Raw genomic sequence first — 142093 nt, forward strand, 5'->3', positions numbered from 1 at the left:
ATGTTACATTATGGGGTCATGCTAAAAGAACTTGACCTTTTTTACATCTCTCCCTACTGTTAATCCTATTACGTGCCATGCAAAGAGAAGAGAAAAGGCTAAATCATGAATGATACGTGTCTAGAGATCTAACAAATCCGGAGCATCCTGAAACCCAGATTTTAATTAACACCTTTAAAATCACAGCGAAGAGTCATACAGGGATACCTGTCAGACAACCAGCAGCTTCTTCATAATTTACACACAGGAAGAGAGAGAGAGAGAGAGAGAGAGAGATGGCTTAGAATACCATTGTCCTTTGCTCTATCTTTTATGTCATAAACAAAGATTTCACCTTCTCCAGTATAAGTGAAGAACACACGTCACACATTTCTCATCATTCAGTTTGTTTATCAAACAACAAACAAGATGGCCTTACACACCACCCATACAACCAGACCAGGAGAAAATAATGATTAAGACAATGTTCCTTCACAGTATTATATAACAGATATTGCCAGCAATTTTTTCAGCTCAGTGAAGTAAACAAATGGATTTATTGATATCTGCCCTGTTCCCTTACCAAAGGTGAAAGAAAGACAGAAAAATATTGATTTCATGTGTCGAACCACAAATCACAAACACACACACACACACACACACAAACACATAGGAAATGAGGGTGGCAATTCAGTATGTTAATGACAAATGTCCCCCGGTGTCCCTGAGACTTAGAGCCTGCATTTTTAATTTTGTGGTAATTATCTCTCATGTCTACAATTTATGGTCTCTAAAACAGCAGGCTTACTTCAGAATAATAATCACAGACTTTTTAGACAAAAAAAAAAGTCTCTCCCCAAAAAAGTCTGAGACATCAATACTGTCCCTGAAAAAAATGGTACACAGGAACATCTGAAATACAATCTTTAACTGAAGGTTATTCACCGTGCAAAGATGCAAAGATCTCTGAGGCCCAGGCAAACTGCTGTCATTTAATTTGGTTGTAAACCAACCACCACACGAATCGCAAAAAACCTTTAAGAAACTGAAATAAAAAAAAAAAAAAGAAGCCAAAAAGAGGTTTTTGGCAGAGAGGGACTTGTCATGTCTGATCAAGCAAAAAAAAAAAAAAAAAAAAAAAAAAAAAAAAGAAAGTAAGAAAAAAAGCCCCTGTGACAGAACACCTCTCACTGTGTCTAGTTTTTGAGCCAGGTGGCTAACAGACATAGCCAACTAATCAAACCTTGACTTTGTGTCTCTTCCAACAAAAAGCTACTCCAGCTGTGCATCGTCAGGACAGCACAGAGTTGTGTTCATGTTTTAAGACATGAATAATTTTTTAAATTTACTTAATTTAACCTTTTTTTTAATTATTTCAAGAGCTCAGTAGATATTGGCCGGCTATGAATGATCTATTGAATGAGTGTTCTGTCTTACATATCAAGTTATTGTAATGCCCATATGTTCATTCCATCAGCTTTTATAAATGACTTTTTAAGCACGCTATCAGAATGCAACGCTAAATAGTCCATTACAATTTAATGTGCAATAGATCCTGGTTTAATCGGAGTGATATTGATCTGGAATATGGTGTGTGTGTGTGTGTGTGTGTTTAATATGGAAGCAGAGGACACTGTAAAGAGAGTTCTGATCTATTCTGCCTCTCCTCAGTTGAGTATAATGAAAATCCTCATGTTGTGATTCAAGGTTGAATTCATTCGTCCAGAGGACATCCCTGGCTGGTCATTTGGAGATGGCATCTGACCGAACAGCTTATGAATTTAGATGACTTGGTCCCCCCTCAGTCACATCAGAAGGCAACCCCCTTTACTTTTCTCTGGCTTTAAGAGAAAATCTAATGTATACCTGTAAAATGTGTGAGACCATTTACTCTGTGAAAACCGTCAATCAGTTGCCAAAAGCTTAATTTATAGGACTGGGGGTATTGTCTAAAGTGGCAAGAGACATTAGCCATAGGACTGGGGCTATAGGGGCAATGGATATCTATCTATATCTATAGAGGATAGAGTGTTAGGTATTAAACAGATCCTTTCAAAAACCTGTGGGCATGACTTACAGCAGCAAGTGACATAATGTAGTGGCATCAAATGGCATCATATGCAGGAGCGGGTTCTCTGGGCATCATCAGGAATGTTATACTAAACATTAAACATAAAATTAAACATAGTTCGACATTAAACATAGTTTCCATTTTATTAAATAGGTTATAACATCATTACCTGTAATCAACAGCACACATACATAACAATTACATACGACTGACCAGCACAGGTCTCCACAGCCTCGATCAAATTCCTCTGGATCCCTCTGTGATTACGATGTACTGTAAACCTCTCTTGTTTGCACTTGAATACCACATTCCCAGATCACTGTCTCAGGGCACTTAACTGTCATGAAATCACTACCACACATCCTATGTGATGAGTCACTTATCTAGTTGTTTTGACGCTGTTGTCAAAGATAAAGTGAGATATCATAAACCTGTCAAACCTAACAAAGCAGGCCTATCATTTGCATCTGTCAGCAACTTACTGTGGTATTCACTGGTCTCTCAAGAAAAATGCCAAGAGAGAGTATGTGTAAGGTAACACACACACACACACACCCACACACACACTCACATTTATATATTGCGTGCCCCCATTGCATCCAGCTGCCAAAAAGAAAGCGAGGGGGAGGATACAGAAGAGAGAGAGAGAGAGAGAGAGAGAGAGGGAGAGAGAGAAGCAGAGAGAGAAGCAGAGAGAGAGAGATGGGGGGAGGGAGGGAGGGAAGGAGAGACGGATGGAGAAAGGTTAAAAGTGGGAGAACATGAGGGGGAGGAGGTAGGGAGAGAATCCAGAGAAAGACTGCAATTGAGGAGGCACGTCGAAGGAGACATCCTCTGTTAATTGCATTACAAAGTTGAGAAACTGGGTAAGCATTTATGTGCAGGGACCAGGAAAGAAACAGAGGTGCATCATTCAGTGCGATACCAACCCCTCTAAGGACTCGGTCTTCTACTTAATCTATGTCAGCTAGAATCTCAGTGACTGAAAGCCACCTGGACACAAGAATGAACAGAAACATGAATGGATAAAATTAGTGGAAACTGTAAACTGTGGAATCTCTTTAACCATAATCAGAGAGGGAACAGAACCGAGTGAAGGAACTCATCCAGGAGAATGAGAGGAAGCTGCCTACATGTGATTCTGCTCTGCTATCATAGCTCGTATGGTAAAGTACATCCACTCAGAATTTCTGTTTGGCTGCTGTTTTTAGTTCCTGTTCTGCTCAGCTATTTTGTCTTGACAAGGTCATGTGTTCACCAGAGATCTTTATTTTTGTTACTTTTCTTGTTACGGTATAAAGCTGAATTACATAAATTAGCAGACGGAAGAGATGTCTTAAAAATTTCACCAGGGATGTTGTTGTGAAATTCAACAAGTCAGTAACATGAAACTCAACAGTCCAGTTAGAATGTTTGAGCTGAGCAAGCCTTAAATGTCAAACTCATACAAATATTTATGCAATTATCGTTTAAAACAATCAGAACTGTTGAGAGGATTTGGCTGAAAGAAAGAGAGAAGATCCTGCCAAACAGAATATTTAGACAGTCAACAGAAGTTATTACGGCTGGAAAAAATTTAAAAGTATTTACAATCTGTGTCATAACTGCAGTCTTTGTAATTCAAACTTTTCTCAGTCTCTGTTCTGAAAGAAAGATATAGTGTGAGCTAAAAATTCCTTGTTTTTCAATCAAAATTGGAATTAATGTGTTCAACACCGAGCAATGAGCAACGTACCTGAAGTGGTGAACTACATTACACTGATGGACAAAACGCATCCTGGGTTGTATTAATCGTATTAATTATTCAAAAACATTTCAGTTCTTTTGGTAGTTATGTAGTTAGCTACTTAGATGGTTAGTTAGTTAGACAGTTAATTTAGCTTGTTTTCGTTATTTAGTTATTTAGTTATAGTTATTATGTCTCAAATCTTGGTGGGCTAATAATAGGTAGCATAACACAAAAACAAGTGCTAATATCCACAGAAGAAGCAAATTATTGGCTGAAGCATCGATAGAAACTGATCGTGTTGAAGCCTCTATTAAAGCATCCGCTCCTCTGCATCCTCCCCATGTAGTACTTTCCTTCACCCCAGCACGTGCTCATGCAGAGGAGAGGCTTCTGAAATCTCTATTCACCCGATACAACAAGCTATCCCGCCCCGTAGCCAACATCTCAGACGTCGTGTTGGTCCACTTTGGTCTGTCCATAGCCCAACTCATTGATGTGGTGAGTATTGATTCAAAACCAGTGAAGGTCATATATTTTTTAATCCTTTAAAGAGATAGATGTCTGTTATATGTACAGCCATAAAACAATAATATCTAACATAATAATGTGTCTGTAGACTCAAGATCATTAATGAGATATTTTGAGTGAGACCCCATACCTGTTTTAGAAAATTATGGTGCAATTTGTAAATTTTCTGTGTCACATTCCAAAAGTCAGGAGCTCTGAAAAGATGTTTCCTTTTTTATTATCTTTTTTTTTTTTTTTTTTTAGACTATATTTATCCAATGTGTTGATTTCCTGTGACTTGGTCTGGTTTTGACAGGATGAGAAAAACCAGATGATGACCACCAACGTATGGGTGAAACAAGTACGTTAAATTCATTTGATTTTTAATAAGAATTGCACTGTATTTTTTTCACTATCACTGACAATACCACACCTGCTCAAACACAAGTAACTTCTCTTAAAGGAAAAGAACAACACAAAGTTTTTTTTTCTGCAGGAATGGAATGACTACAAGCTCCGCTGGAACCCAGAGGAGTACGAAAATGTCACGTCCATACGAATCCCATCAGAGATCATCTGGAGACCTGACATTGTACTTTATAACAAGTGTGTTATGATATTAAATATTTCTCAATAATTACAGTAATTATAGTAAAACAACACACCAATACTTATACTACATCTTCTGTCAAGCGTGAATTACCAAGTGTACATTGGACACAAGTGTAAACACTTATGTTCTAGGAATTATGATCAAAGTGAATACAAACATCTAATGAAGGTCTTAATCTGTTGCATTATTTTACATTTATTTCAAGGTCCTATAACATTTTAATCATCAACTCCTAATCCATTGTCTATTTAGTTTTTCATTTGGTCCTTGTCTTTGTAGTCAGGGCTTGCATTGAATATATTTTCTGCTGGTGGCTTAGACTATCTATTGACCATTGTCAGGTTTAGTAAAGACTATAGCTGACCTTTGAATGAACAAGAGTTCATTACCAGAAGACAAACTCGAGTGAAATGGTTCTTTTTCCAGTTCAGATATGTCCTTTATTCCAATGTCATACCTTTATTCTATTAAAATATGAGATGGAGAGAAAAGGGCAGGAGGTCTGGTAGGAATTATGTGGCAGTAAAAATAACCCATCATATTTTCCATTCAGTTCATTAAAATGAAAATTATAGATGAAAAGCGTGAAAGAACTGGTATCAGTTTGGATGACATGGTGAGAGAGGAAATTTAAATGGCTGACAGAAAATGAAGGTCAGCGTGAGATTCAATACATTGTGTGTCATTTATGGCCACAGAGTTGTTCTTTTTGGTTTGGTTTCCAATATATATGGTTTCTGTAATCTGCTACCAAGCATATTTCAGTCAGCAAGTTTCCTGCAAGTCCTATAGGCAACACAAAGCATTTGTGTGGTGCTTTAGATATTTGATATAATGCAACTGCAGGTGTTGAATTTGTCTTCTAGCGCTGATGGTGACTTTGCAGTCACCCATCTAACGAAAGCTCAGCTATTCTATGATGGCAGAATCAAGTGGATGCCTCCTGCAATCTACAAGAGTTCCTGCAGCATCGATGTCACATTCTTCCCTTTCGACCAGCAGAACTGCACCATGAAATTCGGCTCCTGGACATATGATCGTGCCAAAATAGACCTAGTGAGCATGGGCAGCCAAGTGGATCAGATGGACTACTGGGAGAGTGGAGAGTGGATCATCGTAAAAGCAGTAGGAACTTACAACACCAAGAAGTACGAGTGCTGCACAGAGATCTATCCTGACATCACTTACTCCTTCATCATCCGCCGTCTTCCTCTTTTCTACACCATTAACCTCATCATTCCCTGTTTGCTTATTTCCTGTCTGACGGTGCTGGTTTTCTACCTTCCATCCGACTGTGGTGAAAAGATCACACTCTGTATATCTGTACTTCTCTCCCTCACCGTCTTTCTCTTGCTTATCACCGAAATCATCCCGTCCACCTCGCTGGTCATCCCACTCATTGGCGAGTATCTGCTCTTTACCATGATCTTCGTCACCCTCTCCATCATCATCACCGTGTTTGTGTTGAACGTCCATCACCGTTCACCCCGAACCCACAGCATGCCTCACTGGGTCCGTCAGGTGTTCCTCCACCTGGTTCCTCGCTACCTGTTCATGAAACGCCCACCCGCCACAGGAAAGAGGAACTGTAAGAAACTCATTGAGATGATTCACAGGACCACAGATGTCTCCCACTCCGTTTTGCCTGGAAACACCTTCTTGAGTTTTCATCCAGACAGTCCCCAAATCCTGGCACCATCAGCCCTTCCATTATCTTCAGGCCTTCTGCCAGAAGAACCAGTCTCTAAGGGCCAGCTGTTCAGTAAATCACCTAACAGCCAATACTCCATCCTCCAGGAGGATTCAGCCCAGCTGGGCCTTACGACAGGCACCTCCTCTGCAGCCTCTAGTCCTTCCACCTGCCCCACCACACCTCTTGGCCCTCAGCTTCATCACCTCCCTGCCTGCAGAGTTAAATCTGAGACCATCCCTCTTAAGGCAAGCCACAACAGTGTTGAAAGTGTTTTTACAGATGGGAAAGGTTCACAGCACTGTCACCTGCATGGCTGCTCGGGCTTGCAGAAACATAGTCCCGTAGAAGATGGAAATGATGGCCAAGGGTTGTGCAAGAGGCACATGCTGTCGGATCCACAAACTTCAAGCTCCAGCAGTTCTTCTTGTAAAGGGCCAACAACCCAGGACCTGGTCAGTACAGTGTCCCCATCTTTGCAACTTGCCATTGAAGGGGTTCAATACATTGCTGATCATCTTAGAGCTGAAGACACTGATTTCTCAGTAAGTTTCTGGTTTGTTTATTTGTTTTTGTATTTTTTTAACACGTGGTCAAGCTATTGCTATTCTAGCAGGAATATAGTGGGAATTTTTTTTATATTTGACTATTTTATCAGTTGCACATTTTGTTATAACTAATCCCAAATAATCAAACATCTGTTTTAAAACAACTCGACTGACATGTTTTTTGAATAACTGTGCAAATAAATATTAATATGAATTTACAATAATAAATGTCAATGTTTGCACCGCTGTGCTTGTAGTGAGGACAACCATGACGAATAGTTAGAATCAACAACAGCAGACTTTTACTGATCTTTACCTTTGTTGATCTTTAGTGAATATAAGTAGGTATCCAATGGTAACCTGTCTACAAAGTATCTCATCCATGAAAATCCACTTGGCACTTGGCTATATACAATTGACAGGTGGCTATTAGAATAACATTGTTGGGTAACCTCGTCTGCAACGGTGCATGGCAATCCGTTCAGCAATAACATTAGTTCATTTACTGGTGGTCACTTTGCTAAAGGGTCCTCTCTGGCTGCATCCGTCAAGTTTAACTTGTCTAACATGGCCTGTTTTCCCGCTAGCAACACAAGCAGAAGTGTGCTTTGCGCTTAAATGTACTACAAGATGTTGGGGCTGCATTGGTAAGACAATGAGTCACTGTAGTATGTGCATACAGCTTTAGTTTTACTCAAAGATCCGTCTGAATGCCTTTTAAAGTGAAATTTGTCATCCAGAAGATAAAGGTATCTAGTTTCGCCGCTGTTGAGTGACAGTAACCCAAACCTTACCTACACAAATTACGCAAGACATTTCGATATTGCAGTTATAAAGTAATCACAAGTTTTAATGCAGTAATTGTGATATCCCTGATATTTTTTTTTTTTTGTGAAGGGTATCGTTTTTACTTTGTTTTTAATGCCAAGGAACTTTTGAGTTTCAGTTTCTGTCACTAGAGTCTGGTGCTTTGATGATTGCTGTTCATGAGTAATCTTAAGATTGCTCTGTCATTGTTCCACGCTGTTCTTTAATACCTGAAGTCACTCGCATCGGCACACTGATGTATACACCTAACTTATATTCAAATGCTTGTTCTATTCAGTGGCCAAGGTTGCTAGTTATAATACAATAACTTTGTGACAATATCTTGCCAGCCAGCATAACAGGTTACTGCACTAGCTAACCTAGGCAAATAATCCAACGAAATGGATTTAACAAAAGGATCAATGAGCATAGCAAACACCTAAAGCATGAAAATCACAATTACATGAGCTGTCTCTCTGACTGCCTTCAAGCTTGATTTCTCCCACTGAGGATTTTTCATTAACTTGCCACAAATGACAGGCAGCACAGAGAAAGGCATCTTGGGAAAAACCAGTGATCCAAAAAATCAATTTGAAATTGACAATCATGAGAGAAACGTGCAGCATGGGATTTGAAATGACCGAGTCTGATTTTCTTTCTTTCTTTCTTTCTTTTTTTTTTTTTTTGTTTTGTTTTTTTCTGTTCAACCAGGTGAGAGAAGACTGGAAATATGTCGCCATGGTGATAGACAGGATATTCCTCTGGATGTTTGTACTGGTGTGCATTCTGGGAACCGTTGGACTATTCCTTCCACCTTGGTTGGCTGGAATGATCTAGAAGATCATAAAAGAATCTATGACAGGAAACAAACAAGCACTGCTGTGAGGACAAGCAGAAGACCTGTCTTTGAATTCTCAGCATTTCTCAGTCATGTCACTATTACACTGCAATGAAAAATGAGATCAGCCAGGCTTCAATGAGGTGGACATACCTAAACTTACATTCAACCAGTTATGAACATCCTTATGTAATCTCACCAGTTTACTTACAACAGTGAGAAAAACCTTACATGCAAGAAAATACTTGTTTCCTCTTACGTTTAGTGGCAGAATGTAGCTTCGACTTGATCGAATGTAGAACAACTGTTAATATGTTCATTTGTAGAGTGTAGAGAGGATGTGTGTAGAGTAGTTTTATTTTCCATATTTGGGTTGAGCCCATTGCCAGATGTGTGTATAATGCGCATCTATTTCTGATATGTGTGTAAGTATGAATCTGAATGTAGATGTAGCTTTACGCTCCCAGTTTTTGAAGAACTTGCATGCCTTGCAAAGTAACTCTAGAAGGAAAAGAAGAAAGAAATACATTGTAAATTTAGATTTGAGCATCTTCCTTATATGGTGTACATGATCATTTGTTCTGATTGTAAACACATTCTGTCAATAAAATAATTTGTCAATAAATTATTTTACATGTGATTTCTTGAGATGCTTTTATTTGACTTTCATGTACATGTACAGAAGTTCATCAGAGCTCAATGGCATTTCCCACCCTCATTTCTGATCGTTAAGAGTCAGTGCACTCGCAATAACCAGTGGCACTGTGGCTGCAAACTAATCGCCTCTTACCTCCCCACCAGACAAAGGCTTGTGGTGTCTGTTCCCTGTCTCACGCTGATTGGCCTGAGAGCTTCTGTTACAGTTTGCCAAGTGGCCCATCCTGTCTCTCTTAGACCTTGAGTGTAGCTATTGGATTACGACTGTCTCAGCGAATATCGGATTATTGATTAGTCCAGAGGTAAAGTAGACGGTGAAAGAGTTTAAGAGCAGAATGAAAAGTACACCGAACTTTTAAACCAGTGAAATAGTTTTTAACAACGAGTTCCATGCGATATTTCGTGGTCAGTTCGATTCAGCTTTAGGTGTACAGTGTTATTTTACAATAGATGTTATCACAGATCTGCTTTACAGCTTATCTGACCTGGGACGACCAGTAAGCAAGCCTAAAGTGACAATGGAAAGCAAAACCTTTCTTTAGGTCAGATAGGAAAAATGTGTGAGGATCTAAAACTAAAAAGAAGAAACCCATTCCCCTTAGGCTGGCACCAAGTGGGGATTTTTTGTTTTGTTTTTTTGTAGAGCGCAGGGTGTCATTGGAAGATGCACCTCGGGAGATTTTCGGTTCACAATATTCTAGTTGTCCTTGAGTACAACTTCATCACATGCACCAATGCCCCACGGAACGAAATGAGAGACCGAACATGATGATGATACGTTTGCTACAAATTGTCAGATAATGAAGATCATCTTTGTGTAAAATGCATCTATATTAAAAAGCAACCGTGTATGTCTAGTGTATATTCTAATCAGTCCTCATCAAGCATATTATCACACATAATTGCTACATAGAATGAGTTACTTTTCAAAGAAGTTTGAATTTCCAAAGCAAAGCTATGACACCTCACCTTTACAAGTTATCATTGTTTTGAGTTTTCACTTAAAAAATTAAACTCTGGCAACTGAAGTTATTGCCAAGACTGTAACTATAATGTCCTTGATTGTTTGAAAAGCCAATGAATACCACCATTTGTTAAATTCCATTCCACGTGTTCTGCTTTCACAGTGTTAAATAAACAGTTTTCAAACTTTACACTTTAAAAGCCAAGGACACAAAATGTACATGAACAGAGGTTAATGGGATCAACTAAAATAACCGAATTCCAGAACAGAAAAAAAAACCCCTCTTCGGTCACTAATTGAATATTTGGCATCTGACAGGGCCTCATGAATCAAATGAAAGACAGTTCTTTCCTTATGTTGTAAATTAAACCAGGATTGCACGAAGAGGACTCTCTTGTGGAAACATGGAAAAAAGGTTTGACTCTGTAGTGTTTTCAGGTGCTGAGACATCCGTAGCTCATTTCCATGGGGCCAAGACGACAGACAAAACCATTGTAGCGATCCTTTTACTCACCCGAGACTCTATGATCAGTCCTATAGAGAGGCCTTTGTTTTAGTGTTTTACTCCATGGGTCAGACCACTAGTGATCAGAGCAAGCCCCCCCCCCCCTTTGTACATTTGAAAAGCCAGTGTACACGATCCTTCGTTATATTTCATTCTATGCATTCAGTTTTCAATCCTTAGACCTTTCCAGCTCTTAAAAGCCAAGGAGAGAAAATGTACATGAACAGAGGTTAAGGGATCAACTACAATCACCGAATTCCAAACGTAAAAAAATAAGACCTCTCAGGTGACTAATTGCATATTTGGCATCTGACGGGGTCTTATGAATCAAATGAAAGTCAGTTCTTTCCTTATGTTGTAAACTAAACCAGGATTGCACAAAGAGGACTCTCTTGTGTAAATACTGTGACTCAGTACCAAGTGAAGACAAGTGGAGAAAATGAAGTGTATCTGAGATCTGACCAAGCATTGGCAGAGCCCCACACCTCCGCGTGGGCCTCTCCGGAGCCGGACGTAGCACATCAATCAAATTCAAAATTAATCATCTTGGCAGTCGATTCACATACCCATTCATACCTAGTCCGGGAAATTTAAAGCGTCATCATATGGTCTGAGCTGCCTTTCGATCATTACATTTCTGTGTTCGTGTTCCTCATCTTCATTACCATACAGACTTTACAAGAGCGCTGCTGCCGTTTTTGTCAGTTACTTTGAATTTAGGACAGGGTCTATGCCATCCTAATTTAGGATTCCTAACTTTGGAAATTCCTAAATTAGGACAGTTCTGTAATAGCTTAATTCCTATAAGATAGGATTTTTTTTTTTTCCAAAATAGTTAGGAAACATGTTTCTGTGATACCAAAAATTCTAAATGTCATCCTAATTTCTGACTTAGGAAGTTTCTGTGACGAGGCCCCTGGACTTGAACTCCGATGAGGTGTGTGGAGAAGCCGTCGTGCATCAGTTATGACCAATATAAACTGTGAGAGACAAATACGCTATGACTAATAAATCCAAAACCTGCATAGTTTCTGGGAAGTGATTTTTTTTTTTTATAGCTTTAATGAAGGGCAAAATATCTTGCTGTTCTGGTTATTGTTTCATCTGTACAAGATGTCTGGTAACCATGGTAAACTACACCCTGGAAAATCAGCTTTCCTTTCATTGGCCTTTAATTGAAATCTGGTGAAAATCCACGTCATTCGGAGCAAATGAAATACTCACACCCTAGTCAAGTGAAGGTTAATTTGGAATGACTGATGATCAAAGACTGGGTAAATAATCCCTGGACTTGTCAACGGAGACAATGAATACCATTACTTACCCCATATTGCTTGCTTAATGGACAATTCAACATTCCTGCAGTAAAATTCGTAAATTATTAATCGTCTTCCAGCCCTCCCACAGCAGACAAAATAACACAAGGGTGTGCCGTTATGCTGAAACACTGTAGACAGAGAGATGAAATCTAGATGGAAATGAACTCAAAGGGTCAGACAGGTTTCAGCTGCTCCCCCCCCCCCCCCCCCCCCCCCCCTCCCCCAAGTCTGTTAAGAGGAATGGGAACACCGGCAGATATATATATATATATATATATACCCTTAAGCTGAAGAGAACACAAAGCTCGGCATGAAACAAGACTCCCCTCCCCTATATATCAAATATCCCTGTGCATCTGTTTCCCCAGTGTGTTAACTGGGTTCAGTAGTGCAGACACCGGAACAGTGTAGTTGTATTCCATAGAGAGAGATCTCAGGGAGATGTGAACTTCTGTAGATTCACCAGAACAACTTGGATTGACTTCAGTGAAGCATGGTCTCCAGCTCTCTACCTCGGGCTGGATCCATGGGGTCAGCCAAGACATAAATAATGGAGCAGCCAACTGCACTACACAATTCTTAAAGACAGCAGATGGGGTTTCTGCGCTTACAGAGAACAGGCTGCTTTTTTTTTTTTTTAAACTTATTTTGAGTGCGCCTTGGGCCCAGAGCCGTTTATACGTCGCTTCAAAAACTGGATGACGGAAGTTGAGGTTTTTGGTGAGAGCTTTTGAGGTTAAAGTTTGAAGAAACAGTATAAACCGAATCGCTCATAAATGATTAGTTTGTCACAGTACTGATAAACCACTTCAGCAACTAAGAAGTGCATCGCTGCAAGTACCGTCACATTTGTTAAGCAATCCTGTTAAAGTTTACTTATCATGACCATATTTTCTATTTTCTCATTTCAGGATATAACAGAATTCAAAGCTTGCTCATTACTGCCATAGTCTTCCACTGAAGGTGGTAAAAAAAACCCAAAACAACTATTTGACACATCTCAAGACATCCGGGTCTCTGTAAAATGTTACTTCCCACTATAAAAAAAGAAAAAAAGACGAGAATTTACGTCATTTGTGTGGTTTTGTCAGGTAAAAAGAAACCATTTAATTTCCTTACAACACTGGCTATATTCTAATGTCACAAAAAAAATAATGAAAAAATGTCATCACCCTTATGACTATTTGTTACTGTGTGTCACGATAAAAAAAAAAAAAAAAAATCAATAGCAGAGATGAAAAAGGAAAAAAAAAAAAGAAAACTTTTAAGAGTTCAGAAGAGCTTCAGAAGCACAGAACCACTGATAGAAGAGTTACTCAGTTTTCATATTAGTTTTTTATGCTGATGAGGCAAGACAATGTCACTGAGGAGCGGTGCTCTTTCTTTCCATGACACATTTGAGTGTCGCTATCTTGACGTCAGCAACAAGACTCATTCACACAAAATATGGTAAAATTACAAAAAAAAATGCTTTGTGACCTTTATTTCAAAGTCAAGGGCAAAAAGTCAACCCACAAACCTAAAACGTGAAAGGTTACGGTCCCCCAAGGGAAGACCCCAAATAAATTCCATCATGAGAGTCAACCGGACAAACTGTCAAGTTGAAGTATGTAAGAGGGAAATTCTGGAGAAAAATCAATTGTTGTTTAAAAACTTTTTTTTCCCTCCTAGTTCGTCTGTGTGTGGTTTAATGATCAGAGAACGGGGGTGGGAGGGGCATCAGACAGGTTATCCATCCTCAGACATCAGCTCTGCTCTGTTTGGGTGTGTTTTTGCCTTGCTCAGAACTCAGTCATCTTTTTGTGCGTGTCTGCTTTCTTCTGCTGATGTATGATACTCTGCTCCTGGGCCTTCAGTTGCTGCAGGGCATTGCGTGACGCGCACAGTCTCTCCTCCAGACGGCTAATCACTGCCGCATCTCTGAGGAAAGACAGAAAGAGAAGGCCTTAGAGCGTCCAGAGAAGAAAAGTGGAAATGATGCCTTTATCTTTCTCTTGACCGGAGGGAAATCGAGTGCTTTCTCAGAGAGGGGATACAACACTGAATCCCACTGCTGAATTGCAGAATGCACAACACTGCAGTGTTCCCGGGCTAGAAACACAAAGTGTGTTTCTCTCACACTCTCAATTCCACTGGGTAAAACACAAGTGCCTGAGAAAGCCACCGCAGTAGTTCTTACATAGACTCACAGCGTTAGAGAAACCAGCACAGCTCCAAGAGCTTCTACACATAACTCTAGAGATATATGTGTTTTATCATTTATATCCACACTGTGGTTAATGGTAGGAATGTATTGCAAAGGCTTTACACATGATTTGCAAACAGTTCCTCAATACTCCTGCTTCACAATCTCAATCTACTGGACAAACAACAACAAAAACCCACTTGCAGCAGTGCCTTTGAATTCTCACTTATTACAACCAAACAACACACACTACCCTCTACAATTACCTTCCGTTTCTTCTCTTCAGAGACTCAGTCAGACGCTGGATTTCTTTCTCTGTCTGCGCCATTTTCTCAGCGGCTTGGAAGAGTCGGACATTCAGAGATTTCTTTGTGGTCTTTCCCCCACGGTAAGCGTCCTCTTTGCCTGCGGTGGGTAAAGACTGCTGAGGTGAAGCAGCTGGCTCTGCATCGCCCAACTTGGAATTGAGAAAATCAAACACGTTATGCTGGGTCTTTTGAGAGGAAATCTGCCTCTTTTTCTGTTTTCGTTTGGTCCCCGTAGAGCCATCTTTGGCCAGTGCGGCCTGGGTCTTCTTCTGGGTGAATTCGGCACACTGGTCCAAAGAACGACCTTTTGGCAGAACCAGCGCCTGCACTGGCTCCACCCGACCCTCCAGACTCTTTCCCAAACCTGAACACACACACACACAACACACACACACACACACACAACACAGAGAGCTCAGCACAATCCCACGACACTATATAAACACAGCAGTGGCAGGAAACTTAGATGACTGCACATGCACACCCCAGACTTAGACAAACACACAGACCTATCCACTCTCTCTCTCTCTCCCTCACACAAACACACACACAGACCTATCCACTCTCTCTCTCTCTCTCACACACACACACACAGACCTATCCACTCTCTCTCTCTCTCACACACACACACACACACACCTATCCACTCTCTTTCTCTCTCTCACACACACACACACACACCTATCCACTCTCTCTCTCTCTCTCACACACACACACACAGACCTATCCACTCTCTCTCTCTCTCTCACACACACACACACACACCTATCTACTCTCTTTTTCACACACATACACACTCAAAGAACACAATCTTTAAAACACACATATATACAGATGTGGACAAATTTATTGGTACCCTTCCATGAAAAAACCAACAATTCTTTCTGAAAGAACTTGAAACTGACAAAAGTAACATCCATCATTGTTTGTTCCATATTTAATAAAAATCAGACTTTGCATTTGATTTTTGATTCCAAAGAATGTTTTAAATAATAAAACAAATGAAAATGGCATGGATAAAAATGATGGGACCCTTAACCTAATATTTTATTGCACAACCTTTAGAGGCAACCACCGCAAACAAGCAATTTCTGTAGCTCCCAATGAGACTTCTGCACCTGTCAACAGGTAGTCTGGGCCGCTCTTCCTGAGCAAACTGCCCCAGCTGTCTCAGGTTTGAAGGGTGCCTTCTCAAGACTGCATGTTTTAGCTCATTCCATAGATGTTCAATAGGATTCAGATCAGGGTTATGTTTTGGGGCACTTCAGAATAGTCCAATGTTTTGCTCTGAGCCATTTTTGGGTGCTTTTAGCTGCGTGTTTTGATTCATTACCCTGTTGGAGGACCCATGACCTGCGACCGAGACAGAGCTGTCTGACACTGGGCAGTATGTTTGGCTCCAGAGTGCAGAGTGATGGTCTTGAGATTTCATTGTGCCCTGCACAGATTCAAGGCAAAGCAGCCCCAAAACATAACACAGCCTCCTCCGTGTTTCACAGTAGGTATGGTGTTCTTTTCTTTGAAGGCTTCACTTTTCGTCTGTGAACACAGAGCTGATGTGACTTGCCAAAAAGCTGCAGTATTGTATCGTCTGTCCAAAGGGACATTCTCCCAGAAGCATTGTGGCTTGTCAATATGCATTTTAGCAAATCCCAGTCTGGCTTTTTTTTTCATGTTTTTCTTTCAACAGTGGAAGCCCTCCTGGATCTTCCTCCATTGAACCCACTGTCACTCAAAAAGCGGATGGTGTGATCAGACACTGATGTACCTTGACCTTGGAGTTTGCAGCTTGTATCTCTTCGCAGGTCTTCCTTGGCTCTTTGTTTTCCCTCACACTATCCTTCTGTTCAACCTGGGGTCGATTTTCCTCTTGCGGCCACGTCCAGGGAGGTTAGCTACTGTCCCGTGGACCTTGAACTTCCTAATAATATTTGCAACTGTAGTCACAGGAACATCAAGCCGCTCCGAGACGGTCTCACAGCCTTTACCTTTAAGATGCTTGTCTATCATTTTCTTTCTGATCTCCATAGACAGTTCTCTCCTTTGCTTTTCTCTGGTCCATGTTCAGTGTAATGCACATGATGATAGCACACAGCAGAGTGACGACTTTTCTCCGTTTAAATAGGCTGAATGACTGATTACAAGATTGAAGACATGTGTGATACTAATTAAAGAAAAGTTAGTTTGAAATATCACTACGATCCGATTACTTATAAATCTTTTCTAGAGGCACCAACAAACCTGTCTAGGCCATTTTAGAGTATCTTTGTTGACTAAGCAATAATTTCTCTCTTTTCACACTTTCCTTGATTTACTCTGACATACCAAAGGCACGCAGGCGTACATGAGACAATTGCTTTTAATTTCATCACTTTTCATGAGGAATGAAGTATTGTTTCAATGAGCTGTAAGGGTACCAACAAATTTGTCCATGTCTGTGTATGTTCCTCTCCCAAAGGCAAAACAAACAAAAAAAAAGAATAGGAAAATATTGATGTTTTGCGTCAAATTACAGAACACACATAACCACAGACACTCACACAGATATAGCATACTGTCAAACCGCCCCCCCCAAACCTCACCTTTCCCAAACTCATAGCCCATTTTCAACATGAGTTTAGAGCCTATTCCTCGAGTGTGTACCTCCCAGCCACCCAGAGCAGAGCTACTGGCCATTGCACAGCTCTCGTCTTTGCCAACATTGAAAACTGAAAAACAAAAAGAAATTTCATGATGCCAGAAATTCATGATGCAAGCTCACTTGAGTACTGTTTTTCTAAATTTTCCAGTATTTAATTCAAGCTAAATGCCTAAATTGAGAAATATGCTGTTTCCTGTCTTTCCAGATTACATGATTGTTAAGATTGGTACTGATGTGATGTGTCAAGAGGTGTTAAAACTATTCCGCTGAAAATTTCATTTTGTACTCTGTAACCGCATTATAGCTCTGATAGCACATCTCAAACATTACCAAACAGCAGCTGCAAAAATTCACTGCCGTCTGGACATATGCAAAAACCCCTCCTTGTCTTGAAGCCTAGGCTTTCCAAATCACCTTTAGCATATGCAGCGTCAAAGTCTTCACCATCGTCATCCTCAGACTCAGAGGAGGGCTGTTCCTCCTGTCGCATTGGCGGAATTACAGCGTCAGCCTCAAGCACTGCTTCTTTCAGGAGGAGCGAGTCAAACTTCACGGTGTAAAAACCACCATCTATGTCTGAGTAGAGAGAAGAGAACCAGCTCTACCTAAGCAATCACAGTGAAATGCATGGGATAACACGCTTGTGTGGGAAAGTGTGAACGGACCTGTAATTTTGGCAGGGAACCACAGGCCGTCGTGGTGTTTGGCCAGGCATGATGACCCCACCTCCAGAGCTGTGAGATCGACGGCCAGAAATTCACGCAATTCGGATACATGCACCACCTCTCCATGGGAAAACCTGGGAGGAAGAAAAAAAAAATCAGCTGAAATGGTCACACGGTACGCTCAGGTCAGGCTTGTTTTGAGAAAAACAGTTTTGTTCCACAGAGGGATGTGGAAGAAAATTTCCTACCTGCAGTTATCCATGAAACGACACTTCCCCTCTAGGAAGAACTGACAGGGTTTCATGGCTTTATGTGTTGGGTAGAGATAAAGCACACGGACTTGGGCCTCGTCGCCGTCTGGCTCTTCAGACCCCACCACCATGGCATTGTGGTACTCCAGAGTCCCCCAAGAGGAGCGGTACGGCGCTTGTACTTTAGTACCGCTAAGCTCCTCCTCTTCCTCATACTCTTCCTCACGGTCATCACTGTCATCTTCTTCAACTTTGTCATGTGTTGCGGTCTCCCCTCCTTCACTAGCTGTGCCCGACAGTCCTGCCACTTCTGAATAGAAAACAGTAAATTCATTATCCAAATGATCTCTTTGTCCGGACAGCTCTGAAGTTTCCTGTGCTACAGGTCGCGGAGTGGAAGATTCTTCCAGCGAGGCCAATAGTTGGCTCTTCTTCACAGAAACCAGGCTAGATTCTGTCAGCTCGATTAGCTGAAGAATGTCCTCTTTCAGCTTCAGTAGATCTGTCTGCTGAGCTGAATCCACACCTGCACACAGTGCAGCCTCAACTTGCTGCAACTGGATTTGGTACGCCTCAATGGCCGCGCGAAGGCTTCCTTCATCCATGGTGAAGAACCGGGAAAGACCGCATGCACATGTATGGTTTTAGGTCGCACCTGAGAAATCAGAGTAATAGACTGGGCATTGATTTACAGTGGTATCGTGATAATTCACGAGGCTTTGTGTGGAACCTTCGGTAAACCTTTCCGTACACAAAGAATGTGTCATGTCAAAAATAACATTGGGATTTTGTTTTTGTATCTTTTTTTAACCACGGTTTTTTTTTTTCTTTTTTCACTTTTGTCATATACAAACAACAGTGTTGCGGCTCAGCCACAACCCTTATGTCGAAACAGACCGTCGAACTTAGCTCAGCAAGCTAACTCTATTAACATTTAGTATACATTTAGCAATTTGTGCTAACTTAGCCTGCTAAGAGAAAATATCGGTCAGAGTAATTAAACCAGCTAACTCCGACACTGGTTTACGATTCATGTTCATCAACTCGCTACTTATGCAATTCGTCTTGCATTTTTCACCACAGCAGTATCATAATAACTCGACGAAAAGCAAAAGACTACAGTCTTACACTGTGTATATCAACTGATATCCATTTAGCCGGCAGACACCTCAACCTCATGAACTTTCACCTCACGCAAAACGCTACGCATCGTTTTGGGGAGTGTTCAAGAGCATAGTGAAAAGCGGTTGCGCCGGCGCGGTGTATCTCAGGCAAATTACGCCCCCCTGTAAACGCCTCCGACAAGTTTGTTTCAGATTGCGATCATTAAACATAAATTATGCGATCAGTACGGTTGAAAGACAAGCCCTACCTCATTCTTCATCCTATCGCACCATATCCACGTGACTTTTTTTTTTTGCAGTTTTTAACACACCCACACACACACACACATACACGCTCGAGACCACGACAAAGAAACAATCTTCTGTAATTGTGCCAGTCAACTGCCAGTTATCTAAACCGAGATATTCACAGCGATTATGATTGCCTGCTTTCGTCTTCCTGTGGTTGGTCCACTAGATGGCGTCATGTCTCAGTTCAGTGTTTTATGATTGCGACTTTTGTCATGGCAAGACCACATTTTATGATCGACGTGTTTTGGGATCAAGTATGTGTTATTTACACTGACGTAATGGTGGAGTAAAACTTTCCTGAATGACATCACGATTGCTGTATGTTTGACAATGTCAACCCTCATCTAAACGGTGGCTCTAAATGATTTTGACTAGTTGTGAGTGAAGTAACTACCTGATGCAATGATAAACAAAAGAAAACACTGGTATCACAAGTCTTAACAGGGTGTTGGGCTGCCAGTATCTGCTTAGGTTTAAATTCTAAAACTGTTTCCAAAACTGATTTCTCTTATAGTCCACCATTTCATGTGTTGTTATTGGCAGTGGAATGCTGTCCCATGTACAACTCCAGACGGTTCCATAGGTATTCAGCTGGGTTGAGACTTATTGACTGAGATGGTCATATCAAATGGTTTACATCATTTTCACAGGAAAAATGTTTTAGCGGTTGGTAACACACTGGGAGTACAGGATAAAGGTTGACTTTTTATTTGCTGAAGTGTACCTTGCCCATGGAGGCCGATCCACCCAGACCATTGCGTGTGATGACTTTTGTTGTTGGCAATGGGAAAGTATGAAATCACCACTGAAATCATCAGAGGCTGAACAGAGTTTCTGTTAAACAATCGCAGTTTCATAATGAAACCTTCGTAGGCAGAAAAATGTGGCGTGGTAGTAGAACTGGAATGGTCTTCAGTTAAACTCAATTTGTGTTATTGCCATTGTAGGGTGAACAGATCGCAGAGTTATCTTACACAATTACATTCCATTTCCAGTTTGGTCGTTCTAAGAATTTGTATCAAGGGCAATGGTTCCCCATACAAAGAACGCACAATAGAATTAAAGAAAACTTACAAAAATAAACATGCTGAAAATTTAAACTAACAACCCCCTGAAGAAGAGAAGAACAAATGTAGAAAATCTTTCATTCTGGGACCAGCAGTATTCTTTTTTTTTTTCTTTGTATGGATATGATCATTGTGCAATTTTTTTTAACCATAAATGTAAGAATAAACATATATAATATGATGGCAATATGTTCTACTTTTCAAACCGGTATGACATATGGGTATGAACTACTAAAACAATAACATATTACAACATATTATATTAACATTTGTCTTAGTCTTATCGTTTGTCTTGTTATTTGTCTTTGAATGTTCTGATCTTCAACTAGTATTTGAGTTTGCTTAGGACTTGTACAAAACAGCTGGAAAAATTCCATTAATTTTTGGAATTCCATGTGAAGTTAGGGGGCAGAGTCTACTCTGTTACGCAAGAGGACCTTTTATGCAAACAAAAACACACATCTGTCAGGCTGAGCAAATGCTTTGTCAAGGTCAATTTGAAACACCTTGGAGATCACTTTGTACGCTCATGCTCTCCAAAACACAACTAACATCGTCATTAACTGATCACTTGATCCCAGTGCAATTGCCTTGTCTTCTGAAACAAAAGCTACATAATAAGTACAGATATTTCTCAATGTTTTGATTAATGTTCCTGGCATCGAAACTTGCCACAACATGCCCTGCATTTTGTCATACAAATATATAATAGAAGAGAAACAGGGAAGGGAGTAAGGAATGTTTTTGTCTTGGGGGTAAAAGAAATCCCAGGGGGAGCCGAGTCTATGTGAGTCAGCAGTAATGTAGCATTATATAACTTGTGATATACATATGATTTGTTAGAGTGGAAAACCCACCCACGACTATGTGACACATTTGTTATATCACAACTCAGTCTTTCCCCTAAACAGAAGCAAAGTATTTAATATTTAAAGCTTGAAAGGATATATATATATATGTACAATGAGTCTGAAATAAACAAATCGATTAACAGCTATTTCACGGTATAGTATTTATGTTGTGTTTTTTTTTCTGCCTGAAGTCACTTAACATGAAACAAAAGCAACTAAGTCAGAAGTTGGAACTCAACACAAAGTTGTGATAAAAATATAAATGTTTATTAAAAAGTCTTCAAATTCATATGAAATGTCCAAAATGATTGTGGAAACATTATTGACAACAAACACATCAAATCTATTACATTAAAAAAAAAAAAACACGTTAACAAAACAGCTGAACTTCATTCCAAATAAATAGAATTTCACAATGTCCAAACATTTCTTTTTACTGTCCATGTAAACGTTAATGACCTAAACACCCAGTCAAACACTCAGTTCAACATTCAGTCAGGAATAAAAGTAAAATATCTGACTCTATCAACAGATGTTTCCAACTCCACACTATTCTGAGATACCCTCAACAAGGAACCATTCCGTAATTTTCCTTTTTAAATTGTGTAGTCGTGTTTTTTCTAAGATCTCTACAATCACAGGGACCAGAGGCTTGCTAGGTTCTGCTGTTTTGATGAGCTCGAGGATGTCTTTGAGAGATGCCTCTTTGATGATGCTTACAGCTCTTCTTCTTGCTTCTCTAACAAGTTTGTTGTGCGTTTTAAGGGGTATGTCATGCTGGAGCAAGAATCTGGCTGCCTCCTGATCGCAAATTAACCGACCTAGAAGATTAAATAGTAAGGTATTTTTCACATAAACAGCAAATGAAAGTATCTACAAAAAAAAAAGAAATTGCCAGCTACAAGTAAGACACCAATGATACAGCTTTAATGTTTGTTCCTTTTCTTTTCTTTCTTTCTTTCTTTTTTTTTTTAAACGTCTTGACACATGAAAAAGTCTTATCGGCTGAATTTTGGCACTCACCTTCCTCTGTGTTTGTATCAGTCCTACAAGATGAACAGAATGTATCCATCTTGCTGTTGCCAGGAATGGCGATCAATTCAGCAGGGCACTGCGAGTGTTTCTGACAGGCCTGAGTTGTTGAGCTGTCTGATGAGAAAAAGCCATGTGGACACGGGGCACACTCAACATCACGATGTGCTGTCCCTGGAAGAAAAAGAGAAAAGCAAAAGAAAAACAATAAGTACCTCTGCTTACAGAATGATGTACTCGGATAATCACTGACCAATAAATAATGCGATAGACAATTACAATGAAATTTGAATGACTACAACAAGAAATGACTGACATCTGTCATCAGCAGCCAGCTTACCGTTTCTAACGACTCCCTCACCGGGTGGACAAGGCGTATGTCTCATACAAAATTCATATTTTAAGAAATATCCATCTTTACATTCACAAACACGGTTGTGGGATGCATTGCAAGGTACTGTCTCCTTCTGGTCTGCCGAACATGGATAGTCACAGAACAGGCATTTCTCAATGTAGTTCCACAGTTCGGTGTAATAGGACTGCGGGCAAGTTTCACATTCGGTTGCTCTGTCCTTCGTACAGTGCGTTTTGACGTACGTGCCAGGAGGACACTTGTTACAAACCAAGGATTCTCCTGTAACTTTGTCAATCCACCGGTAGGTTGGGGTCTGTTGGATTTCGCCCAGCACCGAGGCGGCCAGGAGTGGCAAAATGTATTTCACAAACTGTGTAGAAAGAAACAACGGGGTTAATAGACAAAGAAAGTAAGAACTTACTTCTATAATTCGTATCCTCGAAAAGGCGCTCGAGCGTTCACGTAATGTTTTAAGTGGGAATCCACAAGTGTCTGTATATTTGATAGACTAATCTAATTTAGTATACAAGTATTGGTATTAATCTAAGTACAAATAAATACATCAATGCCTCAAGGCATTGAGGCATTTTAGGTTGTCTGTACACGCCTCAGTAACACTGCATAGCGCTCGTTGTCCTGACTAGCGAATGAGATACCGCTGACGTAGCTAGCGTGCCTGAGACGCCCGTGGGCTTACCTTGTGCATCATGAATCAAACGCTGTGGACCATTAACTAAGACGGCCCTCTTATAACTAGCTCGATGACTCATTGTTATTCGATTGACAACGGGGGGCGGAAGAGATGGTGACTAAAATCACGTTTTACAGTATCTATGGAAAAAATAACTAGTCTTCATTTATCACTATAAAATCTTAAAAGGTCATCATCCCTGCCTTTACGTATCTAACTATGAATCTACAATCATCTCTGAATTAGTTAAGAATGGTGCTGATACAGTTGGTTCAACAGCTGTTGATATATGGGACTGTAATGTGCTGTCATTACAACAGTCAGGATTGTTTAATACGAGAGAAAGCTTCATCAAACTGGATGGTCCTGAATCCTGTCAGGTAGATTTAACTGATTCTGATGGCAGCAAATGCTCATTCCTCATGTCTAATTACCCAAGTATAGAAACTGAATGGATATGAAGTGTATTCGTAGCCCACTCATCGACGTTTCCGAAAAGAGAGTTCCCAACTAGTCCAAGGGGGTTGACAACCAAATATCAGGGTCTACTTTTGGTCAGTATTCTCCAGATACTGCACTAATATTCAAAATATTCAAAAATAGTCTTTTTGTGGTGGTGCGATTACAACCACAGGCAAGCCAATGTGACAACCGGTTGCACAGAAACTCATAGTAAATTTTAGTCAATGAGCAGAATGTGAGAGTAAGAATGCACCACTTCAATAAAGAACAAATTACATACAGAGTGACAGAGAAAGCATATAATTAAAATATGAATACATTTTAATCGGTAAAGTGCAAAAATAATAATTTAATCACAATGATCTTTATATTTGTAGAACCAGAAACAAGTCTGTAGAAAATTCTAGATAAAAACTATGACAATTATTACCACTTCATATGAAAACACAATACTGATCCAAATAAAGTTACATGTCAGGTGAAACTGGTCAAAACAAAAACAAAAAAAAAAAACAAAGCCAAGGTTGAGGGTTCTTCACATTAGTCCACACCTCCTTTCTTCTTTGGTCAGGAGAAGAAATTTGATATTTTAGTTTGGGACTTTGCAGCTGATGGCTGTAAAGCTATAAAGAAAATCAGACATAAGGGACATAGGTACTGATAATCAATCGTGTAATTTGTTCATCTCAACAAGTTTAACCATTTATGATCCTGTAATCTGCTTTTGGGCTGTGGAAGTAACGATGGCTCTTCACGATCGAGAAATGCCAACAGCGACCATGACAAGCGGCTACACAAGTTCATAATACATCTGCACTGTGCTATACTGAGTGAACTTCAAGGCTGTACCCTAGTCAGAGGTCTATTCGCTCCATTTCACATGCAGGAATGGAAACATCTGTGCTTTTATTTGTGTAGTACACAAACCTCTCTGAATTATTTTATGGCATCTGAATGCAATCTTACATTCCTAAGGAATCAGCGCGAGTGATTAGTTATAATTAGTAATTACCATTACATATGTTTTGTGACCACTCCACGAGCAGATTGAGTATGTTATCTGATGACTCGTTTATATATTTAGGATGGAGTTTATTTGAAAACTGAATCATACCTTTGTTTGGACCATTGGGAGGTTTATCTGCATTATTGCTGGGTATGGAGGTATTCCCCATCAGAGCCATCAATGTTTCCTTGAACCTCTGACTGTGATGTGATGGAATGAATGGCATTAGCCCTTAAAAAAAATAATACAAAGCAATTAGGCCAGCTACAAAAATAACACACAGACTAAAAACCAAGCCAATACAAAGAAATGTGAAAATTTCAGAGGAATGAAAGTCAGAGCAATTTACTTTTGAGCAGTCCCAGGTCTTCATCTCTCTCACTTAACAGACTTACAACAGTTGTTACCATTTGATCGTAATTGTCCGTTTTTTTATAGGTTTGTAGGGCTAAGAAAAGCTGATTTGTTTTCTGAGTGCCAATAGCCTTTTTTAAATCTGTCAGCAGCATGGAACTCATTTGACTCTGACAGTCCCTGTCAGGGTGGTGTTGGCTCTGATCTTTCAAATCTGGGGAAAAAGAAAATCATAATGTTATTCCCTGGACGCCGTAAAACATTGTGCGGCTTCAGCAGTTCATCGGCTTGAGGAAGGAGAACGCCATCCGCCATTTTAAGTCGGATCACATTGCCGTTAACACTGTGTATGTACCCGTTCCGACTTACCTGCAAATTCGACATAAAGAAAAGAATCTCTTTCGAAACTCGGGGACTGCCTGTACATGAGTCAACTACACAAATATTGACAGGGTTACCAGCCATTTTCTGTCAGTCATCAAGGGCGCCCTGAAGGGCTGATTTTTTTCTTTAGAGTGTATCCTCCCAGTGATTATTACTTCCACATGACATGGATCTGAACATCGCACGTCAATGACCATGTGTAAACCATCCCTAAGGGTACAGAGTCAGACACCCTGGACAGTGAGCCCAGTCTTAATCTACTGTTGGCAATTACCCAGACATCTTCCCAAGAGAGCATGTTTATCCCCAACATTGCCTGTAAATTGCGCATTTCTGCTAAATGTGTATGTGAATCCAGTAAATGGGGTTCCCACTGTTATGGAGGGACAGCCCTGTGAAACTTCCCCACATGTGAAAACATATTCTACGAGGAAACTCACCTTCAACGATACTACAAGTGCTCAAATGTGAGCCCCCCAGATTCAACTGTTTGCTTGAGTCCAGTTGTCTGCAGCTTGTGCCAATACCGGGAGTGACAGTCTTTACTATAAAACATACATAACATATAGCGTTTTACAAGTACCATGTGCAATACCTAACTTTCGGAAACCTGAACAACAACAACGACAACAACAAAAACCTGTCAAATTCAGGGCGATGTAAGACGGATAATAATGATTCTCAGTATTAAATGAAATGTGTTACTTATTAACTGCACACGACATCTTTAAGATCAAGATGGTTACTTTCAGGAAATTGAGAAACTTGATGACACAGAAATCAATTACAAATCTAAAGCATTCCAGTATTATTTTCAGCAAAAAAAAAAAAAAAAAAAAACAGAAAAAGAAAAAAAAAGAAAAAAAAAATCAGACGAGATTTAGAGGATCCCGACTCATCTGATTTCACAGAAGATTGAATAATGGTACTGAATATGACATTAGGTGACTAAAAAGGGAACTTCCAATGCACAGACAGCGGAACTGACTCAACAAAACAGTGAAGCAGTGGTTTTGTGAATATCACTTTGCTTTTCCTCTATATAGATCTCATAAAAATGAAATCTGCTTAAACTATGCCAGTTATTAGAGAGAGCAGATTGTGCCTTAGTGTTATTAGTCATGTGTTTCTACTACACTGGTGTGTTAACCATGTGTGTGAATATGTAACCTTCTGGTTGGATGAGTGACTCTCTCTGTTCCCTGGTCAGTGAATGTTCAGGCTTATAGCCACAGCCTTGGCCAGTAAGAAGCTGACATCTCTCATCAAATTGTCTCTTGTGATGTGGTCGAATGAACTGGTAAAGTCCTGGAAGACAAAGAGCACGACAAGGGCACTTTAATTTCCATTTAATTTAATTTTATTTAATGTAATTTATTTATAATGAGTAACAACTCTCAGAAAAAAAAACACAATGTAAGCTGAATTCTAAAGAAAGATCGCGTAATTTAAAAGTTGTTTTCTCAGAGTTCCTGAAAGACTTTAGATTTTAATCAGAGATTGGAATTCAAACACAGCTCTATAAGTAGGAGTTTCCAATTCCTTATCCCAATCTGAGCGTAACTTGTTTCCAACCGTCATATGAGGTGTTTCAGTTAACGCTGAAGATTCTTTTGGCATGACTGTAAACACTCTTATAAGACCAGCTCAACAAGATTCATAAAACCTGTATCACAGTCATGCGTAGCTTTAATGTCACATCAGATGAAACTGGAGCATGGAAACTCATATGACATATGACAGGCAATTCTCTCCTTGCATGACTCCAATGTGTGTGACTCCAGGGATGTTTAGCAGTTTTGCTTCTCATGACTGAATGGTTATTACACATCTCTCCACATCTTTTCCATGAACTTTGCGTTGTTAGGCTGGGTGTCACTCTATGTTTGTTAATGTAATCTAAGGTAATGTTGGTAAAGGTAATATTCAGCCTTCACAATCCTAGTGCTTTTAAGCTGAATGCAGTAAAACTCTCACTCGCCTCTCAGTAAACTGTGGGTGTTTGGATCTGTGGTCAGTATGTTGGCAGCCTTGGTCAGAAGATCTTCCAGGTTGTCTGTGGCTTTGTAGGTTTGCAGTGCTTGCATGACTGACATAAAACTCTCTTGACTCAAACATCTCTTCAGCTCCACCAGGAATGCCTTCCCTTTGGCCGCCTTGCTGTCGTCCGAGGATTTCTGTCAGACGTGTTTGTGACACATTTTTGTGAAGGAAAAATTTGCTAAAGTTTATAACAGGCTCTTTACGTTAGATTTACCGTAATTCTGGGAACATTTTGAAGCGCTGAGCAGTGGAACAATTCCTGGCCCACTTACCCGGTCCTGAACTACTTTGATTTTCCGTTTCCCACCTCGAGATTCATCATCTAGACGTTTATCGTGTTGAAGAGAGAGCGTAGACGAACGACTAGCCTACAGGAACAAACAACCATTGTAGCGTAACGAAAAAAAGACACCAGATTAAGCCTTAGAAATAACTAATGTACTTGCACGTTAGAGAAAACAGGTTATGTACAAGTCTTACGGATGTACTTTTAACCGAAATGCATTCACTACCAATATTACCAATATCTTAAAAACCACAAGTATATTTTGCTCTAATGACACAGATCAGTGGTATCTTGATCCAAACTGGCACCTGCAATAGACTGTGAGGTATTCACGACGCACGAAAAAGATTTATTCAAAGCAACAAATCTTCTACATGCAGGTTCTTTTACTTTAAAAAGAACCTTTTAAAATAAAAATCTGAGGCAGTTATGAAATGTTCACAACAGAGCGCTAGACACTTAGAAAAACACCAACAATGAGTTAGAACTGCAATCCTAAAAAACAAAACAAAACAAAACAATACAAAACCCCCTCCCAAGAAAACCCCCAACACCCACAAAGCAAATAAACAAAACCCAAAGTCACGGGCTTTTTTCCCACGTCTTATCTAACTCTAAGATGCTAACGGGGGTGGAGCAGAGATATGAAGTTTCGGTAATCCCTCTCTTACCCTCTCCTCTCCCACCGGGGTATCCTCTTCTTCCTCTGTCTTCCAGTCACTGCGTTCCAGTGCATCCAGCAGTCCCACCGGTTTCTTTTTACTGGATGACATGTCCGTCTCATATTGGATACAGAGTCTTGCTGTTCCATCTCCGCCACTCTGCTCATCTGTTGCCAAAACAAACAAAACAAAACAAAAACAAAAACTCTCGGAGCCTGTTTGATCTCAGACTATGTGAAAAAAAACAAAACAAAAGCTGATAAGACCGTGACAGTCACTGATGATCGTGTTACTCACTGAAGAAGGGGTTTTGATTTTTAAGGTCTAGTAACACTGAGTAGGATAAAACAAACAGGGGGAATCAAGAGTCATTGTGCAGCGCACAGGAATATTCCAGTGAGAATGCAGGATAACAGAGATGCGCACCTACGCGTCTCCTCTTCAGACTGGGAACGTGAGAATCTAACATTTTAGCTTTCTGCGTGGGACGGCTAAGCCAACTGCTTTGTGTTGTGTTTCTAGATCTCTCGCCGCTGGTATCTGCTGAGGCAATGACATCAGAGTTCACCTCTTTCACTGTCCGCTCTGGCAGAGGCCTCTGAAACACATCCGTTAAACTTCACTTGACACAGCAATAAATGAAACATTATAATAAAAAAAAAAATAGCACAAATTACAGCACAAAGTTTGTTGTCCTGTCAGATTATTTAGGACGCATTTTATCTAAGATGACAAAACCGTATCTTCTCACCAGTTTCTGAGCAACCCGGAAAAACTGAGCTGCTTCACGGACCACGGTGCCGAAGTTGTCGTGGATACGAATGTAAGGCTTAACCCAGGAGGGCAGCTGAGCCTTGACATCATTATTCTTAAACCTGAAAAGAGGATTATGTCCAAATTTTATACATACACGTATATGAAAATAAGCATCGGCGAAGGAGAAGCAGAGAAAACCGCTGTAGAGAGCTAACTTCAACTCCAAAACTGTTACAAATCCATCAGCTGTTCGATCAACGAAGAAACTGCCTGGGGTGTTCTGGTAAATTTGAGTGGACTGTTTGATCTGAATATTGATGCCTTACCTGTGGTCACACAGGAAGATGGCACCATAGTCCTGGCGGTGACGGATCACTCTCCCAATGGCCTGATTGACAGCGCGGGACGCTTGCTGTCTGTACCACTCTTGTCCTGACAAATACTACACACACACACACACACACAGATAGAGTATTGTTAAGGCAATGGTTAATTAAGCTGAAGTGTTAAGCTTTGGCTCAGGTTTAAATCCGTCACCTTCACGTTGGCCGTTTTCTTTCGACACATCTCGTCCAAGTACTGCATCTTCAGGAGCACTCTGGGGTCCATCCTGGGAGGGAACGGGAGGCCCGTGATTATCACCCCTCGACCGTACGTGTCTGCAAAATCCAACCCTTCACTCGCCTGGCACGACAAACAGGTACAGGCACAACGTTCAGATCTGTTACTCTGCCTCTCTGGCCGAGCAGAGTCAAGTCAGATCCCACTGATAGATTCATCTCAATCTAGGTACATTTCCTACATGCAAACGATCTTTATTTAGTAACAGCCATTCCATTATAATATATTAAAACAAATTCCAGAGGAAAAAAAAAAACAACATTTATTGAACACTCCGATGCAAAAACACCACTGACACGGTAACAACCAATCCAGGACAATTTTGGTCAAAAGCTTCACTGAAGTATGGCACAGCGGAAGCCCACTGCATGTTTTCAACCTCCTTCACGCTCCGTTTTTGACTTGTTACGACAAAGTTACGACTGTGTTCCTGGACTTAAAATCAATTTATGGTTAGCAAAGATAGTTGTCTGACAATAAATTAAAAGGTAGTATTTGAATTATTTAAAAAAGGAGTTTCATGCTTGACTGAGAGCTGCAAAAACCATAGCATGGTACCAGCAAAACTTAACTTAATTATAATACATCGATCCTAATTTAAAACCGTAATTTGTCATCTTTTGGCTGAGAAACGTCCTGTTTTCAATCTGCTGTATTTCCTAAACGTGCGTCGTAAAAACTTTCAGCTATGTTTACTCAAAGGCATCTCCTCTTACCTTTCCCCTGCAGACGGCAAAGAAACTTCCTCCACGGGATTGGGGGTCTTTGACCTTGTCGTAATAAGCATCTATTATCTGCAGACAAACAGATGGGAAGCTCTAACAAATTGTTGAAAAGAAAAACTACTGTTCTGAGGGAAAACCAGGTAAAGGATATTGAGTCCCGCGGGAGGTAAACGAACCTCTGTGAACGTGCCTTTTCCCTTGGGTTCGACAAACATTGGCTTCATATTCTCAATACGATCGGCATGTCCATTGGCCTGTGGACACAAACAGAAAAAAAAGCTGAGAAACACAGAGTGGCAGAGTCACTCGTCAGCTTTCTGTCCCTTGTCATTCCAAAGAGCCTAAAAGATGCTTTCATGCCGCTGAAGAAACTTAAATATGGATGCTTAGTAATATAAGTAATATATTTAATAAAGGGGAACAAACATCAGCTATAGAGTAGATTGGAAAAGCACTTTACAAATGTAATTATAAAAAATGTGGTTTGAGCATGTCATTGCCGTCTGAATTAGAAAAAGAGTATGTAATAAGAACAGAATGACATTAAATGGAAGCGATGCATAACTGAAATATGCATCGTCACGTATGACTGTGAATCGCGGTTTTGTTTTACTGAACGCATGATTTATAGTTAGCAGAACAAACTTTTTTTTTAAATGATGTCAGGTTCGCAGCAGTGAACATCTTTTTCTTTTTCCTTCTTTTACCGATCTGCATTAGTAACGGTAAACAAAAGTGAAAATGATACCAAAATATGGTGAAAGGGAAAAGCACAGGGATTATTCCAGACATAGTTGGAATCAGACCACTCTATGTAATCCAGAGGTAAAATCATGCCAGTGACTCACCCTCCAAAACTCAAGAGTTTTATCCATCACTGGGTAGGAAGGGAAGAAAACAAGCAAGCCATGGGGAACAACACGACCAAGGTTTACTGGAGACAAACACAGAGGTGTGGGGATGGTTAGATCTGTCTTCAGATAAGAGTCTGAATCATCATACCTCAAACTAATGAAAACCATTTGAGTGATTAATTCATCTCAGTAATATGGAGATGAAGCAAAAGTTGAAGTGTCATAAGATAATCAGGAATGAATCCTCAAGGGAAGAATAAAGCAAAAGGCTGAAAACAATTTCTGGGGAAAATAAAATATTTGCATAGAGTTCACATGATTGTGCTGAAGAGGAGTCTATTACCAACAGTGTTTCCCAAGGACGCCATGTTCTCTGGAACAAATCTTCAAAACAAAAAAAAAACAAACAAAAAACAAACAAACCAAAGATCAACTATCACGACCCTGCTGTCCTCAACAGTACTTGTTCAAAATTTCACTGTGTCAGTGACCCAGTTTGACATTTTTTCTTTGAAGTTTAGCTTTTCAACTTTGTTAAAAATGCATATTACTTTTGACCGAACTTGATCAATAAGCATGCAGAAAATTGAGACACAAAAATCTCCAAAAAAAAAAAAAGGGTGTATTTGTGTGCATCTCTTCCTTAATGTACACACACACAAATACATATACATATTTCCAAAGAAAGGGAAAGCGTTTTCAAACACTTATGTGCTGTATATAACATTTTGTTTTCAAACACGTACGTGCTGTCGTACAGAATGTGCAGGGTAGCAAGAACATGTACTGAAATAGTGCTACCCAAGCCATCTTCCACATTCTTTTCACGCAAGTCATCTCTATTCTTCAGAAATACTTGGCTTCAGCACTTTTGAATTTTTCTTTTTAACCGTAAATTTATAGAGGCAGCATCACTCACTGTTCAAATAAAAAATTACTCATCTGCAGCTATGTATGAGAAGTGTCATCATATAGTGTGGCCTAACGTTTTAACCATATAGGTGGGAAATGCCGTAAGACAAAAGCGTCTAAGGCTCCGCTTACAGAACCACAACCTCTGACGGGGGCCTACCTCCTGTCGTACGCTGAGCTCAGCTGAATGCTGTCAGGTCCCTTATCGATAATGCTGACGAAGATCTGGTCACGTTCGATCACGTGAGGGTTTTCTAGACACACGGGGAAAGGTCTGTGACATAGAGACGAGGAGGAAGTGGTGAAAAAAAAAAAAAAAAGCTGAAGTGAGATGCGGAATTTTCTCATGTACCTCCTACAACTTTTCAGCAGTCATTTCCTGGATATTCATTCACAGTCAAAAACAGTCATTCAGATGAAAAACACACACACACAAAAAAACTGCTAATGAGAGTTTTAGACCTCACTGACTAACTTGTTAATGATAAATTACTCAGGCTGTCAGCAGGGTGACATTCCTCGAAATACTAATTTGAAGGTGAACTAAGTACTGGATTACATGGATTAGAATTATAATATGGGGTTTGCTAGTTTAACAGCTTTATTCTATGATAAGAGATATATTTTGAATATAGAATAAAAAACGAAAGCCAAACAGGTATACAGAGCAGAGAGAGAGACTGAGAGCCAAAGCCTACATCTGCATCTCGGACGTGAAGGAGGAGAGGGGAGAAAGTGTTCCACTGGTCAGAATGAGGCAGCGTACTTCCTGCTTACATAACTCTTGCATGCTGAAGCCCGGAGAAAAGCACCAGTAACTGAGTATGTTCCCTACAGGAGAAAAATACATAGTTACACACCTACACAGAAATAAAACACCTTCCGACCATGGTAATCGACGCCCCATAGTGATTATGTGAATGTTTACTGATCATAAGGAACAGCCAGAAGGTTCATGAATATGTGTAAAGGTTGATATAAAAAAATAACATAATATAAACAATACTATTATTTATATTATCATAAATATCTAATATTATAAATAATATATAACATGATATAACATTCACAACAAAATTCCATTCCATCAGATGTTTAAAGCAAGTTTTACAGCCCTGTTTAAGGAAATGAGGCAGAATCTACACAGGTAGATTCTGTACCTCTATTAACAATGAATATATTATCTAGTTTGCTTTATCCTATTCAAAGTTTTGTTTTGAAATAAGGTTTTGAAAGATCTAAATGGTTCGCTAAGTATATTCACATGGGTTAAAAACATACAAAAACTTAAAATGGCAGTATTGCAGTCACCAGGATACATGGGTGGTTTAGACTTGACCAATATAAGAACATAGTGCCTCATTCACCAACCATTCTTAAGAGGAAATTTGTTCTTAAAACCCACTTACGCAGTTTTTTTTTTTTTTTTTGACATTCACTAATGCTTTCTTATTTGGAATTTGTTCTTGGGTAAGAGCGGGATCTGCGCACTCTTAAGTGCACACTTAGACACATCTGAGTTCTGACATGTTTGTACAAAATCATTGTCTACTGTGTTTTCTTCAATTCTACAGCTGTATAATACTACAGGATTTAAATTGCAATAATATTTTTTAATAATTATTTCCATTACTTTACAAAGCATTAAGGTCTTTCAAAATAAATAAACACTACACTAACACTCCAGAATGTTGTGCAGGTTTATTCATACTCATGGACAATGAACAAAAAGAGCAATATGAGAATATAACACTGGATGGAGACTGTGACAACTGAGCAGTACTGATGGGATAACCCATAGGTAGTGTATGTAAAACTACATAGTTTTACATACACTACTTATGGGTTATCCCATTTGAAACCAGGCAGGTTATAAAGCGAATGTGTGAGAATCAATCAGTTTTATTTTCATATATGGATAAACATCCAAGCACCTGGACAGAGCAGACGCAGCCATTGTAGCCTTCGCTCCTGTCTGCTACTGCACGCGCGTTGCATTGAACCGTTAAAGCCGGAGCAGAAGTGATGGCTCAAGCTACTTGTTGGTTAGAAAATTACTCAGAATTACAAGAAATAAAGTCAGAATTACGAGGGGACAAACAGTCGGATTTGCGAAAAAAAAAATTAGAACTGTGATAAAGTCATAATTAAGCAAACTTACGTGGCCAAAACGGCCTCCCATAGATTTCTGTGTGTGCACATGGCTCTGCAGTTTCATGCCCTTTTATGGGGATTGGTGGGGCCTTTAGCTATGCGAATTAGGAACAACTGCATGGCTTTCACAGTGGGATTCATCGCTATAAGAACAAAGATGTGAACAATTCTGCAGTTTAAGAACACGTCATGAATCTAACGTAGACTTATTCTTATGACCTTTCTCAAGAACAAATTTAAGAAAAAACTTGAGAAGATATTGGTGAATAAGGCCCATACTTTTTTGTGACCATTTAAGGTATATTTCTTTCTGGGTGCTGAAGATCTTCCATCCATGTTAAGACATCAAACTTTCCAAGAACTACCAAAGTATACACTGCAAGACCTGTTCTTCTTTTAGAGTTTACGAAATACAGTTGTGGTCAGAGGTTAACATACACTCATCATGGACATAAATATCAAGGCCTTTAAATGGTTTCTTTGAACTGTTCTTTTTCTGGGGCAGGATAATTGTATAACATACATCTCTAATAAAAAACCAAAGCAAAATATAGATTTGGTGCACAAGTTTTAATTTATTTAGGTCTTCCGCTGGGTCAAAAATATACATACAGAACACCTAAAATTTGGTTACATGTCCCTTGGCGAGTTGCACCTTGACCAGACGCTTTTGATAGCCATCAAGAAGCTTCCGGCATAATTTGCTGCTTTCCTGGCACAGGTCTGGCTTTTAGGCACAGGCCACATATTTTTGACAGGGCTGAGGTCTGGACTTTGGGAAGGTCATTCCAAAAGCTTAATGTTAGCCTGCTTTATCCATTTCACAACCAGCTTTGATGTGTCTTTGGGGTCATTGTCCCATTGTAACGCCCAATTGTGTCCAAGTTTCAACCATTTAGCTGATGGTTTGAGGTTATCCTGAAGAATTCTGAGGTAGTCCTCCTTCTTCATTATTCCATCCACTTTTTTATGCAATGTACCAGTTCCACTGGCAGCAAAACAGCCCCAGAGCACGATGCTATCACCACCATGCTTAACAGCTGGTACAGTATTCTTGGGGTTGAATGCCTCACCTTTACTCCTCCAAAAATACCTCTGGTCATTGCGGCCAAACAACTCAATCTTTGTCTCATCTGACCATAAACCTTTCCTCCAGAAGGCTTTTTCTTTGTCCATGTGGTCAGCTGCAAACTTTAGTTGAGCTTGAAGGTGTCAATTTTGAAGCAGGGGCTTCTTTCTTAGACGGCAGCCTCTCTGTCCATGGCAATGAAAAACTCGCTTGACTGTAGATAGTGACACTGGTATTCCAGCAGCATCCTGCTCATAGCAGGTCTGTGCCTTGGTGGTTCCTGGATTGTTCCTGACCATCAGAACCAATTTCCTTTCAGCTGAGGGTGACAGTTTGGGTCTTCTTCCAGACCTTGGCAACGAAGCTACACCTCCCAATAACTTGAACTGAAGAACACTTGTTTGAACTGATAATCTTGGCATCTGCAGTTGTTTAGAAATTGCGGCAAGAGACATTCCTGACTTGTGTAAATCTACATTTCTCTTTCCCATATCTGCACTGAGCTCCTTGGACTTTCTCATTGTGCTGTGTGTTGGCCAACCCAATGAGTGCTGTCAAACAAACCCTTTTTATGTAGGCACAGAGAAGCTACCAGCTTTAGTCAATCATGATCACGAACAGGAAGTTCAGAGGCCCTGGCAAGTTAAAAGACATTTTGGAACTTCCAGTACCACAGAATTAATCATCTATGTGAGTGCATTTACATTTTTGACACTGACTTTTTTTTTTTACACTAAAGATATATGTTATATGTTCATTCTGCCCCAGAAAAAGAAGAGTTCAAAGAGATCCCCATAGCCCCATATTGCCATGGCATTCATGTCAGTGATGAGTGTATGTTAACTTCCGACCATAACCGTATACAATCACGAAACATGACAGCCAATCAGGCGCTTAAAGGGAAGATCCGAGTTAACTTCAGCCTTTAGCCAAATTCTGAATAACTCTGACATTTTGCCAGGGAAAACTGACTCTGGCTTTAGCCTCTGGTGTAACAGTGATATAAGCAGACTTAAAAAATTTCACTATCTTCTGAAGAAATCGCTGACAATCTCCCAAAACAGGGGTCATCTAGATTCAAAAACTGCAGTTATGACACTCCTGCAGAAAAAAATGATATTCAGACTATGCGTCTGTGATTTGTCTGCTATCTTATTTGATGATGATTCACAATGCTTCCTGTCCATTAACACATAAAAGAACACAACGGAAAGAACAGCTAATTATGAGACATGGGAAAAATTTCTGGAGACATGCTAAAAGAATGTAAAATTGCAATCTGACTACGCAAACTCAAAAGATTATGAAGAAGAATAAGTACTTTATTTGTCACACACACACACTGAGCAGTGAAATGCTCATCCTAACCCATCCCAACACCAGTGAGCACACACACACTAGAACAGTGAGCACGCGCACACACACTACGAGCTAGGAGCAGTGGGCGGGTGCCGACGCCCAGAGACCAAATCCAGGCCTTTTTGCAAGTGCCTTGGTCAAAGTCACTGACAGGAGTACTAATCCTTGCATACATGTCTTTGTGGTGGGACGAAACCGGAGCACCTGGAGCAAACTCTCGCAGACACGGGGGAGAACATGCAAACTGGGCACGGGCAAACTCCAGAGAGGTTTCGAAACCAGGGCCTTCTTGCTATGAGGCTGAACAGTGCTAACCACTGAACCACCACTGAAGCCCCAGATTCCACACATCTCAGAACTGTCTGCATGGTTTTTAACCCATAGGGTCACAACTGGGAGGGTGCAACTGAAATTGACACCCTCACAAACTGCTTATGGTCCTGTTGCAAGAAGCGAAAACGCTAGTCCGATCTTGATTAAGAGATGGGGGGGGGAAAGTCCTTCGTATAGATTTAGAACTGGATCCAATGTAACTGTTATCAGGTCTACCCAGCAGACATATAACATCTGCAAGCAGTAGAAGGCTTTTGATATTTTATGATATTTTAGTTGTGATGCCAAAAGAAACATTCTCTCATAGTGAACTGGTGACAAGACCCCATATCACATAAGGCAGGGAGTTCTACTGGAATGAGTACCACTGGAATATATTACAAACCTACTAAAAAAAAAGAAAACCTTTGAAAAGTATGGGAACCACGTTTGGGCTACTCAGAGCCGGGGCTTTCAGTGATGGTGCTGTAGGGTTTCTGTTTAAAGAGACTGCATATAGCACTCCTGAAAGAACATGGGGCTGAGTGTGTGGAGTGTATTGTATCTTCTTTAACTGTTTTTTTTTTTTGGTTGCTGTTGTTTATCTAACTGTTTTTCTCCTCAACCACTTATGACAGTTAAACGGTTTAAGTGTTTAAATATATATATATATATATATATATATATAAAATAAATAAACAAAATGAAATAAATAAAATAAAAGCATTACTCAGAAAAAAATGTAACTTTCCTCTTTCCACTTTTTTTAGTCTAAATAATAATCTTAATTGATTCCCTTTGACAGGTTGTGGGACTAAACAGAGAGGACTAGACAGAGTTCTTCTGATGTGAGCAGCAGAGTCAAAAGATAAAAAACCTGCAGCCTCATTAGTTTTCAAGTTCTGGTCATTTCTACCTTGTTTCTTTGAAGAGGAAGCTGACCAGACATCAGTGCTCTGCTTTTTTCTGCTGTTGCTTATATCCGGATGAATGTGAACCTGTGAAAAAATGATATACATTCCAAGATTGCTTCTCAGTTCTAAGAAATTATTGCAACTGCAAGTGTATTCTCGAATTACACAAATACTGGTACGAATGTAATTTCTGTTGAGTTGCCTGTTTGGTAATAGTCAGCACTAACCTTAAACTGTTGTGTACTGTTCTCCAGATATGCCCTTGTACTGCCCTCTTGTGGATCAACGGCAAATACCAGCTAAGAAAGAGAACAATTTATCAAACATGAAAATAACTACCAAAGACCTTGGTCACAGTACTTTCAGTAGAGAAACAATAATTCAACCATTTTACCCCCCATACTGTGAGTAGCGCAAATGTTACACTACAACAGTGTGAAAAAGAATGTCTCTGTCCCTGTACATAGTTTGCGATTATTTTTTCTGTGCATCTTTTTGCTGATGCACTTATCAACATTGAGTGTCATTAGAGTAACTCACCTGAATTATATCTGCAACTTTCTGGAGTCCACTGGTGTTCAGAAACACACCCGGCCCTAAGTGGTACAGAGCAGAGTCAAACATGAGACATGACTCTCACAAGAATCAACAAGAATAAACATTGTTCTGATGTATAAGCACATTCTACTCTCTCTTATTTTTCTACAACACAACAAATCATAACACAAACATGTGCCGATTCAGTCTTCTCTGGATTGCTGCAGAGCGGGAAGAAACACTTACTCCCGGCTAAATATCCTATGATCTGCTCCATGGCCTCCACAATACCAGTCTTGGTGTCAAAGCTGACATGGGCTTTTTGGAACAGCTCGAAGATGAAACTAGGAAAGAAAAAAAAGCCATCATAAACACTTCATGAAGACTGCTGAGTAATTTAATCTTGGAGGTTCAACCACTACTACAATTAGGAGTAAAAAGAGAACAAAAGAGACATCATCTGAAAACTCACTTCCACACATCATGACATAACAAATTTTGATGAAGCAGAAGTTAAAGCCAGCAATCGAAATGACAGGACACACCTTCCAGGTTTAGTGATCCCTTGGTTGCTTACAGGCATCTCAAATGAATTAATGGCATTCTCCAGATCCATGAGAACTTCTGTAAAAATATTTATAAAGACTATGAACCAACCAGCTAATACTATTTTTTACTGACACTTCTGTGAACCAATCAGCTAATTATATCATCTGTTACTGACATTACTGTGAATCAGTCAGCTAATTATAACACGTTACTGACAAATACATCTTTAAAAAGCTGGGTTTTACGTCCAGGGACAGCTTTCAGAAAGACTCCAAGATAAACACACATATTACTTTACAAATTATTCAAACTCTTGAAAACCTTTAAAAAATTTCGTAGGGAAAAACTTACGTTTAATCTTAGCAATTGTGGTGATGTCTAGTTTCAACCCTGCAAAAAAAGGCAAGTTTCCACTTTAATTTTGTTTCAAGCTTGACAGACAGGTGGGCGAAATGCAATAAAACTGAATAAAGCGCCTGCATAAATGTAACTAAACAAGTTCTAGTGCTGATATCTGAAAATTCTGAATTATGTAAGAACAAACACAACCACCAGCATCTCGCCCAAAACCTTAATCCTTGTACAGCTGCTTAATCAAAAACTCTAACACTCACAGTGTCACTCAGTCCAAAACTCTAACCCTTATATTAAGTCCACATCTAGCATTAGACTAAATGAACAAATAATGTAGTTATCTACTGAACTGTGGTAACTTATTCAAACCTGAGTTTAGGGAATCCACATTGAAATCTTCAGCAGTATGTCCATGGCTAATCTCCTTAGCCTGTTCAGATAAAACTCTGTCCACTGTTTCAATGGCGGAGATCAAGTCATATGGGGTGAGGTCGAAAGATGTGGACTCCTCACACATCTTCTCCTGCAAAAAACATCAGATGAAACCTTCTCTTTTAGCTGAAGGATGTTTGTGTCCAGATGTGCTCTTACCTCCAGCAATAATGAGGAACTCATAAAAAAAGGACTTGTGTACATAAATTACTACCTAACTGTATGGAGTTTATACCTGGAAATGGGAAGAAACTGTGAGATATGTGGCTGCAGTAAACTTGATTGATGTGGGAGTATCATGCCCTACCTGCAAACACATAAATCCTGGGAGGAGAGTGTGCATTGCAGCTCTTTCTGCCTTAGTACTTACACTGCACTGATCACCAGCATTGGGCAGGTTCTCTAATCTAGCTAATCTACTGGCTTGTGGCCAACGGTGCAAGTTATCCAAACATCCCCTCAGACACACTGATCTCACAGTAAAACATTTAGTTCACCTGACCAAAAAAAAAGAAAAAAAAAGGAAAAAAAGACATGTCCTTACCACATTATGTGCCTCATCAAAAATAATCACAGCTCCCTTCAGTTCAATGTTGTGAGCTCTACGACTCTGCCAAAAGAAAGAAAGAAAGAAACAAACAACCAAACCGTTTTTTTCCAACTAATTCTCCAACTTTTCCTAAAAAATAAGCATATGACACACAACCATAATCACCTTTGGATCCAGGAGGTAGTTGTATGGCATGAAGATGATGTCTGCATTCTGTTTAAGCGTCCGGGACAGATAGTATGGGCAAACCCTAAAAAAAGCAGACGAGTCAAGCTGGATACACTGAGGGAATCACAATGACAATTCTTCAGTGACAAGCCTCAGTGTAAATGGAATAAAGCAATGCCTGAACCTGACTGCTATTGGCAAGTGCAGCACTGCTTGCCAGACAGTGCATTGAGTAACCACTCATGACAATGTGGTTACTGAGCTCTCACTGGGTGCTTAGCAGAAAAGTAATAAAACTATGACAGATGATGGCAACAAACTTTGTTAAGTTTATATTTTTAGCCAGGGATATTGCGTCACATTCGGTTCCTTACAATGCCGAGAAAGTGATCATAGCCAAGACAAACAAAACACAAAAAAGGGCTTACCTTTGCTTCTTGCCAGTTTTAACAAGATCTTCGACATCCAGTATAGAATTCGTGATTTCTTTATCTGTGCTTTTCTCTACAACGGAAACATAAGAAGTACTAAGGACTGAACAATCAAAACTGTGTTAATTTGAAAAAGTTCAATTCATTTCAATGTAACGGTGAATTATCTCTAATCATGTCAGGCATCAAATTAAATCCGGCAGAACCTTAATTTTTAAATTGGCTATTCCATGTAATATTCTCAATGCATGTGTACAGAGCTGTGAAACATACCTTCAACATTGTTGTAGAAAACACATGAACGGGATGACACTTTAGCTCTACACATATGGACCTGAAATCAAAACATTACAAAAAACACCTGAGTACACAAACATACTCAAAAACATTACACAAGCAACAAAAGGTGAGAAAAACAATAACTATTTCATTGTTACAATAAAAACACAACAAATCTGTTTATTGTAAAAACAATTTTAGATAACGCAATTATACTGAATACTATTAGCATCCAGTATAATATTTTTGCAATACACAAAGGGAATACATGGATTCTATTTTCATTTTGAAATACAAAAAAACACTGCAGTCCCCTTTTATGACATGATTGTAGACATATATGATCAAAATAAACATAATTTAGTCTCCCACCTTGATGTGGTTGCTTTCCTGTCTCATCACGTCTGGATTGATGCAAAACTGCTCTCTAGATCCCAGAACACAAACTTTAGGCCTGCAATGACGACAAAAAACAAATGCATCCGCCATGGAGCCGTCATTCTGCACAAAGCATCTTTGTAACTTTCTTATTTGGGTAATAAATACAAACCTGTAGGATGTATTCTTCAACTCATTAATGACTTGTGCCAGCTGAGAATGGGTCCTGGATGCATAGATTATCTTTGGCATGTCTGTGTAATAAGCTATATCACAAGGGAAAAAGGTAAATAAAATAAAACAATAGATTTAATTAGTAACAACGACACACATATACAATATACTTCCACTGAGGACTCACTGGCACCTCAGAACAAGAAACATGAGCAACTCAGGTCAGTAAAGCTGCGCGAGTTACAAATGGAATCTGCTGTAGTGTTCCGCAGTAATTCTCTTCGGCGCGTGGATATTTCACCACGGTAGATACAACAGCCCTTGCGTATTACCTGGGGTGTCCCCATCTGTAGCTGACGTTCCCCACGATGACAAGGGCCTGTCCGGGAAAAGTTCAACACCTCCCATTTTCTCTGCTATTTTGCGGGCAGAGATGGTGTCTTTAAAGTGCTCCCTCCAGGCAAGCGTGGCACATAACAGGCAAAGGGTTTTACCCGTTCCCGTTGGGCTTTCAAGCACTCCATTAACTTTCTAAAAAAGAAAAGAACAGACATGAAAACACAACTAGTCTGCACGTACTTCAGGCGAAGATAACATTTTGGTTTTGCCGTACAAAAATACACTGGTGAACAATCGAAATCTGGAGACAGCTGCAGATGCAATGCTACATTGTATGGAGAGTAGTCCGAAGTTTAACTTACATTTTGCAAACATTCAATCACTTTACTCATATAATCCTTCTGGCACGGATATGGAGTAAAAGGGAAATCCACCGTTATTCCTCTCAAAGTGAGAGGAGGCATGGTTTCTCGGTAAGATATACAAGCTTGTAGACAATTGGGGTTGAAGCTAATGCAAAACTTTACCAGCTTTCAAAACAAGACGACACAAACAGCTTAAAGCTTACATGCTAAGCTAAGCAACATCGATGCATAGAAGAAAGTCGTCAGTGAAACATTTACCGGTAACTTAAACGTTACACTAGCTATCGACAAAACTGTAGGCAGTAAACTAGCAGCATTTACCGCGCAATACACAACATAACAACACCATGCTTGGCGCGATGATAGGGAATATTTCTCAGTGCACTTGCGCAGTGTTACGTCTGAGATCTTTCAGGAAGTTTGGTGTCCAGAGGGCTTGGGCGCTTTCGTTGTCACGGTAACCATCATACGCTTGGTAGATTTTTTCTGCACTGCCCAACAAGCGATAAAAGTCAACCCTTTATTTGTCACTGTATTGTTAGATAATTTAAAGAAAAAGTTGCTTTAGAAAGTCCACCATGTTTGAAATTTGAGACTTTGAATCCGCTTGAATGAAATGCCATCATCCGTTCGGGTTGAGCATCCAAACAGGAGCGGCTGTCGTACTATAGACTACACAGGAGTCGCATTTGAAGGCAGGAGACATGGATCGGGAGTACAGGAGTGGCCAGATGGATGCAGATATGAAGGAGAGTTCGTGAACGATCTAAAGCAAGGCATTGGAGTTTTCACTTGGCCAAACGGAGAGGTATATGCCAAAATATCTTAAAACTTAAAACCTCTGTCGTGAAGTCTGAAGTTAACTCTGACTGAAAACTTTACAAGAAAACATGCAATAGCACTGTCTCCGTTGAAATCAGAATATGTTAGGGATTAAAATTAACTCGTTACAAAAACATTTTCACTCCCATGATATTACATAAGCTATGAGTTTTAAAGAAATCAGTTTATTCCGCACTTGCCTTTCTCACTAGACTCTTGCTTCATTAATCTTTCAGTTTTATGAAGGTTCTTTCTATAAGGATTATCGTCATGGAAGTGGGTCTTATTCCTGGCCAGATGGCTCTCAGTTCACAGGAAAGTTTTACCTGAACCGCAAAGAGGGGTATGGGGCCCAAGTCTCTCCTGATGGCACAACATTTCAGGTAAATGTTAATGTTAGATTTGAGATCAGTTCACACTGGACATTTATGTATTGTGGGAGAGAAATATAGAGAGGAAATTTAGTTTAATAGGTTAGTTTAATAGTGTCTTCAGATGTGCAAGTCTTCTTTTCGAATTCAGCAGGAGGTCAGGATTGATAAAGATATGATTACATTTCTGACTCTTGATGTGGTGGATCATTACTGTTTTTATACAGGCTATCAGACTTTTAGTTTTAATATCAGATTCCCTACCATAGCTTAAACATTTGCATAGCTGCCCGCTAATCTCTAAGTGAAGTGTTATCCGCTGGGCTGTTATCCGACTCTCTGCTTGCCCTCAGGGTCTGTACCGTGCAGATCAACGTTTTGGACCAGGGGTGCTCACATACCCCGATGGGCGCCAAGACGTAGGTCTGTGGCATCGGGGTCGACTGCTTAGACTGTGCACGGTTTTGGAGGATTGCTTCACTCTTAGAGACTTCCCTGAGCATATGGCCAAGCTCTCAAAAAAGGATCCATTTAACGCACGGCAGCTGCAGTCACAGATGACTCAACCCGGTGGATCTAGTTCCATGGATCCCCGTCATTTTACACAGCAGGAGCTCCTTCGGGATGAGTGCTTCGTTCTGCCATCAGGCACTGAGTTTTACTCCACTGACTCAGATCATCTGCCCATACCACAGCAGTTACGTAGGGAGTTAGACCTGCGATTCTTTGGTGAGCATTATACTCACCTGGAAGCCCTTTCAGAGGATTGGGACGATTTACCCCTCCAGCAGAGAATGCAGGCGCACATCCACAGACATAGGTTAGCATCACGTAAAGTTGTGATCATGTTCATGTTACAACAACCAGATGTATCTGAGCAGTGGTTTCCGTTATTCATCAGCAGTGCATTTTATCACAGCTGTGACTGTATGTTCAATCTGTCTGTCTAAACCTCTTTTTCCTTTCATGGCAGATTTGAAGCAGAACAGCAGAGGTGGAATGTCACTGCAGTCTTGGCTATGAATAGAGAGGGTTTGGGGCCCAAGGGACCCCTTGAGCTAAAATCTGAGAGACTCATTAAGGAAGCTTCACTCGGCAACCTTAAGAATGTCAATCATATCCTCCAAGACAAAAGAATCCACCCAGACGTTAGTGATGCCCATGGGCACACTGCGCTCATTGCAGCCACGGTATAACAAGACTCAACACCATTCCCTGTATATGAATACCTTCTAAAAACAGCTGGCCATCTCTCTGAACTGAAATGTTTCTTAATTGTATTTAATGAAAGGCACTTTGCGTTCTGCTTAGGTGAACTGCCACAACGACATCATTAACATGCTGCTGGACAGTGGAGTTGATGTGAACAAGCTGAACAGTGAAGGGATGTCTCCGCTGGCTGTGTGCAGTGTCCTCTACTACCCAGTCCAATCATTACAAGAGACCATTGCTGAGAGAGCTCCTGTGAAGGTATCCCCCCCCAAAATCACTGATGATGAGGGCATCAATACAATGTATTATCACAGGCTGTTATTATCACCCTCCAGGTTTTTGCAGAGAGATGTCCTGGTACAAAATGAGCAACAGAGTCTCTTTCAATGAAATCACAATTATCACTTAAGTTGTAAGCTTCTGTTGGTTTCCTCTGTGTGGCATTATTTTATCTAGTGGATTTGCGTGAACAGAGCAGTGGTTCCCAAACTTTTCAGGATCACAGCACCCCTGTAAGTAATTTTGGTCACAAGGATATCATCATATAGCAATACAGTATCACTGTAGCAATACAATATCCATATTGGAGGTGGCTATCATGATATTACCTGATTTTTTGGCCTTTTTGTCGCTGACTGCTCGGGTCCTGCTGGTAGTGTTGATGTCTTAGTAGTAGCTGTAGAGTTATTTGTTTTTTGAACTGTTATAAAGCTATGCATGTTCAATGGCTCGATTGGCTCGCTGTCAGTAAGCCAAGGGCATGCTCTCTGTTACTCTTGTGTAACGACCTCATCTCCTCCCTCGCTGGCTTCAGCCACTCAGCAGCGGCGGTTTACCAATCACTGGTCTGCTCACTCATCATCTCCCTCACCTGTTCTCGCTCTGTTGCACTCACTCACCTCTCTATATAATCCCCTCTATTTACCAGCACATTGCAAAGTCTACATTTGCTACAGCTGTATGCTGAGCGGTTTCTCTGATGTAGTAAATTGTTGAACTGTTAGTATTATCACGTTGCTTAACCGTCCGTATCTGGTTTTTGTCCGCCATCCCAAGTTCTGTTTATTGCCTGCCTGTTCCTGTTCTGTGTTCACCATGCCCTCTTGTTGGAAAGTACTGTGTCGCTGCGTGCTTTCTCCCGTTTGTATCCACTCTGTCTGCTGTTAGTAAATACTTCTCATCTCCGTACTTGTGTCCAGCCCATTGGTAGTCCCTTTGACACCTTGACAATCGTTCAACCTCTCACTCAACTCTTCAGGTGTGCTGTTGGAGATGAGGTTCAGCAAAGACATTTCAGATCTCCATCTTATTAAGCTTATCGTTGCCTCGAATTAAGTTTTTATATATGATTTATTCATTTTGAACCTGACTTGGATTCTTAGGCAAACTGATTCTGTGGCACCCCTTGACAGACCCATTTTGGGAACCGCTGGACAGCCACAGCCATGTACTGCCACAGCCATGAAAACACAACAAAGATCTGCAACTATTTGCATCATGTATTTGTGAATACTATTAATTAACTGGATAGCTCCTCCATTTCAAACACTTTTGGGATTCAGTATTTCACTGAGCCTCTTTATCTCACACTGTTCACCCAGGTTTCCAAAGCTTTTTCAACATCTGTGGGCAGTCCTCCAGAAAGGTCTTCAGAGAATTTGACAGACAGACCAAAAGATGAGTTTGATAAAAAACTACTGGACCTCGCTTGCCAATCAGACCAAAATGAAGAAAACATTCCACAAAACGATGTGACCAGCTATGAGAATAGTGATACCATTGACCAAATAAACGAGAATGACGGGTTAAGCATAGACAATCCATTTCAGTCTTTCCAAGATAACAATGCCGAATCAGTGGACTCAAAGGTTGAAGAGGACGAAGAACTAAAAGAAGAGAGACCCATTCAGTTCCTGGATAGGGATACCCCAGTGGATCTGGTACCCGAGCATAACAAAGGCATTGAAATTGGTACAGAGGACCAGAAAAGTGTTGTGGATGTGGCTGATGGGCAAAGCCAGGTGGACGATCCCACCTTCGACTCAGCTGCCTCCCTTGCCAGCTTCCACATCCAGGTCACGGAAGAAATCATGCGGGAAACGGCCGAAGTACTTTATGGAAACGGCACCGTGCCACCTCCAGACACCCAGGAAACCCTTCATAGGATGGCTCTGAAAAAGATAGAGTGAGTCTACAGTAAACCTGTCTTTTCCTATCTCATTATTACTCTACATCAGTCCTCAGTCGGTACCAAGATTTGCATTATAGTAGTCTCTTAATGTAGGGGACACTTGCTCCTTGGCCTGGAGCCCTGCAACATGATAATACTGAATTGATTCCCTATACTGTCACTTGCTGGTAGGCACCAGGGCCGATGGAACACTATGAAGCTCTTGCTAAGGCGGGGAGCTGATCCTAATGCCTCTAGCATACCCATGCCTGTCCTCTTCTTGGCCATCAAGGCGGGACACATTGAAGCTGTTCACTTGCTGCTGGGGTGTGGAGCTCGAACAGACATTTCTTTACCCCCAGAGGTGAGTCTTCCTCCCACATCAACTGCATGTGCAACGTATGGTATATATGGGATATATATGGTATTTTTAGTCGTCATTAAGGTAATTTTACATGAACGATTGTTTTACTACAAAGCAATATCCTCTCTTTTTCTGTTTATTCCTTTGCATGTCGTAGCAAAAGGGACTATATCCCCTCCACATAGCCGCTGCTCTCCCGGGGGATGTTGGCCCAAAGATCACGGAGATGCTACTGCATGCTTTGGCTGACCCAGATGTCAAAGCGCTTGATGCTGATGAGATTTTTGAGCTTGATGAGGTCAGAGTTTTATGAGATAGAGAGTCTGTTTCAAACAAGGCTTTTGGTTTCGTATGTAAACATGAATATGTATATGTATATATACACAGGAGCCTCAGTTTGGGGTTGGGAATAGGCCTACGGCATTGGGCCAAACAGCTCAGTTATACAGAGCCCCCAGTAAGCTTCCAGAGGAGGGAGGAAGGACTCCACTCCATGTTGCGTGCCAGAGAAACAGTGACTACACAGTAAGTGCAATCGAGTGTCTCATTTAAAAGCATATTTAGAGATACCCATTGATTTTTTGACAGACATCTGTCAGTGCTGACACACATCTTACACTGATTCAGTATAGCAGGAGCTCTCGCACATTTGTTAAGGAGACTGCCTCTTTCTCAGGTCGATCAAATTAGCTATACTGCTCATATAAGAAAAAGGACATTATAAGTTGTGAAAAACAGAGTGCATATTGTTATTTTAAAAATAGTCTTGCATATTGTTATGGACACATATGTTTTTTGGTTGTGACTCTGAAACACACTGAACACACTGAAGCACATCAGTTTATGCAAGTCAGCATCTTACCCAATAAATGGTTTCAGTGGTTCAGACACTTCCTCTCAGTTTCACTGTTTGCTGTTTATTAAATATAGAATTATCTAAAATTAAAATACAAAGTTGTATGTGGTATAACCAAAACAATCAGATATGGAAAGCTATGAATCTTTTTACCACAGCATGTGTTCTTATTGTGTAATGATATTCACATGCTGACCGTTAACACAAATGTATAGCCAAACTGTGATTGGTATGTTGTACATTACAGAATGCCAGAGATGTGGTTTCTCTTCTGCTTTCCCATAAAGCAAGCCCCAACCTTCTGTGGAGTGGTCACTCACCCCTCTCTTTAGCTATCATCAATGGCAATAACCTTGTAAGTAACCTCATTCGAAGTAACACTGAAATGGAGAACTAACCTAGTGCATTATTAAACCAGTGTTCTCATGGCAACAGTGGCCCTTAGTCCTCTTTTGCTCATCTGGGAGAGCCTAACAATCAGCATGCCATTAGCAAACACAAAAGTTAGATTTTCCAATCCTACTGCTGAGAAGCTAGCTCTGCACAGTTTGGATTGTCTCCTGTTCCAACATACTTGATTCCAGTCATAAGCTAATTACCACGTCTTTGATTACTTAAGTGCAGTGTGCTGGAGCCAACAGAAACCCCAAGTGTAGGATTATAAAACACTGGTATATAATATGGGAAAAATATGAGTCAACCGCGATGGACTGGCGACCTGTCCAGGGTGTCTCCCCTGCCTTTCATCCACTGAGCACTGGGATAGGCTCCAGCACCCTGCGACCCCTAACTAAGATACACGTTTTTGAAAATGAATGAATGAATGAATATGAGTCAAGAGAAAAGAAAAAGCCCCCTTGAGCCATACCAGTATTTTTTTGTTGTTCGTTTTACGGGTGAATGTTTGCTGAGGAGGTGTGAATGTTTGGATATTTTGACTCACTGCTGTGATCTTTGCTCTCAGGCTGTGGATGAGCTTCTTGCTGGTGGAGCAGACCCAAACCTTCCTCTGACCCGCCAAGTTAACAGTGCCCTCTGTGCTGTCGCCAACATTAAATACGACTGTGGAACTAACCCACGTAACAGGATCAAGCTGGTAACAGGCACCGCAGTGGACGGTTTTTAGAGGCATACATTTGAAATGATGCATACATCTGAAACTGTGCAACTCTCTACAGAGAACCTGCCTGTAGTTCTTAAAACCAAGAAAAAAATCCAGTGTAGTATTTCATAAATATCATTGTTTTATGCTTCACACGGTCCAGTGTTTCTTTGTTTTTTTTTAGCTTGAGAAGCTGGTCAAGGCTGGTGCCAATGTTCTGATGCCAGTCATGGTTGGTGAGGGACGAAAGTCCTCTGTAGGCACAGCAGTAGATTACGCTTTCCACTCCTTTCAACAGGTATAGTCATTAAACAAGTTCACTCTAAGTATCCGTTGTTTTTTTTGGATTAAAAATACACTTTTATTGTTCCCTTTTATGATAATTAATTATTTAACTCTATCATTTTAAAATGATTTAGGCTAGATTTAAGTTGTGGGACATATCAAAGTATACATTTTTCACACAAATGTTAATGCCAATGTCTGCGCAAAAGGACTGGCATATTGCTCACACGCCGTACCACGCTCTGAACCAACGAGAACGGGAGGTCTACAATGCCCGGCGGCAGCTGCTGGGTCTCATGGGTGACCTGGTCCGTCAGGAAGCCGTCAAGATGGAGAGGCAGCGCATGGAGCAGCTCAGCCCACGCAGTGAGTCAAGACCAGGATTTTCACCTTGCACTTGTGTTCTTCGTCACAGAATCGACAGTAGAAGTCTATCATGCAGCGTACCACAAAGAGACCCTTATTGGGCAGGATGCTGTTATCTCTTGTTCAGTGGATTTGCATAGTACTTTTTACTATATCCCCATACCTTTTGTGTGTGTGTGTGTGTGTGTGTGTGTGTGTATGGTCTGAACAGGTGACAGTCTGTCAGAGAAGTTTGTACACATAGGAGCAGAGGCCAGATCTCCCAGTGTCAAAGGTAGATTAAATCTTACTGAGGAAGAAGATGATTCAGAGGGGGTCCTTCAAGAGGGAGAGAGGTATACAAAAATACATACACTCCCACCTCCTTTATTACCTTTATTCACTATTGTTCACTATTATTCACTCATAGGTTAGTGTTAAAATGTTATGTACATGTTAATTATTAACACATATTAATCATTCTCCTCTTTTCTTTGAAGGAAAGGTAGAGGAGAAGTGAAATTGCTTGCGAGGTGAGAAAAGCACATCAAGTCTTTGGGATAAAGACTGAGTTTGACGAATTACACTAACTGTGATTTGATGGTGATAAAAAATTGACCCTGCTGGTAAATTTGTGTTTGCGTAGTGTTTGCATATAGTATATTTATTACAGAAAAAATATTAAAAGAAAATGTCCTGTCAGATTCATAAATGCCGTAGCGTGTGGTGATGAACCTTAATTGCTAATAAAATATTGTCATGGACGTCCTGTCGTTTAAATACACTTGAAATTGAATTGTGTGTGATTTTCAGGAAGCCTCTCTTTAAGTACTGCTACCAGTGTGGGCGATCTGTTGGTGTGTTCCTTGTGCCTTGTAGCCGCTGCCACGAGGTGTTCTACTGCAGCAAATCCTGCAAGACGAAGGCATGGAACGACCGTCACAAGGATGAATGTATCCGCTTGCCAGGTCGAAAAAACAATACAGCTTCTAAACAGAACCCGCCCGATCATTTCTGGTGATGACAACCTGTTTCAATGAGTACATCCCAGTAAAGTTCAAGGACACTGTTTTATTCTTCAGCAGCTTCGAGTCCAGTGTTGATCAAACATCAGCCTTTGAAATAGCCATACTATTACCAAACTAGTACAGGAATGGTAGAAAGAAATAGGGAGAGGAATTAGTAATAAATTTTTATTTTTCATATCACAGTTGGATATCACTATTATTTACAGTTGGACGTTCTATTCTCAGGTTCACAAGATGCCTTATCAAAGAAAAACTGTTTATTACTTTTGAAGAATTTACCTTTATTTGAATGTTTTTATTATTTTAAAGTAGCATGATAAGGAAAATTAATCAATAGTATAAAAAACATCAATAGAACATCAATATAACCACATGACAGAGGAAATGATGGTTATTTACAGAGATAAAAAGCTGTCTGTAACGGGGTAGGTTTCTCCAAATACTAGTTAAAGAATTACCCACCCATCAACAGGTGACACTGTACTGTGAACATGAGAGGTTCATCATGTGAACTGACATTACAGCTATGTTTGTGTGTACTTTCATAACAGTAGACTGGGTGTTTAATACACCAAGGAGCTCAGTGGCCTAGAACAGGAGTGGCCAGTCCTCTACTGGGAGATCTGTTTCCAACATGATTTAGTTTGTGCTTCAATATAACACAACTGGATCCCTAACACAACTGTTCCCCAATCAAGGTATTAGGGAACTGTTGTGTTAGATTAGGATCAGAGCCGAATCTTCCAGTGGAAGCTTGGTCCCGAGAAGCAGAGCTGGTCACCCCAGTCTTTAAGCCAAAACAGACCAGAAAGGCAACTGCTGCATTAGGTGTAACTTGAAGAGACGTACTAGATTGTTGCCTGTGTGTAATGTGTCTGGTTCATCAAGAGTCAACCCTCACCTTTCAGACCCATCTCTGAGATACCGATGGAAAGAACAGGGGAATAGTTTTGTCTGTTGTAATGTAATCTGTGAAATGTGAGCTAACATACTGAGGCGTTGCAAGGCTAATGCTAATGCTAAAGCTAAGCCTTCTTGAAAAAATGGTTCCCAATTTATGAGGGAAGTCCAGCAGTAAGACAGTAGTGGGGTGGTTTTTAGTATAGGCCCGGACTTACTGAGGTTTGCATTATGTACATTTTTAAGCTTGTCCAGAGGAAATAACATAATCAGTGATTGGTCAAGGTATTGTACCAGTCATTGATTATAATATTCTTTGTTTGCATGCAAATAATGTTAACACATTAATGTTAACAATAATGTTAAGTCTCAGTGTTAATATCTTATAGTTGGGCTAAGCTCATCAGGCATCCAGATGCTATATGCTTCAGAAATGCATTGGACCTGTTTATTAAACTGGTTCCTTGGCAGCAGACAATCCCACACATTGTGGCTTAAAGGGTCTCTTAGAACCTTATACTACCTCTGTGAGATTCATTAGCTTATGCTCTTAAAGCAGCCTTACGTAACACCTGAAATGTGCTGTAGTGTGCTAGCAATATCTAGTCTGCTGCTGCATGCTGTTGAGCTAGGCACCACAAATGTTTTCACAGAGCTGACACTGGAGAGCCCAGACACGAGCTCACTCGTAGAGCAGATGAAGCTACATCTAAAGCAGCACAGAATCCAGAAAAGACATTGCAAAGGCACCAAGGGTAGGGCAACAAGAGGTTATGCAAGAACTTATCTACTGCATGTACATATAAGGAAAAGCAAGGAAATTTCAAAGTTAGTGTCAAACTGGTTAGTGTTGAACTAAAGCGCATTGAGTTACGAATTAAGTTATTAAGTTAATTAAGTTATGAATATTGCCTCAGTGGTTTTACAGAGGCAAATTATTTGTATCAGTAATTACAGACATACTACACTTAATTAATGCTTTTTATTCCACTTGGACAAGAGCACAACAATATACATGTAGTCAGCAAACTTTTCACACTTACTTCCTTCACTCGACAGTGTTTACTCTTTTCTCAAAGTTTTGCTGAAGGAAATGAAACTTTGTGAATTGTGTAGTGTTGCTCCTTGTGAAGAACTTTTTTTTTTTTAGTTTTATGGATCATATGAGCATGGTACTCTTATGTGAAAACAAATGGACTTAAATGTAGTTAAAATGACTGGAAGTGTACACTGTTTCTTCATTCTTTTAAACAATAAGTGCTGAATTTCAGAATCTCTATAAATGTGTTTAAAAACCTAGCTGCAAACCATCGAAACCTGTATCCTTATGCCTATGCAATCATAAAATTGTGTTAAAATCATTGTTGAATTGTGTTTAGCTGTTCTCGAACATTCCGTAATAAGACACAGTACAATAGTGCTAAATAAATGTTTATTTTCTTCCCACAGTAAAAAAAGAGAAAAACCCTCAGGACAGACGGGCGCTGAAAGATCAGCAACACCTGAGGAACCACACCAAAAAGAAAAATTTACATCCCAAATCGACCCAAATCAAGAAAGGACTGGAAAGGCCAAAATATGGACTCAAGGAGAATTACAGTTTTATTTAAAATCTCTATTTGAAATGCAAGACACAGACAAAGTTAGGCAAATAATTATAATGTGAGACAAAAATGATTCACCACACCAAAATAAAAAAAAAAAATCAAAAACCCACACACACAAATATTTTGTCGTTACTCTAATCACATGTATTAATCACATTAAAAATATTCTGAGGAGCATTAGAAATGCATCTGACCAGCTCATAACTTCTTTCTGTTCCATTGTCTTCCACCCGACTGAAGTGACACTGTGCTTTACATACCCTTTTCTGTAAGTGCACATTTGACCTTAATGCTTTTCACATGCATGGAAAGCAGTGTACTGAATGTATTACGGCCTATACCTTCAGTTTCAATGCTGACATGGCTGTGTCAGCAGGTAGCTGGAACCACATTCAGAAGGCCATATAATAATATACCATATAAAATACATTAAAATATATATAATAATAAATAATATTACTGGCCATAATCTTGGGAAGAGTTAATCCCAGAGTCATCTCCTAAGTGAAACAAAGTGCATACTATCGCTCCATATAGGAAGAGCTACATTGAGGCTTTGTAAAGGGAGGGCTTGGTACAAAGACAGATGGTGAATAATTAATAAATAGATCAAGAGCAAGTCCCCCAGCCCAGCTAATTCAATGGATCATGTAGCTAATCATGGCTAGCAAGTTTGCTGAAATGTTAGAGCTGCATTGCATGTTCTGCCAGAACAATGCAAGATAACTTCAAAGAGGAGTTTGGGAGCAGTTACCATCGGGATACTAAAACACGGAGAAGAGGGAACCGAGAGCCAGTCCTGTGGCAGCTCCAGCAAGCATTCCCAGAGCCACGTCCCCCCTGTCATCACTATGACGACGCTGAACGATGACATGGTTCACATAGGGTGGAGGGTAAGGTCCTAAGGGTTGAAATCCAATAGAAATATTGAAAATATTTAAAATGGAAATATCTCACAAAGTAAATGACAAAACATAGCTTCCTGACAGGTCAATTTGGTTATCATGTTTAACCCATAAGGGCTCATTGTTAATTATTTAATGTTTTTCTGAAATATTTCACCACACAATAAAGCAGAAGTAAACAATATATGTATATCAACATAAGTGATACCTTGGTATTGAGAAGGGTATGCCACCATATGCTGCTGTCCATCTGCAGAGTATACCATTTGTGTGACAGGTGGGTAAGGAACATAGCCTCCATATTGGTCTGGATAGTAAACCTGCTCACGAAACCAAGATAAAGGATTAGATATTTTAAAATACCACATTTCATACAATGTTTTGTTCCCCCCACTTCCCCTCCCAGTCTGAAAAGACAGATATCCCTGATCATGAGTGTCTCTGTCACTGCAAAACAGCCACGTGAACCAGGGGGATGACCCGAACCATGACACAACAACATCCAATAGAAGAGGAGCTAAGGAAAAGTGCTATTGGTCACTCTTGACTTTTGGCTCATGGTATCTGGTTGTTTGGGAAATGCTGCTTCACAGAATGCCCCCTTGGGAGGGAAAAGCCTAAGACACATTGCATTGAGGAGAGAATTATCCACTCAATTCTTGCATAACAAGAAGAAGAGAGGCCCTGTGCTGTCAAATTCACCCAGGAAAGCTGAGCAAATTGCCTTCTTAGGGATTAATATGATATAGTTGTGAATGCCAGCAGCAGAACTATCCCCTCTGTGAACCAGTGCCTCAAACAAGAACATCTCTCAGGAGACCCATTTAATGAAAGTTAAAGACAACACACACTCTCACCTGAGGAGACGGGGCCAATTCAGAGTAAGCCGGAGGAGCAGAGGCAACAACCTCCTCTGTAAAGCCAATCTGAGGAAATTAAAAGAAGTGAAGAATGAAGTTCAGTTTATGGGAAAGTCAGTATTGTCAGAGCAGTGCACCTGTCTAAGACAATGATGAGGGCAGCGTGACAGAGACTAATCAAAAACAAGCCCAGGTTGTCCTATAGTACAGAATATGGGAACCAACTGAAAGCCCTCTTATCTTCCACTGTTACTGTAACTTACGCTGTTGGTTCTTGCATCCTGGAGGGCAATTGTCCAGGCACTGAAACAAAATTGAAAGAGCACAGATTAGCAATAATATAGTAATAATAATATAGTAGTAATCTGCCAGTATACAAAACGTTTACTCAGAAGCATTCGGTGTAAAAATGATGTATTCAATCCGATTCAAAAGAATAAGGCAACATGTTACAAACAGATGCTTAGGTTCATGCAGTACCTTCTCGTGATGTAAATTCAACAAAATTTTGCCTGGCAATGACTGCTTCAACTTGTTCCTTAGTCAACTTATCAGCATTATGTCAACATGTACTTTTAGTTTTGACTCAGAAAAATCTTGATAAAATCAAGGGAGCAAAGAATCCAGTACATCCACTCAGTAAAACAAGACAGTATATCTGCTCAAATCTACTGCTAGTAAAATGCTCCCGTAGTTTTGTAAGTACATCCAAGACATCGCTTTCGAGTTTAGCTGTTTGTAATTTGTGGATGTCACATGACATACAGGGCATCGTCCGCGCTGTCTGCACAGATGCTGATGACCTGTCCGTTCCGACACACAATCTGCAGCAGCGCGTCTCGGCTTTTGCCATCTGGTGGGGTCAGCTCTACAGACAGAGAGAAAGAGTGGCGATGTGTAAGTACAGTTGAAACTGTTACATCACAGATTCATAATGCTTTTGCATCCATTTGCAACCACTGTTGTGTGATTGGTCAGTGCTCAGAACGCTCATGTTCTTTGCTTTTAGCTGGTATTAAAGTGTTTGGCTGTTTGGAGCCACACAATTCAAGCACACCTGCAGAGGGATTCTTATTAGTCCATGAGGATCTGCATGCCCTACAAATATTTGTTAGAATCTACCACTCTACACCAACAATACCTTATGCGACAAAGGAACCCAAGCCCTGAGCCATGAGCTGTGGTCTGTGTATGTCTATGTGGAAAATATAAGCATAAAATTTATTCACACAAATGGAATTCCATCCTCAAGGTTTATACTCAGTGAACCTAACATTAAATGTAGTGAGTGTGTGAAGTTCAATGAGGGAAGACGTTCTTAGGCAGGGTATGTCACTGCTATTGCTTGTCTTTTCCAAATGCCTGTGGCAGAAAAATATATTCAAAGCTATCAACTCTTGATAATCACAAGGCATTGTTTTTTTTTTTTAAATTGCAAAGTGTTAATCCTTTGATGTGTTCAGAAACTATCCGGTTCTCATCCTTTTCCGACAACCTGGCCTGTATAAGATTTTAGTCACACCTTCATTTCAACAGATGTCAGTTGCAGTGTACAAAAGCACACCGCAAAAAGAAATTTTGAACATGAAATGAAGATGATCAATAAAATGAAGCCAGTCTGAATCCATGTGACATTAGGAGTCTTCTCGTTGCCATGGTAGCCCATTACTGCAAAGTCTATCCCCATCCCAAGTGACACTGCACTGAGTTTTGTCACCTTTGAACCCATTACTGCAAATGACTGCAGAAATGAAATTACCACTGGGCTCATCCACAAGATATTCTCTAATAACAATTCTGCACTAACTGTCAAATAGATGTCGTTGTGGGTTAGCATAAATATTAACTGGCCTAGAAAAGAAGGTGTGTTTTTACATTCGAGCTTCTACGTGCCGAGCTTAAAATCTACTCTGAACGAGGAAGTGGGAAAATGAGGGCAACAACAGCTATAAAATATAAACCAGTGAAGGCTGGCCTGTTCTGAATGTAACCTTCGGTGCCTACCCTGACATGCGGTAGCTGTCCGGATATTGATGCAGTCCACCTTCATGTGAATCTTATCTTCCATGTCACGACATTGCTGATCGTTGTAGAACATCAGGGAGCCATCCGACCACAGGACAAACCAGTTCCTCTTCCATCGACGCAAAATTGTGCCTAAGTGGTAAACACGCATTAGCAAACATGACTGCGCCTTAGTTTAAAAGAGTGGTCTTTATACCCGGTAAATTCACGACCCATATTTAAAGTTGTGACTATATAACTATTAAAGTAAATTTGTATGTGATGACATCATGAAAGTACTGCACTTTATTTTTCTGAAGCAATTCTTGTAGATCACAAACAATGTTCATTTTTGTAATGTAGTATTTCTAAAATTTGTTTATTCAGTTTTATATTTGATGGTGATGTATTACTTGTACTGTAAGTAAGCAGGCTATGTTAATACTAATAAAAAATAAATAGCTTTACGTGACAGAGTATATAGTGCCTGAGGCAAGAGCATGTATTTATTTTGGTCTCAGACTCGGATCCACATATCTACTCTTCAATATGCAAGTCTCAAATTGGCGACTTCAGACAAACATCAGCTTCAGAGCTACAAACTAGCATTATGCGATGAAGCAAAACTGAGTCAAATTCACTCACTCTGTCTGTAGAGCCAACCACTCTTCACAAAAGCCATTACTTAAGAAGTGCTCTCCTAAAACGCAAAGACAGACAGACAATGTGTAAAACAAACAAACAAAAGAGGACAAGGGAAAACAACACTTCGCTTGTTTTGCATATAAGTTCAAAAGTTTTTACTTAAATGAGGTTACTGTTCATGAAGCTAACTTGTTACGCACAAGACTGTCAATACTGGTTGCAGCTATCATGAAGTATGGGGAATACATTTACTCGCGGGATAACTGATACAACTCGTGACTGTGTGATTTTGTGAGAGACTCGTTTCATAATCTCTGTAATATCTATTCAGTACTGGAGAGGTTGTGTTCAAAATTCCAGTTAACGTAAATTATTAATAAACAGCTGTCACTAAAAATAAAGTCCAACTGAAAAGGATTTTGGTCTGTTTTGATAAACTGATAATTAGTTATTCCTACATACCAGACCGAACTAGTCAGAACATTTAGACTTTCATCGTAATGTCCAACGTTTTTTTTCATACCCGTGTCACAATGTAACACAGACCTGTCAGAGCTATTTTTAGTGGCCACTAGACACGCACTACCTTAAGAATGACCGTAACGTTTGGGATTTCACGAAACTAACACATTAACAAACCATGTTCCTTTCAAACATTATCAGCTACTACAAGATACCGAAACTGGCCGAATTAAGTTAATTGCTGGGATAAAATAGTTCTACATAACAACAACGCTTCCATCTTGAAGGACCTACGCGTAGAAGATGTAAATGTTGTGTGCATTTTCCCTGTACTGCAAAATCAACACTGTTTCTTTTCTTTTCTTTTTTTTTTAAAGAACACAACCTTAGCGTAAAGGGTTAAGTTAACACTATAATCGCCTACTTACCGTCTGATTTGACATCAATAAATTAGTACTCTTCGTCATCGATCACAGGTCGTAGTTTCTGCGACTTTAGCCATGAACTGCGTAGTTTCACATGCCCACCTTAAATATCTTCGGTAGATCCGCAAAGAGAAGGTCCTTCAGTGTCTTGTCAGGACTCAAGAAAGCGACTACGTTTTTTCATCAGTTTGGTACCTGGTACCAACGCCCTCGTTTCGCCAAAGTGAAAGCCTTATTCTAGAAGAAAGCCAGTAGCTTACACTCGCTGTCGTGACGTTTAGTCATGTGGCAATGAGTCTGACCAATTTAAGCAATGATGGCCGAAGCATCTGGAGGCAGCAATGACCAATATCTGCAAAAGCTGTAGAATGCGACATATGTAATATATTCTCGTCAACGTCAAGATTTTATCCTCTGTCTTATACTGCTCAAGTATAAGACAGAGGATATGACAACTGTCTTCTCACTGTTTTTACCTAAAATAGACTCAAATTCACAATGCCAGTAATGCAGCTGTTAATTACAACACACAAAGTACAAAAATCAAACATTTCAAAAAAATCTGATTGTCTTCGACAACTGCTGTCGAGCATTATACGCTGTACTGAAGGATCAAAATCCTTTAAATTAGTTTAAATTACTTCAAAATCATCAGCATGGATTTGACTTTTGTAAAATCTTTTAAGTATGATTTAATTAGTTTACAATCATCAGCGTGGTATTAGACTTTTATGTGACCCGTGTTTCACGAATTAAAATGGTGTTAACAGGCCTTGCAGTTTGTGGGTACATTTAGATATTACACTGTTTCCCTGCGTAGATGTTTGCATGCATTTCGGTGGGATGCATAGATTGGAACAAACATATACATTGACTGTAAACTAGGAAGGCCATAAAAGAACATTTGTAAAGCTGAAACCTATTTCAGCATATCTTAAATTACTTTTCCACATTAACTACTTAAATATGGATTTAAATATATTCTTATTTAAGACGTTTTCCGGAAATTTGCGCTTCTTTCAGGGTCACGGCCATGTTGTCATTTTCTCTCAAACACGTGATTTTCGTGACATCACAGAGGCTGTAGGAAACGTTATGCGCTGAGGAATATTCTAGAGATTCTGAATATGGAAATAAGAGGAATTAAAAGTCTCACTGTGGTCCTACAAGTTTATTCACCAGTTCACTCGGCTTTATTATTGTCTATCCCACGATGCACTGCAGCTGCCCGGTTTAGTATCACTAGCACCGACTAACATTGAAATCTCGTATAGCAGTCTATGGTCTCTGGCCAAGCCCTTAATTTAGCCAGTCAGGGCATGCTATACAAATGGATTGTTTCTAAGCCAATGACATCGAAGGACGTCATGAATTATTAATTACATACTTCAACGTTGTTTTAGTTCACGCGAGTTGTTGCTGAGGAAAATAAATTTATATCCAGGCGATTGAAAATATGGCGACGGCAATTTACCTTGAACATTACCTTGACAGTGAGTACACATATGTCATTGTAACTATGAGTAGGGTGCTTGAAGTCTTAAGAAGTGTAAAAACAAAACTTTCTCCGCCCCTGACAGTTAGCGATGTGGCTCATAACAAGCTCACAGAGATAAGATTAGCTCGACAGCTAACTTGTGGTCACCAACTATTGGTTAACTTAATACTTATTTTGTCTGTCTTTGCACAAAGTTAGTAATAGTGCTTTCTGGAAAGCACTGAAACGCATAGTTTGTCTTGTCGGAGAACTGCGACTAGGTAGCAATTTAGCATCGGGTTAAAATGAAGCAGGATACCCTGTTAAGAGTTGGTTAGCTAGCCATGTTAGCAGTGACGGAAAAGGGAACTTAACGTAAACTGGGTTAGCTGTCCTGCCCTACCTATCTGGTATAGCAGCGACGTCTTGCTGTCAGTGTCAGACTGGATATGTCAGCACAGTCTTAATTAACTTGCTGTTTGACGTTTGCCAATGTTCTAAAACGACGTTTATTCGAGCAATGTTTCAATGAATATTTATGTTATGATTCAACCAAGCTTGTTACCGACAAGTACATTTCAACAAGAGCCTACTCGCAGTAGCAGGGCTTGTTACAGCTCGTTGCTCATACCTAGAGGGCGGGCTGTTTGATTTCAAAGTGCGTCATAACACAGCCACATCACTGCGCGGGCAGCGGCGCAATCACTATCCAGTATCAGCTGTTCCCAGGGTATAAACACTATTTCCAACAATGAGGAATCGTTTGAAACCACCACTGAGAAACATCCTGATTCTTGTCACGCAAGCGACCAATGAATGGGTGACACACCATTAAAATTATCAATGACAGACGTGAGTCATCCCGCTTAAAAAGGTTGCCTTAATTTTTTGGAGTGAAATACAGCAGGGTGTTGATAACCGGTAGTCGCTATTGTAATTCAGTTGGAAGCCCCGTTGATGTTAGCTTAACCTTAGAGATTGCATTGTTCAATGATAACTTATTGTAGTATATTTGTCTTACTTCAGGCATTGAAAACTTACCTTGCGAACTCCAGAGAAACTTCACGTTAATGCGAGAACTGGACAGCAGGACCGAGGGTAGGTGGAGCATCACATGTCAACATTACAGTGACTTGTATTATCAGTAATTTTTCGAAACGGTGTTTTACAATGATTCACTAACGCATTCATCCACAACAAATTTATGTCTAATGAATAGTCTCAGTATACATAATTTTCCCTTTGTGAATTTACATTAACACATAGATTAAACAAAAAAAAAAGAGAGAGAATCAAAAAACTTAAAAATCCTCTCCCTCTCTTTCCGTTTAGAAAAAAAGGGGGAAATTGACAAGCTTGCAGAGGAATACATTGCGAACGTTCGTAACCTTGCCTCAGAACAGAGAGTTGAACACTTACAGAAGATCCAGAATGCCTACAGTAAATGTAAAGAGTACAGTGATGACAAAGTTCAGCTCGCCATGCAGACGTATGAAATGGTCAGTAAACAGGTGCAAACAACATGGGTTCTTCTGTTCGTTTATGTGGTAGATTTGTTCACTTCCATGGTTTGTGTTGTCCTTAATGTGCCATGTGCTGCTGAAGGGTTTAAATCATATCTAACATTGTTAATTGTTAATGCACCTGAAAGTCAAATCCCACGACATCTGACCCGCAGGTGGACAAACATATCCGAAGGCTTGATGCAGATCTTGCCCGCTTTGAGAACGAACTGAAACAGAAACTGGATACAAGTGGCTATGAGAGTCCAGACAACAGAACGTTAAAGAGTAAGGCGGGAGATTCACTTTAACATTCAAAGGACCCATACTTAATTGTCGTTTCAGTAGTTTCACTCAGTTTACGAAAATCTCATTTAAAAATGGAGAGCTTCCAGCCCTATATTGAAAAGCGGACCCTAATGCTATACCTTTAAATCACACAAGCGATGTGTCAGCACGGCCATGATTTTGAATCAGACTAAACAGATGAATCGTTTTAATATGTCAAGCCAACTCACATTATCACATCTGTTGCAGAGGGTGGTGGCAGAGGGTTGAAGGACAAGAGAGGGCCTAAAGGCAGAGGAAGAAAAGGGTCAGACGAAGACTCGCCACAAAAGAAAAAAATGAAAAACAGGTAAACATGGAAGGGCAAATACATCCATCCATTGTCACAAGATGTGATGATTGGTTTTGACTTAGAGTGTAAAGTGACACACTTAGTGTGTAAATGTCTGTTTGATGCTATGTTTTCACTTCATTTTTGTTCGCTTTTGTCTCCTTCTCTTGTCTCTGTAGTCCGGAATTTTCTGAGTCCATTTTGCCAGTCCACCCGTCTGATGTCTTAGACATGCCCGTCGATCCTAATGAACCCACATATTGTTTGTGCCACCAAGTGTCGTATGGAGAAATGATTGGATGTGACAATCCTGACGTAGGCCTCATTTCCTACTTGAAAAAAATTCTGTTCTCCCTGTGTGAGAAATTTTATGTGCAAGGGAACATCGAGTGTAAATTTTACTAAAGTTTACCAAATTATTTTAGCCGGTTCAAGCTCAGTACCAATAGGAATGACTTAAAAACGTAAAAAGCACCGATATGTTAGGGGCGACAGGAAACACAGAGATATTAGACATTAGTTTGTAGATGTCATTCAGCAAATTGCATTGCTTTCACTTCACTGTGGAGATTACAGTATTTCTTACGTTTATCGTCAAATGTTGGAGGTTCTTTGCAAGAGCTCTGTTTATTATTTTTTCATTAATTTATTTTTAACTATTTTTAACATTGTTCTTATCCACAGTGCCCCATTGAATGGTTTCACTTTGCCTGTGTGGATCTTACGACAAAGCCCAAAGGGAAATGGTGAGTCACTCCTCCTGTTTGGTCTGCTCTTGTGTGAAAATGTTCGCTTATAGTTGAATGTGTAAAATAAAATGCAGTATATTGATAAGTTCATCTTTCCCCTAGGTTTTGTCCGCGGTGCACCCATGACCGAAAGAAAAAATGAGCTGTATATTTCTGAGAGATTCCTTATATATAAATATCTATATCTATATATATATATATATATTTCCACACTTTCAAAGCAAAAAATATATATAGTGAAATGTCAAATTTATTCAAAATAAAACACGGTTTGATTGTACAAGTATGGAGTAGTGCATTGCCTTTTGCCATCTCTGCTGTTATGTTTAGGTAATTCATAGGGATAACATGGTCAGGTGATAAATTAAAAAAGGTAACTGAGCTAGTATTGAACAGTACAAAGAGACCGGTGTCTGTATCTGATATCAGTCTTCATAGTAATTTCATAGTAATTTAGCTGAGTTACTGATGATTAGAATCCCAAAAGATGACACAAATATTAGTGATGAAATACCTGGATCAGAAATATCAAAATCCTTAAATAATGAAAACAGAAAATAAATAATACAATAGCATTCTGATGCTGGAGAGTTCAAATAATACAAAACGACTTTGGTGAATTAATGTAAGAGATACTTAGTTTGATAAATAGTGAAAATAAACGTAACATTTATTGAGCACACAAATTGGTGAAAATACCAATACAAATGAACAATCTGTTACTCCGTATAGGGGCCAAAAAAGAAAGTAATGATGAACAGAGAATAAGACAAAAGTAAAAATGTGAGTTCGTTTGCACATACACAACTACATGTTACTGAGATACGCTTGCTGACTTAAGAAGTGGTCAGTATGTAGGGATTTTCCTATGACAGTCTATTTGCAACACTCATTGACAACACTTGTTGTATTGCTTATCTGGTTGACCTAAAACTTTGAGGAGGATTAGAGGTCAACAGTGCCTCCTAAAGATCGGCATAGTTTAAGAGATACTCCAGTATCTCTTCTAAAGCACACATTCACCTAGAATTCATCATCTGACTGATCCTCATCCCAGCTACACGTTTCCCGTTTGTCCTCCTCGGGAAATTCCACCTCCAGATCATAAACAAAGTCAGGGTCACTCTTCCGCCGGCGGTTACGCTGAAAGAGCTCGTCCATCTGCTCTTTCCTGCGGGCCAGCTCCTCGTCTCCAAGCTTGTTTAAATCCTCTTCATCCGGGTCTGGGCCTTTCAGCGCTGCCAGGCTCTGCTCCAAACTCAGTCCCCGGAGGTGGTCTCTCAGAACCACGTGGAGCCTCTCTAGCTGGGCCAGGGGCACCATCTCCAGGTATGGACCATGACGGATATGGTGCTTCAGTCTCTCTGCAGCCCTGCTACAGTCTGAGAGTAAAAAAAATAAAAAAATGAGGAGAGATGTTTTCTAAATAAGTCATGTCACACATAAAAAGCCCACAAAGGTTGGTCAAAGTCACTGAGGTATTGTGTGGTACTTTAGTGGTACTAGTGCCTAGATTGTGTTCACACCCAGTGTGTCTGTAGCATGCATTCTCACACCCAATTAGTGAGTGTCGTCTGATATGAGGAGAGCTCGTCTAATGTTGTCATAAGAAGGTTAAGAGGGGGAAACTGCCCCACCTGAATACTGAGAGAAGTTCCTCACTGGTATGACTCTCTTTCGGACCCTCCCCGTCTCTTTGGTCTCGTATATGAGGACGATTGAGGGTGGCGTGAACTTGACCCCACATCGCTTGGTTACGATGGACATTTTTGCCAACGTTGACATCCCTCTACGCAGTTATGTCATTCTGTATAAGAGATTTTCATCCATGAAAGAAAGCTTTGAGTTAATCATCATCATAAAAGAGTGATGCTTCAAAGAGTGATGTTAATGCGTCTGTAAAAAAAATCCCCAAACACCAGAGGCCTCTTCACGCTCCATGCGAGTACCTATTTTGCCCTGATAAGGACATCTATGTAATGAAGGCTAAGCAGACAGGGTGTGTGTATTTTTGGATATTTGACAAAGAAATACTTAATGACTGGACTCAATTGTAATTGTAACAGCAACCAAAACGGAAAGAGCCACAAAGGATTGGCTTTTTTGGAGACTGGCCATACCACATATATGTATTTCTACTTTTAAAACCACTGTTTTAGAGATGACAGGGAAAGTGGTGGAAGTGTACGCGTCAGTTTAAGGCCTGTGTGAATTTCTGGCAGGTTTCCGTGACCCTTTCCCAGTCAACTGTGTAGTTCTGTGTCCGTACTCCAATCCACTAAGTGGCAGTGTGTAGTGCTATTTACTGCGATCAACATACCTTGACACCAAAAGGAAGCTTTTTTTGATGGCGTTCAAGCACAACCGTTTCAACTGAAAGAACTATGAACGTACCGTATTTTAGCCTATCTTTATTCTGTCTGATTTCCTGTGGAATACCACACCAAGGTAAATATCCAACAGATTATGTTTCGCTAGTGAAGCCTATTCAAGTGGGGATTCCATAGAACTGACATGCAACATCTACTTAGGTAAACTGTCTTACCTTGTGTTGTGACCAGTTTATATCATTGCTCACACAGCCTGAACCTCTAACGGATTAAAATGCATTAGAGAACTCCTGAGGCTGCCCGTGTTTTGAAAGTTATAACAAGGCTGTATGAACCTAGAGCTGCATAAATCACTGCAGACTCATATGTCAATTAAATCCTTGTAGACAGTTTAAAACTATCTACACTTCTGATTATTTGATGAGACGTACTTGGAGTTGTACACCGAATCCAAACTGAAACATGTACGCTCTCGAATTCAAATTCATGCGGGTATATAACTCGAAAAATTACACGAAACGTTTGTAGAATTTGGAAGTACGGCTAAGTTGTGCGTACCTAGCCGGGAACCTAGCTTATTTGAATGAAGACAGGTTTGTTTTAGGTTACTTCCGGTCAAGCAAAAAGCTGTGTGAGCGAGAGTATTTTTCAAACTAAAAGTCGAAATATACCACCCCCCCCCCCCCCCCCCCCTTGTCAGGAGGAATGTTGAAATTAAACTAGTTAATGTCATGTGGACCAGTTGTGTTTATATTGCATTTCCAGGTACTGTAGAATTGTTTAGGTTTACAATCCAATGTAATTCTTCCCCTTCAGAAGGAAGCAGTTGTGATCTCTCAACATCGTTGCTGGAATCTGTGGTGATCTCAATGAATGTTTCCAAGAAAGGTTTTCACAGGTGATGGTGAATTGAAATACTTGATTTAACATTTATTGTGAATATGGATATTGCTACTCGAGTTGAAACATTATGGCATTGCTGCTATCATTCAGAGTCACGTGATCTAAACTAGCTGCAGTACTATGTGCTGTTGACTGTAATCACCTGAACAAAACAGCATTAATGCAAGGGTTGCATTAATATGGATTGTATGAAAGGGTTTTTGGATATACTTTTAATTAAATGTTTACAAGTATTTTAAATTATAAACATGGTTGTAATGTTTTGTTTTCCAGAGAGCTTATTTATAACATCCAGTATGATCCCACACCGCAGGATGTAAGAGTCCTGCTGATTCAGAGAGTACCCAGTGGAATGTACATGGATGCTTATCAACTTGCATCTTTGAGAGAGGACACAGGTTTACAAGTAAGAGCTCTTCATCATCCCGGTCAGATCACATAGGCAAATCCGTATTGCAGGGATGCACATTTGATAACCAAACAACATCTAATTGATCTAACGTAATGTTTTTGTTTCATATGCCATCTCTGTCTTCTTGTTTTCACAGCACTGTCAGATATTTGTCTGAAATCTGATTGGTGTAGTGTCTAGCTTTTTATTATAGTTAATGAATGATAATTTTCTATCCTCCTCTCAGATTAAAAAAAAAATTCTTTTTCATGTAAGGTGCTACTAGACTCCAAGGTTGACCTGGAAGCCCCTGCCTATGTATCACCTGGCTTCTCAGCATTCATATATCTCACCTCAGATCCGGTGAGTTCTGGGCATCTCCAGACAAGAGTCCCCATCCATGGCCGGTACCACAGGCCATCCAGCACAATCAGAGGATGGGAGACTGTGGAGATTGACTATCCCAGGCTGATGATTCGAACAGAGGGCTGTAAGTATAATGGGCTTGAGTGTCTAAAGGGATGGGGTGCCTGAGGACACTGAAAAATCATCACCATATTCGTCAGGCTGTGTTAAACTGATGGCTTAGGTGTGGTGTTGCAAAATCTATTTGCAGACACACAAATGAAAACAAATTACCTATAAAAATTATGTCAGTTTAAACAGTCTATATTCTTATGTAAAAAAAATAAAATAAGACTTTGCCTCCCATCCCTGCGAAATGCATCTTATCTGCATTGTCAGTATATTGTAAATACTGAAACTGTCTGTCTTTCATTTTGAGGTGAGACTCTTCTACCAAGCCCTCCTCACACAATAGTTGAAGCCTCTTGCACTTTCGACAACCTTAACACATGCTCATGGCTAGAAATCCGTAGATCACAAGTAAGACAATGTACTTTTTTCAAGTTTTTGAATTTTGTGAAGAGTATATTGTAACAGTACTAGGTTCTCTTTAAACTTCTGAAAGCATAAGTTGTGCAATGGTGGTATATCACTCCCCTGTTTTGTAGGCACTGGATCCTGTGAGTCTGAAGCTCCCAGTGGGAGGTTTCTCAGATGTGGTGCCGGTTTGTGCTGGGACGTTGTTGGTCACTCTGCTGTGCTCTTGTCTCCTCTCTGGAGCTATATGGAAGTATGGAGTCTTTGAGCCTTTGTAGAAGCAACTCTGAAAACCAAGAGCCCTATTAAACGCGGAAAATGACCTGGACAGAATGGGAAATGTATGTAAAAAAAAATAGCTAAAGGACATTTGAGAAGCTGTGTTTTCAGTTTCGTTGAAGCTTATCCAAGCTGTTTACGGTACGATGTCTGAGGTCACTAGTGTAAATAATGTAAATACATGTTTAAACCTCAAAAGTGATGTATATATTGAAGCACAGACCAACTTTATACACTTCCTGAAAGAAATAAACACACTAGGAAAATTTCCTAGAAAAAAAATCCAATATAATTGTGTTGTCAGTTTTGTTCCAATTATCACTGAGAGACCTTCCTTTAACAGAGAAACTGTGAAGTTGTAATCTCAAACCCTTCTCTTGCAGTCATTTGACTGAAAGAGCCAACTCATCTGTGACAGCTGTCTCAGCTCAGTATTTGTGTATTAAAAAAATGACGAATATAATTTTTCCCCCATGATTTTGTATATATCAGTATAGGTGCCAAAACTGTGTGTTTATTCTTCATAGTTTTATTATAATGGTAAAGGAAGTATTTGTTGATTAAAACAAATGCTGATTTGCTGACACGGGTATTGAGTGGTTGAGATACATGTATTGACTTAGAACCAGCTTTCCGAGTTGTTATCAGAGATTCTGTGTAATGCTCCCATGTGATGGATATCATGAAACTCACAATATAAACAGAGTTTAAACCACTTTATCCAAACAAAGTTTTATTTGTCACTGTTACAATCCTAAATGCACACTGTTATTAGTCAAGCAACGTTCTGAAATATTAAGTTACATATTCGGCAGCAGTAGATGAATATTACGTCTTAGACTGGGTGAAAGGGTACCAGCTTGTCTGTTTTTTTTTGTTTTTTTGATGCTTTCTCTGGAGGAGGTCTAGTCTGAATTTAAAAACAGCTATTACAGCACAAGAAGCGGCTTGGTTGCGGTCATAAACTCTCTCTGTTTGAGATGTGTGGTTTCAGAGTCCGGAGAATGCGGTCGTTCTTTGTGAGGTCGGCAGGGAGATCGTTGTTCTATGGAAGGAAAAAATGACATCAGTAATCTCACATTTCCAACTCAATACACTTCACAATCCAATGTAATCCCAATCCCACAATCCCATTCCTTTTATTACCTCACAGTCATTTCTTGTATCTCTTTCTTTTCACCATCTCAAAGTTACAAACAGTGTGATTTCTAACAGTACCGTTACATCAACTGCCCTCTCCCCACCTTTTCATCACTAACTAGTCCTCTGTTATCTGCTCTCTAATGTCTCTTCCCTGGTCATGAAGTTCCTTATTTTCTCCTTGTTTTCTTAACCCACACTAAGGTCACCCACCTTGTTAGGTAACATGGGGTCAGCATTCGCTCCCACCAGGAGGGCTACTGTTTTTACACTTCCACCCATGACTGCAGCATGCAATGCTGTGGATCCATTCTAAATACAGCAACCATTCAATATGAAAGTTAAACAAAGCCAACAAACAAATAACCAAAAATCACAAATTATACAACATCTTGATAATTAGTGCAGTCATGTGCATATAGGTACAGTAATTACGTTAAAATACTAAATAAATAAACATGTAAGAAATACACATTCTAATGCAAAATGTCAAATCGCTAAATATGATGTGTTGTCTACGACCTCAGAGAAACTGGTTTACGCCTTACCCTCAGAAGGCCGAGAGAGGGACAGAACTTTAGGAGTTCCTCGATTACAACATTGTGTCCTTTATGTGCTGCCTTGAACAGGGCAGTAGAGCCATCCTTTGAGTGAGAAACAACACATTTAGCTAGATAGATACAGCACGATAGCAGTGGTGACTAAAAAAAAAGTTCCTTGGCCAAACTGACTAAGCTCAAAGGTTTATCAAGCACATTTTATTCGTTGAATAAAAAATGCACTTGAATCTAAATATTTAAACGATACTTTTCTCTCAGCATCTCGGTCAGCTCCACGCAGCAAGAGAACTTTCACAACCTCGTTGTGTCCCATCTGGGCAGCTATCCATAAAGGCACAGTGCCATCCTGAGACAGTAGAAAGACAGACACTCTTAGTCCAGGATGGAGTGTTATAAACTCTTATAATAATAAACTCTCAAACAGCATACGTGAGGGTTGAGGGCTGCTCTAAGGCCTGTGACAATGGGTTAGTGAAAAGTACAGTATGTTCAGGAGTAACCATGATAATCAGAATACCTTGCGAGGATGATTGACTTTGGCTCCAGATGACAGCAACTGGCGTATGACCGTCACATGACCTTCTTGGGAGGCGAGAAAGAGGGGTGTAGCACCATCCTGAAATGTAGTAAGAGTAGTCAGTTAAACAGACCTGAGTACAGTTATCTTTGTCGCCTGATATCATCCTGCAGAACATGTCTGGTCTTGCATACATTGGATGACCAATACAACATGTTTTAGAAGAGATTTTGCAGTGGAATAGTCCAAAACATGTTGTGACACAGGTATTGACTCAAGATATGATCTGTTTGACTCAGTCATGAAACCGCAGTCTCATAACAGTTCTCACTTCGTGCTGTGCTACACCCACAGCAGGTGAAAATCCATGTAAGGTGACTTAAATTGAGTAAAGATTGCTCTTGCTGATATAAAAGGTAAACTAACACTGAGCTCATCGTGGACATTGGCCCCGTTCTTCAACAGCGTCTCAACTACGTCACTGTGACCATACTGACAAGCAGCAGAGAGAGCTGTGCCTCCATCCTGAGAAGACACAAACAACAGCAGAAAAACATCTTGGTTCAAATGATCGTCACGTACAGCTTCTAATCTGATTTAATATGAAACAATAAATCTTTAAGGGGTGACATTTAAAACCATTGCAAAAGCAATGTCATGACATAGTTCCATTAAGCAGAAGCCATACCTTCGTCTGGAGTTCTGTAGATGCCCCAAACTCAAACAAAAGCTTGACTATATCATTGTGACCTTGCTGAGAGGCAAAGAAAAGGGCAGTAGAACCTGTCTGGAGAAACATGGTAACAAATGGAGAGAGCGGACGTTATCATTTCTGTAAATAACTGATGTGTGGTTACAGTTAGATGGTTGGTTACAGATAGCATCATCTGTCATTTCATTACAATGCGGTTTTCATTTTCACTCTTCAAAACATACACTATATGAGTTCCTAATAAAGGTTCATGTTTAAACAAACATAAGACACAGCTGTACAGAACTGAAAACTGTGATAAAGTCATGGTAGTATTTGACTAGAGAAGACCTTCAAGTGACTTATTCCAAGTAGTCTAAATTGAGTCTTTGAGGAAAATACAGACTCAAAGTCTTCAAAGAAATATCTCTCTCATTAATAATGTAAGAATTTGCTTTCAGACTTGCTGTTTGCAGCTCTTTATGGATAGCAAGGGTGAAGATATCACAGTCCATGAAAGCTGTAGCCATACATGGCCTTCCATCCCGAATAACAGTCCAATATCCCACTGGTTTATTTAACTGTCAGAATTTGCTGCAAATGCCATCTCATTGAATTGAGTCACCAGTCAACTCACTGTTTTCTCACTATTTACCGTGCCCTAGATTACATTCAAGAAACCTGCTATGGGATCTGCAATACTATCAACACCTTTGACGGAAACAGGCAAAGCTCAGTCAAAGGATGACTAGTTTAGCTCTTTGCCAGCTAATGTTCTGTAATGGAAAAAAAATGTAAGATCAATTTGAATGCGGTTATGACACATGTTTATATGTCTAAGCAATGTTTTTCTTTTTCAATTGTTTCAGTGAATGAGATGCTTTGTGTCACATCCAAGTATGGTAAGACTGGTTTCTCTGGACAAGCTGTAATTAACTGGTTTGTTTTTTTGTTCTGTAACTGTGTGACAAAATCCCTAATTATTTCATTCAGCTTTTTAATGTTTACACAAAGCAGTGGGTGTGATGATCAAACATTTTATCATCAGAATAGACAGGTCCAGACAAATGACTAGTGATGATGATGATTTTACAATGTGAATTGTGAAAAACATTTTTGTTACGCTTGAGTTGTAACCTGCACATTATTGTTGCTATACATGTCAAACCCACCCCCATAGCTGTGAACTCTACACATACCTCTCTCTGTAGGTTGATGTCTGCTCCTTGCATGATGAGTTCTCTCACACATTCATAATGACCTGTATATGACGCCACCATGAGGGCTGTGGTCCCAAACTTGTAAACACAATAGACATCATAAAATGTTCCCATACTAGCTTTTTATATAAACATTGTGAGTGTTTCATTTAGATTTAGATTATAAGACCTTAAATCTCCACCGCAATTTAGGTTGTAGATATTTAATGGATTTGTATTAAGAAACTGCATTTTGTATGATGATTTGTTTTAGTTTTGTTTTATGGTTTTGTTTTTACAATGTGAAATTAAATAAGCCTCTAAACTACCAGGTCAGGGCTTGAGATACAGTCACGCGTTGCTAATTAACAGCAAACAGCAAAAATGAGTACATTTTCAGTTTCTTTCATGAGACAAAGAAAACAGAGGCAAAAAGAATTAATACAGCATAGATTACCAACAGCCCAGCCCTGTCCAGACCAAGATAAGGTCCAGAATCCCCCAAAGACAGGAATGCTTCTGATATTAATCAAATGCACAGTTTGCACAGATGAAATGAATCTAATTTTCTCCAGCCATAGGGGCATGGGAAACATATATAAGTGCCAAATGGGAAATTAAATGAAGTGCATCGAGTGAACACCTACTTTGTCCTTACAGTCTACATCCACACGACCACTGTTCAAGAGCAGCTGGAGCAAGGCCAGATTTCCCTTCTGTGCTGCCCAAAACACGGCATTAGCCAATGGAGTTTCTTTCTGGAGAACACACGATCACATGCATAAATTTACTGGGTAACATGATACCAAGCTCAATACTGACAACAAGGCCATTACAAAAGGAACTTCAACAGGGACATGTAGGGACATTGATATCCAGAAATCCCTCTAGCATGACAGTCTGCAAAAACACAGAACACTGAATATAGCTGAGTGAAACTGATTATAGGTGAATGTAATTGTGACCCTATGATTCTACTGTTTTTTGTTTGTTTTTAATCAAAGAGATAAACTTAGTTTGTGAGTAAATATAAGAACAGCTGCCAATAGCTTGCATGCTAATGTGTCATTTAAAATATACAAAGGCTTGGTGAGGGGCTTGCATTACGGGCTCACAGCAAGAGCTACAACTGCACATACCGGTATTCATACTTTCTGATATTAAATGTATATTCAGAGGTGCCTGCATCCTCTCAGATAGCATGCTGAAGTTCAGGCTTGCTGCAAAAATCAGTGTTTTTCTTTCCTGTTTTGTTGGAAAATCTGCTTTTTGCCTCTCTCTGCTCAGGGACAATACTACACGCGACTCAGTGGAATTTTCAGTCACTGTCATCGCCAACAATCTGTAAAAGGAACATTTCTAAAACTGTCAGTGACGTCGACGTTCAGTATTTACGTTGATGATAGTCGGTGTCGGACGTGATGTAGAGGCTAAATTCCCTGCCTTTTCGTACAGATAACGTCCCTGAGCTGAACCTCACACAGGATGCGATCTCCTCATTCTCTCATCCCACATCTGTCGAATGTCAGATATAGTTTATCCCAAGGATTGAGAATGTGGAGCTGCTCCAAAAAGTGCAAGACTGTAACCCTGTTCTGCAGCAAGGTGAGCCAGTACATGTAGCATTACGATATAAACTGTGTTCAGGCATAACACCATACCTTGTACGACATCTTGCGGAATTTATTTAGGATTCATCTTGTCTGCTGTAGCAACAATCTGGTCGTCCGCCCATCACAACATAAGGTTGACGTCGTCGTCGTTGACTCGTCCAGTCTTTTGCCGCAGCCAGTTCCTCTTCATATCCTCTCAGTGCGCGCGCTCTCTCTCTCTCTCTCTCTCTCTCTCACTCTCTCTCTCTCCCTCTCTGTGATTCCTACGAGCAGAACACATAAAAACAGGAATTCAGTCACACAAACGCACTCAAATATGTTCAACTTATTTATTTATTTATTTAAACTGCCACTATTAGACAGCGTCGTCCCGAGGAAATAATCTAATCTAATAAAAATGTATTCTTTTTTTCCCTCTAGTTTCATCCCAAACTAGAAACTGCATAAGTCACAGATTTGTGACAGGCCTAAATTTTCTCAGAGGGCTTTACCAATATCAGTGCATATATGTATTCAACTCTCTTGACAACATATTTTATTTGTCTCCTACCAGCAGCATTATCTCCTAATAGTATAATAATAGTATAATATCCTGTAATCCAGAGGAAATGCAGATGACTGGTCAGATGTACGGTACATACTCTGTATCATATGCTCTGTATCATGTGTACTGTAAAGAATGTAATAACTGGCTTGAGACCTGTGGAGAAACTGTAATTTGATTTCTCTAGACTGTATGTCAGTATACGTCAGCAAACCTAACAATAACTCTTTTACAGAATGCTGGACACAGATAGATTTAAAATGGTTTTATGTGCCACACCTACTTCCACTCACTCACAACCAGTCTGGCCTTGGTCTGTCTCCCCTAAATGTTCAGTTTCACCTTATTGTGTACAAATAGGACTCTACCTCATTAATGTTTTCATGAGGTATTGAGTGTTTTGCACAGTCCTGAGCCACTGGTCCTTCTTATTACTTTGATTCCATCATTACATTATTCTTCACTGGAGAGCAGCACTAGCTTTTGCACCTGGCAGAAACCTACAGTTAGGAGTGGACTACATTTAAAAGATATATTATTTCTACCTGCCTTCCAACAGTTTTAATCATATCAATGTCAAATGTGATGAGGCCTGATCTTCAACCTTGCAGTGCTGGCTAATGGGCCAGGAAGTTGGTGGACATCATACAGCAGAGTATTCATGGAGGATGTGAACTCATTATAAGGACACTGAATCATATTCATAGATTGTTACAACTGAAACAATATAATTCTGTGTTTTGTTTTACTCAGTGTGCCATTTTTGGATGGGCATGTGTGAATGGTTCTGTCCTCCAGCCCTGCCCAAATGAGGAACATAACACAGACAGTGTGTCCAGCTCACACACGTGCACTTAGACGCACTCAAATTCTCAAACTTGCTTAGCCAGTCCCACAAAGACAGCTTTTTACTCCATACAGCTTATTCCTTCTATTGTAAATACAAGGCCTTTCTTTGTTTCTCCATGAAGAGTAATCACATTATAAGAAAGCCAGTTTGGGAGAAAAAAAAAAAAAAAACGACATTCATGATAGTGATGGGAAGTATGGATATTTTTACTGACTCTGATCTTTAAATCTCGTTCAGTGAAACGAACGAATCTTTTTTCAAATCAGTTGTTCATTTCGTTCACTGGAACTATTGTAGCACTGTAGCTGTCATCTGAGTGATGACAGAAAGATGGTTCTCACACACTAAGAGCAAAATGGTTTGCTTCACTTAGTAAAGTATAATACACAAGTTCACTTTTGTTAAGCTCTTAAGCAACCTTTTGGACCATAGCCTACTGAGTTATTCAGCTAAAATGACTGACTACTTAATTTGCCCATACCAAAGCGCTGTGCTTATCAATGAAAAAAATTATCGTTCTGTGATAGCTATCCACTTTAGCCTACTTGGTCATTGAAGACCTGTAGTATATGAACTTGTTTCAATGGAAAGGCAAATTAAACATCCATTCAATAGCTACATAGCTAACGTTAGCTATTCAGAACAAACTCATTAAATGTTGGCAAACCTGAGGAAATTTAATGTAAGTTTGCAAAACATGAGTCTTGAACACTGATTCACTGGAATTCCAGGTCGCATTATAAAATCTGTTCTAAAACTCATATTAAATTCATCTCATCATGCCCTTGAAAGAATCAATTTTGTTGTCTCAAATTGTTTTAAAGGAGGTTTTACACTAAATATTGATAAACCCAACATTTAGGGATATCTTTGTCATAGATTACATGAGTTCATACTGATTTATGAAGAAAACAACACCACTATCGCCAATAGCAACAGCAGCAGCAACAACAACAACAACAACAACAAAAACACTTAAACATCCAAGATATGATAGGACATAAACTACAAATGTATGTACCTTTAGGCTTTCCTGAAACAATGGCAAGTAATTCAAATCTGTCTACATAGATAAATCACTTAAAAAAGCCTTTTGAGGACTGTTTCCAAATTATATAATACAATGCATAATACAATGAACCTAATTTGTGTGAGTTGACCAGAGTAAAGTGAAAGACTGGTGAGGAGTGATACCTTTTTGGCTACAGAGAGAGACTTAAATGTATAGCTGTATCCCAGTAATAAACTGTAACTCTGAGTGTTATCAGTGTCCAGGCCTAAGTAGGGTGTGGTGGCAATTCAGAACTTACAGACACTCCTAATCTGTCAACACAGTTATGTGTAAACATGTCAGTACCCCTCTTTGAACCACATTTTACAAGGCACATGGTCCTAGTTTGTCTTAAGTGTCTTGAGTGCTGACAACACATAATGGCTCATAACAAGAATATAAAAATAGTATGTAAATATATGGCTATTACAATATTTAATATCAGATGGATTTCAGCATAAATCCCATTGTGAAAATGCTTTGTTTTTCATTTTCAATTGCACCTGAAAAGTAACTGTTTCTCAACAGTTCACGTCAATTGGGCATTGAAATGAGGGTCCAGAAAAATTAACATTTTTTTTTTTTTGTCTTCATTTTTCTGCGATTCAGTTGCATGCGTTGTTGAGCAGTGCACATAAAACAACACATGCTGAGGGTGTATGCAGTGTGGAATTGAGTCATGATATGGCAACTAATTTTGCTGTTCTATGTTCTGAGAGCTCCACCTATTGGTATCAATAAACCCTATGGAATGTCACAAGATCAGCTGAGGTATCCTACTCCCAGGTAATTACACTTTCTCATCAAAACAGCTGGAAAACAATGTTTAGGTTAAGCCAAACATACAGCTTTAAAATTTTTGATAATACATCGACACTTTTGAGCAAGATTGTGGTTGTGTGAAAAATACTTACGAGTTTTTATGTAGCATTACTTTAAAGTAAAGCAGCAACTGTCATAAACATTTTTTGCACATTGTTAAACAACATAAAGAAACCGAGAGCCATCACTAACGCATAGCAGGGTTCTCGAAATAAAATAGTGACAAATTATGAGTTCAGTGCACATTATATGGTGCTAAATGAGGAAACAAGTTAAACATTGATACAGCTCTCTGAGTTGAAATCTGTTTCATGCCTCTCCCACTATTATAATTAACACGTGAAAGAACTTTCTGCCAAATCTCTGCTCTGAAAACAGTCTATGAGATAAGAAAAAGAACGAAAAAAAAAAAGTGACCTTCGTACCCACACAAGAACATAGACAAAGCTAACAGTCTGTGCCAGTGGCGCTGGGTTGAGTCTGCATGGACCAAACCTCTGATGTGAACAGACGAGAGATTTTCTTTCTCTAAGATTCTTTAACAGATGCTTAAATCAACAAGGCAACGAATGTGTGTTTGAGTTTGTGGGGAGGGGTTTTGTTTTTTTTGTTTTTTTAGTTTGCCTGAGTGACAGGAGAAAGTTTTGCTTTTAGTTTGGCAGTGGATGTGAGTGTGAAATGCTGGAGGTATCGTGGCGCTCGAGGAAGACATGCACCTTGCTGATCTTTCTGGTAATACTGCAAATCTGCACAGCGGATCAAAAACTGCGAAGGAAAAGTCACCAACATGACCGAGGAATGCATAAGAGACATGACAGTTATTCAAAAAATTCCAAGATACCCTGTGACCCTTCGTACAATAACCAGTCACATGGTTCGATCATACAGGTAAGGTCAGCACCTCACAGAGCTTCCTCTGCCTTATTTGTCAATCACATTGTGAATGCTACGTTTGAAAGCCAGTCATGTAATGTACGTTTTTCAGATCTTGTATGCAACTAAACCATTACAGAAATCCACACTCAAAACCAGTTCTTGTCTATACTGCTCATGGTTTTATATTTGGAGTGTGCATATGTCAGCTTTGCCACCAGGACACGATTCATTTCATTGTAAACGTGTCATGACAGGACATGGTCTATTGTAACCTGAATGTTTATTACAGTTATGTCGTCCAGGGTACTACAAGGAGAGAGCAGGCTCAAACAAGGTCCACTGTGTACCCTGCCAATGCAATGGCCTTTCCAAAGAATGTGACCAGTATACAGGGAAATGTCTGGTAGGTCCAATGTTTAAGGCCAGTAATCTTTCATATCACTATCACATGAAGGGTTTTTTTTCCAGTGAAAACCTCTGAAGTTATGATACAAATCAATAATTCAACATAGTCTACAGTATTTACAAACCCAAACTACATGTACACCCAGCCCAGGATGTATTTGTTTTGCCCCTGCATCAACACACCTGATACTAATGTTTCAGTATTTGATAATTAGCTGATTAGGTCAACCAGGTGTATTAGTGCCTGGCTGACTGGGTTCTCAAACATTTCTTAAAGGTGTGTGCAATGTGTTTTATCATGGCACTGAAAGCTCTATTAAAAATTAAGTTGATTTTTTAATGATATACGCCCTATTTCTTTGGGTAAAAAACTCTCTGTGAATCCACTGGGTATATGTTTCACATCTATTTTACACACATTTTTGCTCATTTCAAATTTAAAAATTCAAAATATTTCATACCAGAAGCACCTCTGAAATGCTCTCTGTTACATGATTAAGACATTTCTTATATATAATGTACACATCACTTAAATGAAAATTCTTGATCTCTGTTGGGTCATTGATAAAAGAAAAAAAAAAATCAGTCAAGAGAAGTGCATCACAAAATGAATATTTGTTGTTGTCTCCTAACTTTTGTCATTCAGAACTGTCAGTTCAACACAGCAGGAGACCACTGTGAGCGCTGCAAAGAAGGTTACTATGGCAACGCTGCTCTGAGGACTTGCCGTGTGTGTCCGTGCCCTATTTCAGAGCTGTCTAATAGGTCAGCTATAGTAATTACCAATGTAGAAAACCTGCAATATTAACCTGAGGTAGCTTCAAATGAACCACCAACTTGTATTTAAGCTATAATTATATGTAATTATAGATATAACTACCCTAAAACCTTCTGTCCATATCTTGTCAAGAAATGTGAGAATGCAGCCAGTCTGCTACTGGTAAAGCAGAGAGCAATTTAGAGTCTTTCTTCAGAACTTGTATTTGTTTGAAACTGACATTTTATTGTTTTCATAGTTTTGCTCTAGGCTGTCTCAGCGTTGGAGATGAAGTTGAATGCTTGTGTAAACAGGGTTACTCTGGATCCAGATGTGAAAGGTATACACAGGTTTTAAAACTCTGAGGAATAGTATACCTCTGTCTGATCCATGATGTAATCCTCTTAGGAGCAGAAATGAATACAACCGAAGACTGACATCTCCAATTAGTCTTCATGTGTTTGCAACATTATTGGAGGATTTCTGTAAGATTTCACAGAATCATTGCTGTTTGCTTGTTTTCTAAATCTTACCTAAACGTGGTCTTTCTTCTGTAGATGTGCCCTTGGCTACTATGGTGATCCTTTAGCAGATGGAGGGAGCTGCCAGCCCTGTAGTTGCGACAACAGCTATTTCTGTGATCCCAAAACAGGGAGTACGTAGCCCAGACAAAATAAAAAAATCATTGAACCGTGACTTCAAAGCTGGATGAAAACTAGAGATGTCTGTAATTCATTATTTACCATGCTGAACTTACCATAAGTCTCCTATCTGTTTCATAGAATGTGAGTTACCTGAAGAACCCAGTGATGACTGTTTTGGTCAGTTTGGAGCCTCCTCCATTATTCATTATATGCTAATTGATATCTAATGCATTGCAGACATGACTAATTATTCCAGATCTTCAAGATTTACTTCATTCCCACAGATTGTGACAGCTGCGTTCAGACCTTACTAAATGATCTGGAGGGGATGGATGATGAGTTGTCCAGGCTTAAGTCAGAGTTAGAGTCTATCAACAATAAAGCTACAGCTCATATTGACCTTAAGAAACTTCTGGATGCCATTGCTGCTACGAAGGTGGTGAATTCTTTTATTCTTTTTTGTTTCAGGCTATATTTATATGTTCTGTGGTCTCCAGCCAATTCTCTATGAAATAAGAACAGGCTTTGTTCATAAGTTCTTTATATTGGATCTGTATATTGGATGTTTGAATTAATTAAATACCATTTCCCTTGGTAATTAAGATTCAATTTGAATTACCTACAAAATGTAACAATACATTAACACATCTGTTTTAATTGTTAATAACTCTATCATCACAAACAGGTTCTGGTCAGTATGTACAGTTCAACTGTTCAGAATCGCGCGCTGAAAGTGAAGGAGTTGGATGCCGACATGGAGAATGTCAAAGAGGACTTGAGCATGCTCAAACATGAGGTGTTTTTGAGCTTTTCATTACAATTCAAACATCCCTCCCCTCACATTTTTACTGACAAATGAAAAATTGATTTAATTTATATTTCTTCTTATGTGGAACCTGAAAACAGTTTTTTTCCCTTTGCACAGACAAATAAAACTTTCTCAAAGGCTCATAAAGTTTTGCAAAAAGTGGACCACACCAATGACAGAAGTCAAGCCTTACTCTCAGCTATCACAGACCTTCTGAGGAGAATACAAGGTAAAGTCACTGTAGATGCATATTTTAGTTTTCATTCGTGCAAGGGGAGGGTTGAAAAAGTAACAGTTACTATGTCATATTATGTTTATGGACGTTTGTGCAAAGTTCGACACATAAACTTTATTTTCAAGTGACAAGACATCACCTTAATTCAGAAGTGTCCTCTCAAATTAATTTAGATAATTATATCTATAGTCCTCTAACTGATGGTTGGTTGACCAAACATTAGGTTTGTAGAGGGATGGCATAACAAAGACTATTTTTGAAACTTTGAGACTGATTTTGTTGAGGTCTAGACCCATCAAATGTTCTCAGGTCCTCAGTTCACATGCCCATTCAAGCTCACTCTGTGTCAAATTCTCTCACTCTTACACTCAGAGCTGCTGGACAAGGTGAAGGATTCTATCAACACCAGTGCTCCAGTGGCCCCTGAGGAGGTTATCAGAATGCTAAAGGAAGCTCAGCAGATGTTACAGGAAATGAGAAGGCAAAACTGTAGAACTGAATGGAAAATAGCTGAAGAAGAGCAAGGAAAAGCAGACAAACGTAAGATGCTAGAGCGAGCCTGTATGATTGTTCTCGCATTACAGCTATGGCTGTTGAATAAATGCCACTATTTTTCCAATATATTTGAACATAAATTAGCATCATTGCAGTTCACAGGTTCCTTCAGATACTAGTATCGTGTATTTGCACACCTGAGATAGGGTGTCTTGCGTCTTTGCATACCATGCTCACTGTGAAGTCTTCTGTTTCCTTTGATAGTCTTAGATTATATCAAGAAACACCTTGCCGATCACCTGGATGAAAACAAGACACTTGTAGACCAGATTGCCCAGTCTTTGATGGATGCTCTAGCCAAACTCCAGGATCTAGCAGAGGCACTGAAACATGCTGAAAAATTAGTACAACAAGCACAACAGCTTAATGAAGGAAATGAAGCTGGCCTTAAAGACATTCTGGTAATCGCATCACAATACCCCCATTACCAGAGGCACATTCTGCAATTTATTTTTATGAGTCGTCTCTTTATTGAAACGATGGTTGTCATTGTCAAATTTAGTCATCGTTAAATCAAGTAATCCTCCACATTGCCTTTTTGAGTTTACTCAACACAGGCAGTGAAGTCTTTTAAAAAAGAAACACTGGCCACAAGTTGAGTATGCTTGAAAAGGCTCTGAGGCTTTGTCAAAGAATTTGAAGTCAACAGTCTTTCGTAGAGTATAGGTAATATTGTAATGATGGAAAAGGGAAGCAGGAGGAAAAGATGAGTAATTAAAAAATTTTATTTGTATTTGTAATGTTCAACATGTTTTTCTGCGACTTCAGCACTTTTCAACATAATTGTGTTATTTGCTGTTAGAAACGTCGGAAGCAGTTGGAGAGTGAGCAAAGTCGCATTCCTCCTGATTTGTCAATGGCCAGAGACACTCTGAGGGAAACAGAGGATCTTCAGAAAATGTTGGATGACTTAAAAAAGGTTAAATGAGGTCAAATTACTTGCCTGCTTTTTCCTTTTCTGTGACTTCAGCCAGAGAGCAGAAGTTTTAAACCGTCCTTTGGCATGATCCAGGATTTTTGTGAACATTCTTTTAATTGGATTTAAAATCAATCATACCCCAGTTTAAGTCAGGGTATAAAACTCTGACAAAGAGTGTACCATATACTTGTATTTGTTCTTTGTCTATGTCATGCATGGGCCCGTGTGTGTAAAACTGATATCATGCACAAGTCAACAGATAAGATTGAACTTGAATCTTTTTGTTTTAGGAATACGAGAAACTTGCTGCTCAACTGGATGGAGCAAGAAATGATGTTCCCAAGAAACTGAACGAGCTGTCATTAGCAACATCTAAAGAGGGACTCGTAAGACAGGCAGAGGAACATGCTCAGTCTCTCTTCAACTTGGCTATGGATCTCCAAATGTGAGTCGTGTATTTGTTCAATTTCTATGTGACCACTTGTGTTTATGGAGCAGTACTGGGGTTGTGTCTGTTATTCATTATGAGAAGGATGTGGGTAGCAGCAGTAATGCTGAACTGAGGGTGATAGAAGACCCAAGTGCAGAGCTCTGGTACTTTAATAAATCAGTTACGCAAATCCAAATCAGAAATCTCAGGGATAGTCAGAAACACAAGCCAGTGTCAAAATTCGAATGGAGAGCAAACAGGAATCTGTACAAACAATCCAAAATCGAACGACAATGAGCAGGGTCAAAAGGCAGGCAAATGGGTCAAAACGCAGGAACAGAATAACAAAGAGAATCGCCAAAGAAACGTTCAGTAAGAGCTAGCTCAATACCTCTCAGAGAGGTGCCTGCAACTGCGGTCCTTAAATCCCCCAGTGGTGATTCAGTGAATTTACTGCAGGTGTGTTAAAACTCAGGCGACTCAAAACGTGGGCGTGGCTGAACGGAGGATTGGCTTGAAACAGGTCTGACAAATGCTCACAAACCGTTCATGCAAAACTATGTCATTTACAAGCAACACGCATGGCAGGCAGCTAGACCCCATGTCAGCTCTCTGACTCTGTCTACCTCCTGTCAACTCTGTCTAGAGCCCGTGTCAATTCTGTTTGACTCTGTCTACTTCCTGTCAGCTCTGTCTAGAGCCCATGTCAACTCTGTCTGACTCTGTCCACTACTCATCAACTCTGTCTAGATACCATGTCAACTATGTCTGACTATGTCTACTCTACTTTCTGAACAGTGCAAAATACACTAAAAACCATTATTGCTGGAGAGCACACCACCTTTAGTACACACCAACTGGCACTGAAGTTGATTTGTTTTCATCTCTTGCAGGGCACTACAGAATATTTCTAACAACTCAGCTGTACAAAAAGCTTCAGAAGCTGTGAAAGCCTACACAGATGTGATCAATGCCATCAGGGAGGCTAAGGCGGCTGCCGAGAAGGCCACACAAGCTGCAGATCAAGCTGTCACGGTGAGAGGAGTGTTTCTGGCTTAATGTTAACAACCAACAATAATATACATACCATACAAGCACTTTTCTTCACATCCAATGAACACAATGTCTGTTAGTATCACAAAGAAAGATTTTCAGAGACAATAAGGAGGCAACTTGAGAACACCATCCCATCAGTGTAAGTTGATATAATGTTTTTGGGATAGGATGTGAAACAGCAGGATCTCGCCAAGAGAACAATGGTATTAAAAGATGCTGCAAACAAACTGCTAGAAGAAGCAACTCAGGCACAAGAGAGTTTAAAAAGTAAGAGGTTAATTTCATTAATTTGAGTTAATTTCATTCTTTGTGAGAGCATATCTTTCTGAGCATTCTTGGGCATGTTTATCATCTTACAAATAAATCATGCAATTCTTTGTAAACAGACACACCGATTAAAAATGCATTATCATCATTTCGATATAATCCTAAAATATGTCTTATTCTGCTTTGTATATCATAATACACTGATGGCTGATTTTTTTTTTTAATTATTGCTCAAGTGAATTGTAAATTCTGTTGTTTATATATTTCCTGATGCACAGTGGCTGAACAGAATATTAAAACTCAAAGCGACCGCTTAAACCGTGCAAAGGACAAGAGCAATAATCTGAAACGAGACATCGAAGCTTTGGAACAGAAGATGAAAAAAATCAAAAGGGGTAGGTGAATTCGGGTCAGTTCAAATGAAGACGATTGCCCAGGAGTACTGCCAGTACCTCAGAGTTTCCTAGGTCCAAGTCATTCATGATCAGTCATAAAAAAGAAAAAAGAAACCCTGAGTTAGAATCTACAAGTTTGTGCACCCGTTTCTAAACTAGTAATATGACTGGATTTTGAACCTTTGGACCGTATTCCAAATGTATGCGAGTGTGGACTATATCATAAAAGCTGAGTGGATCAAACTATCTCAGATTCACAAAAGCATTTCTCCTGACTCCTCTTCTGCGTACTGGGTCATATTTATTCACCTGTTTTTCTTTTTTGTCCTAGATGATATTGCTGCTCTTTTAGACATGGCCAAGCAAGACGCCAGTGCTGCCAACTCCACCGTGAACAATGTGACAGAATGGGTTAAAAATATAAGTGCTGAGCTGAACAAAACAGTGATTCCCTCTGCTGGCTCCAATCTGGACAACATACTCAATGAGATAAATAAAACACGTAAGTGTTACTGCCGGCTAAAGCGGGAAGGCTTCTCACCAATGTCTTGGTCCTGCCTAAACAGCAGTGAGCACCTGAGTGTTGGACAGTACTTACAGTAATGTTATTTATGTCATGGTTTTGAAACAAACAACACCAATAGGAATCATGTGTTATTCGTGTGATCTAAGTGCTTGTAAACTAGCAGAGCGGGAAAAATCTCAAAGTCACTTTGGAGATGATCTCTTCTGAGAATACCCTTCTCCCCCTAATAGTAACTGACCTAAATCAGTCCCTACCCACACTGACTGATACGCTTGCTGAAGTGAAGAACCAGAGCCAGCGAATGCCTGATAGTGCCAACCTCCAAGATGACATCAGGAAGATTAAGGAGATGATTGAAAACACCAGAGACATGGTCAACAGAGTGAGTTTGAATTCTATTCTTACCGGTTTCTCCTTCATAATAAGAATATCTTTCATCTGGCTATAGTGTAGAATTAAGCAAATCCCTTCTTGGCACTTATGTGTAGGTGAGAGGTCCTATGCTGTTCTCTGGGAATGGACACGTGGAGCTTCGACCCCCCAAAAACCTGGAAGATCTAAAAGCCTTCACAGCTCTTAGTCTAATGATGCAGCGGGCCAATACAGACCCCTCCAACCGCAGGCGCCGTCAGGGCAGACAAGCCCAGAATAAATTATTTGTCCTCTACCTGGGGAACAAACAGGTTAGAAGATTCTCTATTTTGCAGGGTTACTGTGACATATTCTCGTCTTGAAAATTAAAAACGAACGTAATAATAAAACAAGTAAAACTACTGTTTACTTATTACTGTCTAAAACTACTGTTTTAAAAAAAAGAAAAACTGGGGTCACGATTCATATCATACTTTGTACATGATATAAAGCGTTATGTTTTTAACATTGCTTTATTAACCACATTTCATGTGCTTAATTCCATCAGTAATTCATAGAATATTGATTGTTATATCAATTCAAAGAATGACAGCACTTTTTTTGCCATCTGTCCTCTTTGTTTTCTTCTTCTTTTTCAAGAAACTGACAAATACAAGAACCCTCATTTCTAAACACTCAGTCACTGATCTATTTGCTAAAAACTAAAAGATAAAATTTAAAAAATGGATTTGTAGTATCTTTTGAACGGGTTGTAACCCATCTTTTGAATGGGCTGTAATTTGTGCTCTGTACTGCAGTCACCTAAGGATTACATTGGAATGTACCTGGAGAAAGATGTGCTCTACTGTGTGTTCAAACTGGGAGGAATCATTCATGAAATAAAGACCAATGCCGTCACCAGGTCCGCAACAAATAATGCTTTTATGGACAAAGTGGACTTCCACAGGTACTTCACTGTGGACACACAGGTTTTCTTCAACAGGACAAGTTCCTCAATGAGAAGCAAAGTAACTCTAACCGTAACCCTGTCTCTAATTCTTATTGACTGCAACTCCAACTTGAACTCGAGCTCTAACTCTAACTCTAACTAATTTCTTGTTATGTTTTAAATACCTTGACCACTTTTTCAGAGTGTATCAAGATGCAGAGGTTCTCTTCACAACGGCATTTACCTCGGCTACACCCCAAAAACTTCCACCAAAGACCCTTCAGTCCAATACAACAGTAGGCTTGCTGGACCTGGACCCTGATGATGTGGTCTTCTACGTAGGTGGCTATCCTACAGACTTCACTGTAAGTAACACGTGGTAGTACATTTTCCTCAATTCCTATTGCAAAGGTTTTTATGAAACAGACCACGTAGTTGCTTAACTTATTGATTGTTCTCTTTACCCTACAACATTCTTTGATGTTTTTGAATCAACAGCCCCCAGAAGAAATAAATTTACCCCCGTACAGAGGGTGCATTGAGTTTTCTACATTTAATGATCAAATCCTTGGTCTTTACAACTTCAAGCAAGCTGTCAACATTACTGATAAGGACAAATGTCTACGGTACTGGATAAATAATTCATTCATTTAATTTAGCATTGTCAGCATTCCGGTCATGAATATGAAGTCTTCCTGCAGGATGGACTGGAGGTAGTAAAAATTTATTTTGCTTTCAGGGGACTTATTCCGCAACAAGGAAACTATTTTGATGGGACAGGCTATGGCAGAATTCAGCTGCATCCTCACAACCGAATAGTCCAGTTCTCTGTCCGTAGTAGGCTGCAGAATGCTCTGCTTTATTACATGGGGAATGAGGTATGTAATTGGGAAAGACTGAATAGATACAGACAGCAGACTTGATAAGCGGATAACTTTAAGTTAGTTTTAAGTAAGTAAGTTTTAAGTAGATGACTTTATACTCATTAACAGGATTCCTACTACACTGTCAGTGTGGAGAGAGGAAAAATTGTTTTAAGGAGGAGACTTGGTGATACAATCGATGAGAAGATGACTCCTGAAAAGGTCTTTCCAGTGGTGAGCATGTTCTAAAACTCCTATTGTTTTGTCACATATGCCAACTTTGGTTTGAAAGATGTCATGACACTTTTGGAATGAAACTGTTGATGCAATTAACCTCCTCCTTCTTCCCTTTAGAGCGAGGACAAGCAAATTAGAATAAAATATGTCAAGGAAAAATTTCAAGTACAAATCTCAGGGGATTTAGAACTTAATTATACTCATGCTGGGTACGATAACGCTTACATTGGAGGAGTCCCAACATCAATTAGAGAAAGGTAGAGCATTTCTCTTTGACTGTTTGTCTGACTGTCTGTCTGTCACTCTCTCTCTCTCTCTCTCTCTCTCTCACACACACACTCACACACACACACACACACACACACACACACACACACACATGCATACAGTTTGCTTTGTAAAAACTGTGCTAGACCACGAGTGAGTACATTTTATTAAACAATGTGCAGTTTTTGAGAGCACTGTAGTTTTGCCACCGAACTGGTAACCCTTGATGGTGAGGCTTCCCTGTTTTCCCAGACATAACATCATCCAGCCACCTCTCAGAGGATGTGTGGGGAACCTTCGAGTAGGTGCTTCTTTCCAGCTGTTTGTTGAGGAGGTTGGCGTCATACCAGGCTGTTTCAATTCACTATTGGTGAGCTTGAATTCAGACATTGAAAACTGAGGTGTCCTGTAGCCCGTGAGATGTGCTGAGGTGACTGGAGTGCATTCCAAGTAGAAAGTTCCAGATAAAAAAAAAAAACAGTTGCGATACTGACTGTAGGACAGAAAAAAACTATTTATAATGGTCCTATTTCTCACCAGTAGCCTTGCGTCCCACAGATGTTGGTCAGTCCATAACTACTTACTGATTAATTGTTACTGTGTTATCAGTCGTAAACAATGCACACAACATGTATCCAAGCTGCGTTTCAGTTAATCAATGCCTTCATCATACCACACTGTTATTTTATTAATTCTTAGATCATATTAAGTAACAGGTCTTAACTGGCCAGAAACATACATTCACTTATATATGCAAGTACTGTTTCCATGTAAGTGTAAGAGTGTAATAACAGTTGCTATGGGTTTATCTGAACTGAAAATTACCCTTGATTCTCCAGGGTGTGCGTGAAGGTACTCTGGACTTGGGCAGCTCTCTCTTTTTGCCCGCTAAGGGTGTGGTGGTGAACGGGGGGCTGATGGTCTCTCTGGGGTTTAAATCCACTCAGACCAACAGTCTGATACTACAGGTGGGCCAAGCAGTGAGCGATTCAGGACTACTCAACCACAGAGCTTATTTTTCAGCTGTTTGGAAGCCTACTGGGAAAAATCAATTTGTCAGTTTACATTTGACAGTCCAACTCGATTACTTAAGTCCTTAATGATTCTGTTACTGTCTCCCTTACTATACAATTACTGTACATTCACTATATGTTTCAGCAACACCATTCACCAAAGCATAATCGTCACTCAAAAACATTTTCTTAAATCTGCATGGAGTATTGTATGCACTCTTGTATGCACAGTGTTAATTCAGTGCTCACGATTATGCTGTACTCTAAAGAAATATTACCATCATGAATTCATATGAGAGGTACTCTCCATCACTATTGATCCACAGAGGCCTGGATTTCAGCTATCTCTGGTTGATGGTTTTGTGGAAATGGCAGATGCTAAAAATGCTTTGAGATCCAATGAAATATACAATAACGGGGAGTGGCACTATCTGACTGCCTTCAGAAACGAGTCAGGGTAAGACAGATGAGAGCACGATCATCCTTCATTCTTTATGACAGTAACGTCATGACAACACAGTTCTGACAAATATCTTCATAAAGCATTTATATGTAAACATTAACATGTTGTACTGTGTGTGGTGTATTCAGGTTGGAACTGACAGTTGATAACAAGGATATGGGGAAGCAACAGCCAGGAGCCTCACCTGTTGCTGCTGCGGGAGACGACATCATTTTAGGGAAAGAAACTTTCAGCGGCTGCATACAAAATCTTTACACGAGAGGGTGATTATTTTCCCGCTTTTGCGAGTGCACAGGATAGAGCCTCTGGTATTCCTATAGTAGACAACACAACATTAGGACACACAGTAAACCCCAAAAGTTTGGATAATGCAAAAAATCTTAGGCAATAATTTTCTCTACAAAATGAAGAAAAAAAACCCCAAAAAACATTTCAGCTGTGTTTAACTTTAAATGTAATAACTAACTTCAAAATGTGGTGTTTAGGAAGTTGATTTTTGCTGAGGCTACACATTGCCTGAATTGTTTTGAGTTATCATGTATACAGCACTGCATTGATGAGCCTGGATAATACAGCATATATTTGTAAAATATGATCTTTAACAGTGTGCTGTTATCTGTTACAGGCCTGAGGACCAGTATCTCCCAGCAGACCTCAGTGCTTTCATCCAGAAAGGAAATGTTACGCTGGGAGTTTGTGTTGCTAGCCAGCACCTCCCTCGGCGGATCATGACAAAAGAGCGCAAAAGAAAACGCAACAGAAATGACTTGAGTGGTGTCATCAAAAAAGCGGTGATTTAGAATGCGCTATATTTTTCAGTCTATCTATTCAAAAAAAAAAAAAATCTATAGAATACCACTAGTTATTTTATTTATTTCTTTTTGGGAGACACATAAATCAAACAAAGCAGGAAATTTTAAGCTTCTTCCTCAAAAACCTGTTTTTTTTTTTTTCCTTTTGTTAATATATCCCCTTTCTCTTTTGCATGATTAGGCAGTGAAAGACCCCAAAGGACAATGTGAGGAGCCCGCTCCTCTAATTCAGGCCTACAGTTTGGATGGAGTCAGGAGCCAGTTGCAATACAACATAGATGCAAAGGACCTTAATTACAGGTATATTAAAATCCTGATGTAACAGCCTGATGTAGTTCTGATTTAAAACACAGTTTTATAAAAACTTGGATGACTTCAGTGGCAGCCTTCTATTATCATTATAGTTGAATACTACACATCACAACGTAAAGTGACTGATTGCCATCAATACACCCATTACAAGAAGTGCTATGTCTTGATGACACTTCTAGGCTAGAACTTACTATATCAAGCCATAACCATTTAAAGAGAGAGACTTGGATGAAGTCTTCAGTGTGCTCATTGCTTTCAAACCTAAACAAAACCAGTGATTCTTCTAACATTGATTGGTTCATTGTTATTTCATAAGGAAATAAATTACAAAATATGACTCGTGACTACTCACTGCTTTATTTCTGACGGAATATTTTGCTTTGCAGGCCACACTTCTCCCTCGATGTCAGGACCAAATCGTCAGAGGGCCTTTTACTCCATATTTTTGGGAGGCGTGGTGTGTGTATGGTGGCTTTGTACATGGCCAATGGGAAAGTCAAACTCATGGTGGGGAGGAACATCACAATCAGCCACCACAGGAAGATTAATAATGGAGACTGGCACAACGTAGGAACACCCCTCCCCTCGGCCACATTAGTATCAGCTTAGCAGATTCTCTCCTCTTGTCTCTCATTATTCTCTGAAATTATGCAAAGAAAAACTGAAACTACCACGTTGTATAGATTAAACTACAATCCTGTATTCTGTAGTAATAAATTGCAGGCTCGTGTTCTTACCACAGTAATGAAACACCACTATACAATAGTGTATTGATACTGAGAAATGAATTATTGTATGTTCAGATCAGGTTTAGTGTGGAGAAAGACTCTACTCACATGCTGGTTGATGGTTTTCGAGTCCCCGATGGCAAACTGGCTGAAGATGAGGGATTTTCCCTGGATTTACAGCCTCCTGTCTACATAGGTGGAGGCCAAGTTCAACCAGTTTTGGAAATGCAGGTAACTATATGAATCAGATACCCGATGGATTCAAATTATCCTCAGCTCTATACAGTTTAGTTCTAGTTCATTTGTACAGTGCTTTTCCATATTTAGCATGTTTTTCGTTTTTTTGTGCAATTTACTCTCTCTGCTGATGTCTGTTTTTTTTGTTCCCCTTTTACAGTTTTTTTTTTTTTGGGAACAGGGATTCCTTGATAAAAAAAACAATCATCAAAATAAATTTTTGGTTGTCACTGAACGTTCAAAATGTCACTGAACGTTCAATTTTTATCTCCTCAGAGAAAGTCCCTCCCCCATAAAAGAGTGATTGGATGCATTCGTGACATAAAATTCTACAACGCCCTACTAGAGCCAGCTGTCAATCATGGTGTGGCGCCCTGTTTTGATGGGGACACAGAGAAGGGTGCATATTTTGCTGGTGACAGATCATATGTTGTATTAGGTATGGACCAAAAACAAATAGAAATTTGTACAGTATTACACAATTGAAGCACAGATCATATCTCAGCAAAAGTAACAATGACAAATATATGCATGATGATGAGTCACTCTTTACTTTTAAATGATCTGCTTTCACTTTGCTTTTATTTCACATGTATGTTTCTCAGTTTTAATATGAAATTCAACATTGACAACTTTTAAATGAAATGATCACTGAGCTGTAACTTTTTGTATTGCAGAGAAATTCTTCACTCTGGGTGAACATTTCAACCTAGCCTTTGAAATTCGTCCCAGGAATTTGATGGGATTACTGTTTCACGCTGGAAACCAGCATGGACATAATCTGACTGTGTTTATGAAGAAGGGGAAGGTTGGCATTTTTATCTTGTAGTTTCATAGATTTGCTGAATTTACACAACGACACTAAAGTTCCAATACTGACAATACTATACATAATTCTAATTATACTAATACTAATACTAATTAACCAATACTATACACTGTATATACAGTGGGTTTTGTTATTTTTTAAGAGATGGGATGGCCCAATGGCCACCAGGGGGGATGGCCCAGTGGTCACTGACTCTAGTCTATATGATACTGAATATTGATGAATTTGATACAATATTATAGAAAATCTGGCCTACTTAATCATAACCTTAACTGAAGAAATAAGATTTCTTAATAAAACTGTATCTACACTGTTATTACATTAAACATACCACTGATCCTTTATCTGATGAGCATTGTGTTATTCTATCTTAGCTGGTGGCACAGGTGAATGATGGAGCAGGTGACTACAGTGCTTCTGTACCTTTGCATCATGACATCTGTGATGGCACTTTCCACCATGTCATAGGTGATGTTTCTACCGACCAAAGTACACGTCATTAATTCCATTATTTTGTAAACAAATAGCTGAATTAAGCATAGGACATTCCTCTAGATCCACATAATGTGTGTGAATGTCAGTAATTCGATAACGTCTGTGTATGTGTATTATTGTCCATTAATCTAATGTAATGTATTTATCTGTTTATTCTGAGGTCAAGTCCCATTGTACAGGTTTCTCTCACGTGCACTTTATGTAAACAAGCGCTTTAAAAGTTCACACCAGATTTCCTTTTGTTTTCTAGTGGCCAAACAGAAGAACACAATTAAAGTTGAAGTAGACTTGGACTCAAATCTTGCAGTTGGACCCTCTGTTCACTCTTATTCCACAAGTCATGATAAACTCCACATTGGTGGCATCCCAGGTAAAATCACATTGAAAATCTGTACTTTCAGGCTGTTTCACTTCAGACTGACCCAATATATTACAAACTCGTCACGGTACATTTAAGCCTGGTACCCTGGACTAAATCACATTTTAAATGGAAAGTCTCCATTTAAGACGGCTAAACTTTTTTTTCGAAAAATTGTTAAAAAATTGGTAAACCTTGCATATATACATACACAGATATATTTAAGTTGTAGAGCTTGCATACACATACACAGATAAATGTCCATGACAATATATAACGGTCTTTCACTGTCAAGACCCTTTTTCATGATCTATCAATCTTACATGAAACAGTTGTGTTTACATACAGAATTGGCTTCAACGCCAAATGAGCAGTTTTAAGTTTTAAGGGTTTTTACATTCAGACAATGTTTTGGAAAAGTAGTCAATAGGAACTGTTAAGAGAAAAACAACAACTTTCCATGGTTTTGTGGCAAGAAACATGCTTTTAGACACTTTTCAGTTTGTATTTTGTCTTTCAATATAGATACCAGGAACGGACACAAGAGATGTCCTGTCTGTACTTCATTTACGGGCTGCTTACGGAACCTTCATCTCAATGGGAAAGCCATCTCACTGAAGTCTGTCACTGGTGTCTCTGGCCCTGTTAGCCTTCATGGGTGCCCTAAGATGAATAAAAGTGCCCAAGACATTGAGTGGGATAAACATTCAGAATACCGGGGTTACAGTGAGAAACTGCTTTACATTTAGGTTTCAGCTGAGTAATTCGAACGTATTCTTTTGCTACATTTAAGACACTCTAGATATTAAAGTTTGAATTTGTAGGCAAAATAAACAATGTCCTTGTGCGACTACATCTATATACCACTAGGGGGCAGTATTTAGCAAAGCTACCCACGTTGTTGATTGTAGATTGTTTGTACTGATATTGTCACGAGCGCTGAAAAAAAAAAATCATGCAAATGAATATGGATCCATGATAAGGGTGTAACAATTCTTGGTGCTTCACAGTTCTTGGTGCTTCACAGTTCACGAGTAACCAATGCTGGTGAACTTTGCAAAGGTGTCGGTTAAAAAAAAAAACATGAAGTGGAAAAAACAAATATGAGAATAAAATCGCAGATGTTAGTATGTGTGTAAAGCATCATTTTTCAACAAGATACTGAAATAAAGTCTGTTATAATTGTCGTGTAAGCTAATGTCAATTGCTTTGTAAACATACAGGCGATAATAAATGGATGTCATTTACATACACACACTTAATATCTTGCTCCCTCAAATTTTAGACTTTAAGATCTTACTTAGGGTCCAACTTCACTTACTTTCGGTATTTGAATATTCACTCACGGTGAAGTGGACTGGTCAGTGATTTATGCAGTAACTTTTTGGTACAGGTCTAGGTCCGTGTATGAAGATGGTAAACTTTAGTTTTCTAGACCAGTTAACATTGTTTACATTGCTGAAACGTTTGAAAGGCCACGTTTGCTCCTTATTGCGTGAGCATACTGTATCGGTGGCATGTAAATCAAAGCGCCTCTAGCTAAACACGCTTAGTCACCTCTCATGAGACCAAAATACCAGTCTGGTTTCCTCTGGAAAAAGAAAAACAAAAAAGAAGAAGGAGGTGTATGGGATGATGTCACTGCATTATTACTGTTACAGGATAATGTAAAAGAGAGACATCGCTTTAAAAATAAAACGTTTTTTGTTGTTCTGCATCCATTCCGCATTTGCAATGTGCGGCTATTAATAATCTCGTAAATCTATCCACTTAATCCGAGCTGTCGATCCCAGATATAGAAGTCACCACTGTGCCGTTTGTTAACCAAGTGGCAAATGTTAATGCAGTAATAAAACTCACAAACATCTCACAACAAAGAAACATCAGTTTTACAGTCCATGACGCTTTATCAGCCACGAAAGCTCAGGAATCCATCGCTGTACTAACAGAAATATGTCAACAGAACATCGCTATACTATTAACAGAAATCATTTTCTGAAATATATATTTTCAAATCTCTGGACCTGTTATAGGACTTTTACTTTAAAAAGAAACACGCATTCGGTGGCCATTTTGGGGAAATCCTTCCTATTTCTGTTAGGGGAGGAAAGCTGCGCCTGCCTCCGATTATGCAATTGCATTGGACACAGTGGCTTGATGGAGTTGTGTGACCACCGTCAAATGCGACGAAACTATAGAAGATCGTTAAGGAGCGGAACAGTGGGAGTATATGCTGGTCCCACCCAGTATGAAACTGTCCATGAGGATTTCAGTCGTATGCGGAATACACTGCGCATAGACTTGGTTTGACATAACACAGGGACTACTGAGTGTTTGACCGCTCATTCAGCGCCGGTGTTTTCTCGCTTCGGTGACCGCCAATGCAGGGGCGCGCCTGTAGGCCAACGTTTGCCAAAGGACAGCTGTTGACAGATGTGGCGTCTTTATGTTTCACGTTTAAATTTTGGTAGATTGTCATAACTGTGGAAGCATTAACGTTCATGGAATAGACTCTGCGATTTGAATAAGTTAACGTAGACAATGGCAGGCCCGGAACAGTCGCAACAACAGAAGCAGGTAGAGAAAGCAGAGCAGATAGATGATGCAGAGTTGGCGCTTCAAGGGATTAATATGCTCCTGAACAACGGATTCAAAGAAAGCGATGAGCTTTTTAAGAGATACAGGTAATGTTATACTCTAAATTAAGATCATCTAGCAATGATTTCCTGAACTGTCAAGAGCAAAAATTCAGTCGCTGAAACGTGAAGCCATTTTGTGTGAGACCTTACAAAACAGTTTAATCTGGTACATTAAATCTCGAATAAAGCTCGACTTTATCGCTTAAAAACCTCTCGGTTGAAATAGTCCTAACAGTGTCCAGTTCATTAAACAACTCATTTTATTATTAATCATCACTGAATCAGCAGACATCGACCAGTTAACACTGGTTAAAAGCAGGTGTGTGTTTATGGAACGAAGACTGGCAAACTGTTAAATTGGATGGTTTAGTGCCGGTCTTGATGTAGGCCCATACAGCATATTAATGTAAAAGTTAGTGGTGCTGGGATGGGATAATGGTCAGTTGCTTTAACATCCTAAACGAGAGTTTCTTAAGGTTGAAGGATGATACCAAAGATGGGTGATGGGTAGGGATAGAATTAATTATGTGGATTACATTTGAGCTCAAGTCCTCAGTATTTCCAACTCTTTATATCCACATCAGCCATTTTCGTGTGAGATTGTCCAGATGACTCTGTTGTGCTGTTTTGCAGTCTTAGATTCAGCATCTGTTTAAATGACACACAATGTATAAAAGATTAAAATGTGTCATTAAATATAACCAAAATATCTGTTTGATTTGCTCCCCACACACCATGAGTTTTTTTTTTCTCTGTTATATACTTCCTCAAGAGAAAATCAGTATTTTGCTTTAGATGTGTGATTTTTTTTGTTCTCTTCCTATAGGAACCACAGTCCGCTGATGAGCTTTGGTGCCAGTTTTGTCAGCTTCCTGGTGAGTTTCTTTAGGTTCTGAGGGCCCATTTCTGTTTAACTGTACCACCGTTTCAGTTTCAGTGTTATAGTGAGCACAGGTGACAAAGAAACAGGAACGAAACACAAGATGTTTCAGAAAAAAACAAGATTTAGTCTAAAGTTAAACCCTCATTTTGATGGAGCAGGATGTGACAGTAATCTACCAGTACACAGCTGGGTGTTGATTTTCCTGTTTGGGCAGGGAAATTCACTGTCTCATTCACAACACACCAACATGTAATGTTACCAAGTTATTACAAAGCCATTGAAAGGAACATACGGCAGTCACCAGGAAAATACATAACGTACATCTATTGGTTGTTTATTAGCTGACTGTAAGTGCTAAAAAAAAAGCATTCTGACCATTTGAATTTGCTGTCAGGCCATGAACTAAAGCAAATCTTTTCACAAATATCTTTACGGTAAACGAGAGAAGGAAACCAACTGCGTAAGCTAAAATGAACTTGTTCACCAGTTGCAACACACTTCTAATGATAAGGACAGTCTACACTTCCTCTCTGCTGCAGTGTTGTTCTCTTTCATGGCAGCGGTCAGTGTGTGGGTGGGAAAGGACTTTTATGCGCGTCTTGTTAAATGGGAGAGGAAAGTGGAAGACAAGGAATATAATGAGCAAAGACAGATTCAAATAAAAAAAGAAAACATGAGACTGGAGTGAAACACTGGAGGGTGTGGAAGAGATGTTCCACAGAAAAGCTTCAAAAGCACTTTTGTCATCATCTTTTGTGTGCTGACGTACATGTAGCTTTGACTTGCCTTGAGATCAGGCGTGAAGTTACTCGCCATTCAGACATGCAGAAAAATAATGATGAGAGGGTTAGAAAAGCCATGGAGAGCTTGTCCACAATAACCATGAGCTTATGATGGTATAGTGACAATATCTGCGTTCTGACTTTGTATGAAGATAGTGACGGAAGACAGAATACTGTATACTAATCCAGCTTCAATGGTTTCATCTGACCCTCTACTAGAGAGGATGAACTGTGATAGCATATTCTTTTCAGACTTTTCTACTTAGTGTTATTGCTCCCTCTCGCTCTCTTCTCTATTTCCTTCTTTCACTCTTACACACACACACACACACACAAGAGATGTGTTAGCGGCTCTAAGAAAGGACCCTTTGTTTTGACCTTGTCTTGTAAGCTGCATTGTGTGACCCACCTCCTCCAATCTGATTTGGAACTTTTTTTTTTTCCTTTCTTTTCCTTCCCTTAAATATTTAATGAAAGCTGGCTTAGTAAGAAGCCAGAGGAAAAGGTGGGTTAGTTAAAAAAGGCAGGAAAAATTTCAGCAGAAATGTTTATAAAGGATTGAAATACCACATAACATGAAGGCAGAGAACACCATTAATTGGAAAGGAGCCATAAAATATCAGTGGTTGTGTTTATTAAAACATTGTTAATTAACGTACTTGCAGATCCTCAAAGAGGCTGATATTGTGGATCTCGTGTATACTCAACACTTGTATCGCTAAGTATGAGTTTAATATGAGAGAGTGATGTAGTTCTCCCGTTCCCAAAACTTAGCAATCAGAGAGGATGGGCTCTAACTGTGAAAGAGAGTGATTAATCTTTTTCCTATACATATTGCATAGTGTCCACAGTGTCCTTAGGACTGCGTGTATGTGTTTTTGTGTGCATGTGCGTGCAGAATGCCATGATGACGTTTGAGGAGGAGAAAATGCAGATGGCGTGTGATGACCTGAAGACGACCGAGAAACTGTGTGAGAGTGACAACGTTGGTGTCATCGAGACCATCCGTAACAAGATCAAAAAGAGCGTGAGTGTAACTCAGCGAAGCTTTCAGAGTGCTCCATTTCCTCCACCGCAAAAATGAGTTCAGTTTGTTTTGGATTTTGGATTGTCTACGTCAAATCTGTGCAGCAGGCAAAGTATTGTTTTTGTTTTGAGTTTTGTTTGTTAGGCTAAACAACGATACTGCGACTCTGACCGAACTGCCTGTCAACAAAACTGTCTCTGCTAAAACATTTTTATTAATCAGTGTCTTTACCTAGTCCTGATGCCTATAAACTGAAAAATATGATTGAAGTAGTACATCTGGTGTTTAACGCCTGTGCTAGTCTCTGCCTCATGTAGCCATCAGAGCAGTATTTTTGCATCATCGCTCCAGCAGTAAATGGCACTGAGCGTGTTTTAATTTCCCTGTGAAGATGGACTCTCAGAGGTCTGGAGTGGAGGTGGTGGATCGTCTGCAGAGACAGATCATTGTCGCTGACTGTCAGGTCTACCTCGCTGTGCTCTCCTTCGTCAAGCAGGAGCTCTCAGGTTTGGTCCAGAACATTTGTATCTGTTGATTTCACACTTGAGAAAGGAATGATCTTATTGTTGTAGAGAGGTCAGTTGGTGTTTAGGGTTGTGATGGAATAACTGGTATTTACTGATTGGTCACAGCATACATTAAGGGAGGCTGGATCCTCCGTAAGGCCTGGAAGATGTACAACAAGTGCTACAGTGACATCAGCCAATTACAAGAGGCCTCCCGAAGACGGTCATCTGTCAGTCAGGAGGTGCCGCCCGCGGACCAAGCCAACCACAATGCTCACGTCGTCGAGAGCAACGGGTTGTCGGACGAGGCCTTGGACCGTCTGAAGGGTTCCGTCAGCTTTGGCTACGGCCTCTTTCACCTCTGCATCTCCATGGTGCCCCCACACCTGCTCAAGATAGTCAACCTACTGGGTTTCCCTGGCGACCGTCACCAAGGCTTGGCTTCACTGGCTTTCACCAGCGAGAGCAAGGACATGAAGGCTCCTCTGGCCACGTGAGTTTGTGTTTTTCTATTTCGCCTTTGTGACCTTTTTGATAGCTAATAGATAACTGGTCTGACAATAATGTAAATAATAATATTGCTTTATAGTTTTGGGCAATTTGGGATGATTCATATAAATTTGCTCACGGCCTTTGTGCGTAGTGAGTGAAGTTGAAGTACTCAGCTGAATCTATCGTAACTCCTGGAATTCCCAGCCACCCTGACATTGCAAAACTGGTCATGTGTACTGAGACAAAAATCCTTTTTAACGTAAGAATGTCTGAAACTATTTTAAGAAGACAAAAAGAACCTCTTCTACAACATCTAAACTGATTTGAAATCTTTAAATCTTAGTCAAACTCCTGAAAAAGTATTTAAAATGTTTGTGAATGTCACATAAACTTTAGAAAACAGGTCTGTGCTTGGTTGTATTTTCCGATAGCGTTCAGCTGAGAATGTAGGTTGCTGAAAGATTTGATTTTCCTCAAAGTTTATCGTGGGAGAAAAACAAAAGGTCGGAAAATTCTGCATTGAATAAATGAATAAATTAGGTTCTCATGAGTCGAGATGTTATTACCCACCGCCTGGTAAAAACACGGCAAAGCGGGCTGTGGGAGGGAAAAAAGGAGGTGTGAGTTCTAAAGGGCACGGTGCCTGTATTTGATATCCGTGATGTCTTGTGCTATATTTGTAATTTGACAGCGTAATGTGAGATGTTCCCTGGTTCTGCTCTGTCTCAGGTTGGCCCTCTTGTGGTACCACACGGTAGTGCAGCCTTTCTTTGCTTTGGATGGTACTGATTCGCAGGCTGGGCTAATGGAAGCCAAAGCTATTCTGCAGAGAAAGGCCATGGTTTACCCCAATTCCTCTCTCTTCATCTTCTTCAAAGGACGGGTGCAAAGGTTAGAGGTGTGTGTAGACCAGTCCCTGAAATCACCTTAGTTTTTTTGATCTTGATGTTGTGAACAAGGAGAAATAGCCCATGTTTCCACCTTGAAGTGTCTTTTTCTTCCTCTTCACAGTAGTTCAATAGTTATTGACTTGCTGTTTGTTTATCAGTGGCATTTTGCCCATATGAGATGTTGTTTTTCTCAGACTATTGAACAGACTTGTACTATTGCTGACTTGTGTTGGTGTTGATAAGCTTGGATTGACTGAGTGTGTGTGTATGTGTGTCTCTCTCTCTTTCAGTGTCAGATAAACAGTGCACTGGCCTCATTCCATGATGCACTGGAATTTGCATCAGACCAAAGAGAGATCCAGCATATTTGCCTGTATGAGATTGGTATGGATGCTTTCCGCTGATAATGACAACACTACTTCTGAGATTAGTAGTAATATTAATAACGACAATTTTTTTTAACCTAATAGTGAAACGTGTACCTGTTTCCACATTTCTATGCAGAAGTTCTTAGTCAATACAAAACCAGTGACACCACCACAGTCGTTTGTTTCATAGCAATCTTTGTCTCAGATTTCCAGTATGAGCAGTTTGTTGTGTATTTTAACTTTAATTAATCATAAGTCATGGCACAGTTTAAAAACCTATGACTGAACGATGTTCCAGGCTGGTGCAGTATGATCGAGATGAGCTTTGAGGATGCGTACAAGTCATTTGAAAGGTTGAAGAACGAATCTCGATGGTCCCAGTGCTATTATGCCTACCTGACTGGAGGTGAGTTTTTGACCAAATTCTTCCTCATAAAGCTTTTATAAGTATGTTATAGATATGCCAATAATAAGTGACATTAAACTGATCAGTGAAGCCTTCATTTAGTTACTGTCGCCTGGAGACTTGCTGGACTGAGACCTGGGGACTTGCTATTTTGATGGACGTTTCGTTGTTGTTGTTTTTTTTTTCTCCCTCAAAAGTTTGTCAGGGGGCCTCCGGTGATCTTGAGGGGGCCATGGCGATTTTCAGAGATGTACAGAAGCTCTTCAAACGGAAGAACAATCAGATTGAGCAGTTTGCTCTCAAAAAGGTTAGTATACACCACCACAGCGAACAGCACAAGTTTAGAAAGACTTAAATGTGATGAAGTAATCTTTTATACTGTCAAACTCTTTTCACTCTGTCCTGCATACTTCTTTCTCTCATTCATTCATCCTTTGTGTGTACACAGGCAGAGAGACTGAGGAAACTGTCTCCCTCCCGTGAGCTGTGTATCCTGGGCGTTGTTGAGGTGCTGTACCTGTGGAAAGCTCTTCCTAACTGCTCCCCCTCCAAACTTCAGCTCATGATCCAAGGTGAGAGCATCAGATAGGGTAAAAGGGAGGAGGGGACAGTGGTCATTGAGAAAAAAATGAAATCTTAAATGGGAATCAAAAGATGGTTTGGTCCTGCAGATAGCAGAGGATAATTCCTTAAGAGTCTTACTATGGCCTTCCCCCTGGTAAGGACAGTCGCTTACTTTCTGTGAACAGGGGTAAGATGGTGAAAGAATCTGTTCTGTTCAGGGGTAACTCAGTTAACCCTGATTCTCAGATAGCTTTACAGGTGTCAGCAGTCTGACAGTTCTTCCTAATGTCCAGTAGGTGGAGAAGTTGTGGTTAGGGTAGTAAGTGTTTTAGGTACAGGAGCTGTCCCATTAGCTTTCGAGACCTTGGTAACATCACCTGATGGGCTATAATCATTTTTCCTGTTTTATTTATTTTTTTTAGTTCTTCAGAGTCTGGAAGATCCATCAAGTCAGGGCTTGAAACACCTGCTTCTCGGTGCTATTCAGAAATGCCTGGGAAACAGTAAAGATGCAGTCCAGGTACTAAGCTCCAATCCTATTCAGCTCCATGTGCCAAATCTAACACTCACACAAACGTTATGCAAACTTTATTTGATATCTAGTTAAAATGTAAAAGAGCGTGTTTGATAGTAGCCTGAGGCATTTGATGTTAATGTTCTAAAATATGGATGGTTTTGTACCCACAGTCCTTCCAAATGGCAGCTAGAGATGAGTACGGGCGACAAAACAACTCCTACGTGCAGCCGTACTCTTGCTACGAGCTTGGCTGTGTTTTGCTGGCCAAACCTGAGGTAAGAGATCAAGAGATCTCTTGATCTGTGTGTGTGTGTGTGTGTGTGTGAGAGAGAGAGAGAGAGAGATGTGTAACACTGTTTGAACTTTTTATGCTAACCACATTACTGCTCTCTCCATGTCGGTTATTTAATTTATGCATATTGAATGGAAGGCTGTGAGATGCGTGTGCAGAGCCCAGAGTTGACAGTACCAGTGTAAGACGTGGTACACAGAAGAGACCGTGTAGTCTACTAATTTGTGATATATTTGTTTCTCTTCTAGATGGTGGGTAAAGGGAGATCATTACTACTTCAAGCAAAGGTGGGCAACTGTGAATCTTCTTTTTATGTCTTTGTTATTTTAATTTTAGAGACACACTTAACAAATAATTGCAAATGTAGTTACTTCTTCGGAAGGTATTTGTGACTGTATCACATTATGACTTAAGATTTCTTTTATTCAGAAGAATTGCCCAAAGTATCACTGCCTCAAACACTCTCATTAAATACTTCACAGGATATCGAGATATGTTGTCATGACTACCATAATACCTTAATGTGTCGTGTAGTTTCATGTTTATCACAGTGTCGCTCTCTAGTTACTGACTAAGCCCTTTCCCACAGGAAAATTATGCAGGCTACGACTTTGAGAACAGACTGCATGTGCGTATTCACTCTGCACTGGCCTCTCTGAAGGATGTGGTGCCTCACTGACCCTTCCTTATGCCGGGAGGAGATCCCTCACTGACCGCAGCCTCCCCCCTCCCATGCCTGTCCAGCACTTTTTGAAAGAAAAGCCATTTTAAATAACAGCGTTTCAACTTTTGGAAATAACACGCTTTTTTGACACAAATTTCTAAAGAATAATTTTACAAGATCTACTGAAAAAAGGTAGTGACTCTCACCACTAGATTTGTCGAATGCCAAAATCAGTTATCGCGTTATGGAAGCCCCTAGCTATCTGATTTTGGCGTTGGATTGATCAAGTTATGGGAGGAAAGCTGGTCATATACATTTTTTTTTTTTTGCTGGATTCACTTTTCAAAAAAAGGGTTTTTTTTTTTTTGGCCTAAACATGTCACAAATGTTTCCAGTCCTCATCAATCCATGTCAGTCAGAGCCTTAGTCAGCTCTCTCACAAGGCATAACAAATCAGAGAGATGTGTTGACTTAGGCTTGCACTGCTTATTATGTGTAGCATTACAACATGTTTATAACTGCTAGGGAATGCTTTAACGCTGGAAAACTCAAAACTACTACTGAAGTCTTTTCTTTCTTTTCTTCTTGTTAAAAATTCTCCAAAACAGCAGTGTTACAAATGATACTGTGCGTATGTTTTATTCAACAACAGCCTCTTTCTACTTCTGTAAAGATTAATGATACATTCAGTTTAGCTGGTTTCTGGCAGGGGAGTGAGAAGCACTTAGAACTTAAGAGGCATTTGAGAATATAACCGGTACAGAGTACAGATCTGTAATCTTTTAGGGTTTGAACACATACTCGTTTGTTTCGATAAACATAACATAACATTTTACATGTAGCACCGCTCATATCTTTACATAGGCTTGAATACATTTTTGGCACATCAGTAAAAGAGTGCCTTCCCTGTCCATAGTAATAATGATATTACGGTAAGTAGATGTATCCATTTGCCCTTACGCGATGGCAGAAATGAACATAACCTCTGAACTTTGAACCTGTTACCTTTAACAGTTTAGTGCCATGTCTTAACGTGTGGGTCTAGGTTAACCTATAATAATTTATTTTTTCCTTTTCTCTACAAGCATAATTTCCACAGTGACCTTACCCCTAATTATGTTTCTGCCAGACATTGTCACTTTGTCATACTGTGTTGTTTAGTGTTGCCCTTCTTTTTTTTGAGGGTTTTGTAATTGTTTGAACTATGTTTTATGGGTGTTTTATTAACCAGGGGTGACTCAACTTAACATAGATTCCCTAAGTATGTTGTTTTTGTCATTCACTGTTTATTTTGTACCCTGATGAATATAGGTGTTTCTAAACCTTTGATACCCTACTTCCTGCGTTCAGAAAGCAATGTCACAATGCTACACCTCGTCATTTTGTTATTCATGAGAGAGCATATCTCTCTTTGATCTTTTCATTCTGGTTGTTCTGGGTATTTGTGCCTGGGTCAGACAGAAGAATAGACAGACAGATAGATAGATAAGTAAACGAGTAGATACAGAAATAAGTCATGTAAATACGCTCAACCAGTTCTGCAGTATACCGTTTTTCCCTCATGTTTCTAAATGTAAATATGCACATTTTGTTTTTTCTTAACAGTAATGTATACCTACCCCCTACATAACACTGATGGACGTTGATCATTTAGTCACACTCTTTCTGTAGTTATCTTTTACTATGTTGTCGTTCACACTGGAATCAATGGCCTTGGGTCACGTTCTGAGTATGGCTTATTAGAGATCATTTAAGACCACGTTACTGTTTGACCTGCTGTCATTAACTTGTCTCATGTTCAGCTGTGATCACCCATCTTATATGTGCTTTACGTGTGGTAATGTAACATTATGGTATTTATGTGTTGAAAGGACCATTGTCTCTAGTTCTGTTTTTGCTTTAGTCCTTTGGAGCCTGTTTTTTTTTTTCATTTGTTTTACTTTTTTGGTGTTCCAATGAACTCTCCCCCAGCATTACAAAATGATGAGTTTGATCTAGTGCCATTCCAATGAATGGTTAAGACTGTGTTGCTCCTTCACACAGGTATGGCCATAGCTGCAAACTACACTCTCTTTTTTTCACAAAGGTACTCATTACATAATAATATTTCAATATCCAAAGATCCAGAGCTATTTTTAAGGGAAGTGAGTTAACATTTTCAAAGGTATCTCCCAGCAAGATCAGTATTTTTCTGTGACAGGTGCAACTCTTAAAAGCTGAAATACTTGAAGCAGGGTCAGTTTTCATACATTTTTCATGTGCACTTTGAATTATGGGTTCTGAGCAATAAACATTTGGGCAGCCATGCCACAGCATATACAGTTTAATAAAGTGTTCTCCCAGTCTCCTTGTTGAGAACTGAATGAAATGAAAGCAGCTAGATTAACTTTGCTTCCACCTATAGTGTATGATTAGATCAAGCTGGGGTCAGTTGATTTTCGCCTTGGTAATGGTGCTCCTTCCAGACAGTCTGTCAATGTTTTCTGTCTGTGTTTTGTTTGTGCCATTTTTTGCTTTGTGTGGAAACATTTTGAGGATGTGTTGAGAAAAGAAGTCAAATCCTGGACTTGAAATGGCATCTAGATTGAAATTCAAAATATAGTAGAAACCAGTGTTCTAAATCCTTGTCTGGGTTATTTATTCAGTATGTGGGTGTTCACACGTGGTGTGTAGAGTCAATGAATCAGCTGCTTTGTGAGGGATTTTGAGTTGTCTGTGCATTGCTCCTGTAGTGCTACATTGTGACAAGTACACAGATCCATTGAAAACACTGACATCCACGCTTGGGCTAACGTTGTCTGTCGCCATTACAGAGGTACTGCCATGTTGGTTGGTTTTCATTATTTCGTTCAGTCAGATCTGAGGGGCTCTGAAAACCGGCTGACTTGGTGTTACAAGAGTGTAATAATTGAAGAGAGGACAGTTTGACAGTCTCAAGAACATAACTACTGCACCATGAGCCAAAACTTTGATTAATTTCAGTGAATGTTCTTTGGGCTTCCTGGCAAAGTTACATCACTGTCTCTATGACATCATTACACTCTCCTAGACTTGGTGGTCCTCAGAGATTGAGAAAGTACTGCCATTCCACTGATTGTACGTGACATTGAGTTACTCTTGGTCCACTGTGTCTCAGGGGGTATTGGGGTTTACATCAGATAGAATGAGTCACTGTTTTAAACAGGAACAGGCTTTCCTGTATGTTGTGTTTTCTTCTTTGGACTTGGCAAACTAAGAAAAATAAAAGGATACTTGTCAAACTATTCCACCATATTTCTCTTGTGTTATCATTAAAAACTGATATGATATAAACATTTAAATGACACCAGATGATACTATATCTGCATCCTACAAAGGAGGCTTTTAACTGCCATCAGAATGTGAGATTCAACCAATGACATTGCAATATATGTCCAGCAGCAGCCATGTTAATAAAAACTCAGTGAATGTAACATTGGGTTAACTCGATTTAAAAACAGCTGGAATGAGGAGGAAGCACACTCCCTACCATACACGCTGGACAACATACGAATCAACGTAACCTGACATTCTAATAGTTCTGTAAATTTGTTAAAGGGAGTAGACTTTCAGGAACAAAGAACATTTGTCATCAGAAGGGCTGGCCTGTGTCAAAATTTCAAGAATTTCGAGAGAGTTAAATCTTGGAATCAAATCCCTGTATTTCTGTCTAGGTGGTCCTAACTCCATTATATACATTTGAGATAACTATATATATATATAGGCCTATAGATACATACATACACACACACACACACACACACACACACACATATATATAATATTTTTTTTCTTATTTATATTGTAACGGTGTACTCTCGCCTCCTTTAAAAATGCACTTAATATGAAAAGTATAAACTCTTAGCAGGCTATACACACCCTATGCACTGAAAGATATTAGGAGTACTAGAGCTGTTAGGCTTTTTGAGGTGTGTGAAACCACTACAGCCACAACGTTCCGATCCGTCAACGTTCCATCCACAACTGTGTTACACTCCGTTCTATTTAATAATGTATTAATTAGAAGCACGAACACAATTACTTCTTAGTAATAATTTCCACAGCCAAACACTCTTTTAAAGCTTAAATAAAAGAACATTTATTCATTCCATTGCATTTATACTTACTACCTAACTAAAGGTATACAATTAAGGCACGTGAAGTGGAGTGTTCTGATTGGCTGAGTCTGCGCAGGGGAAGGACACAAAATCAAATCGTGTATGGGGGTACAATATAGCCCTTTTCACATGTATTGTTTTGGAGCGACATATTCCATCTTTCCTGCACTGTAGATTACTCGACAGCACTGGTGCCAGAGTTGTCCAGGATGCTGAGACAGTCGTCTGACAGCAAGGCCCTCAAGGCCTGAGCCACATTTTCCTTGCGCTTAAATGTTTGGGTTAATTGTGAAAGCCATCTTATATACAATCAAATAATTTTCTCATTAGTAATACACTGCCCTTTTAAAGAATTCTTCAACTGCAACACCTGTATGCCTTTAGTTGCTTCTTGACAAGATACACAAAGACTTTTACACATTTTTTAAATGTAGTCGTAGTCTTTTGACTAAAATGTTCCTTAAATTTAGTCAGATTTTAGTAAACGAAAATAGTCTCATTTAAGTTGACGTAATGGCATTTGTCAAATTGTAACAATTCTTCAGCCGTAGATTAAAACTAGAGATGCATTTCCACCAGAAAATAAGAATGTGATTGCGCCGCAGCATCAGTGTTTGATTCATACTGGTTTGCGCTTGGAGCGAAAGTCTATTGAATCCAACTATCGACTGCCGCTGTATGCAATCCCTCGCGTACCACTAGAGACCTAAAAGTTTCCCCATTCATTTTCAAATGGAAAAGACGCGATTAAAAACGGAACGGCAATTAAAGAAAATGAGTGGACCGATCAGTTAGCTGTATATAAGCACACTACACAGCCTTTGGAGGGACCTGTTACCGCTGCAATGCAACTGATTTCGTGAAAATTGCGGGAGAAGGTTACGCATGGCCAGAAAAACGACCGGAATAATAAAGAACTGTCATATATTTGACCTTTTCCTCCCCGGTTTTGGTGGATTGTCTGCCATACCATAGGGCTCTCTGAGGACAAGACGATGAAATCGAAGAAATGACTGCAGATTTTTCTTTTAACTATAGCTGCCTGTCCGTCGATAATGAGCATGCGTTTCTAGTGCTCCATCGCAACAGTACACGCGCGTCTGTGATTGGAATACTGAAATCATCCATGTTCTTTCTAAAATCTTTTAGGCTATAATAAATGTCCCGCAATGTTTTCGTTTCGTCAAAAATAATATGAAATCAAATTCACTTCTTATATCGTCATGGTGCAATGTCTAGTCGTCGTCATGGTTGACTACATTAAAAATCCCTTCGTCAACGCATATTTTCGTCATTAATTTCGTTGACGAGATTAACACTGGTTGCAATGAATAAAGTCCTACCATTCCGACAACATTTCCAACAGTTTTATTGATCCACATATGGATATGATTAAGAGGAGTTTTGTCTTCAATGGGTAGACAAACAACTGTAATATTTATCGGCCGGTTTCCTTGCATTCCGTTAACCCAATGGATGAGTGAACCAGGTTCACTCCATGGTAACGTCATAATAGGTGAACAATTCAGTGCCGCACGAGAGCATATAAAAGCACTCGCACAGCCAGTATAGCGATCAAACTTTTGAACAATTTGTTTCAAAGTCTCAAACGGTTGTCCGCTTGTTTCACAATTTAAGTGACTTCGTGCTCGAAATGTCTGAAGTTGGACCCAACGAGCTCGCAACTTTGATGGAGTCCGTCGTCGGTGTTGTCGTGGAGGAACAGCTCAGCGACACAGATGACAGTTTCAAAGATGCTCAGGATTATAATGATGGTGAGTTGTCCTGCTAACAATTTTAATCGACTTCTTTTACACTGTCTACAAATTCATGATTTAAACATGAATGTACTTTTAATCAGTCCGTTAAATTTTATTTCTGTTGACTTTCGTGAATTTTTCATCGAATGTCAGACACCAGTGAGAACGTGGTGACTTTTAAAATCCAATTTATTATTATTATTATTATTATTATTATTATTATTATTATTATTATAGGTGTATTCATGACAAATATCCTCAAGGTGCATTTCTCATAGTTTTCTTGATTTAATTTGTAGATGAGATGCCTCCAGCAGAAGTAGTGTTCTGTGACAAACAGGCTGACGGCTTTGACCAGTCTGTCACACAGTCACTGGAGGAGGATTCCCAGGAGACAGAGACCATTGCTGAATTGCCCTCTCTGGAAAAGTGCTTTGATACAGGTGAGGCATAGAGTTTGTAAAACAGTGAAATGCTGAAAATGCTGCCATACATGTGTTATGCTAAAACTGAGATTTACAGTGTAAACAATAAAAGACACAACTTCAGGTTCTTTAGGAAATAATTATTTGTAGTATGCAGAATGATCACGTTTTACTCTCTATCACAGATGTCAGCCCAGAGGCAGGGTCCTTTTCCTACAAACTAGGCCAAAAGGAAGGCCTAGATGTTGAAGATGTTGTGTTGGCAATGGGAGACAGTTTGCCCATCTTCTTTGGACCAGGTGAATAATTTGTACTAAAACTCTTCACTTTTCTTACTCTTTTGTGATGCAGCATTTCATTATTTTCTCACAAATGTTTTATATTTATGAAGCTCATGGAACCTTCTGAGCTAAGCATTATGTGAAATGTTTTGCTTTTACTTATTTTAAGACATTGACGCTAAAACTTTACAGAATCTGATTTTGCCTTTAAAATGTGAAAAACTTTGTGGGAAAGTGTTTTAAGTCGAAGAATTAACTCTTTTTTTTCAGAATTCTTGGCACTGGACGATGACAGCGAGGCAGAGGATGATGCGTCTTTTCACACAGCAGTGGAATCCCTTCATTCCTCACTGAGCTCTAGTCTTGATTCAGTAACTACTGTATCAGACATGTGCTGGGAGGATTTTCTCCCATCACCGCTGGCTTTGGAGAAAGTGCCACCAGTCATCCTGACACCTGAGCAGGTTCAGGATGGAGTGAAGGAGATGGAACTCTCTACTGCAGAGAAAAAGAAAGAGTCCTCCGGTGCGATGGCTTGGATTCGCTCCAAGCTTCGCTCAGCCAGCAAAGGTTTTTCTTGCTGTTTTTGCACAAGGAGGAAGAAGAACAAAGGCAACAAAAAATGAACAGCCAATCAGCCAGTCAACAGATGGATAAATATCATAGGTGAAAACTCGCCACGGTGATCAATATGACGGCGTGCGCCCAAGTGCAGCGGCTACTTCAGGTCTATGATCCATGATGGTGACGCGTGTGAAGTACAGCGGCTACTTACCATGGTCCTGAGGACACCAAATTTCATCCAACTGTGAACTCTGTGTGGCTGGGATGACAACAAAGAGAATTTCATTTCATTTCAATTTCATTTTCATAATGAAATCAGATTAATAAATTCTTCTACATTTCATTTGGTTGTTTTGATGTGTTCACTCTATGGACTTTACTGGCTACTTTACATGCTAGAGCAGAGAATGGCCATAATTGACATAATTGATCATTCACATGAGAAATGTAATTAGTTGAAAAAGATCTCATGATGATCATGTGACATTGAGTGTTTCATTATCCATCTCTGCTATGATTATCTTTTCTCCTGCTTTTCTTGGTTTCCTTTTGGAACTAAACAAGGAGGTTTTGAGTGTTAGTTCAATATGACTGATGAGAGGTGCAGACATAAACAAGCTCCACTTTCAGAAATAATACAACCAAGAAATAGAGTAATTTTTTTTGTCATGAGACAACCGGAGGTGCTTGCCCTGGACACACCCGGGTAAATTTGAAAATGTATAATTATTTCTCTGTTTAGCCCTTCCTTCCACACTTAAACATCATTTTCCGACACCGAAAACTATACTTTTCTAAAATGCTCTCTGGGGTGCATACACTTGAAAATGCCAGGTTCATGTTGCAATAGGGACAGGGAAAACTGAAGCCATTTCTCAAAACGAAGTATGTGAAGTACGGAGTCCTGTTCTTGGGAGTTCAGACTAGCCAGACAAGTTCAACTCTGGGAGTCTGGACTCCTTATGATGCGGGAGGATGCAGTCCGCTCAAACTGCATTTGAAACAGCAACGTTCTTGCTGGCTAGAGCTAGCTAGCTCGGTTTGCTAGCAGATGTCACATCTCCAAACATTTAGGACTTTCAAGGAGACCTATATTCGAATTCTGAAATATTAATGTCTTGCCTGAAAAATCTCAAATACTACATTTGGTGACAGAGCAACAGTCATAATATGAAAGTTACAGTTATGTGGTAGCTCATCTGCCACCATGTTTGTGAAATCTGGGTGAAATGCACTCCCCAAGACCACTCAAGTCACTGATGCATCCTTGATAAAACCCATGAATCGAGAACACATCCGGGTACGCCCACGCAGGGGGAACAATGCTGCATTTTCCATTGATTTGCATTGCACAGTTCTCTTTATTGTCTTAAAACTAAAATCACAGCCATACTAAAAAAGCTGTTGCGTAGTGGGTTATACAGCAAATAAGATAAGTAACCCTGATTTAAGGTTTTGCAGGATTCCAAAACGCAAAATGGAGCCAAAAAGACGTAATAGGTAGCTTAAAACAGACAGGAGTGCTCCCTAGCCATGGGGACGTTATGCTCCAACTACCCAGATCTCATGTCATGACAATGAAGTAAACGCTAATAGTAGTGCCAGTAATATGTAATGCTAGGCTTACAGTTAGACTTGAGCATTTGACCTTACGTGACAATATGCCAAGTTCATACGACATTGATTCAGACTGATGCAGAACATCGAGGCTAATGGTAATAGTAGTGCTAATAATATGCAGCTTGAGCATTTTGATATTAGATGACAAGATAGCAAGATGACAAGTTCATGTCTTTGATTCAGATTGATACAGAACAAGGAGGATAATGATACAGAACAAGCAGGATAATGGAAATAGTAGTGCTAATAATATGTTGCCCAATAGTAGGCTATAGACTTGAACATTTTAATCACAACATTAACTTACGTTAGCTATCTAGATTGATTAGCTTAGCCTACCCGGTGATTCGACCAGGTAATGGTATAAGTCAAAATAAGTGACGGCCGGTGTTCTGACGATTCTTCCTTCTTTATCGAAATGTCCTACCGTAGCATAAACCGATAGTATATATCTATCGATCTTTGCTATCCTATCGAGAAATACTGCCGGAAGGTTGTGCTAACTTAGAAGCCAAAGAAGGTCGGTAATTCTTTTTCTTCTTTTTCCCTGATCAGAAAATGGTTCTAAGCTAATTACATTATTGTTTTCATTAATTCATCCAACAGCAATTTTGAAAATGCTGTCAAGTACATTTTAATAATAGGCATAGAGTACTTACAATTTACCCATCACTGTATGCATTTGGACAGTCTAGTTTACATACTAACATGTAAATTTGCAGTCTAGTTTGTCCATCAACACACTCCAATCAATACCAATGTAAAACTTTAGCATATTTTGATAGTCTAATCCTTATCAGAAAAGTAGCCAAGGATTCTGAAATTTCGAGAGGAAGGACGTAATATTATAAGAATAAAGTTGTAATTGAGAAAAAAAAAAATCATAATATTATGAGAATAAACTCGTAATTTAATGAGAACAAAGTCATAATGATTCAAGAAAAAGGTCATAATTTTACGAAAAAAGCAAACTATTGCGAAAATTAAATTGTAAAAAATCGAGAAAAACCCCCCATAATTTTTAGGAAAATATATTACCAACAACCAACAAAATGGGTGAAAGGAATTTACACAGTTAATTGTGTTTGGACACAGGAATAGACACAGTTTATTTACAGTTCTTTCTTTGGAATAGACAGTTTCTTGAACAATCATTTCACAGTCCTGATACTTATGATAATGTGGTGCTGATGTGCCTAATGAGTAAGTATTTCGTTATTTGTGAAAACTACACTAAAAGTATAACTTCACAAGATGCTCCACGTTCCTCACTTTGACTCAGGCAGCAGGCTGATACCGCCCCTCTAAAATAACATGTAGCCTAAAATTACAACTTTACTCCCATAATATTGACTTTTTCTCGTAAAATTACTTTATTCTTGTAATATTGACTTTTTTTCTTGGAAAATTCTCGTAATATTGCAACTATAGTCTGATATACCTTATCAGAAAGTAATACCAACAGAAACCTACAGGTAACCTTCTAACAATTAGCCTTCTGCCAAGTAGGATGAAATGATGGGTTTCCCACCAAATCCGTGTCAGGTGATGTAATTGTGATGTGCGCATGTGCAGTAGGACTGCTCGATAGGTAGGACAAATCATCAGAACACCTGCCAATCTGTGGTAAGATGCCATGAATTTACATTTAATTTAGAATCCATTGTCTTGTGACAACGTTTTATTCATCTCTGTATTCTCGAGAACTTGTCTTATTTATGTTATTATTGCAAAATAACTAAACTTTTCTCGGGATTTCCCCAGATCTCGAATTAATTATGTTGTTTTCTCAAGAAAACAAAGTTTTGTTATTTTGCGATAATTACATAAATAAGTCGAGATCTTGAGAAAACAAAGAAAAATAACACGTTATCACGAGAAAATGGAATGTAAATTACATGTAAATTCATGGCATCTTAGGGCTTCCATGCTGTGGGTTCATTTTTCCACACTGATTTTGGGATAGAACAGGGACACTGAGGGACTCCAATTAGATTTAGTTTTTCTATATATCTGGCCCTTTCTTCGGGCAAAAGGGTACTGAAACAGGCTGGTGTTGACATTTTAGGTTAAAGCTGTTTCACGACATGGTGTCCCGCAATTACCCATTCACTCCCTTTGAAGTTTACGGAATGTTTTCCCCCACAGGGGCGTGGTTTTCCCTCCGATGACATGTTGCGCTCTGCCTTTCTAGCCAGATGACGTTTTTAATTCAACCTGTTTGAAACTTAAGAATGATATGTACAGTAGTAGATTTGTAGGCCTGACATGTTATGCATATCTCGCATAAATTTAACAATTATTTTCATACAGTCATACTAACTGGAATTCATGTCAATTAATATGAGTGGACAGGAGGGTGAGCGTGAGCAACCATTCGTTTCACTTTTGCGACTGGTAGCCTATATTCCTTTTTTTATTTCAATTAAAATGTTGGCAATGAAGTAATATTTTTTGCCAGGTTGTCCATGTTTATTGACTATAGCCTGCATGAAACAACACAGCAAGAGTGCACGGAGTGAAGTATCTCAGATTCGCTTTCAGTAGTCCATCTTCGGAACATTGTAGTTTAACCACAGCAGACCCACGTCAATAACATCTGCCATCACATAATTACGTAGCCTAGTGTGCTGTCGGATTCTCTTAGCACTGCGGTTGTCTTTTCCTAAGTCCTTATGAATGATCCTTCTCATCTTTCCTTGACCTTGTGACGTTTTCCATCGAGGTCAAGGAAAAGTGGTTAGGAAAGGAATTGACACAGAGCGTACTTTTTTTTGACTACCCTAGATGTGAAATGTGAATTGGATCAGTACTTCGACCGTGACCGATGACGTTTCACAAGTCCACGAGAATGCAAGCACAGAGAAGAACGCATATTGAGCCAAAAACAAACATGATGGGCAAAATGCAGTCAATGCTGCTCTGTCTAGCAAATTTGCTAATCTATCCTCAATTACAGGTCATCATACTGTACAATGCACATGAACTGCTCCAGCGTAGAAGATGAGCTTTATATTTGCTGTGCTTAGGAGATGCGAAACAACCACAACGGCGGTTCAAACCCCACACAGAGCAGCGACTTTGGACGCAACTTGGGCGATCAAGTAGTTTGTGGGATAGCTTCGTAATGGCGTAACAAACAAACAGAGGTGTTTTAGCATTTTGGTGTAGACGTAGAACATTTGGAAAATGGTATGAAAACGATGCGTACAGAGAATAGAACTGAACGGAGTACATCGGCCTATAGGTCGGCCCCGTTGTCACCAATATCCGAGCCAGCTATTTGAGTCAGTATCGGACCGATATCTGATATCAGTATTGAACCAGTGCATCCCTACTCCAAAATAATCAGATTGTGCCACGAGACTGTCTTATTTACTCGCCATCAGCGGGTGTAGTGTACTGCTTTGCTTGCAAATTGCTTTCATCACAAAGTAATGCTTTTGTGTCTGGGTTCTGTGACTGGACACATCCAGAAGGTATTTCAGATCATGAGAAAAGTTCCGACCACAGGTAACATATACTCTCTTTGTTGCGCAGATCAAGACATTCTGGTACAGTGGGTACTGCACTTGGACGGCAGAGAGAGACAGAAGGGCATTACTGGAAAGTGTTGCTGAGGCAGACTGTAACTGTGATCAAGTTTTTGAGTGAGAGAGGCCTGGCATTTCGTGGAGATGATGAACTGTTGGGGTCATCCAGAAATGGCAATTACGCCCTACCTCGGATTGCTAGAGCTTATTGCGGAGTTTGATCTGTTTCTAAAAGAATACATAAATAAGTATGGTCAGAAGGGAGGAGGGACGACACCTTAGCCCACTTGTCATCAACTGTGTGCAAGGAGTTCATCAGCCTAATGGGTGAGGAAATAAAGAAAACCATGGCAGCTGAAATACAAAGTGCCAAGTACTTTTCAATAATAGTAGACTCAACACCTGATCTGTCACACGTTGACCAGTTGATGATTATCTTCTGATTAGTCAGCGAGGAGGGTAAAGTTGTGGAAAGATTTGTAGGATTTGAGCCCATTCATAGTCACACTGGTGCAAGTCTATCAGAAAGTGTTACAAAAATTATCCGTGACCATGACCTAATTGCCGAGGACAAAGCTACGATAATGCCAGTAACCTGGCTGGCAAATATAGCGGTCTTCAGGTGTGCCTAAAAAAAGAAAGCCCACTGATCCACTATGTACCCTGTGCTGGCCATTCATTAAATCTGGTAGGGGTAAACAGCGTCAACAATAGCTGTTAAGATATGAGTGACTTCTTTGATTTATTACAGTCACTGTGCGCGTTTTGTGCTGTCCGCACTTGCCGCTGGAGTTGCATATTTAACAGCAAGAACACTCACATCAATAGGGCTGCAAAATCCCTGTCCAGTACCAGGTCGACTTGCAGAACAGACTCTACTAAAGCTTTAAAATAAAACTACAGCGCCATAAGAGAGGCCTTGGGGAGTTTTGTGTCAGACGAGGATGAAAAAGGATGATAGTGCAGCAACCTCGTGCTTGGTATGTCGTAAGCTTGATAAACTGGAGACTGCATGTATCATCTATGGGATACCATGCTGCAGAGGTTTAAAGCAACAAGCGACACATTACAAAAGAGTGATATGGACTTAACCACTGCCGCGCTAATGTTGGAATTGCTATATTCGTTTGTAGGTTCACTCAGACAAATTTTTGGAGTTTGAAAAGGTGGCCCGGGATGTGAGGGGGGATTCACCGTCATATCACGGCAAAAAGCAGCGGGTGAAAAAAAGAAAGACCTTTGCGGATGAATCGACAGAAAGTGAGACAATAGTAAGTGGAAGTAAACGATTTGAAGTTGACACCTACAATGTGGTCATTTACAGGCTGTTGTCATGTCTTGCTAAATGCGGATGTGTATAGAGACCTAAATGGACTACTTGGTGTCTTATTCAACAGTGACAGGGATGTGCACAAACTTACTGATGCCCTGTCCTCGTCATATCCAAATGACCTGGACAAGGCCATAGTAGATGAACTTATCCAGTTCAAGTATTTTGCAAGGGAGGAGAAACACTGGTCACCAGGGCACTTGCGCCAAATCTTATGAAAAAAATGGGCTGCAAACTACTTTTTCCAAATATATTTGTTGTGCATATACTGTTTTTTAACACTGCCAGTTACTAACTGCGAGGGAGAGAGATCATTCTTACAACTTCAACAAGTGGAGAACAAACTCAGAACAACTATGGCACAGAAGCAACTATCAGTGCTTTCCCTGATGGCTATGAGTCTAACCTGATGTGGGAGTTGGAGTTTGAGGACTTGGTACAACAGTTTGCAAAGTCAAGGAAAAAGCTGTTATAAAGGTAAGAACCGTTACCATTATGATATGTTTGTGTTGCGACTTCTATATGTTATGTTGTGCTGTCAGTTGGATGTGTTTTCATTGACAATGAGGCTACTTGACCTGGTTCAGCTTGTGATGTCTGTCTACCACGACCTTGCTTTTAGATATAATATGGCAATCTTTCACGTAATATACATTTATATTTAGTCTAAATTTGTATTTTGGCATTCTGTCTCATTGGTTGAAATGGGTTGCCCTGTCATGTTATTGTGTGGTAGTGCGCTGTCCGTGGTATTGATGTAGCCGTAAACTGCACTGTAGAAAAATTATTCTTGAGCCCGGTAAAGTTTGCTCATTAAAATAAGATTTTGCCTAAAATGCGACTCTTTGAACTTTGCTTAATTAAAAGAATAAGCAAAATAATATTTTGCGTGTATATATTTAGAATTTAGCAGAAAGATTTCCTACAAATTTAAGGAATGCCAACGTTTACACCTAACTAAATATTTCAAGACTTCTTGGGACACCGCATTATGCAGGACGTTGGCGCGAAGACGAAAACTTTTGGGCCACAGACTTTTGAACCACCTCAGAGAATTTGGAAGAATTTAACAGGTAAGAGCACACTGACGGTTAATTTTTTACGTGTTTACAGTTTTGAGTCGCTTACAAATGTCAAACATTTGACATGTATTGGTTTCTACAAGCTGTTAGTATGTAACTACACCAAAAAAGTATTTTCACTGGAAGGCAAATTGGCGGTTGGTTGACCGATTCAGCAGGAACATGAGGAAGCCTAGGTGCAAAGTTAGTCTGCTGGGCTATGAATCAAAATGTATTTTTAGACAGGGGTTAAATCAGAAACAAATTCGAAGTCGGGTCTGTTTTTTCGAATTCGTTTTTTTCGGTGTTCAACTCGTGTATGCTGCGAGGTCGGTGTGCGTTGATAAAGATGTAGCGTGCACCTGTGTTTTTGCTAGTTAGCTGGTTACCATTTCAGATAGTGCCATTACATGGCTACAGAGAGTACTCGCTGAACACACTTTATTTCAGGGTGGGGTTAGTAGTACTTTATGTTACACAGTGATGTGCTTATTGGAAGCAAGAAGTGTCTGAAATGTAGTGTCAAGAGGATAGTGCGTACCGTGGCTTCAAAAGCTCCAAAAGATAGCGAAATCCTGTGGTGCGTTCAAACTAGCAAACAAAGGCAGACGTTCACGAACATTTTCAAACAATTTTTCGTTTGCTTTGAGTTCACTGCGAACATTTGCGAACACGCACAACAAACATGGACGCTAGACTGGGAGATGGGAGTTGTCCCAGAAAATGTGAGTGTTCGATTTTATTTAATCTTCTTACACCAATTCAAGGGACTAACTTGTCTGACTGTTAGTTACGTTGATACCTTTTCTGAAAGTCTCTTTGTTGTATGCTATCGTTATTAACCGTTAGTGTTATTTAAGCGATTGTATTGCTCTCTGTGGTCGTTAGGCTATAACTCTCACACATCACATACAGTTAATCGTTAGGTATTTAAATTTTGGAATGACGCCTAGGTCATTAGTAGCCGAGAGGATTAATGTCAGAGTATGCTAACCTAAAAATGTTCAAATTTAAAAGTTCAAAGAAAACCCGCTGGCCTGGAACTTTCACCTCGGTTTCCCGAATTTGAACTGACCTCTGTGTGCGCTACCAGAGTGATGGGCTGGTCAGCCAACGCGATGAATTCAATAGGCTGTATGCGTGCAAGGTCTCTGACGTGTTTCCGTTAGACTTCATACCGGCATTCCAGCTTCCGGTTTGTGAGGTAACCGTTGGCTAATAGCCTGTAAAGAAAAACACAGGATACTGAAGAGCTGCGAAAAAGCAGATTTACAGTTTTAAAATGAGTAAAAAGGTTTTCAGTTTTCAAAAACAAGAACGAGGTGCATCAGAACATTGTTCTGCCCTACTGTGTATGGTATCCTCAAGGTATAACTCTTGTTAGTTTCCATTTGTTACCGCTGGATGAGGAGATCAGAAAAAAATGGCTCATCAACATCAAGAGGGATAACTTCCAAATCACCAAACACACCAAAGTCCATAGTGTCCATTTCACCTGCAATGATTTTGTAGAGGGAACACAAAGGAGACGCCTAAAAAAAGTGCTGTCCCAACCTTGTTTCAGTGGAACCAATATGAGCAAGTACAGCCGAGACGAAGTGTGTGGGAGCTGCCAGAGAGACCTGTGAGACCACCATGGTTCCATAACTTTTGTGTCTGGACTCTATGCTGGGTCTATTAGTGACAAAGAGCTGTTCAGACAGTCAGGAATCATTATCCCTGACATGGCGATTATGGTGAATAAGGGCTTCCTGGTAGATGACCTAGTGCCATGTAAGATCCACCGGTCAGGTTTCCTGTCAAAACACACACAAATGTCTGCACATGAAGTTAAACACACACAGTCTGTTGCCAGGCTAAGGGTTCATGTTGAACGCTGCATCCGTCGGGTAAAGGAGCATAAGTTGCCACTTGGTCTAAACAATCTCATTCTTGTCTATGTGCTTTTTTTTTTTTTTTTTTTTTAGCAGTTGCACATTCAGATATTGTAAATATGTATTACCGTTTGTACTTTTTTCTTTTTCTTGAGCGAATACAAAATGTTTTGATACCAATATATTCTGTCTTGTTTTAGGCTGTTTAAGGCCTTTGGTACCTTATTTTGCTGATTTGATATTTATAATACAGGAGGTCCTGGTCCTTGCACATTTTGACCCCTGTGCAGTAGCTGACTCTGTGAGGCACTCTTTCATGAGTGGCCCCAGATGATCTGTGACAGCCAGTGGTATATTATGATTTGCCAGCATAACAGCCATCTTTAATTCTGCCCTCCTTGTCTACAAGATACAGTTGCACTGATGTTAGATTTTGAATGATGAGTGTACACAGTGAATTCAGGTAGCCTAATAGATCATGCCAGCTCCAAAAAGGCAAAACTCTATTTAGGAAATGAGCTTATGTAAACGGTATAGTGTCATTACCCTCCACCACATAACCATAACACCACTGTGCATTACCAACCTTCACTTCTTGGGCAGTCACTGCCCCAGCAGAAGGAAGTGGCACTGAGTACTGCTGGATTGCAGTGCCTTCTGTTTTTCCTGATGGCCTTTGCTGTTTATGTGCCTAGTAACATCTGCTATCCCCTGGTGACAGCAAGCATTCTCTTCTCCACATACAGAGCATTAGTAATGTGTACTAAGTGTCCCCTTTGTTATGAATGGCAATTTTTGTGACCATTCATTTTTAAAAGAGTACGTGTAAGATGTGGCTCCACTCTGGGCTTTGACTGTCTTCGACAGCTTGAATGTATTTGTTAAAATTGACTTGTAATTGTGAAGTACCAGTCAAAAGGCTGGACATGCTTGAAGATGAGTTTTTGATAACCTTTTAATCAAAATGAATACAGTATTTTATATATAAATACGATCATTTGAGCCGAGCTGTCATTGACAGGCATGTTCTGTTTCTTTAGAAAACAGCTACAAATTTGTAATCCAACCCTTTTTTTTTAAACTTGAAGTCATTTTCCAGTACAGCCACACTTGGTTATTACAACCACAACTCTTTTTTTTTTTGAAGTGCAGTCCTTTTTTTTTTATTGAACACTAACTTGCTGTGTAGCTCTGGAAGTGACAGCAGAGCAGGGAGCATGGGGCGGAGGGTGAACCAATCAGAAAACAGGAGATGAAGAGCGTTCTGATTTCTGATTGGTTCACCCTGGTCCCTCCTCCCCGCACTGTTGTCTCACTTCAGAGTTACAAGTGCAACTTAGTTTTGCTTAATTTATCACAAGAAGTGTAGCAACAGCCAAGGTACACAGATTTGAAGTTACAGGGACTGATTCGAGAGGTTGTAATCACCGAGCTGTGGTTGTACTGGAAAATGTTCTCAAGTAAAAAAAAAAAAATATATATATATATATATATTTTCACATCGTATTCTACAAGTTCTCAAAATCAAGTCTACAAGCCCTCTTATTTTGCAACTTATATTTACCTTCATATAGCGATGTTAAAGTTAGTGTTTAAAGTTTAAAAAAATCATTTTCTTCTTTGTTTTCTTCAGTGAGAGCACGACAATTAAGTGGTGTCATATTTGCCAGAAACTTGACAGTAAATTTGTTGGTCGTTTTGTTTACCAGTTTTAATTTTGGCTGGTGATTTTGATTTAGTCTTAGATTTTTGACTAAAATACATATTCGTTTTTGTCATACTTCAGATATTTGATCATTATTAGTTTTAGTCTAGTTTTAGTCAACGAAAACTACAAGTTTTTGCAACCACATTGTTTTCAGTGTGTTTTATTTTCAGTTGTTTTATAACTAAAATGTGTCCATAAATCCATTCTACTAGTTGTGTTTTCATGTTCATTATCATTGTGTTGTTTGTAATTTGCCCACTGGGTTGGCACCTATTGCACACCTGGCTGGCCTAGAAGGGGTCTCCTCTCTCTGTGGTCCTTCTCAAGATTTCTCCTATTTTTCCCTAGCATCAGGGTTTTTTGAGGAGTTTATTCTTGCCCGCTATCAAGTCAGGGGGTGCCACCCTGCTCTGTTTGTTGTCATCCTGTGGGCATGTAAAGCCCTTTGAGACTGTAAACAGTGATATTGGCTTTAAATAAACTTAAACTTGAACTTGAACTTTCTTTCTTCGGAGAGTAGCCATGATTTGAGTTTCCAAGTTCAATTTCCAGAGGAGGGGGAATATTGGCTGGGCAGCACTACCAGTATGTAGGCATATCAACCATCCATAAGCATGCAATATATGGCTGTGCATATCTTGCAAATTGAGTGCATGCACGTAATTGGATGAAAAAATATAGGCCTGTGGTAGCGAAACTGCTTCTCCATTCGTTTGTCTCTGACATAATCAGACGTATTAAGTTAAATGACTAACATGACATCATGAATCATACATTAAGTATGTGTCTCTATATTATGAACAGAAACTGTTTCTTTGCATAACAAGATAGCATAAATCCCCTCACATTTTTGTTGTTCAGTCATTTTAAACAGCAGTTTTCAATGACACACGTGTGTAGCCTATGTACTGTTATTTTGACACTGATAGTCACAGCACGATTAGTTGCAATAAGGCTTAGTCTTTAAGTGATGCCTAAGATACCCTAACAAGATGCCATAATTCCATCATCGCTTTGATTGTTAAGGCATCTTAATCTGCATTTTTCAGTCAATTACACATGTTCATATGTGATACGTTAGCAACTAAGCAACGCCATACTATAAAACTCCTTATGCATCGTATATTCAGGAGAAGAATGTACTCATTTAATTAATATGCATGGACTTAATAAACAAGAGTCTCAGTTGTAGACAGAAGTTGAGAGTCATAGCCAAAGAAACTTTGATTTCTAGAGGGTAGGGTACAATACAAAGTAGCAAATACAAATACAGGAAGGGCACACTGCAAAGTAGCAAATATCACGATATCATTTTCCTTCTTGAGAAACGGATTGTGATATTTTTGGATCGTGATATACCGAATTTTGATATATTGTCCCAGCCAGAGGCGTTGTTAGGATCTTGAAACATTGGGGGCTTAGCCCCAGGGCCGGCCCAAGCATTTATGGGGCCCTAAGCAGAATTTGATTTGGGGGCCACTCACCGCCTTGGCGCTGCCAATACTATTGACTATTGTCAATGCTTGACCAGTCGCATACCTACTGTAAATCTAACACACCCATTATCAGTTTTATTAGTTGTAGCTGTGTCACTTACATTATACCAGTGTCTGCCTGGCATGTTTTTACCCTTCTACAGTTTTTAATTTTAAAAAGTAGTTAACTTGCAAGAGTAGTCTGGTGTTAATTTGCACTTTAATATTCAAAGTTATACTTTAAGAGTCATTTTAAGACACTGATAGTGTTCAGTATAAGTTTGCTCTTTTGTTGAATTTAATCATTTGTAAAACATTAATGTAAATGTTTGGCACGATATTGACTTATATTGCATGTTACATGAACGTTTTCGGACCCAGAATGGTAGAAAAAACACTCACTCTCTCGGCTCTGGCTGGTGCAAATAGACCACTGCAGACCATCATTTGAGCACTCTTTTAAACTTCTGAGCTAGGTGACAGGCTTACTATTTTCATGAGTTTCACCCCAGAACGAAACGTTTTTGGGCAGAATTCGTGAGGTGTTTCGCTGTGTGGAAGCCTAGCATAAAAGTACAAAGCAAGCAGATGCGTTCTGTCCGACATTATTTTTTCCCCACGGAATTTACCCAGACTTTCGCTACGTAGCGTTCGGTTCCCAAACCTGTGGAAATGCGGGCCGGCTCTCAAAAGGCACCAAGGCAGTACTGGCTCCGCACCGGCACGGGCACCAGCACCGTCCAAGTGGAAAAGCGCTAACAGAGAACCCAAAACGTACTTGCGTTTCTGATTAACGATATCATATTATTTTCGACTGTTAATGTATGATCGGAATGACAGATGAATTGATCCGGGGCTATTTTTTATTATTTTTATTGTTTAAAAAAAAAAAGAAAAAGGGAGAGAGAGAGAGAGAGATCCGGGGCTATTCATAAAACATTCGGGGCTGTAGCCCCGGACGCCCAGGTCTAACGACGCCACAGGTCCCAGCCCTATTAAAACGTAATTGAAATAGACCGAAACCATACCAATCACTCATGATTTAGCTAACTAGCCAGCTAATCAATTGGCCGGCAAAAGATTGTCAGCTCCTACTGTGACACTGTGTACCTAAATGACTTTGAACTACAGAATTAACACATAAATGTTCTTCTTTGCTAGGCCTATATCTGATTCAGGGAAGCTTTTGTCTATGAGACTTTGAGTGACAGTAAGAACAGCAGCTGTTTTGTACTTTTTTTCAGTACATAGAGTTTAGGAGTCATTCGAGATCCCAACTCCCAAATCTTTGTTGTAGCTGTCGGATAGTGTACAGTGCCATAATATTCCTTTTTCTTTCCTGTAGCCGATCGCATACTACAAAGCTGGTTTTGTTATTGTTTTTGTCATCTTGTAGGATAGCATGAAGATGGTATGCAAATTTTGTGAAAAAGAAATTTTGAGGAGAGGAGACCTTCATAAGCATTGTAGAATTGTTCATGACTGTCACAGCCCTGTCTACACTCTGAATGCCCCTGCACCTTCAAGAATCACAGTACTCCGAAAACATCTGGCAAGACACCATTGCCCTGATGTTTCGATAAGTGGAGAGCTCCTTTCTTTCTGTCGTCAGAATTGTGGATCAAACAAATTCACAACAGAGAAGGACTTTTTTGCTCATCTAAGATATCATCTGAGTCAACAAGAAACGGTTGACTGTGTTTTCAGTGGTTGTGACTTGTGTCTGGGACATTTGCAGCTCACAAAATCAGAAAACATACTCCTCATTCAGCCACTGATTTTTTAAATGTGCAGTTCTGCAGAGAACATCAGATGCTCATGATGCTGTCGATAGCATAATTGATACAGAAGATATGGCTGAAAACAGTCTCTTGACTTTTGATGAGGAGAGTGAACCTTTAAAAAACGCTGCTGTGAAAAAGCTTGGTTCATTGCTGCTTAAATTTGAAAGCCTCCTCCCTGTATCAGGAAGTTGTGTGGATGAGTTACTAGAGGACTTACAGTTCATTTCATCTGTAGCATCAGCTCAAGATTTCAAAAATATTATTGAGCAAACTTTGGAGAAACACTGTTGCATACTTCCTGCATCAGTAATTATAGATTTAGTGATGGAGTTATGCGAATCAGAACCGGTAAGTACAGCACTTGGGGTGGATGGTCCCTTTGCAAACAGTGCAAACAAAAGAAAAAGATATTTTGAGGAGAATTTAGGTGTTGTTCAACCTGTGGAGTATATAATTGATTCAAGGGCAAAAAGGAGTTTTCATTATGTTCCAATTCAAAAATCATTGTTTCAGTTACTGAACAAAAATATTTTGGAAAAAGAAAGTACTGCAACTTCCAAACGTGACGTGACACTTCAGTACAGGTGTTTCTATGATGGTTCATACTTTAAAGAGAGCAATGTTTTGAATGGAGATGAATTCAGGGTGTCTTTAATTTTGTATGTTGATGATTTTGAGGTCTGCAATCCCCTAGGAACCTCCCAAAAGAAACACAAGATAACAACTGTGTACTGGATGTTAGGAAATATTCCATCACAACTGCGGTCTGAATTGACCTCCATTCATTTGGCAGTGCTTTGTCAAGTAGACGATGTCAAAACACACGGCTATTCAGTGGTTCTAGAACCATTACTGAAAGATCTTGTATTCTTTGAGCTGGTTGTTGCTTCATACAAGAGAGACCATTTGCTACCTAGGTATCAAACTATCGGAGCACAGACATAGACATTTGCATATCTTCCCAGGTAAAAAAAATGATACCAAAGCATCATTTTTGTGGAGCACTGTCCAGACCTGATACAGGCCTTTGGTCCTCTTGTGGCTATGTGGACAATGGGTTTCGAGGCTAAGTTTTTTCACACGCGAATGTAGCAGGAGTAGTCTTAACCAGTTCAAATGAATATGAGATTTTCATTCCCCTGAATATCCATTTCCAAGTGTTCTCATGATATTTTTTGAATTTGTTTGTATTAAGATGCCCCTCTCCTTGGGCCAGTTGGTAACCGTTGGTTGTCAAGGTCATTGGTTACGCCACATCTCGTCCCTATTCTTTGCACTGGTGGCGAGTGCATAGCCGGAGATGAGTAGTATTATAATACAGTAAACTGACAACCAAATACTGTTTATTTGCCAGTTAATAAAACACCAGCTGTGAACCCAGTCCATCCTGTCTGCGATCCCTGCAAGAGTAGCGTCGGTCGAGAACGAGGGGTTACATGTAGTCCGGCTTACAAATTCCCTCAGAAACATTTTGCTATCTCTTGCAACCAAACATCAGTGGGTAATGGCTTATCAGTCACAGAATAGGAGTTTTTCAAAACCAGCCCTTTCTGATTCACACGTTTCCCTTGTGCCTTTGGATTTGTTGAAGGCTGACATGCAGGAAGCAACGCTAAGCAAGTTCCCAAACCAGACATCAGTGAAATTGGCTAACTCTGCGTCTTGCCATGGAACAAAATTCTGTGCTGGTATGATTCTGCCCCATGGCTCTACTGCAGGGCTGACAGTTTTTGTGCAAATTCACCAAATTGTCATTGTTGAGAATTAGGTTGGATTTACGGTGAAGACCCGTGTGGCGTGGTATGATGAGCATATGAGATCATTTGAGCTAGAGACATCTCAAGTTCCTTCTCCAGAGTGACTTGAATGACATTATCCCATTACCTGTATACGGTGTTGGGGGGTAATGCATGGTTACCCTGAAGAGCCACATTGATGTTCTGTTCTAGCCGATCAGCTTTGAGTCATCACTTGACACTTGCTCTTTTTTGATGAATAACATTAAGGAACCATTTAAGAAGTACACTATGTAATAGCTATGTTAATAGGATGCTTGTTTAGAAATAACTATGTTTTTATAGTGAAAGTGGAATTTACCTGAAAACTTTGTTCTGCATTATATGGTTGCAGAATTTGAGGATTTTTTTTTCTTTGACTTCTGCAGCCACTTTGAAAAACAAAGACACCCATTAAGGTTGTTTTTTGTGGAGCCTTTGCTTATCACCTTAACAGCAATTGACAGCCCTCAGAATATCTCCACTCTATCTGCAGATGCCCCATCAACTGTGTCTTCAGTCACCTCATCAGATGTCTCATCATCAGCGTTGCTGTCCCCCCTGAATAATAAGGGGTTGCGGTCACAGCACGGGCCAGCACACTTCCACATTCCTACATTTCCATATGACACAGAGCTGACTCTGCAGACAGTAATGAAGAGTTCCTTAAAAATGGGGTTCTCTTGAACAATCACAGTGTGAGATCTCAGATTTTTGACACACTAGTCAAAAACATGTTCCAGCATTGTGCATACCCCACCAGCAAGCAGATATGTGCAGTTATGCAGGCACTAATTGAAAAATATCCATGCCTGAGGGAGCCTGGATCATTGTCTGGGTACGATGGCTGGTTATCCAGATTGAAGACTAAGATGGCCAGTTACAGAAAGAAACTAAAGCAGCTTGGATGCCCTGAATTGGCTGTTAACTCCTCACAACACAAGAGGCCTGCAGTAATAAAAAAGCCATGTAAAGCAGAGCTAAACTACCTCCCCTCTTTCCCAAGTGATGAAACTGAACAAAATTTGGAGAGAGTGTGGGTAGAGCTTCTCAGCGACGTCAAGATTAGGGACAACTGGAAAGTTGTTGGTGAGAAGATGGCCAGAACCTTTTCCTATTGCAGGCAGGAAATAGTTGAGGACAGCCCACCTCTACAAGACCTGATGGAGAGATGGCTTGCCCTTTTTGATGTCATGCAGGTGACTTCAGTTATTCTGTAACTGCATGAGAGGTTTTTATTCCATTTTGTAAATATCATTGAATGTGAACAGAGGAATATGGATTGTAGCCTATATGTGACTGTCAATACACATTTCGTAATAGACTACAACTTTGTTAAAAATGATTAAGTCTTGCTTTTAAGGTGAAAGAGGAATTCAAAAAGTTGACAACAGTTGATCTCACAATTCTATTCTAACCTGGACAAACACACTGATAGGCTCCTCAGTTTGTTTCCGCTCCAAGGGAGGAAATGCTGCCTTCAAAATGCATGACTCACTGATGTTTCTGGACCAGTTAATTCAGTTGTGTTTACTGATTCAACATGGATTTTTGAAATGTTGAGCTTTGGTGTCAAACCTTGAACTCATTAACAATTCTTGTTCATTTGTGTGTTTGTATTCCACTAAGGATGCTGGTGTGGACAGCTGTAGAGAGGTAGTGTTTCGTGGCTTGACGGTACACCTCTCTGAAAACACTGAGCACCTCAATACACATTACCAGGTTAGTGTGGTACTTGCATACATCTGCAACACTTTTGCCCTGGCATGTATAGTACAGCTGCATCCTGAAGTGCCTCTGTGACCACTATAGATGTGTTGTGTGGGCCCAGTGTAGACTGGGATTCCCAATTTCACTTCAGTTATGCTCCGTTCTTTGACCATGTCTTTTGCTTTAAGTCCTTCAGTGTCTGCAAACAAGGTTGAAAAGACCAGCCCTTGGAATTGCAGTCATTAGCGTGTAAGGAGAAGACCAGTGAGGAGAAGAACACAGGTTTGCAAGCAGTATCATATAGTAAATCTGTCCTTCATGTTTATTTTAGGACACTCATGGCGAACTCAACCCTGATGACCTGAAACACCACACATTGAAGATTGTCATCAAAGGGGTCTCTGCAGATGGTGGTCCTTTAGAGGCAGGGATCATTTTGGAGGGGGCACAGGTGACTGCAGGATTAAAAAGCGGTATGATTGTGGTACTCTCATGTTTTTTGTTTGCCAGTTCTTAAAATAAAATGATGTTGATTTGAAGTTGGCTGAAAGACTGTTATTTGTGTAGTGACTTTAAATTTATTTGATGTACAACTAGTACTAAATCCACCTGCTATAGATTTTCACTGTGGCAGTAGTAGTAGCAGTTGTAGTAGCAGTAGTAACAGTAATTGCAGTAGTAATAGTTGAGTAGTGGTAGTATTAACTCAAATTATTATTCATATTCATCTTAAAATATTAAGGAAGTCTAAATGAAACAGCTTTATTTTCCTGGCTGGAGAAACATATTTTTAAGTAAAGAAGTGAAATTCAGATTTTTTGGTAATGTCAGTTTAAGTTTTTTTTTCAAATACCTTTTAAAATACCTAAAATGTTAAGTGGGGTATATTTAAAAATAGGTATGCAAAAATGTTGCACTATATTTTTAAGTACAATCAGCTCATCATTTTTACAGTGTTTGTAGGCTACAATGCATTTGGGTTGTCTGTAGGATGTATATAGAGTCTGGTAGCTTGGCATTTAATACAGGTGTATGTAAATCTGTGGTCTTCACTGCTGTAGTTCTTTTCATGCTTGGCCTCACTTTTCTGTTGTATAGTTCTGTGAAGGGGGCACTTGAGGTGTGGTCACCTTGGGGCACCCCATGGTGCTAATCTGGGCCTATGTACTTGTTAATTTTGGATTTCACATTTGCAGTGAACAATCACCTCTCAACAATAATTTCCACAGCCAAACACTGTTAAAGTTTATGGACGGACCATGATGGACTCGTTGACAGTAAGTTACAATGAGTGTTAATTTTTACACATTTTTTAAATTTAGTCATAGTCTTAGTCTTTTGACTAAAATGTCCCTTAAATTTAGTCAGATGTTAGTCATGTCATATTGTTTCAATTGAGTCAATAACTCCCCGACAAAAATGACACATCATTTTAGTAAACGAAAATAGTGCCATTTTAGTTGAGGTAATGGCATTTGTCAAATTGTAACAATTCTTCAGCTGTAGATCAAAACTAGAGATGCATTTCTGCCAGAAACTAAGAATATGATTGCGCTGCAGCATCAGTGTTTGATTTATACTGGTTTGCGTTTGCTACCCGCTTTGCGGAGCAAAAGTCCATTGAATCCAACTATCGACTGCCGCTGTGCAATCCCTCGCGTACCACTGGAGATCTTAAAGTTTCCCCATTCATTTTCAAATGGAAAATACGCGATTAAAAACGGAACAGCAATTGGAAAATGAGTTAGCTGTTTATAAGCACACTACACAGCCTTTGGAGGGACCTGTTACCGCTGCACTGAAATTAATTTCGTGAAAACTGGGGGAGAAGGTTACGCATGGCCAGAAAAACGGAATAATAAAGAACTGCCATATATTTGACCTTTTCCTCCCCGGTTTTGGTGGATTGTCTGCCATACCATAGGGCTTTCTGAGGACACGACAATGAAATCGAGTGTAGATTTTAACTTAACTATAGCTTCCTGTCTGTCGATAATGAGCATGCGTTTTCTAGTGCTCCTTTGCAACAGTAAACGCGTGTCTGTGATTGGACTAAATCATCCATGTTCTTTCTAAAATGTTTTAGGATATAATAAACGTCTCGCAATGTTTTCGTTTCGCCATATTTTCGTCAATAATACATGAAATCAAATTCACTTCTTATATCGTCATGGTGCACTGTTTCGTCTAGTCTTCGTCATCTCTGACTACATTAAAAATCCCTTCATCAACGCATATTTTCGTCATTAATTTCGTTGAAGGGATTAACACTGGTTGCAATGAATAAAGTCCTACCATTCCGACAACATTTCCAACAGTTTTATTGATCCACATATGGATATGATTAAGAGAAGTTTTGTCTTCAATGGGTAGACAAACAACTGTAATATTTATCGGCCGGTTTCCTTGCATTCCGTTAACCCAATGGATGAGTGAACCAGGTTCACTCCATGATAACGTCATAATAGGTGAACAATTCAGTGCCGCACGAGACCATATAAAAGCACTCGCACAGCCAGTATAGCGATCAAACTTTTGAACAATTTGCTTCAAAGTCTCAAACGGTTGTCCGCTTGTTTTACAAGTTAAGTGACTTCGTGCTCCAAATGTCTGAAGTTGGACCCAACGAGCTTGCAACTTTGATGGAGTCCGTCGTCGGTGTTGTCGTGGAGGAACAGCTCAGCGACACAGATGACAGTTTCAAAGACGCTCAGGATTATAATGATGGTGAGTTGTCCTGCTAACAATTTTAACCGACTTCTTTTACACTGTCTACAAATTCATGGTTTAAACATGAATGTACTTTTAATCAGTCCGTTAACTTTTATTTCTGTTGACTTTCGTGAATTTTTCATCGAATGTCAGACACCAGTGAGAAAGTGGTGACTTTTAAAATCCAATTTATTATTATTATTATTATTATTATTATTATTATTATTATTATTATTAGTATTATAGGTGTATTCATGACAAATGTCCTCAAGGTGCATTTCTCATAGTTTTCTTGATTTAATTTGTAGATGAGATGCCTCCAGCAGAAGAAGTGTTCTGTGACAAACAGGCTGACAGCTTTGACCAGTCTGTCACACAGTCACTGGAGGAGGATTCCCAGGAGACAGAGACCATTGCTGAATTGCCCTCTCTGGAAAAGTGCTTCGATACAGGTGAGGCATAGAGTTTGTAAAACAGTGAAATGCTGAAAATGCTGCCATACATGTGTTATGCTAAAACTGAGATTTACAGTGTAAACAATAAAAGACACGACTTCAGGTTCTTTAGGAAATAATTATTTGTAATATGCAGAATGATTACAAAGTTTCACTCTCTATCACAGATGTCAGTCCAGAGGCAGGGTCCTTTTCCTACAAACTAGGCCAAAAGGAAGGCCTAGATGTTGAAGATGTTGTGTTGGCAATGGGAGACAGTTTGCCCATCTTCTTTGGACCAGGTGAATAATTTGTACTAAAACTCTTCACTTTCCTTACTCTTTTGTGATGCAGCATTTCATTATTTTCTCACAAATGTTTTATATTTATGTAGCTCATGGAACCTTCTGAGCTAAGCATTATGTGAAATGTTTTGCTTTTACTTATTTTAAGACATTGACACTAAAACTTTACAGAATCTGATTTTGCCTTTAAAATGTGAAAAACTTTGTGGGAAAGTGTTTTAAGTCTAAGAATTAGCTCTTTATTTTTCAGAATTCTTGGCACTGGACGATGACAGTGAGGCAGAGGATGATGCGTCTTTTCACACAGCAGTGGAATCCCTTCATTCCTCACTGAGCTCTGGTCTTGATTCAGTAATTACTGTATCAGACACGTGCTGGGAGGATTTTTTCCCATCACCGCTCGCTTTGGAGAAAGTGCCACCAGTCATCCTGACACCTGAGCAGGTTCAGGATGGAGTGAAGGAGATGGAACTCTCTACTGCAGAGAAAAAGAAAGAGTCCTCCGGTGCGATGGCTTGGATTCGCTCCAAGCTTCGCTCAGCCAGCAAAGTTTTTTCTTGCTGTTTTTGCACAAGGAGGAAGAAGAACAAAGGAGACAAAAAATGAACAGCCAGCCAGCCAGTCAACAGATGGACAAATATCATAGGTGAAAATTCGCCATGGTGATCAATATGACGGCGTGCGCCCGAGTGCAGCGGCTACTTCAGGTCTATGATCCATGATGGTGACGCGTGTGAAGTACTGCAGCTACTTACCGTGGTCCTGAGGACACCCAGATTCGTCCAACTGTGAACTCTCTCTATGAGGCTGGGATGACAACGAAGAGAATTTCATTTCATTTTCATAATGAAATCGGATTAATAAATTCCTCTACATTTCATTTGGTTGTTTTTGATGTGTTCACTCTATGGACTTTACTGGCTACTTTACATGCTAGAGCAGAGAATGACCATAATTGACATAACTGATAATTCACATGAGAAATGTAATTAGTTGAAAAAGATCTAATAATGATCATGTGACACTGTTTCATTATCCATCTTTGCTATGATTGTCTTTTCTTCTGCTTTTCTTGGTTTCCTTTTGGAACTAAACATGGAGGTTTTGAGGGTTAGTTCAATCTGACTGATGAGTGGTGTAGACATAAACAAGCTCCACTTTCACAAATAATCCAGCAAAAGTAATTGATAGTTGATCAACACTCCCTCGCTAATGATCTCGATCACTCTGTTACTTTCCACGTCCACCAGGATAAGTAAAAGAGGGTATTTCACGCTTACCATGCCACCAGGGCCAACTTCATCTGGGGCTTTTAAAATACTACAGCATTGACTGGGTGACGGATGAGACAGAGGCATGGAACTCATTTGGAATCAGTGCTTTTTATTGCCAAGTAATCATAAGGGCCATCCTCAAAAGGATGCATTGAGCAATACTGCACAAGCTCACCCAAAACAGGTAAACAGCACAAGTTAAGTACACCACGTCTACTACACGATAATGGTGACAGGAAGATGGCACATGAGAGGTAGGTGGGCACACACATGGGGTGCATAACAAAAGGGTAAAAATTAGCATTAATAATTGATTCACATTGTGCTGAGAGGCATTCTGGGTAGGCGGGCACAACCAACCAGCCAGCTCCCTGGTGCTACAATACGTATACACATGGACCACCCTGCTAACTCAGCTTGTCACTGGATGTATTGTTAAGAGGTGTGAAAACCAAGCTTCAGAACACTGGAACTACAAAAATGTGTATGTTTGCGTAACTTGACGTTGGCAGACCTTGTTCACTAACTTAACTGACTTCAGCCTACAGCTGCTGCTAACAGAAGCAATTTGATTTCCATTTCCTTTTTGGAACTAGACACAGAGGTTTTGAAGGGCAGGTTAGCTCATTGTGACTAGTGAGTGGTGTAGGCAAAAACAAGCTCCACTTTCAGAAATAATACAACAAAAAAATGGTGTAATTTTCTGTTAAGAGACTCAAAGTGCCACGTTTAATGAAGTTGTCTGAGGTATGTGGTGATGTGTTACGGATCCCATGTTGTGGGACTGGCGCAACAGGTTCCAGGATCCTGGTAATGCAGGGAATAAATAATTCAACTGGGAGACGTGGTTTCATTTCACGAAATCCTCCAGAATAAATGTTTATTTGATATGTTTTGTCAGCAAGTGCAACTTTAAAGTCTTTATCTCATTATATATTCAATGGTCTTTGTCCTTACACGTTCCAGAGAAAATAATTTCTTCTTTTCCCATTAACAAATAAATACAAAAAAAAATCTCAAATAAAACACAATCTCTTTTCATATTTTCAAACTTAGCTTCCTATTTTTACCGATACAATGTTTACCCAGGTTTATATTCTGTCACACAAAGCAAATGAACTTTTACGTCGGATTATCTTGCGTGTTGTCTAAATTATATTAATCCTGTTTCACCAGTCAGCTTCCCATTCTTTAGAAGAATCCCGTTTAAACAGACATTACGATTGTTGCACTGCTGTAGAACACAAAAATAAGAAGCACCAAACTAGCCTGTGGCTACCTAGTTAAACTGACTAGATGCCTCACAGTAACGGTTTTTCTGAAAACAGGTAAACATACACGCGCACACCATCACAGTGCCCTCTGTACGAACATTTTAAAAACACACACGCATACGCAAACACAGAAAATGGCTACAGCCTCAACAGTTTCAGTGATTACGATATAAACTGGTGTTTTTCTTTTGTAGGAGCCAATGAAACCCAAAATAAAAATATACAAGGTGAATGTGTGACGTTCGCTAGCATTAAGCTACATTCGACATGGAGTACTTCGATCGTGCTAATATGAAAACTTATTCCATTAAAATAACCTTCCTACTCCAATACCCAAGCTCGGTTTAAGTAAACTAGTTAAACAAAACAACTTATGTGATGTTTTTGCTCATTACCAACCTGGTAATACAGGGAATAAATAATTCAACTGGGAGACGTGGTTTCATTTCACGAAATCCTCCAGAATAAATGTTTATTTGATATCTTTTGTCAGCAAGTGCAACTAGTCTTTATCTCATTATATATTCAATGATCTTTGTCCTTACACATTCCAGAAAAAATAATTTCTTCTTTTCCCATTAGCAAATAAATACAAAAAAAAAAAACTCAAATAAAACACAATCTCTTTTCATATTTTCAAACTTAGCTTCCTATTTTTGCCGATACAATGTTTACCCAGGTTTATATTCTGTGGCTACCTAGTTAAACTGACTAGATGCCTCACAGTAACGGTTTTTCTGAAAACACAGGTAAACATACACGCGCACACCATCACAGCCCTCTGTACGAACATTTTAAAAACACACACGCATACGCAAACACAGAAAATGTTCAACAGTTTCAGTGATTACGATATGAACTGGTGTTTTTCTTTTGTAGGAGCTGATGAAACCAAAATTAAAATATACAAGGGGAATGTGTGACGTTCGCTAGCGTTAAGCTACATTCGACATGGAGTACTTTGGTCGTGCTAATAAGAAAACGTATTCCATTAAAATAACCTTCCTACTCCAATATCCAAGCTCGGTTAAAGTAAGCTAGTTAAACAAAACAACTTATGTGATGTTTTTGCTCATTACCAACCTGGTAATACAGGGAATAAATAATTCAACTGGGAGGCACGGTTTCTTTTCACAAAATCCTCCAGAATAACGAGAGGAGATCGCTACTCGCACACATATACTCCCACGGGGAACCCACGATCTCGCTACTGACCCCTGCTGGTGAGGAGTAAATACAGTAAATGCATCTTAACAGCAGATCAGTGACACATGCATAATGAATGCATAGCAATCTCTTAAAAGAAAAACAACAGGAGTAAAGTCCAAGGTATGTGAATAGTATTTTGACCTCTCAGTCACCAAGCTGTCCAGTATATTTGAACTCACTTGCGTATATTTGTAGCCTGGCACCAGTCGTTAACAGGCATCCCTTCCATCTCATAAACTTAAGTCAGGCACAGATATTAAACAATTAACTGAAACACACTTTGCTAGCTAGGAATACCAGTCACAAAAGGCAAAAAGGGGTGGATATGCCCCAAGGAACTGTACCCTCTCATTACGGTTACCTAAGCCTTTTACAGATTATGATGCCATCTAATCATTGACTACTTAGCCAATGACAGAACAAAGAAACCAACAACCAATCGTCAAGGAGGGAATTAACACCTGGTCTGCCACGACAAAAAATGACCACCGTTCATTGGTTAGCTTGACAGATTAGGATGGCGGCAACAATTTATTGTACCCAGCACCTGCCATTCATTGAATGTGCAAAAGTAATAAGGTTAAGTTATATTGACAACGTTTTCTGGATTACTGAGCATTTTAAACAATAATTACTATGGCTTAGTGAATATTTCTTGTGATAGACATGTTATTACTGTCACATCTGTTATAACGGACTGAAACCATTTAACGGTGCGCGTGGATGTATATTTATTGTGAAAGGGGTACTTCAGAACAGTGCGTCACCGCGCACACGCAGAGTTTAGAAAGCTCATAGTAGGCTAGTAATCCACTGGTCAATACCCCAGTCATATTAACCGTTTTCACAAGGGGTGGGTCTTAAATTGAGTGAAGGTTTGTGGCTGTTTGATGAGTGAAAGCGTGAAAATGTTCATGAACATGGCACACAAGTTACACTGCTCCTAGGACATTTGTGTTCACACTGCTTAAGGTAAACCATTCTCACTCATGTATACTGAGTGATGGAAATGAGTGATCAGACCGGGTGACGTGAACATTAAAAGCCTGGGGAGACACGAATAAAGTAGGCTAACAGTTTGCTTTTAGAGCATAGATGCCGCTCAGGTTGGGGGGCACGCCTCTCGCAAGAGTGGGTGGTATGCTGGTGATTGATGCACCTATTGATCTACAGCACCAAATTTTTATGAAATTTTAGTATTTACTAGTTCTATACTCACCAGGTCCGGAACTAGTAGATAGGTAGGATGTGGACGCCTTAATTGTCTGGTTTTGTGATATCGATTTCAGTTGGTGTTTGCTACCACAAATTTATATTGAGCCAGTGCTATGGACAAGGTAAACTTTTACACTTATAACATTTGGTGTTATAACATGAGTGTTTTGAGTTCACCTGGTTCTGTGGACCAGGTGAATAATTTGTACCAACACTCTTTTCAATATTCTTACTCTTTAATTTAATTTTTTTCGCACTAATATTTTATATTTATGTAGCTCACAGAGCTTTCTGATCTAAGCATCATGTAAAATGTTTTGCTTTTACTTATATTAAAACATTGACACTAAAACTTGACAGAATCTAATTTTGCCTTAAAACATGAAAAAACCTCTAGTCTTGAATCAGTAACTACTGTATCAGACATGTGCTTCGAGGATTTTTTCCCATCACCGCTCGCTTTGGAGAAAGTGCCACCAGTCATCCTGACACCTGAGCAGGTTCAGGATGGAATGAAGGAGGTGGAACTCTCTACTGCAGAGAAAAAGAAAGAGTCCTCCGGTGCGATGGCTTGGATTCGCTCCAAGCTTCGCTCAGCCAGCAAAGGTTTTTCTTGCTGTTTTTGCACAAGGAGGAAGAAGAACAAAGGAGACAAAAAATGAACAGCCAGCCAGCCAGTCAACAGATGGACAAATATCATAGGTGAAAATTCGCCATGGTGATCAATATGACGGCGCGCCCCGAGTGCAGCGGCTACTTCAGGTCTATGATCCATGATGGTGACGCGTGTGAAGTACAGCAGCTACTTACCGGGGCAACAAAAAATGAACAGCTAACTGATGGATAAATATCATCAATGAAAATGAGATCCAACCAATAAAATCTTCAGCATTTCATTTTGTTGTTTCTGAAGTGTTCACTGGATGGACTTCATAGCCAAGACTGATGATTTTAAAACAGATAATTTACAGAGCATACCACAGGAGAAATGTGGTCAAATCAGATGTTGTTGTTTACAGCTTCATGGCATTGCTCTGCCTACTTCTAAAAGAGTGACACCAGTGAAAATGTACTGTGCTCCAAGGTGCACGTGATTATGGATTTCTGTTTCTATTTTTGGTTGTATTCATGGATTGCAAGTATGAACATACAGTGTGAATTGGCCATTATATATGAAAGGAGATGAAGGCATGTTCCATTTAGATCGAATTTTATTTTGGTCCAGATTAAATTAATCCGTTTATAAGTCTTTTCTTTATTTAAATATATATATAAAAAAAAAAATAAAAACACTTGAAAATGTGTTACCGGCTCCAGACCTAGGGGTTATCTGGATCGATGGCAAAGGATTCACAGGCTCGGTAGCACTGTGGATCTGTGGATACACAGAGAGTGTCACGCTGGTGGTGTGGTGCAGGACCCAAATGCAGGACACAATGATGAAGGTGACAAAACAGAGAACTTTACTTGAACTGAAGATCCAAATACATGTGCAGAACAGGAACAAAAAACCAATAACAAAAAGGTGCAGCTTGACAGTGCGCAAAATACACAAACAATGATAAAGAAAAGACAAGGCAAACACTAGGGCATAAATAGAATGAGAACTAAACAGGGCAAAACAGGATTGGTTGAAATTAATAAGGTTAATAAACGAGGCAAACAGGAACAGGTGAGGGGCGGAGACAGACACAGAACAAGAGCACAAAGACATACCAAACTAAAAGTCCAAAATGGAGGTGCAGGTTGTGACAGAGAGACACACAAGAGTTAGCATCTTACTCAGAGCTGTGCCAGTCTAATACTGAACTCAAAATCAAAAACTATGACTTTCAATGTGTCATTCAGTAGTGCAATATTAAACAAACACATCAATATGTCATTCAGTAGTGCAATATAAAACAAACAGGTCCTAAACATGAATAAACAGATTCCACATATTAAAGAATAATAGAAAATATACTTGAATCTATAATAATATATAGGTCATTATATAGTTTTTCATACATCTTCTGATGCTGAAACTTTGACTCATCATTAGCGTTGTATCCTGGAGTCATCAGGTGTTTCGGGTCTCACAACAGACGCCCTCGTCCAAGCGACCAAGCCTCGGCTTATGTCCAAGTGGCGTTCTACTGACCCCACTGGTCACCCCTTTTCAGCCAGGGCCATGTGGACGCTTTCTCTGCCACCTCCACATTGTTGTTGATGGCTCTTCTCCTGCTTGCTCCCAGGATGCCCAGGGTTCCGTAGTCCTTGTACTGACATATACACAATATATGTACATATATGTATGTACACACACATATATACACACACACACACACACACACACACACACACACACACACTCTCTCTCACACACACACACACACACACACACACACACACACACACACACATATATATATATATATATATATATATATATATATATATATATATACACACATACATGTATATAATTAGGGCCATACTGAGGAGAAACAAAACCTGGGATTTTGAGAACAAGGTTGTAATATGTCACAGTCTGCACCTTGGTTTGGACTTTTGTTTTGACATGTCTTGTGCTCCTGTTCCTTGTGTCTCTGTCTCCGCCCCTCACCTGATTCTGTTCATCTTATTTATTAGCCTTGTTTCAACCCACTGAGTTTAACCAATCATGTTTCCCCTGATTGGTTCCCCTTGCGTATTTAAGCCTTGTATTTAACCTGTCTTTCCCTGTGTTGGAAATGCTCGCTCACTCACTCACTCACTCACTCACTCACTCACTCACTCACTAACTAACTATATAGTGTTTGCTACATGGAACACTCACTAGGGGATAACGGTTGACTGCTGTTGATACATTTCAGACACTATTTGGGTGTTACGCTGCAACATAATTATGCGCCGGATATTTGTAATTATTATCTCTGTCGCATAAACAAACGCCAGAATATCTGCACCTGACTGGTCTGTAAAGACTCTCTGCTTTCACGAGACAGGCCGCTATGTATGATGGTCTAAGTCGATCGATTTAGGGTACAGCCTCATGACGATTCTATAGCGCACTATATAGTGTCGTAAAATTTCAGTTGAGATTTCGAACAGCACTACAAAATGGCCGACACACTGCATAGTGCACTATATAGTGAGTGAGTGTACATTTCGAACAGAGCATTTGTCTATCGTTTTTTGGTTTGTGTTTGGATACACTCTGTTTGGCTGCACTTTTTGTCAGTGGTCCTGGTTCCTGTTTTGGACCTGTTTGTTTTTCCTTTTTGTAAGTAAAGTCCTCCTTTTTGTTAATCATTTTCAACCGTGTAGTGCATTTGGGTCCAGCTCCCCTACAGCCATGACATAATATTATGAGTCGTAATTGAGAAGCAAAAGTTGTAATTTAATGAGAATAAAGTCATAATATTTCAAGAAAAAAGTCATAATAATAAGACAACAGTCATAATTTTACAAGAAAGAATCATAATATTACAAAAATAAAATTGTAAAATTTCTCAAAATACAAAAATACAAGGTTACCTCTTCACAACACGGTAGCTGGGTGATTGAATTTAAAAAAAAAAAAATTCAGATCAGGTTGTTGCAGCACTGTCTCAGATTTTGTTTAAACCTTGTCTGTATCATGAATGGGTCCCAAAACCAAGGCCTGTGTAACAACCTCGCCTCCCCCCTCGCCTAATCACCAGTCTGATCACCCTCCTTCTGCACATCAGAGAAAAACTCAGGACACTCAAACGCTTGGAGCTCGAGAATCAAGTATTGCATCTACAAAAGTAGTGTGATGTTAATAAATCTTAATAAGTGTGATGTTAGTAAAGCTTGATGCAGTTACACTGCTCATGAAACCATTTTTACATCAGAAGCTGAAAAGTCACGACTGTTCTGTAAACAAAAATTGTATGAGTATGGAAATAAGCCAAGTTAATATCTTGCAAATCTAGTGCGTGAAAAAACTCAAATCTGTGCCTTTATCTGTGCAGACCAGCTGGCTAACGCCAAATTTTCTTACTAACGGCAAAGTTAACTTACTCTTTGAATACCGTCGACTTACATTGACTTCACATGCAGCTACTTCACCCATGGCAGGAACTTTCATGGATTTGCTGCAGGCTCTGCATTGGGCCATATGGATGTCCCGCGGTTCTTTATCAAGCCAGTCTTTGTAAATGTCTTTGGTGAGCCACGAGTCCTGGAACTTACATTTTCTATGCATAGCTGAAAGTTCACTTAACATTAGCTTTCTTGCTTGCTTGCCGCTGTTTAACCTGCATCACTCGACTTCAGTCACTCATGCACACACATAACCGTCGCACTTTCATGAGGCAAGTGGTGGGAGATGGTGGGAGACAAACATGCAGACAACAGAACGTAGCCTATTTGCTAATGTTAAGTTAAAAAACAAACAAAAAAAAAAATCAGAAGAACTTCAATTTCTGTTCTTGCATAAAATATATAAATTCAAGCACTTTCAGCTATTTCAGTGGCAACAAGCGACCTGTGATGTTCATGAAAATCCTCCATCCCAAACACTGCCCGGAAAAGGCAGTTCCCATCAGCACCAGTCTTCAATGGTCTAAGTTCCGACCTGAGATTTGGCTGAAGTTTTCCCAAAATCTGTTGTGAATATAAATCAGTGAGCCATTTGGTAGGCTAAAGTCATTAGAACCTACAGTTACCTTAGGGGGGTCTACTTCATAGAGTGACAGTAGAGCTTTCTTAGTTTTGCTCCTCTGCTGAACCCCTTATGAGACTTTGTTCCAGAGAAAATGGATGTCCCAACACAGGACTTGCAGAGGAACTCTAGTTCAGAACTGGACCAAAAGTGCAGCTGTTTCAAGGACATGGGGCCTCAAAGCGTATGATATGAGAGTTTGCATTCAAAGCACTTGATTGATGGTCCTGGGCAGTCTTTCTTGCAAAGAGTGCAAGTGGCATTCCCCTTCTTTTTCCGACTTTTCATCTCTTTGTAAGCCATGTCGCAATCTGTAGCTCAACACACTTAGCATTGAAAAGATCTTGACACTGCTAGCAGAGGAAGCGATTATGGAAGCCTGTCACATAATACATCATAATAATAAGAAAGCTTCTTATAATTACGAGAATTAAAATTACATTATAATGAATTAATTATAAAAAATAAAATTACATTTGTGAATCTAATTATCCAATTTGCGAGATATAATTTATGCTAACTAAACGAGGCTGAACTTGGCGTTCA

The 142093-nt window shown here is 39.6% G+C and overlaps 12 protein-coding genes across 14 annotated transcripts; 6 read left to right on the forward strand and 6 right to left on the reverse strand.

The window, feature by feature from the left end:
• Nucleotides 1–4142: 4142 nt before the first annotated feature.
• On the forward strand, nt 4143–8781 carry chrna4b (cholinergic receptor, nicotinic, alpha 4b). Its single transcript, XM_030791190.1, has 5 exons — nt 4143–4277; nt 4603–4647; nt 4783–4892; nt 5766–7134; nt 8656–8781. The coding sequence occupies exons 2-5, from the start codon at nt 4618–4620 to the stop codon at nt 8779–8781; spliced, it is 1635 nt and encodes a 544-aa protein (XP_030647050.1). The 5' UTR covers nt 4143–4277; nt 4603–4617.
• A 4921-nt stretch (nt 8782–13702) lies between these two features.
• zgpat (zinc finger, CCCH-type with G patch domain) lies at nt 13703–18915 on the reverse strand. Its single transcript, XM_030791580.1, has 6 exons — nt 18275–18915; nt 18027–18160; nt 17776–17937; nt 17303–17428; nt 14679–15084; nt 13703–14147 (listed from the first exon to the last, which is right to left on the reverse strand). The coding sequence occupies exons 1-6, from the start codon at nt 18880–18882 to the stop codon at nt 14009–14011; spliced, it is 1575 nt and encodes a 524-aa protein (XP_030647440.1). The 5' UTR covers nt 18883–18915; the 3' UTR covers nt 13703–14008.
• A 2940-nt stretch (nt 18916–21855) lies between these two features.
• On the reverse strand, nt 21856–23703 carry LOC115827280 (tumor necrosis factor receptor superfamily member 6B). The gene is made up of 4 exons (XM_030791092.1): nt 23695–23703; nt 22983–23505; nt 22634–22816; nt 21856–22431 (listed from the first exon to the last, which is right to left on the reverse strand). The coding sequence occupies exons 1-4, from the start codon at nt 23701–23703 to the stop codon at nt 22160–22162; spliced, it is 987 nt and encodes a 328-aa protein (XP_030646952.1). The 3' UTR covers nt 21856–22159.
• A 1409-nt stretch (nt 23704–25112) lies between these two features.
• rtel1 (regulator of telomere elongation helicase 1) lies at nt 25113–43216 on the reverse strand. The gene is made up of 33 exons (XM_030791093.1): nt 43115–43216; nt 42746–42944; nt 42412–42505; nt 42234–42315; nt 41856–41916; nt 41580–41655; nt 41149–41233; nt 40978–41043; nt 40371–40524; nt 39999–40037; nt 39644–39722; nt 39345–39442; nt 39102–39157; nt 38789–38860; nt 38564–38645; nt 33452–33584; nt 32914–33027; nt 32185–32225; nt 31836–31921; nt 31164–31241; nt 30979–31056; nt 30179–30325; nt 29968–30083; nt 29637–29760; nt 29312–29483; nt 28895–29052; nt 28210–28305; nt 27876–28071; nt 27065–27202; nt 26335–26439; nt 25506–25724; nt 25265–25387; nt 25113–25120 (listed from the first exon to the last, which is right to left on the reverse strand). Exons 1-33 carry the CDS (start codon nt 43214–43216, stop codon nt 25113–25115), a joined length of 3477 nt encoding a protein of 1158 aa, XP_030646953.1.
• A 605-nt stretch (nt 43217–43821) lies between these two features.
• ankmy1 (ankyrin repeat and MYND domain containing 1) lies at nt 43822–51665 on the forward strand. The gene is made up of 13 exons (XM_030791094.1): nt 43822–43870; nt 44237–44322; nt 44664–45130; nt 45284–45500; nt 45622–45780; nt 47124–47707; nt 47885–48056; nt 48214–48354; nt 49877–50008; nt 50199–50312; nt 50509–50665; nt 50910–51000; nt 51524–51665. The coding sequence occupies exons 1-13, from the start codon at nt 43822–43824 to the stop codon at nt 51663–51665; spliced, it is 2511 nt and encodes an 836-aa protein (XP_030646954.1).
• Nucleotides 51666–54298: 2633 nt separating this feature from the next.
• plekhb2 (pleckstrin homology domain containing, family B (evectins) member 2) lies at nt 54299–59713 on the reverse strand. The gene is made up of 8 exons (XM_030791588.1): nt 59583–59713; nt 58594–58648; nt 57949–58101; nt 56710–56812; nt 56208–56247; nt 55942–56010; nt 55293–55404; nt 54299–55080 (listed from the first exon to the last, which is right to left on the reverse strand). Exons 2-8 carry the CDS (start codon nt 58628–58630, stop codon nt 54944–54946), a joined length of 651 nt encoding a protein of 216 aa, XP_030647448.1. The 5' UTR covers nt 58631–58648; nt 59583–59713; the 3' UTR covers nt 54299–54943.
• A 1175-nt stretch (nt 59714–60888) lies between these two features.
• ing5a (inhibitor of growth family, member 5a) lies at nt 60889–64016 on the forward strand. Of its 3 annotated transcripts, none has more exons than XM_030791483.1 (8): nt 60889–60973; nt 61984–62055; nt 62290–62456; nt 62636–62747; nt 62997–63096; nt 63258–63393; nt 63763–63824; nt 63930–64016. In XM_030791483.1, exons 1-8 carry the CDS (start codon nt 60937–60939, stop codon nt 63967–63969), a joined length of 726 nt encoding a protein of 241 aa, XP_030647343.1. In that variant the 5' UTR covers nt 60889–60936; the 3' UTR covers nt 63970–64016. The 3 variants fall into 3 exon arrangements, with proteins under 3 accessions (XP_030647343.1, XP_030647344.1, XP_030647345.1); XM_030791484.1 differs by having other exon boundaries at nt 63012–63096; XM_030791485.1 differs by lacking the exon at nt 61984–62055 and having other exon boundaries at nt 60912–60973.
• Nucleotides 64017–64850: 834 nt separating this feature from the next.
• Nucleotides 64851–65594, reverse strand: cep19 (centrosomal protein 19). The gene is made up of 2 exons (XM_030791486.1): nt 65465–65594; nt 64851–65209 (listed from the first exon to the last, which is right to left on the reverse strand). The coding sequence occupies exons 1-2, from the start codon at nt 65592–65594 to the stop codon at nt 64851–64853; spliced, it is 489 nt and encodes a 162-aa protein (XP_030647346.1).
• A 1025-nt stretch (nt 65595–66619) lies between these two features.
• Nucleotides 66620–68611, forward strand: pigx (phosphatidylinositol glycan anchor biosynthesis, class X). The gene is made up of 6 exons (XM_030791095.1): nt 66620–66677; nt 66923–67055; nt 67334–67466; nt 67728–67941; nt 68236–68336; nt 68465–68611. The coding sequence occupies exons 1-6, from the start codon at nt 66620–66622 to the stop codon at nt 68609–68611; spliced, it is 786 nt and encodes a 261-aa protein (XP_030646955.1).
• A 959-nt stretch (nt 68612–69570) lies between these two features.
• ankrd29 (ankyrin repeat domain 29) lies at nt 69571–74392 on the reverse strand. The gene is made up of 10 exons (XM_030791096.1): nt 74381–74392; nt 73367–73477; nt 72720–72818; nt 71518–71616; nt 71256–71354; nt 70830–70928; nt 70560–70658; nt 70301–70396; nt 69966–70064; nt 69571–69657 (listed from the first exon to the last, which is right to left on the reverse strand). The coding sequence occupies exons 1-10, from the start codon at nt 74390–74392 to the stop codon at nt 69571–69573; spliced, it is 900 nt and encodes a 299-aa protein (XP_030646956.1).
• A 6217-nt stretch (nt 74393–80609) lies between these two features.
• On the forward strand, nt 80610–92533 carry lama3 (laminin, alpha 3). The gene is made up of 27 exons (XM_030791097.1): nt 80610–80717; nt 80967–81077; nt 81207–81318; nt 81697–81864; nt 82084–82280; nt 82682–82798; nt 83089–83243; nt 83297–83392; nt 84122–84263; nt 84452–84551; nt 84830–84946; nt 85278–85448; nt 85703–85854; nt 85961–86155; nt 86642–86790; nt 86975–87137; nt 87271–87398; nt 88392–88509; nt 88979–89119; nt 89479–89609; nt 89744–89878; nt 90241–90406; nt 90609–90727; nt 91126–91306; nt 91543–91698; nt 91981–92143; nt 92382–92533. Exons 1-27 carry the CDS (start codon nt 80610–80612, stop codon nt 92531–92533), a joined length of 3843 nt encoding a protein of 1280 aa, XP_030646957.1.
• A 3365-nt stretch (nt 92534–95898) lies between these two features.
• On the forward strand, nt 95899–103614 carry ttc39c (tetratricopeptide repeat domain 39C). Its single transcript, XM_030791745.1, has 14 exons — nt 95899–96070; nt 96852–96900; nt 98589–98717; nt 99109–99223; nt 99350–99716; nt 100445–100613; nt 100896–100989; nt 101272–101379; nt 101577–101686; nt 101828–101951; nt 102366–102463; nt 102631–102735; nt 103001–103039; nt 103342–103614. Exons 1-14 carry the CDS (start codon nt 95928–95930, stop codon nt 103429–103431), a joined length of 1740 nt encoding a protein of 579 aa, XP_030647605.1. The 5' UTR covers nt 95899–95927; the 3' UTR covers nt 103432–103614.
• The last annotated feature ends 38479 nt before the right edge of the window (nt 103615–142093 follow it).

The sequence above is a fragment of the Chanos chanos genome, chromosome 14 (assembly GCF_902362185.1).
Source record: "Chanos chanos chromosome 14, fChaCha1.1, whole genome shotgun sequence".
NCBI classification, from domain to species: Eukaryota; Metazoa; Chordata; class Actinopteri; order Gonorynchiformes; family Chanidae; genus Chanos; species Chanos chanos.

Coding starts and splice junctions, on each gene's coding strand:
- cep19 (XM_030791486.1), bottom strand. CDS start 65,594: ATGTCCATCGTAACCAAGCGATGTGGGGTCAAGTTCACGCCACCCTCA. Junction 65,210..65,464: donor GAACTTCTCTCAGTATTCAG/GTGGGGCAGTTT, acceptor TTTTACTCTCAG/ACTGTAGCAGGGCTGCAGAG.
- ankmy1 (XM_030791094.1), top strand. CDS start 43,822: ATGGATCGGGAGTACAGGAGTGGCCAGATGGATGCAGATATGAAGGAG. Junction 48,057..48,213: donor ACATTTCTTTACCCCCAGAG/GTGAGTCTTCCT, acceptor TGCATGTCGTAG/CAAAAGGGACTATATCCCCT. Junction 48,355..49,876: donor AGATTTTTGAGCTTGATGAG/GTCAGAGTTTTA, acceptor CTTTGCTCTCAG/GCTGTGGATGAGCTTCTTGC.
- ing5a (XM_030791483.1), top strand. CDS start 60,937: ATGGCGACGGCAATTTACCTTGAACATTACCTTGACA. Junction 63,394..63,762: donor TTGGATGTGACAATCCTGAC/GTAGGCCTCATT, acceptor TCTTATCCACAG/TGCCCCATTGAATGGTTTCA. Junction 63,825..63,929: donor ACAAAGCCCAAAGGGAAATG/GTGAGTCACTCC, acceptor TCTTTCCCCTAG/GTTTTGTCCGCGGTGCACCC.
- rtel1 (XM_030791093.1), bottom strand. CDS start 43,216: ATGCCTCCTCTCACTTTGAGAGGAATAACGGTGGATTTCCCTTTTACT. Junction 40,038..40,370: donor TGTGGATTCCCTAAACTCAG/GTTTGAATAAGT, acceptor CTTTTTTTGCAG/GGTTGAAACTAGACATCACC. Junction 33,585..38,563: donor TTCCTCTTCAAAGAAACAAG/GTAGAAATGACC, acceptor TTTCTCCTGTAG/GGAACATACTCAGTTACTGG.
- LOC115827280 (XM_030791092.1), bottom strand. Junction 22,817..22,982: donor TGAGGGAGTCGTTAGAAACG/GTAAGCTGGCTG, acceptor TTTTTCTTCCAG/GGACAGCACATCGTGATGTT. Junction 22,432..22,633: donor TGATACAAACACAGAGGAAG/GTGAGTGCCAAA, acceptor TTAATCTTCTAG/GTCGGTTAATTTGCGATCAG.
- plekhb2 (XM_030791588.1), bottom strand. CDS start 58,630: ATGGCTTTTGTGAAGAGTGGTTGGCTCTACAGACAGA. Junction 58,102..58,593: donor TGGTTGGCTCTACAGACAGA/GTGAGTGAATTT, acceptor TTTACCACTTAG/GCACAATTTTGCGTCGATGG. Junction 55,405..55,941: donor AATTGGCCCCGTCTCCTCAG/GTGAGAGTGTGT, acceptor TTTCGTGAGCAG/GTTTACTATCCAGACCAATA.
- lama3 (XM_030791097.1), top strand. CDS start 80,610: ATGGATGATGAGTTGTCCAGGCTTAAGTCAGAGTTAGAGTCTATCAAC. Junction 84,552..84,829: donor GGCACAAGAGAGTTTAAAAA/GTAAGAGGTTAA, acceptor CCTGATGCACAG/TGGCTGAACAGAATATTAAA. Junction 91,307..91,542: donor ATAATGGAGACTGGCACAAC/GTAGGAACACCC, acceptor TTGTATGTTCAG/ATCAGGTTTAGTGTGGAGAA.
- chrna4b (XM_030791190.1), top strand. CDS start 4,618: ATGATGACCACCAACGTATGGGTGAAACAA. Junction 4,648..4,782: donor CCAACGTATGGGTGAAACAA/GTACGTTAAATT, acceptor TTTTTTCTGCAG/GAATGGAATGACTACAAGCT. Junction 7,135..8,655: donor CTGAAGACACTGATTTCTCA/GTAAGTTTCTGG, acceptor CTGTTCAACCAG/GTGAGAGAAGACTGGAAATA.
- pigx (XM_030791095.1), top strand. CDS start 66,620: ATGTACGCTCTCGAATTCAAATTCATGCGGGTATATAACTCGAAAAAT. Junction 67,942..68,235: donor GATGATTCGAACAGAGGGCT/GTAAGTATAATG, acceptor TTTCATTTTGAG/GTGAGACTCTTCTACCAAGC. Junction 68,337..68,464: donor TAGAAATCCGTAGATCACAA/GTAAGACAATGT, acceptor CCTGTTTTGTAG/GCACTGGATCCTGTGAGTCT.
- ankrd29 (XM_030791096.1), bottom strand. Junction 71,617..72,719: donor ACATCAACCTACAGAGAGAG/GTATGTGTAGAG, acceptor ATGTTTCTCCAG/ACAGGTTCTACTGCCCTTTT. Junction 70,397..70,559: donor ACCGAGATGCTGAGAGAAAA/GTATCGTTTAAA, acceptor TCTCACTCAAAG/GATGGCTCTACTGCCCTGTT.
- zgpat (XM_030791580.1), bottom strand. CDS start 18,882: ATGGATGAAGGAAGCCTTCGCGCGGCCATTGAGGCGTACCAAATCCAG. Junction 18,161..18,274: donor CGTTTCATGGATAACTGCAG/GTAGGAAATTTT, acceptor TCTTCCTCCCAG/GTTTTCCCATGGAGAGGTGG. Junction 17,429..17,775: donor TGACGCTGCATATGCTAAAG/GTGATTTGGAAA, acceptor TTTGTTTTTCAG/TTTTCAATGTTGGCAAAGAC.
- ttc39c (XM_030791745.1), top strand. CDS start 95,928: ATGGCAGGCCCGGAACAGTCGCAACAACAGAAGCAGGTAGAGAAAGCA. Junction 96,901..98,588: donor CCAGTTTTGTCAGCTTCCTG/GTGAGTTTCTTT, acceptor ATGTGCGTGCAG/AATGCCATGATGACGTTTGA. Junction 101,687..101,827: donor AGCAGTTTGCTCTCAAAAAG/GTTAGTATACAC, acceptor GTGTGTACACAG/GCAGAGAGACTGAGGAAACT.